Raw genomic sequence first — 144,179 nt, forward strand, 5'->3', positions numbered from 1 at the left:
GTATGTGGAGAGAGGACGAATATAGCCCAGATACCTTAAATGGCATACAGGCTTGTCAGGACAGCAGTGGAGAGAGTGACACCTCTCTGACAATGATGTACTGGAACTTTGACTCAAACTATAGGATGCCAGAAACAGAGCTAGAATTTAAAAATTAACTACCTGTTAGAGTTGAAAAATAAGGTAAGAAATAACTGTAAGCCAAATAGTTGTGGCCTGCTAGATCCAAGAAATTTATCCACTTGTGGCTGAATAGGGACATAGACACAAACTTTCATTTAAAAGCTTGTGCTTTAAATGTTAGCAGCTAGGGGGCTGGAGTGATAGCACAGCAGTAGGGCGTTTCCTTTTCCTCAGGCAACCCAGGCCAGACCCCGTTTAGATTCCTGGCATCCCATATGGTCCCCCAAGCCTGCCAGGAGCAATTTCTGTGAACAGAGCCAGGAGTAATTCTTGAGCACCACCAAGTATGACCTAATCCCCCCCATAAACGTTTGCAGCTGATTTTATTTCCCCCCTCCCCTGATATATTGCAAGCCAAATTGGACCAGCATGTTTTGTGGAATATCAGTTTGTGGTTATCTTTGTTTTTGCTTTATTTGATGACCACATCCAAAGATGCTCAGGTACTACTCTGGCTCATTTCTTGGGAGTTCCACTTGGCAGTGCTTGGGAGACTTGGTGCCAGATCTCTTGCATGCATAACATGCGTTCTAACCCTTGTGACTAGGGGTCTTTCTGTTTATTTTTTTTTCTTTTAACTCCCTTTGTGCATACACATGTGCTTTATGTATGCACTGGAAATGCACTGATGTGTGATTATGAATTTAAAATAGAGACAAAACAAAAACCTGTCTTTTATTATTATCCACTAAACAGAAATGATGTTTACATTGGATCCGTGTCAGAGCAGATATGATTTTGATTGCTGCAATCCTTAGCAAAATCATCCCCCAGTACCCTGATAAAGTTATTTGCTTTCACAATGAGGCTTATAGAGACAAGGAAACTAAACTAATGATATAATATGGGACTCCTTTATAAATCTACTAGATCTAAACTACAGTGTTTGGAGCCAGAGCAAGGGATAGTCCCCCAGTGTCCCTAATGGTCCCCCAAGCCGGAGCAATTTCTGAGCATATAGCCAGGGGTAACCCCTGAGTGTCACTGGGTGTGGCCCCAAAAGCAAAAATAAACATAAATACATAAACTACAATATTTTTATTAGAAGTAGATGTGAATGAGTTCTACTCCTGGTTTGGATTCCCAAGTTTATTACAGCATGTGTACTTATGCAAATCCTCAAAGAAAAGGCAAGCTTTGGATTTTAGTAGGAGATCTATCTGGTCATTTATTAGTATATATACTTTATATTAACATTATAATTTAATTTTAATTTGTTTTCTTTATTATGCATGCATACACTTTTGGCAGTAGTATATATTTATTGTAAAAAAGAAAACAGTTGAGGAGTCTAACCTTAAAAATGTAAGAATTTGTGGCCGGAGTGATAGTATAGAGGGTAGGGTGTCTGCCTTGCACGTGGCTAACCTAGGTTTCATCCCCGGCATCCCATGTGGTTCCCTGAGCCCACCAGGAGTGATTTCTGGGTGCAGAGTCAGGAGTAACCTCTGAGTGTCTCTGGATATGGCCCCAAAACCAAAAATAAATTTAAAAAATAATTTTAAGAATTTTTTTGTACAGTGTGTAGGCCCTTGCACATAGCCAAAGTAGGCTCGATTCCCAGTATCCATGATGGTACCCCTACCCCACCAGAAGTAATTCCTGAGTATAGAGCCAGGAGTAACCCTTGAGCACAGCCAGGTGTGTCCCCCACAATTATTTTTAGAATTTTAATGTAATGTCTCATGTTTAACAAGCTTTTACATTTGAATGTTAACAAAACTACTGTGTTGATTGTGTTTCAAGTGGTAGTGGAGCTTTACATGTGCCTGCCCTGGGTTTACTCATATGCAAGCCCTCAGCACCATGACTGTGGCCCCACAATAATTTATTAACATATATGTATACCTATACTTTTATAGTACTGTATTTTGCCTCTTTACTCTTCTAGAATGGTGTACTATGAAGGTAGATTTTATGGCAGTGATAACTAGAATTATTGATGTTGTTTTCCTCTAGCGTCACTACAAAAGATACATACATTTAATTGTTTTATTTTCATTTTTGGAGTGGGCAGTGGTTGGGCTTATCCAGTGGTGTATGGAGGGGGGGGGTACTTCTGGCTCTTTGCTCAGGGTTTACTCCAGGTATTGCTCTGGGGTATCATGTATGGTGCTGGGGATTGAAGCAGGGTCAATACATATTTTTCTTCCAACTCACTTTTTGCTCTTTGCAAGATTTCCATTATTACCCACCTTTTTTCCTTTTAAAAAACATTATTTTTCTCTGTTGCAGATTTTTGACTGATCTCTTGACTGACGTTTAATGAGAAGAGTTGCAACCAGCTAGAATTTTCTACAAGGAATGGAATTAGCTCATAACTTACTGCTCAATGAAGATGCATACAATCAGCTAGGTGAAGTTCAGAAGGCAGAATTTATTTTTGACTGGCTGAGGTATTTGGAGAAGCTCTTACTAGCAACCAGCAAAGTACGTCAATTTTTAAGATCTGGTTTGATGTCCTATTGCTTTTTATTTGTATTTTGAGGGGTTTGTTTTTTGGTCCAAACCTAGCAGTGCTCAGGGATTATTCCTGGCTTTGTGCTTAGGAATGACTCCGGTGGGTTGGAGGGAACTTATGGGGTACTAGGCATCAAATGTAGGTAGACCGTGAGCAAGGCAAAGGCCCTGCCTGATGTACTATTACTTTAGCCCCTGTTTGTTTTCTTGAGTGCTGGATATATATATATATATATATATATATATATAGTTGCTTACTCCAAACTACCTGGTATGAGACTAATACCATTATTTCCTCTTTTGTTTATTGATTTTGGAGCCATACCAGTGGTGTGCAGAGCTTATTAAAGGCTCTCTTCTTAGGAATCACTCCTGACAGGACTTAGAGGACCCTATTGGGGTACTGAGGATTGAGCCTTGGTTGACTGCATGCAAGGCAAACACCTGTCCACTGTACCATCTCTTCAGTTTCATGTATGATGTATGAATTCTTTAAGGGAAATTCAAAATGAAGAGTGCTTGAGTAAATATATTTCCTTTATAAAAAGTACATGATATGGGCCTGGAGAGATAGCACAGCGGCGTTTGCCTTGCAAGCAGCCGATCCAGGACCAAAGGTGGTTGGTTTGAATCCCGGTGTCCCATAGGGTCCCCTGTGCCTGCCAGGAGCTATTTCTGAGCAGACAGCCAGGAGTATCTCCTGAGCACTGCCGGTGTGACCCAAAAACCAAAAAAAAAAAAAAAAAAAAAAAAAGTACATGATATGGGTATTGGAGGACAAGCAGAAATTAATGAAATGGATACAAAAGAGAAGGGGCAGAGCAGTACAGCAGATGGACACTTCTTGCTTTGAACATAGGCTACCTGTATTAAATCCCTGGCATCCCATATGGTTCCCCCCAAGCAATGCCAGTAGCAATTTCTTTTGGGGGTGTTGGAGCCACACCTGGCAACCCTTAGGGTTTACTCCAGGTTCTTTGCTCAGAAGTTACTCCTGGAAGGCTCAGTTGACCATATGGGATGCAAGGGATTGAATTTGGGTCAGTTGCATGCAAGACAAGTGCCCTATCCACTATATCATCTCTCCGTCTCCCAGGAGCAATTCTGAGGGCAGTCAGACATAATCCCTGACCTTCATCAGTATGCTCCAAAAACAAATTAAAAAAAAGAAAAAAACCTCGATAAAAGAAAAGGTGATCATTTATATCCTTCATCTACATTTTTTCAGTAGTTAAAATTCTGCCATGATTATTTTGCTGAAATGAATGTTACTTCTAAGTAATTTCATATTTATTTTTAAATAAGGCTATTCTATTATCATATGTAGTACTGGTTCTGTACATAATGGAAAATTTGCACAAAGACCTTTTGGAGAATTTAGAATTTAACAAGACACAAATCTATATAGTAATTTCACAGATAGGTGATTGTGAAAACGTGGGTCTTAGTACCTGAATACCATTACCTTTCATCATATTCTATATACTCTTTTCAGAGATCAGCAATTTCACTCTAAGGGTAAAATGAGGGTAGCTATTACAAAATCAGCTCTAGTTACATGTTATTTAGGTTGCTATTTATTAACGTAGATATGAGGCTTAATGAAGATCAACTTAAAAGACCAATTTGTGGTGGGTGATCTGCTTGCCTTGCATGGCACTTACACAGTTTTGATTCCTGGAATCTCCTGAGTCCTTCAGGGTTGATCCCTGAGCACAGATCAAGGAGAGAGGAGTAAGTCCCGAGCACTGCTGGTGTGAACCAAAACAAAAATAAATAAAAATACAAATTTGCTCAACTTTTCAAACTTTTCAACTCTATGAAAAAATACTCCTGTCTATAACAGAGTTCATTGAATATAAAATTTTTGGGAATTTATATTTTAAAGATAATTGCAGGACAGTAAGTTAACCTGTTTGTGTGGTGTGGTCGCCATCTAATCAACTTTATTATTTTGTAAAATAATTTTGCATTGTTCTAGAAATTTTTTAAGTTCTTAAATGTATGAAAGAACAGTCATATTAGAGGATTATTTGTAAGTGTTCACTTTGAATTATCTCTTTTCTTACCTTTCTTTCTAGAGTGATGTAAAAGAAAAACAGAAGATTCTTGTTGAGCAGCTTCTATCTTTGTTGAACAGCTCCCCAGGGCCTCCTACCCGAAAACTCCTTGCTAAAAATTTGAGCATTCTCTATAGTATTGGAGACACATTCTCTGTTTATGAGACAATTGATAAATGTAATGAGCTAATTCGGAGCAAAGATGATTCTCCAAGTTATCTTCCAACTAAACTGTAAGTTAAATGGAACAAAATAAAATAGTACTTCCATTTTGTATCTTTTGTTTGTTTTGGGCCACACCCCCTGATGCTTTGGGTTACTCCTGGCTCTGCTCTCAGGATTTATCTTTGGCAGACCATGTGGGATGCTAGAGCTTGAACTTGAGTTGACTGTATGCATGATTAGCACATCACCTTGTTGTATCTTTTGTATTAAGAACAACCCAAAGTGGGACCAAGGTGACAGCTCAAATGGCAGAGAAAATAGCTGGCATGTACCTGACCCTGAGTTTGATCCCTGGTACCAGTTCCCCACCCTCTTCTTCCCAGCACCAGAAGCCCAGTGTTTCTTCAGTGGCCCTAGGCACCAAAAGTGTCACCCAGTTTGACATCAGTGAAGAAGAAGGAAAGAAAATGAACAACTATAATTATTTTAAAACTGATTACAAACTTAGCTTTACTCATTTTTGAGTAATTTTTTTTTATAAAAGTAGCTAACATTTTTCTTTTGAGTAAATTTCATTTTTCAATGTTGGGTATTAATCCCAGGGTTTCACGTGTACAAAGCAAGTACTTTACCATTGAGTTACATCCCTGGCCCTAAAAGACAGTCTTTAAAAAGTATTTCATGGGGGCCGGGCGGTGGCGCTGGAGGTAAGGTGCCTGCCTTACCTGCGCTAGCCTAGGAGACGGACCGCGGTTCGATCCCCCGGCGTCCCATATGGTCCCCCAAGCCAGGAGCGACTTCTGAGCGCATAGCCAGGAGTAACCCCTGAGCGTTACCGGGTGTGGCCCAAAAACCAAAAAAAAAAAAAAAGTATTTCATGCTTTTAATACAAGAGACCTAGATTTCATCCCTTATATATAGGAATGAAATGTCCTAGGGCCAGGATGATAACTTACTCAAGTGGTAGAGCACATACCTAACTTGTTTGAGGTTGTGAAATTGATCCTTCCCATCCCACCTTGCTTCCCTGGAATGAACCCACTAGGCTTTAGCATCCATATTTCTAGGAGTGGTTGTGAACCACTGTTAGCACCACTGGGTAATGATCTCTAAAAATCTGAAAGAACGTATTTGAAATCTAGATTTGAAAATCAAAACACAATCATTTCTTCAATGATGCAATTCTTTTTGTTATTTTTTATTTTAGAGAAGGTTGTGAATGATATATAGTGGTAATTTTATACTTGGATACTTTGTTGGTTTTAATTTGAGTTAGTAGCAATATATTTTTTCATAAAGGTTTCAGGCTTAACACTTAATAAAAACATTTTTTTTATTTTTGGGCTACACCCTGAATGTGATAACCCAGAAGTTTCTGCTTGTATTGCTGGAGTACCTTGTATTGTCTCTGGACCTCCCTGCTCTTTTACAGAAAGGGCTGTTTTTGATTGTATCAAAACTTGGCTTCATAATAGATTTTACAGAATTCTGTTTTTGTGAAATAAAACTAAGCAGGGAGGCATGTGGATTAAGATAGAAATTAATTAATGTCAGTTCATCCTTTTAAAGTTCTTTTTCTTGTATGTATAGATCTTATTATTCATTTGAGTGTTATATATTAGGATTTTATAAAATTCGATTCTGGGAAACTTTGCAAATTCTAGGTTTTTTAATTAGTTGCTAATTTTCAAATTAAATGTTGTTTCAGTGCTGCTGTGGTATGCTTGGGTTCCTTGTACAAGAAGTTGGGTAGAATACTGGGTAACACCTTTACTGATACCGTGGGGAATATTCTTAAAGCTATGAAGAGTGCTGAGGTAAGTAATTACAAGTGTAAAAGATTAAAATGGTAAATCCACCTGAGCAAAAACTAAGCTTTTTCTCTGGCAGACCAAGATCTTTCCCCTTGCCTCACTTTTTTCATCTGATATTGCTTTTTTACTAAGAATCCAGACACCTGATTGTAACTATAGAGGATTCATAATGGATGAATTAGTATTGTACTAATGTCAGAGAATAAAGATTATAGACAAGCAAGAATGAGTTTGGAGGATGTAAGGATTACTTGGATCTGTATCTCCATTAGTTGTCAGGGATAATATATTTTTTTTTTGTCTGTTTATGTTTTGGGGAACACCCAGTGGTACTCATGTAGAATCACTTCTGGCAGACTTGGAACCATATGGGATGCCAGGGATCAAACCTAGGTTGGCTGCATGCTAGACAAGCACCCTACCCACTGTGCTATCAATCTGGCGCCAAGTATATTCTTAGCCTCATTAATCTTGGTATTATTTACTACTGGGAATGCCCTTTGGTTTTTTGTTTTTTTTTTTATGTCTTCATATTTCCTTTAGATATCACAATTTCCTTCAGCTATAGTATTTACTAATCAGTTTGAAATTAGAACTATTTCATTTGTATGTACATCAAGATTTTTCAAACTTTGTTTCCCAGTATTTAAGGACAACGTAGCATCTTTAAATATAAAACTTTTTTTTTTTTTTTTGGGTTTTTGGGCCACACCCGGTGGTGCTCAGAGGTTACTCCTGGCTGTCTGCTCAGAAATAGCTCCTGGCAGGCACGGGGGACCATATGGGACACCGGGATTCGAACCTACCACCTTTGGTCCTGGATCGGCTGCTTGCAAGGCAAACGCCGCTGTGCTATCTCTCCGGGCCCAAATATAAAACTTCTTATAGTTTCTTTTCTTACCTGATTTAGAAAAACTCTAGAACAACTAAAAATAATTTATTAGAACACTTGTTGGTTAAACATAAAAAAAACTCAATTGTGAAATATGTTTTAAGTTTTAAAAAAGAATGAGCTTCATCTTACTGAAGAATTTCCAGAATTGCGGGGCTGGAGAGATAGCACAGTGGTAGGGCATTTTCCTTGCACACAGCCAACCCAGGCCAGACCCAGGTTTGGTTCCTGGCATCCCATATGGTTCCTGGAGCTTACCAGGAGCACTTTCTGGGTGCAGAGCCTGGAGTAACCCCTGAGTTCCTGAGTGCTGCCATGTGTGACCCCCAAAACCAAAAAAAAAAATAACAAAAGCAGGGAAAAAAAAAAACTCTTCCAGAATTGGGCCCACAATTTGGAGGAGGCAGGATCACCACACCACAAGAGGAGCTTACAGAAAGGTAAATGGGAGCCAGGACCACTCACTGTGAAAGAGGTGGCACGAGAGAAGATCCCAAGAGATAACCAGCATGTAGGACCAGCTTGCTGCACATTTCTTATAGTCAATAATCCCCAAAGCCACACATAAAAAAAAACAACAACCACAATTTAAAGGTCACAATGAGGGAACAAAGCAGAACCCCACCAGGCCTAGTTAATGAAAATGGTAGTTCTGAAGACCCAACTAGTACCAGGTACTGCTATAACCTCTCTAATAAGATCTTTAGAGAAGAAATGTCAGATGTCCAAAGAATTCAAACCATGAAATGGTTTCATCCAATAAGTTGCAAAAGGATACGAGAGTAGAAATAAGAAAACTTCAGACAGAAATGATTGGTCTGAAAAATTTGGTAAGCAAAACAAAATACTCAATGGAAGGATTCACCAGCAGAGTATCAGGTGTGGAATACAAAATCAGTGAACTGGAAGATCAGTTGTATAACATCTTCATCTAACAAAAGATGTTGGAAAAGAACCTTAAAACAAACAAGATGAAAAACATCCTCAAAGAAAGTAAACAGGACCTCCATAGCCACTGCCTGCACCCTGAGACCACCACCACCAGTGCCCTGAGGATACCATCCTGTCAGACCTGCTCCCAGTGCCATAGTCAGTGAACCCCAGCACAACACATAGCACCACCACACTACAAAGGTCACAATGGGGAAACAATGCAGAACACCACCATACTTAGTGAAAGAAAATGATAGTTCGGAAGACTCAACTAGTACCAACCATCTATATAGCCTCTCTGACAACTACTTTAGAGAAGAAATGTGGAGGATGCTCAAAGAACTCAAACCAAGGAATGAACAGAACAGCCTATAAGACTCAAGAGGATATTGGATGGACTGCGGTTCAATCCCCTGCTTCCCATATGGTCCCCCAAGCCAGGAGCAATTTCTGAGCACATAGCCAGGTAACCCCTGAGCGTCACCAGGTGTGGCCCAAAGCCTCCCTCCCAAAAAAGAAAACAAAATAAATAACAGGACTGAGAAACTTGGTAGGCAAATGAAAAACTCATTGACTGGCCTCACCAGCACAGTCTCAGTTGCTGAGAAGGCAGGCTGCAGTACAATTCCATACAACAGATGATGGAAAAGAAACAATATAAAATAACAGAATATGAGGCAAAAATCTTCAAACTAAGAGCACAGACAACAGCTCTTTGCAATAAATTCATTTACTGCCAGTGGGATTGTAGTCTGGGCCAGCATTTTGGAAAACAACATGAATATTCCTCAAGTCTAGAAACTGAGCTTTCATATGATCCTGTAATACCACTCCTAGGGACCCAAAAACACCATGCAGAAAAAAGCCTTTTGCAGGGCTGAAAGGTCCAGCCCACAATAAGCTTACCACAAAGATTGGTGAGTGCAGTTAGAGAATAACACTAATAACTATTATGACAATGGTTGTAAGTGAGAGAAATAGAATGCCTGTTTTGAAAACAGGCAGGGGAAATGAGGACGAGGGAGATGCGGGGCATTGGTGATGGGATGGGAGGTTTTATTTTTTATGACTGAAACCCAACTACAAACATGTTTGTAATCATGGTGTTTAAATATATTATTTGGAAGGAAGGGGAGAAGGAATGGGGGGAAGGAAGAGGGAGGTAGGAGGGAGGGGGAAGGGGGGAGAAAAAGGAGGGAGGAAGGGAGGGAAGAAAGTTAGGAAGTTATGTGCCTGAGAACAGATGATTGGCTTAAGAAGTTCTGTACATCTACTAAATGGAATACTATTGCAACTGTTAGGAAAAGGAAGTATTGAAATTTGTTTATATATGGATGAATATGGAGAATATTATGCTGAGTGAAATTAGTCAGAAGGAGAGGGATAGACAGAATAATCTCACTCATTTTTGTGATATTAAAAGTATAAAAAATTGTATAGTAATAATATCTGGAGACATTAGAGATGAGGGCCAGGAAATTCAGTCCATGGTATGAAACTTGCCACGAAGAGCATATAGTGCAGTTAGAGTAGAGAAGTGTCCACCATGACAATGATAGTTGGAAATAACTCTGGACAAGAATAGGGTGCTGAAAGGGGATAAAGGAATGTATATGGTACCCTTCATTAACGATAGTGCAAGACATGGTGTCAAAAAAGGGGGAAAAGGAAGAGAGACAGAAGTAAAATGTCTGTACCAGAGGTGTGGGGTAGGGGGGAACTGAGGACATAGGTAGTGAGAAATGTACGCTGGTGAAGGCTGGTGTACATTGAATGACTAAAAATCATGATCAATTTTGTGACCATTGTGTGTAAAGTATTAAAGTAAGTAAAAAATTTCAAAAGTATTTTCACAGGGGCCGGGTAGGTGGCGCTGGAGGTAAGGTGTCTGCCTTGCAAGCGCTAGCCAAGGAAGGACCGCAGTTCGATCCCCCGGCGTCCCATATGGTCCCCCCAAGCCAGGGGCGATTTCTGAGCACATAGCCAGGAGTAACCCCTGAGCGTCAAACGGGTGTGGCCCAAAAACCAAAAAAAAAAAAAAAAAAAAAAAAAGTACTTTTACAATTGAAGTCTGTAACATAAAAATGATTAATTTATGCAGCATGTTACTCCTTATGAGCAGTTTCCTAAAAGATTTTTGACTCAGAAGAGAATATTAATAAATTTGGATTTATTTAAATTCATATGCTTCTAAGAACTTTTATTACTGAAATATTGAAACTGTAAACATTTTTCTTCTTTTGCGGTTAAGCTAAAGTATTTTATGTTCCATGGTAAGTAGAATTACTGTATAGATCTCAGAAATGGTAGTGATTTTGAAGTATTTTATTGATTCCCTATTTTTTTCTTTCACTTCTATGATTTATTTGGTTAGAAAACACAACATTTTTTGCAATATTATAAGGAATTCACACCTTTGATTATTCATGAATGGTAAACAATTTTTAATTGCAATAAAATAAACTTCATAAATTTACCATCAGCATTCATTTTGGTTTTTTGTTATTTGGGGGAGGGGTGAAATTCAGCGGTATACAGGACTTACTCCTAGTTCTGTGCTCAGGGATCACTCCTAGCAGGTCTCTAGGGACCATATGTGGTACCACAGATTAAACCTGGATTGACTTCATGGTAAGCACCTTACTCACTGTACTATCTCTGACCAGCACTTATTTTATTGTCTTCACTATTGAGCTATCACTCTTTGGAACAAAGATAAACTAATAACATTATGAGGAAAATGATAGTTGATGTTGATCTTTTTCTTTTTCCAGTTTTATTTATCTGTGGGGTCCTGGGCTATGGATTATTTGGGGCATTTAGTAAAATATGAGTAATAAAAAGTCATTATCTCATGTAAGTATCAGGCACTGTGTTTATAGTATATGCATTTTTTAAAAATATTTTATATGCAGAAGTTTATTTACTTCTATTAGCTCTGTGAGGTTTACCTTAATTTTCTTTTATTTTTTTTTTCTTTTACTTTATATTGTGGGAGAGGTTTGGTTCACACCTCTGGTGCTCGGGTATTACTCCTGGTGACTGGGAGGACCATATGGTGCTAGAGGTTGAGCTGTATACAAGGCAAGACCTTTAACCTTGCTGTTCTTTTTCTGCCTCCTCAATGTCATTGTAGATGAAAAAAATAAGAAAAATTAAAGTCACATACTAATAAGTGTCAGAGCTAAGATTCAAGCCCAGGTATTAAATCCAAAGCCCACACTTTTCTTTTTGGGGGGATTGGGAACACCCAGTGGTGCTCAGGAGTTATTTTGGCTCTGTACTCAGGAATCGCTTGTGATGGGTTCAGAGGACAATATTGGATGCCAGGTGTTGAACCTGAGTTAGTCTTACTTATTGTACTATATCTCTTGGTCCAAAATATCCAGGCTTTTAACCTCTAAGTTATATATATATATTTGGATTTTGGGCCACACCAGTGATGCTCAGGGGTTACTCCTGGCTTGGGGGACCATATGGGATGCGGAGGATCAAACTGCTGTCTGTCTGTCCTAGGCTAGCCCGTTCAAGGCAAATGCCCTACCGCTTGTGCCACCACCCTGGCCCCTGAGTTAAAATTCTTGAGTCAATAGATGATGAAATATTAAAAACTATGTGTGTTGAGCAGTTACTGTGTATCAGTATCAGACACTGATACATGCATACACTGATACAGAACATAAGAAGTAGACACTATTACTTACACTTAGAAACAGAGTTGGCAGGTTTGTGTACTTCCCTTGTTACCTCATACTGCAATAATTTAATAGATTTTTACCAACATACAGACTTGTTCTGGGCTAATTCATGAAATTTCTTCATATTAGCTCTGGATTTTGTATTATATTGAAGTATATACACAATTAGTACTTTGCAAATTAGTAAATATTTCATAAAATAGCATTAATGTTTATTTCACTTTGGGGTGGAGGGTCCCCCAAATAGTCCTCAGGAGGCATAGGGACCATTCCTAGTGATATTTGGCCAGTTGGGCTGATAGTTCAATGCCAGGGACTGCAGCTACAAAGATGATCAAGCCTAGCAGTTTTGAGAGCAGACTTGATGCTTGAGGATCTTTAAGACTATATCCAGGGGCCGGGCGGTGGCGCTGGAGGTAAGGTGCCTGCCTTGCCTGCGCTAGCCTAGGACGGACCGCGGTTCGATCCCCCGGCGTCCCATATGGTCCCCCAAGAAGCCAGGAGCAACTTCTGAGCGCATAGCCAGGAGTAACCCCTGAGCGTCACAGGGTGTGGCCCAAATACAAACAAACAAAAAAAAAAGACTATATCCAATAGGGCTTGGTGGGGCCATTCTGTTTTCTGAATTGAACTAGGTCCATGTATATTGTAAATATACGATGAGCCTAGAGTGATCTCCCTCCCTCTTTCCTATTGCTGAGGGAGTGTACCTGGGATCAGGGACCACTCTAGTGGCCTTGTGATATTTAGGAGGATTATAAGGATTATACCCAGGGTGCTGTTTGGGGGGGCATGAGGTACAGAGATTAAAGCCAGCGTCTGCACTTGCAAAGCATATTCTACCACTTACTTGAACCTTTTACCAGGTTCTTTAAAGTTTCTTTTTTTTTTCTTTTTCTTTTTTTTTTTTTTTTGGTTTTTGGGCCACACCTGGTGACGCTCAGGGGTTACTCCTGGCTATGCGCTCAGAAGTTGCTCCTGGCTTGGGGGACCATATGGGACGCCGGGGGATCGAACTGTGGTCTGTCCAAGGCTAGCGCAGGCAAGGCAGGCACCTTACCTCTTGCGCGACCACCCGGCCCCTCTTTAAAGTTTCTTAATGTCAAAATAGTTTGGTTAATGTGTATAGTAATTGTATGTCTTTAAAGGAAATTGCAGTGCTTAGTGCATTGCTTTTTAAGTGAATTAGTGAACTGTTTACCTATTCTTTATTTATTTATTTATTTATTTTCTCTTTGATAGTCTCAAGGTCGCTATGAGATTATGCTGAGTCTGCAAAATATATTGAATGGACTGGGAGCTGCTGCTATACCTTGCCACAGAGATATTTATAAAGCTGCTAGAACCTGTTTAACAGATAGATCGATGGCTGTTCGTTGTGCTGCTGCAAAGGTGAAATGGTCTGATAAGTGAACTTAAATGAAGCAGAGAATTAGCTCAGTGGGCCAAGCATATTCTTACATGCAGGAGGCCCAGAATCAATTCCTGGCACTGCATGGTCACCCAAACACAACTACACAGGAGTATCCCCTGATTACTAACAAATGTGATCCAAAAACAAAAAAAGAATGACAAAAAGCAGCTTATTTCTATAACAACTAATAATCAGTAACAGTTATATGATCTTGGGGCTGGAGAGAGAGAACAGTAGTAGGGCATTTGTCTTGAATGTGGCCAACCCAGGAGGAACCTGGTTCAATACCCGACATCCCATATAGGAAGCGATTTCTGTGTGCAGAGTCAGGAGTACCCCTGAGTGCTGCCAGGTGTGGCCCAAAAACCTACCAATCAATAAAGTTTTATTAGAAAAACAATTATATGATCTTAGAGTTACAGTCTTGGTACCCAGCTAGTGCTACTTTATTTAGTATACAAAGAAAAAAAAATGAGGTCTAAAGAATCAATGGGAATTGCCAAAGGTAGTTAACAATATATAGTTAGAGGGTCCAAATTCAAGTTTTCAGACTTAAGTATTCATCCCACTCTATTGTGTTTTCTGTTTGTATTGTATAAACCTAAGATTACATGTTAACTATTATGTTATTGTAAGTTTGTTTATATTTTTTTGTATTTTTAAATTTACAGATTTATATTTGGTTGGGGCCACATTGGGTTGTGTCAAGACTTACTTCTGGCTCTACACTTAAGCATCACTCCTATTGGAGCTTGGGGAGACCATTTAGGGTGTCAGAAATTGAACCCAAATTGGATGTGTCAAGGCAAACATCGTCTCTAGCCCCCTATATATTTTGTTGTAAATTGTGACCTCTTTTTTCTTTAATCTGGGAGACCTTCCAAATAGTGTGCAGAAAGTCAGGAGATTCCAACGCCTATTCAACAAGGTGGAGGTTAAATGCAAGGGCCCAACCATACAGTGTAGCTTGGATCTTGTGATTCTGGAGATTACCTGAGCTACTCTATCAATCCTAGAGGCCTCTTCTGTTGTACTAGATAATGTTCTGGGGAATATGTAGTGGTAGAGATGAAATTGGGAGATTCGGAGTTGGGTACATACTAGGCAAATGCACTAACCACTGTACTTCCTTTTTGGCTCCTGAGCATGTCATAACATAGCTAACTAGAGTCTGAAGAGATAGTACAGGAGTTAATGACATTTGCCTTGCATGCGGTTGACCCCAGTGCAATTCCTGGCACCACATGGTGCTCCGAGCATTGTAGGTTATAGAAGGAAATCCCAAATTTCCAGCATTACTGAGCCCAGACAGCATTTATATCCTTGGGTCCTAGCATTAAACCCCTGGCCTGGTGGACCAAGAATTGAGTATGAATTCAGGATCCCTGTACACTGCTTGGAATCTTCCCACCCTTCCTCATCAAAACAAAAAATTATAATACAGTAAACTTTGCTTTTTGTTGTAATTATTCTTACCAAGAGATTTTTTTATAAATACATTTTTCCTGGTGTACTGAGTTAGAAGTGTATTCTATTTCCTATCTTTGTGGGTAAATTACTTTATGTAGATTAAAGTTATTCAGACTTGGATTTATATTGTTTTGTTAGATCTTGATAGTTTCTGTAGCTTGTATAAATCTGATTTGACAGATAATTTACTTATTCATTAGTGATTTTTTTGTTTGTTTTTCAATTGAATAGTGTCTCCTTGAACTTCAGAATGAGGCCATCTTTATGTGGAGTACAGACTTGGACAGCGTGGCTACATTATGTTTTAAGTCCTTTGAAGGTTCTAATTATGATGTGCGGATTTCAGTTTCAAAGCTACTAGGCACAGTGTTGGCTAAAGCTTTAATTTCTAAACATCCAGGAACAGGTAAACCCATATATTTATTTTTAGAATATCTTTTATTACAATTTTTTCCAGTTGATTTAAGCAAACAGTAGCAATATTGCTTCCCATTATCATATTTGTTTGTTTGTTTGTTTTGTTTGGGGGCCACACCCAGCAGTGCTCAATGGTAACTCCTGACTGTGCTCTTAGGAACCATTCCAGGAGGTATTTGGGGAGCATACGGGATGCCAGGGATTGAATCTGAGACAGCCATATGCAAAAGAAAGCACCCTAACTGCTGTGCTATAGCGCTGATCTCTCCATCACTACTTTGAATAAGCAGTTATATACCAATTTTAATTTGTAAACATTGCTAAAAGGTACCAAGTGTTTTATTTTTTTGTTTTGTTCTTTTTGGTTTTTGGGTCATACCCAGTGACGCTCAGAGGTTACTCCTGGCTATGCGCTCAGAAATGGTTCCTGGCTTGGGGGACCATATGAGACGCCGGGATTGAACCAAAGTCCATCCTGGGTCAGCTGTGTGCAAGGCAAACACCCCACATCTGTACTAGCGCTCCAGCTCCACCAAGTTTTTATTATCAAAAATTTGAGGGGAAAAAAAAAGAACTGTTAGCAACATTAAACTCAGTTGCTCCTCCTTGCTCTCACTTGTTTTTTAAGACCATGGTTTTCCTTCCTTTCTCTAGAAATTCCTGTTTAGTCTTTGTGATACTGTATTACACAGAAAAGGCCAAGAGATATCCAGTCTCAAGTTTTTTTTTTTGGTTTTTGGGTCACACCCGGTAGCGCTCAGGGGCTACTCCTGCTCCACGCTCAGAAATCGCTCCTGGCGGGCTCGGGGGACCATATGGGATGCCAGGATTCGAACCAATGATCTTTTTGCATGAAAGGCAAACACCTTACCTCCATGCTATCTCTCCGGCCCCAAGTCTCAAGTTTTTAATATCACTGTTTATCAGTGGTTCCTGGTTTGTTCTCTGTATATATGGTTTGGAACACAAGGCACTGCAGCAGCATGCAAGGCAAGGATTTATATCTCTAGCCTGTAGTTCTTTCCTGTATGCCAGACTCTCGTATTTAACTGCCATGTGATATCTCTATGTGCTTGTATAGTCAGTGTTTCATTTAACTTGTCCTAAAATGACTCTCGACACCCTTCCCCATATATACATATTTATATATCATATATATATATGTATATATATATATATATATATATACACACACACACATTGGTAGAATAGGTGATAATATAATAAATGAAAGGGGAATCTGTATTATTTTATTGAAATAATTAAAAAATAATATAAATTGAGAATGTATTGCTAGAGTGTCAATGAATTAAATTCACATGGAATGGTCACTAAAATTAATTGACTTTTGCATCTATTGTTATATATGCAGATAGGACTGTTGTATATGCAGACGGGAATCTTATGTGCATTCTTGAATAGTTGATGAGTTACAGCATATTGGTATTGTCTTAAAATATTCCCATTTAGATTACATGTTAACTACAAAGAGGTAAATGACATTTTGTAGAGGACCATCTGGAAGACTTAGCCTTATTCTCATACTCAAATTACTAATGGGGCCGGATCGGTGGTGAAAGCGGTAAGCATCTGCCTTGCCCACGCTAGCCTAGGACAGACTGCAGTTTGTTCCTCCCGGCATCCCATATGGTCCCCAAAGCCAGAGCGATTTCTGAGTGTATAGCCAGTAGTAACCCTTGAGCGTCACCGGGTATGGAACAAAAAAAATAAATAAAAAACAAAAAACAAAATTACTTAACACATAAAGGTATATCGATTTCATGCTTTAAGAATGCTTTTTTTTAATGTTTAATTTTAGTCAATGTGATTTACAATACTATTTCTTTTTTTGTTTTGTTTTGTTTTGTTTTGTTTGGGGGGTGGGAATTCACACCCAGTGATGCTCAGGGGTTACTCCTGGCTGTCTGCTCAGAAATAGCTCCTGGCAGGCACGGGGGACCATATGGGACACCGGGATTCAAACCAACCACCTTTGGTCCTGGATCGGCTGCTTGCAAGGCAAACGCCGCTGTGCTATCTCTCCGGGCCCTCTTTTTTTTTTCTTTACAATACTGTTTCTGACATATGAAGTTCCAACCCCATACCCTTCACCAATGTCTTTACTGCATTGTTCTCAGCCCTCATCCCAAGAAATACACTCCTCTTTCTCCCAACCCCTGATTCTGTCTCCCTACCATGATAAACTCATTTCCTTAGACCAGTCTCAGATTCAGTTACTTTTAGTCATTTGTTATACTTTATATCCCACATATGAAAGAGAACATTCTGTATCTGTCCCTTTCTATCTAGTTGACTTCACTCAATATGATTCCCTCCAGTTTTATTCACATAACAAATTGCATTATTTCCATTTTCCTAGTAGTATTATATTGTATGTATATAGCATAGTTTCTTTTTTTGTGGGGGGGGGTCACATCCAGCAGCGCTCTACGCTCGGAAATCGCTCCTGCCAGACTCGGGGTACCATATGGGATGCTGGGATTCGAACCACCATCCTTCTGCATGCAAGGCAAATGCCTTACTGCTGTGCTCTCTCTGGTCCAGCATAGTTTCTTTTTTTTGTTTGTTTTTTTTTTTTGGTTTTTTGGGCCACACCCGTTTGAAGCTCAGGGGTTACTCCTGGCTATGAGCTCAGAAATCACCCCTGGCTTGGAGGGACCATATGGGACACCGGGGGATCGAACCGCGGACCGGTCCGTCCTACGCTAGCGCTTCCAAGGCAGACACCTTACCTCTAGCGCCACCTTCCCAGCCCCTAGCATAGTTTCTTTATCTAGTTTTGGTTCTTAGATATTTGGTTTGTTTCCAGATTTTGTTTATTGTTAATAGTTCTTTAGTGACATGCTTTGTAATATATGCATTGATAAATACTCTATAGCAATATTTATAGTTGACATGGTTTTCTCTTGCCAAATATTCTGAGGAAACTATGAGGTAAACTCATATCAAGAGCTATTTTACAATGACTATATGTTTTCTTAAAAAGAAAAGAAAGAAAAAGGAAAATATGCTACCTGAGGGATGCTTGGGAGTTTATTATACAGTTCTGGCAGCATTTTTGGTAACACTGAAAAAATCTTATAAAACAAAAAATGTGGGGCCGGGCGGTGGCGCTAGAGGTAAGGTGCCTGCCTTGCCTGCGCTAGCCTAGGAGGGACCGCGGTTTGATCCCCCGGTGTCCCATATTGTCCCCCAAGCCAGGAGCGACTTCTGAGAGCATAGCCAGGAGTAACCCCTGAGCGTCACCGGGTGTGGCCCAAAAACAAACAAAAAAAAATGTATAGAAATATCCCACCTTACTTCACTGTACTATCTTGATCCAAGCAAGTGGAGAAATACCTCTTTGCTCCTTTGTTTAAATGACTCAGTTGCTTCCATCTCTGATCACTTTATTCTATTGTTTTCTCACAGCATTAGAAAAATGATATCAAGATCACCACTGTCACCTTACTTTACTCATCTGTATTATGCAAACTACAGATCATTTGTCTTTTGCTCTTTCCCATCCTTTAATTTGCACCTTCACTGATCTGTACATGTTGATCTAAAGTTACTAAGCATTAATATCCTTCCTCAAGGCCTTCTTCCTCTTTATCTTTCCTCTACTTTGAGCTCTTCACCAGATATTCCTTTTCTTTATTCCCTCACTACTCTCAAACGATCTTTAAGTGCCCCTCTCTTGGAGTCTGGAGAGTAGTTTAAGGGGGTGAGTCATATGTGGAATATCAACCTTCACTTATAAGCACTGGTAGGAGCAATCATAAACACAAGCACAAAGCCAGTGTAATTTTGAAGCGCTCTCTCAGGTGTGACCCCTAAACAAAACAAGACAAAACAAAGAGTTCTTCTGTCAAAGAATCCTTCTCTCTCTACCCCCACCCCATATACATACATATATTACTAAATATATTTTAAATTTTTTTTGCTTCCTTTTTGGTGCTAGAGCTCAAATCTAGGGCCTCACACTTGCAAGGCATGTGCTCTGTATCATCGTATCATCGAAACATTCTGGCACCAGAATCTAATCTTGAATTTAAAATCACAATGCCATTTTTATCAGCTCCAAAATTCCTGACTTCATTTGCCCTCTTTTATTTTTTTCATACTTTTGTCTAACATACTATAATACTTTGCCACACACTAAATTTATTCTTTTCTCTACTTCCTTGAACTGATGAATCATAAGGATATGTATTATATATTATTCACTGTTTTTCTCCCAAATGTCAATGTAAACTTTATTTCTAGTGGTTATTTCCATCTTAACTTTAATCAAATTTGTTCTTCCAATATAATTAAATTGTTTTGGGTTTCAGAGAATTGAAAGAGAAAACAGGTTTATTGTTTTTTTTTTTTAGGGGGGGGTTTGAGGTTTGTTGTTTAGTTTGGGGCCACCTAGCATGCTCAGGGCTTACTACTGCCTCTGTTCAAGTTCTCTCATGGTGGGAGCTCAGGAACTATATATGATGCTGGAGATCAAACCAGGTTGGCTCTATGAAAGGCAAGAACTTTACCCACTATATTTTTTATCTTGTCTTATTTTTAAGAGAGATATTTTTCTTTGATATTCATAGGTAGAAACTTGCCTATATCAAACTGAACACAGAAAAATGTTCTGCATTTATTAATCTATAGGACATAGCTATATGATTCATTAAGAGTTGTACAGAATTTGTAAAAATGAAATGATTTGCCATGTTTTAAAAGAATTTTTGAAGAATTTATAGCATTTTTATTCACGGAGAACTAGAACTGTTTTATCTTAGTAGACCATCAGCCTTTTAACTTGGAGGAAAAATAATGTAATACTTAATGTAGTATAGACATTTGTCAGTGACAGGATAGTTTAGGGTCTGCTATGATTTAACTTCTAAATTATTGTGTAGTTTATGTGTATTGATATAGATATATGTGATATTGTATAATTATATTACATGTTATAATTTTATTACATTATATACAATTTTTGTATTTTGTTTGAATTCTAGGTTTTTTTAAATATTAGTCAAGGACATCTAAATCAAGATTATGCATTAAAATTTAGTTTATAAAATGTGAATCACATGTTTTGTTTTTTGTTATAGCAGCTTCACGACAAAGCATTCGCAAAGTATCAGTGGAGGAAATTCTGGAATTATTAGGAACAGGGTTTCTACGTGGGAGTTCAGGATTTCTTCGAGCCAGTGGAGACATGCTCAAAGGAACCAGTTCAGTCAGTAGGGATGTCCGAGTTGGAGTTACTCAGGTTAGAGTCACAATTCAATATCTATGTGTAACTCTCAATGGCTTATATGAGTAAAGTTATAATATTTGACATTTTTCAGAAGTGACAGTGTTGCAAGGGAGATAGTTCAGAGTATATGCTTTGCATGCTACTGAATCAGGTTTCAGTCTACAGTACTGCATGGTCTTCTTGCGTACCACTGAAGCAATTTCTAAGCACTGAGCTGGGAGTAACCTCTGGGCACCACCTCTTATCATTCCTGTTCTCGTCAAAAAAGTAACATTAGGGTGACCTAATTATGCTCTCAAATTTATAAATAGAAACGATGAAGCCAAAACTAGAATAAGAGAAAATTGTATTTACTTTTACCTAACTAAAGAGACTATTACCCAAAATGTGTTTTCAGTTCCTAATGATATAGATATAGATTTTTCTTGAAACACAAACAGCATTTTTTTTTTAAAAAATTATCTTTCTAATCTTTGTACTTTCATATATTTCTCTGGTTTAACATGTTTTTCATTTGGATTTATGTGTTACTGTGTAGTTTAGATTTAAGGTTTATGTATTTTTTGTGTGTGTGTGTGGGGTGAAGGTGGGGACTTTGAGCCGCACCTGGAAATGCTCAGGGGTTACTCCTGGTTCTGCACTTAGGAATTAGTTCTGGCAGTGCTCAGGGTATTATATGGTGTGCCAGGGATTTAACCCATGTCCACTGGTATGCAAGGCAAATTCTCTACCCAGCGTATTATCATGCCAGCCCCTCTAGGTATATATTATTCAACATGGACGATACTATATTTCCCTTGGATTTTAACCTCTAAGAAATGTGTATAGCAAATAAATTGATTGTGTGAATCTTAATTCTTGGTTTTAAATGAAATTTCAAAGTGCAAATCCTTGATAAAGCATTTTAGATATAATAGTGGGAAAGTCTGTAGATCCTTCAATTTTATTTTTGTTTTTTTTGGGGGGGAGGCACACTTGGCAGCATCCAGCAGTTACTCTTGGCTCTGTGCTCAGAAATTGCTCCTAGCAGGGGAACCATATGGGACACTGGAGATCAAACCTGGGTCGGTCATGTGCAAGGCAAATACCCTATCCACTGTGTGATTGTTTAGGCCTCAGAAAAAAAATTTTTAATTATATCTAGGATTAAGCCCAGATCTCATGTATGCAAGACATACAGTTTATTCTTGAGCCTGTGGACTTTTTTTTTTTCTTTTTTTTTTTTTTTTTTTTTTTTTGATTTTTGGGCCACACCCGGTAATGCTCAGGGGTTACTCCTGGCTATGTGCTCAGAAGTTGCTCCTGGCTTGGGGGACCATATGGGACACCGGGGGATCGAACCGCGGTTCGTCCAAGGCTAGCGCAGGCAAGGCAGGCACCTTACCTTTAGCGCCACCGCCTGGCCCGAGCCTGTGGACTTTTTTAAAAAAAAACAAAACAAAAAAAAAAACACAACATTTTTGGGCTACATCCAGTGGTGCTTAATGGTTATTCCTAGCTCAGGAATTACTCCTAGCAGGCTCGGGGGAATGGCACCAACACACGTTTATAAGCTTCTTACAATTCACATTATATTATTGCTGTGTTATTTTATTTATTGGACTTCTTAAAAATTAAGCTCTGATATAATTGTAAAGTATGTTTCTGAAAGATTACAGAAGAAAATCATTAATATTTATGAAAATAAAGCATGCTTCATCAGTATAAATTTTCTATTTCTAGAACTAAATTCCCTTAGAGAGTTATGCCATTAAAACATAGTAAATACTTTTAATGTTTGGTTAGGATTATTTTGATCAGAATGTTAAGAGGGTCCAGAGCAAGTAGGGCATTTTGATCCCTGTCATCCCATATGGTCCTGTATGCCTGCCAGGAATGATTTCTGAGCAGAGCCAGAAGAAAGCCCTGATGGATATGGCCCCCAAAACCCTAGAATGTTAAGGAGCTTGAATCATTGTTATGTGCATAGACACATAACTAAAATATTAGCAGGCTATTCTAAAATCATAAATAAATTTTTCTCTTTTAAAAAACTATTTAAGGGGGCCGGCAAGGTGGTGCTAGAGGTAAGTTGTCTGCCTTGCAAGCGCTAGCCAAGGATCAGGACGTGGTTTGATCCCCGACGTCCCATATGGTCCCCCCAAGCCAGGGGCAATTTCTGAGCGCTTAGCCAGGAGTAACCCCTGAGCATCAAACGGGTGTGGCCGAAAAATAAAAAAATAAAAAAAAAAAAACTATTTAGGGGCCAGAGAGATGGCATGGAGGTAGGGTATTTGCCTTGCATGCAGAAGGATTGTGGTTTGAATCCCGGCATCCCATATGGTCCCCAAACCTGCCAGGAATGATTTCTGAGCATAGAGCCAGGAGTAGCCCCGAAGTGCTGCAGGTGTGACCAAAAACCAAAACAAAACAAAACAGTATTTATTTATTTATTTAGGTTTTTGAGCCATACCCAGCAGTGCTCAGGGGTTACTCCTGGCTCTTTGCTCAGAAATCGCTCCTGGCAAGATCGGGGGACTAAATGGGATGACAGGGACCAAACCTGGGTCCTTCCTGGGTTGGCCACTTGCAAAGCAAATTCTCACTAATGTGCTATTGCTCTGGCCCCTATAAATAAATTCTTAATAATTCAGTTTGGTTCACACTTACACAAAAAACAGTGATATAGCTAAATTGACTCTAAATGAGGGGCCGGAGCGGGGACATAAGGGGTAAGGCGTCTGCCTTGCCCACACTAGCCTAGAATGGACTGCGGTTCGATCTCCTGGCATTCCATATGGTCCCCCAAGCCAGGAGTGATTTCTGAGTGCATAGCCAGAAGTAACCCCTGAGCTTCACTGGTGTGGCCCAAAATCCAAAAAAAAAAAAAAAAAATTGACTCTAAATGAGAAAAATTTAATGTATGTGAATTTTTTCTGTAACTTTTTGTGAAGATAATATAATAAAATTTAAAGTTATTTTATTCTGAATATAAAACATCTTTTTTTTTTTTTTTAGGCTTATGTGGTATTTTTTTCAACACTAGGAGGAGTATGGCTAGAGAGGAATTTTACAACATTTCTTTCTCATATCTTAAGTCTTGTGTCACCATCACACCCTAAGGCCAGCCAAACCCAGATTGATGCTGCCTGCAGTCGCCGTTGTGTTTCTTTTATTCTTCGAGCAACTATAGGAGGCCTTCTTGGAGAAAAGGCTCAAATTGCTGCTGCCAAAGATATTTGCCAGGCTATCTGGAAGTTAAAGAAAGTTGTGGGTATGGCTCAACTTAAGTTTGTTTTAATGGTGGTTAAGGAATTGTCCCAGACCTGAGATAGCTCAAAGATCTAGAGCTCATGCTTTTAATACAGGAGGCCCAGGTTTTCTCTAACATATTATCCCCTGGAACAACCCCCAAACATACAACAAGAGTGGCCCCAGAGCACCACCAGATGTGGTCCCAAAACAAACAAACAAATAAAAGAATTTTCCCTTTAGAAATGTTAGATTGGCATGTTGCTAGTACAGAAACCTTCAAGATAGCAATTGTTTTAGAATAAAGTAGCCAAAATGAAGATGAAACAAAGTGGAGACCGACCGGAGTGGTGGTACAGGCAGTAGGGCATTACCCTTGTATGAGCTAACCTAGGACGGATCTCGGTTCAATACCCCCAGCGTCCCATATGGTCCCCCAAGCCAGGGGCAATTTCTGACTGCATAGCCAGGAGTAACCCCTGAACATCACTGAGTGTAACCCATAAACAAACAAACAAACAAACAAACAAAACAAAGAAGATGAAACAAAGTATCTAACTTGGCATTAATACTTATGTATGTGTATATACATGTACATATATGTGTGAATATGCATGCTGTAACATGTATTATAGGCTGGTAATAATAGTGCCTCAAAACTCTTGATCTTCTATGAAACTTGATGCATTATTTTTTTAATATTACTTCATCTCTGTTTATATAATGATTTGTCTATTCTGTTTATTTTAAAAATATTATTTTTCCCTTTGTCCCACTTGCTAAATTTTATCTTATCATGTTGTACAGAACAGTTCAGTTATTTTAGTTTACTTATTTCTGCAAATTTCCATTTTAATATTTCATCTCTTGCACGAAGAATAGATCAAGTGTATTACTTTTTACCATTACACTTTCTGTTCTAATTCTTAACCACTTTGACAATTTTAATAAAACAATGATGCATAGTTATTTCTTCCATTTTTATCAGAATCAATTATGAGTGATGGTAATTTGGAAAAACGTGTTGGCTCCGCTGAAGTAGCTGCCAGCCAGAATATGCTGGTGTGTGCTTTACAAGAACTTGGAAATCTCATACACAGTCTTGGCACTACAGCTGCACCTTTGATGCAGGAATCTAGTCCAGGTATCTGTTATTTACAAATTTGTATGAATAACTTGCCTTTACTTTTATGGTACATCACTTTGGACAATAGGAAATTTCAAATAGTTCATTTATTATAGATTCCACTGTTAGAAATAATCATGAATTAGGAGCCGGAGAGATGGCATGGAGGTAAGGCGTTTGCCTTGCATGCAGAAGGACGATGGTTCGAATCTCGGCATCCCATATGGTCCCCCAAGCCTGCCAGGAGCGATTTCTGAGCATAGAGCCAGGAGTAACCCCTGAGCACTGGCGGGTGTGACCCAAAAACCAAAATAAATAATCATGAATTAAAGATAATTTGTTTTTAAAATAAAATATGAATGGGGCTGGAGTGGTGGCGCAGGGCGTAAGGCATCTATCTTGCATGTGCTAACCTAGGACAGACCATGATTTGATCCCTCAGCATCCCATATGGTCCCCCAAGCCAGGAGCAATTTCTGAGTGCATAACCAGGAGTAATCCCTGATCGTCACTGGGTGTGGCCCCAAAACAAACAAACAAAAGCTAAAATAAAATATGAATGTTTTTACATGGTGGGTGCTTTTTTTTTCTTTTACAATTAAAGTGCTTTACCAAAATCTCTTTTTTGAAGATAATTTAAAAAACAGAAACTATGACCCTAACTCTTTTCTGTATTAACTTCCTTAGAATTCTTTTCAAAGTTATTTGTTTTCTTTCTCTCATTGGAAAATACTTGATCACTTTAAAAGATGATTCCTGTCCATCAATCTCACCCTTTTTTAGGTATACAATTAGAAATTGTGGCCTATTCACAATGTCATACCTGGGCTACCACCAGTTTCAGAATGTTTTCTTTACCCTAAGAAGTTCTATGCCTTTCAGTAGTCATTCTTCTCCATCATCCACTGTTTGCCAATAATCACTGATACTTTCTATAGATTTCTCTGTTTGGACATTTCACATAAAAGGCATCAAATAATATGTGACCTTTCAGCTCTAACTTCTTTTACTCACATAAAAAGAATTTTAATAGCTTTTGTCCTTTGTGATAAAGATTTCTTATAGACTGAAGTAAAGATTTCTCACAGACTATGATAAAGGTTTCTTAGATTGTTTAGGAACTACTTAGCCTAGAACATGTATTATTTAAGTTATAGTCAACAAGAACAAGAACTGATATATATTTTAATGAAAGTATAGGTTGAATGCAGCGAATATGAATTTTACTTTTTATATATTCTCTTTTGTGAGGGAGCAGATACCACAAATTGAGCCTAGTGCCTCTTATATGCAAAGCACGCAGTGTAGCTAAGATACTCTTTTCCTAAGTTGGTACCTTAATTGTCTTCATAATAGCCTACTGTGTTTTATTGGCCTTGATTTTGTTTCAAATGAGAGGTATATGGCAATAGGAAGTATACTAATTACAAGAATGAATAAATAAGAGATTTATTATGTTTTAATTAAATCACTGTGAGATACAGATTTAAAAAGTCACTGGTAGTTGAGTTTCATTTATGCAATGTTCCAGTTGTCCCATCCCTTCTCGACCAGTTTCCCATTTCCCTCTCATTTGCCACCACTCCCTCTTCTGCCTCTCAATCTGCCTCGGGAGACCACATGGGATGCCAGAGATCAAGGGTCTGTCCAGGTCGGCTTTGTGCAGGCAATGCCCTACCGCTGTGCTATCACTCCGGCCCCAATAGGGTTTTCTGTTTGGTTGGTTGGTTGGTTGGTTTTTGGGTTACACCGGCAGCACTCAGGGATTACTCCTGGCTCTGCACTCAGAAATCGCTCTTGGCTGGCTCAGGGGACCATAACAGGTGCTGGGATTTGAAACACCTTCCATCCTGGATTGACTGCGAGCAGGCAAATGCCCTACTGCTGTGCTATCTCTCTGGCACCAGGGATTTTTATTTTTTACTTTTTTTTTTTTTAGTTTTAAAAAGTATGGTGAACTTCTTGTCAACATGTTCGTATTACTTAATGATGATACTTCCTAGTACCTATTAATGATCTCAAAATAAGCAGAATATTGGCTTAAAAAGGAAATAAAATTTTTATGTATTAACTTTAAGTCATTTTTATGATATACATTAGAGTTCTTGGTTGTAGAAATTATGATTGTCATTTTCTAAAAATTCTAATTTAACTTATATAAAAGACTAGTATTTTATATCCACTTGGGTATTTGTTCTTTTGACTCTTCCATAACTCTTCAATAATTTTATAGCTAAGTCTTTCATTTTTATTTTCTTTTTAGGGATTCTTGACAGTGTCATTTCAGTTATTGTTCATCCTAGCATTTCTGTTCGACTAGCAGCAGCTTGGTGTTTACACTGCATTGCTGTGGCATTGCCTTCTTACCTAACACCTCTCTTAGATCGGTGCCTTGAACGACTTAATATACTTAAGTCTTCACCTGAAGCAGTGACTGGCTTTAGTTTTGCTGTGGCAGCTTTGTTGGGGGCAGTAAAGCATTGTCCACTAGGAATTCCACATGGAAAAGGCCAGGTAATGATTTCATTTGTAATATACAATAATGATATTTCAAGTTTTTTCCTAACAACATTTATCCCCTTGTATATAACAAAGTCAAAGTTTTGCATAACAAATTTTTAAGTAATGATATCTTTAGTTCTGCATTTAAAAATTGCATTGTTAGGGGCCGGAGTGATAGTGCAGTGATAGGGCATTTGCCTGTACATGGCTGACCCAGGATGAACCTGGTTTTAATCTCCGGCGTCTCAAATGGTCCCCCAAGCCTGACAGGAACAATTTCTGAGTGCAGAGCCAGGTGTAACCACTGAGCGCTGCTGGGTGTGGCCCAATAACAAAATTTAAAAAATTGCATTCTACCCTACCAGAAGTGGTCCCTGAATACAGAGCCAGGAGTAAGCACTGAGCATAACTATATGTGATCCAAAAAAGCAAAATAATAAATGTTGTACTGTAGGACTAGAGAGATAGCTCAACTACCTAAATGCATGTTTTACATGTAAGAACCCTGTTTATCACCTGGGAATGACCCAAAATTGTATCATAAAGGACAAAGAGAAATTCAAAATTAAGAAATCATAAAGTATAGATAATAATTTTATAGTTAGTGATACTGGTGATTTTTTAAAAACAGTTTGCATATAGTAAGATGTACAGTGTTTTTAGGAACCAATGTCTTTTGTTTAAAAGAATTCAACAGGTTTGACAAGCTTAACATTGCAACTACAAAAAAATATTTTTTTTATTGTTTTTGGATTTGGGGCCACACCTTGTGATACTTAGGGGTTACTCCTGACTATGCACTCAGGAATCGTTCCTGGCTTGGGGAACCATATGGGATGCCGGGGGATCAAACCGCAGTCCATCCTGGGTCAGCGTGAGCAAGGCAAACGCCCTACCACTTGCACCACCACTCCGGCCTCTACCAAAAAATTTTTTAAATACATAAGTTCTAAACTTAAGCAGTTATGCAGTCCTAAAAACTGGCCATATAAGCTATTTATGGTATTAGAGGGCTGCTGTGTCCAACCCTAATATACCAACATTTAACCTTGAAAGTTTCCATATTTAAATATGGTCATCTGTGAGCAAGGCAGCTGCCTTACCCACTGTATTATTGCTCTCACCCCTACTTATGCTTTCCTGAATGATGAACCTAGGAATAATGTACTATGGGAGAAACTCAGTGGTGAGGTTGGAGCAGTAGCACAGTGGTAAGGCATTTGCTTTGCATGCAGCCAACACAAGACAGATGATGGTTCGGCATCCCATATGTTCTCCCAAGCCTGCCAAAAGCAACTTCTAGTACAGAGCCGGAATAACTTCTGAATGTCACCAGTTGTGACCCAAAATACTAAAAAGAAAAGAAAGAAACTCAGTGGTACCCAAACTTACTTGGTTTACTACTCCTTTTTCAGGAAGAAAGAAAGAAATCATTCAGCACTCTCCAGAATTTACTTTAAGTGAACTATCCAGTTATGCTATAGTTGTAAACACCCAGCAACCCAGGGGATAATATAGCACACTTTGAGAAGCTCTAGTCTATATGAATGATGCCCTTTATCATTTGGCTTTTTGTTTGACTGTTTTGGTTTGGGGGTCCACACCCAGTGGTGTTCAGGTCTTATTCCTAGCTCTTTGCTCAAGGATCCCTCCTGGCAGAGTTTGGTGGACCACATATAGTGCTGGGGATCTAAACTAAGGTGACTGGGTTTAAGGCAAATGCCTTACTTTCTTTCTGACCTGTTATCACTTATGTTTTCAGCTTTGTTTAGTTTTTGGTTTTGGGCCACACCTGGAGTGCTCAGATCACATCTGGCCCTGCACCCTGATATCACACCTGACACTTTAGGAGACCTATTTAAATGCCAGGGATTGAATCCAGGTCAGCTGTGTACAAGACAACTGCCTTACCCACTGTATTATTGCTCTCACCCTTACTTATGCTTTTATATGTACAAGTCTTGAGTTAATTTTTTAATTTGTTGACAAGTTTATAAAGATTAGCTTTATACTGTCTTGTTTTTTATTCATAGGTTATTATGACATTAGCACAAGATTTGATTTGTTCTGCTGCTCAAAATAGTCGCCTTTCAGTTCCACGCACTCAAGCTGGATGGTTGTTGATTGCTGCTTTGATGACATTAGGTAAAAGTTTTGTGAAATATGGGGCCAGAAAGATAGCATGGAGGTAGGGCGTTTGCCTTGCATACAGAAGGATGATGGTTCAAATCCCGGCATCCCATATGGTCCCCAGAGACTGCCAGGAGCGATTTCTGAGTATAGAGCCAGGAGGAACCCCTGAGCGCTGCCGGTGTGACCCAAAACCAAAAATAAATAAATAAAAATATAAAAGAGTTTTGTGAAATATTTGTATAATTGAACTACTGTTGTTATTTTTGAATGGGTTGATGAGACTTTTTTTTAATATGTACCCTGATTTAAATATTCAGTATAGGGATATAGCTAGCTCAATAGTTAAGCATTTGACTGTAGAATTTAAATATCCACACAGGACTGGGAAGTAACTCAGTAGTAGACCTTTTATATTGCATATGTGAGTTTCTGTGTTCGCTCCCCAGAAAGAAGGAATGAAGGAATAAATACAAATACTTCTAGCAACGTCCTTGATAAGTCCTTTATATGCCATGCCCACATATTTAGGATCCAGAGCAATAGTATAGTTGATAAGGTACTTATTTCTTTTCAAGAAATCATACTCACGTGCAGAGACATAGTACAGTGGGTTGGGCATTTGCCTTGAATGTGGCCAACCTACGCTCAGTCCCTGGAAGCCTGTTTGGTCCTCCTAGCACCACCAGGAGTGATTCTGAGTCACAACAGAAGTAATCCTTGAGCATTTCTGGACTGGCCAAAAAATAAACCAAAAAATCACACTCATTTATAATCAGAATAAAAGATAGACCACAGTATATAGACAATAGTAGACAATAGGACATATTGTAGCTGGTTAATAACATGAATATAATTATTCTGAAACTCTTTAATATTAATAAGTACTTAATTTTATTGAAGGGAAAAGGGTTACTTTAAAACAAGTGTTTTTAATAGGTCTTTTCAGGGGTTGGAGAGATTGCACAGCAGTAGGGTGTTTGCCTTGCATGCAGCCGACCCAGGACAGACCTTGGTTTGATTTCGGCATCCCATATGGTCCCCATGCCTGAGTGCAGAGCAAGGAGTAACTCCTGAGTACTGCAGGTGTGCCCCTTCAACAATGATGTAGGCCGGAAGGACCAGTACATGATATGAAGCTTATCACAAAGAGTGTAAAGTGCAGTTAGAGAGACAACTACACTGACAACTACCATGACAGTGATAGAGAGATACAATGCCTGTCTTGAAGATAGGCAAGAGATGAGGGACAATGGTGGCAGGAAAGTTGCACTGGTGAAGAGGAATGTGCATTTTATAGCTGAAACACAATTACGAACATGTTTGTAACCATGGTGCTTAATAAAGAAGTTATTTTGGGCCCGGAGAGATAGCACAGCAGCGTTTGCCTTGCAAGCAGCCGATCCAGGACCAAAGGTAGTTGGTTCGAATCCCGGTGTCCCATATGGTCCCCCATGCCTGCCAGGAGCTATTTCTGAGCAGACAGCCAGGAGTAATCCCTGAGCACCGCCAGGTGTGACCCAAAAAACAAAAAAAAAAAAGTTATTTTTTTTTTCACCTTGTCAACACTTTATTTCAGGAACATGAAGTTCAGCTGGTTCCACCTTCAGTATGTTCACTCAGGGCAACTGGGGATAGGGAGCAGAGGGTGGCATCTGGACCCTGTCCCAGGGCCAACAACAAAGGATTATGTGGGCCAGTGTCCTGTGGAGCCACAGTGGCCCCTGATCCCAGATGATCCACAAGAGGGCACAATAAAGAAGTTATTTTAATTAAAAAAAAAAAGCCATGCTTGCTTCGGCAGCACATGTAATAAAATTGGAACGATACAGAGAGAATTAGCATGGCCCCTGTGCAAGGATGACATGCAAATTCAAATTCGTGAAGCGTTCCCTGTTATTTAAAAAAAAAAGTCTTGGGGCCAGAGTGATAACACAATGGGGAGGGCGTTAGCCTTGCAAGTAGCCTACCAGGTTTGATCCCCAGCATCCGTTATGGTCCCCTACATGTAGAGCCAGGAGTAACCTCTGAGCACCACCGGGTATGATCCAAAATAAAAAAGAGAGAGAGACAAATAAGTCTTTTATTATTTTATGTCCACGACTTATTTATATCCTATAACCTTGAAAATAATTATGTTACTTTATGGAAGCTATATTTCAGGTCTATTTTTTTGAAACTTAAGATTTTATAAGCACATCAATGATTTATTGCTATTATATAAAACTGAATTTGAACATTAATTTATTTGGCACCTGTATAATAATTTAACCTAATAGATTTAAAATGAGAAAGTAATATATAAAAGAACTACCTTCAGTAGTTTCTTGAGTTGATTAAAGGCATTTATAGGACTGAATCTGAGTTCAGTTCTGGGAGGAAATCTGATTTGCTTCTTGATTTGTATGTCTGAATACTTGTGTTGTTTTATTTTTAAGCCACACTCTTTTGTTTGTTTGTTTGTTTGTTTTTGGGGGGGAGGCCATACCCAGTGACACTCATGGGTTACTCCTGGTTATGTACTCAGAAATTGCCCCTTGCAAGCAGCCAATCCAGGACCAAAGGTAGTTCGTTGGAATCCCGGTGTCCCATATAGTTCCCCGTGCCTGCCAGGAGCTATTTCTGAGCAGACAGCCAGGAGTAACCCCAGAGCAACACTGGGTGTGGCCCAAAAACAAAAAGCAAAAAAAAAAAAAGAAAGAAAGAAAGAAATTGCCCTGGCTTGGGGAACCATATAGGATGCCAGCTGATCAACCAGCGGTCCATCTTAGTAGGTTAGCCACATGCAAGGCAAACGCCCTACCACTTGTGCCACCGCTCCCGTCTCACTTTGAAACACAATCTTAAGATGCTCAGGGCTTACTCCTGGCTTCGTGTTCACTTATCTCTCCTGGCGGGTCTTTGGAGACCAGGGATTGAACTGCAGTCAGTCATGTGCAAGGCAAGCACCCTTCCTCTACTGTCTTTCTAGCACTGGTATTTACAGTTTTAATTTTAAAACAAAATATTTTGTGACATATGAGAATCTTATTAGTCAGCTGTTAGTATTCATTGAAGTTTTATTCAACTGCAAGCCTATTTTTTATTGTTACACAATTGAGTCATTTCCAAAGTCAGAAATGGTTTCTAGCTAGTAAAAAAAAAATATTTGTAGGTCTCTGGTATAAATTATTGTTTCGGGCCTGGAGAGATAGCACAGCGGCGTTTGCCTTGCAAGCCGCCGATCCAGGACCAAAGGTGATTGGTTCGAATCCCGATGTCCCATATGGTCCCCCATGCCTGCCAGGAGCTATTTCTGAGCAGACAGCCAGGAGTAACCCCTGAGTGTGATCCAAAAAAAAAAAAAATTTATTGTTTCACATTTCTTGAGTGTTATGATTAAGCTTTATTTGCTTTTGACTGAGTGTTTTCATACTGGACATTTTATATTCTGCTAACTTAAACTTTTTCTTTTCAGTCCATACCTGGCAGTGCTCAGAGCTTATTCCTGGCACTGCACTTAGGTATCACTTTTGGTGGGCTCAGAGAGCACATGGGATGGCAAAGATTGAACCCGGGTCGGCCATGTGCAATGCAGTGCTTTACTTGCTGTAATATTATTCTGGCCCAACTAAATGTGTTTGTTTTGTTTTGGGGCTACACCTGGCAGCACTCAGGGTTATTCCTGGCTCTTCACTCAGAAATCCCTTCTGGCAGGCTTGGGGGACTATATGCAATGCCAGAATTGAACCTGGGTCTGTCCTAGGTTGGCTGTATGTAAGGCAAATGCCCTACTGCTGTGCTGTTGCTCTGACCCAACAAAATATTTTTTGGTTTTGTTTTTGGGCCACACCCAGTAGTGCTCAGAGTTACTCCCAGCTCTGTGCTCAAGAGTCACTTCTGGCAGGGCACAGGGTACCATATATGATGCTGGGAATGGAACCCAAGTCAGTTGCATGAAAGGCAAATGCATTACCACCTCTATCATTTCTGCCCTGGAACAACTAATTAAAACTTTCGTATTTTCGTAGTCTTCCCTGGCACTAAAGAAGTTTGGCATTGCAATAAAAAATGTGCTTCTCAGATTCAGTTTGTATGTATGTATATATTTTTTTCATAAAATACATACATTAATATATTGTTTAAAATATATATAATTTATGGAATATATATTAATGTATATATTTTATGAAAATTATGTATAGAACATAAGGAAAATAAACATATATCACACCACAAAAAGTAGTCACTTCAGTGACAGAGAGAGTTGGCTCTCAAAGGACTGGCGAACGTACCCCACAAAGAAAGCTCTAGATTTGATTACAGTCAGTGAATGCTCCCCCTGAGCACGACCAGTCTGAGTATCTCTGGTGATAGCTCAGAAGCCTCCTTGACACTGCCTGGGAGACTCCCACCCCCCAAATAAAGTATAAATAAAATAAAAGAGTAACTACTTTTACTATTATACAAATAACACAAGTTCAATAAATTTCAGGTCCTTCCGTTGTCAGTCATTACCTTGCGCAAGTTCTGCTATTGTGGAAATGTGTCTTTCCTGTGTCACCCAAAGACCTAGAAACTGAAAGGAACAGAGGAGATTCATTTACTTGGCAGGTTACGTTGGAAGGACGAGCTGGTGCACTCTGTGGTAGGTTGAGTTCAGTCTTCTTTTCCCCTTCTCTCTGACTTTTCTATACATTTTTTTATCTTAACTCTTTCTAGCATATTTTACTTAATTCAAAGGAAAAATTTGCCTCTAATGGGGCCAGAGAGAGAGCATGGAGGTAAAGCGTTTGCCTTCCATGCAGAAGGATGGTGGTTCGAATCCCGGCGTCCCATATGGTCCCCTGTGCCTGCCAGGAGTGATTTCTGAGTCTGGAGCCAGGAGTAACCCCTAAGCGCTGCCGGGTGTGACCCAAAGCCAAAAAAATAAAATAATTAACAAGTCTAACATGCTAATTTGTCAGTCAGCATGTTTTTTGTAGAATTGTCAAACTAAAGTGTCAAACTAAGGCTAATTTATTTGTCTTTGAGTTTAAGGACTAATAATAACCCCATAAACATGTGTAAGCTTGGTTATTTTTCTCAATCATTTTCTGAAAATAATTTTTTCAGTTATAATAGAGGTAGAAGATATTAGCTTCTCATTTATTCTAGAGTTTCAAAGTGGTTTTGGTGGTATTGTAGTTTAATATAATTCCTTATTCATCTAATAAAAATCCAAGTATTCTGTTGAATGCTTTCATTCATGATAGTTCATTACACTCTGTTCTGTTTTTCAGCTATCAAGAGCTTTATTTCGCACTGTGGCAGTCTTCTTACCGAGGAAGTAATTCAGCGTCTTCTTCCACCTCTCCCTTGTGCTGTGGATTTGCTAACCCAGTAAGGGTCTATTTCAGTTTGATAAAAAAATTCTTAATAGCCAGTTAATATATATATTTTATATAATATATAAATTTCTAATAGTCAGTTGCTATATATAAATGAATATATAATATTCCATATATAATTGAATATATTAATATAATATCAATATATAATATATAAATATTTGCGACTGGAGAGATAGCATGGAGGTTAAGGCATTTGCCTGGCATGCGGAAGAACGGTGGTTCAAATTCCGGCATTCCACATGGTCCCCTGAGCTTGCCAGGAGTGATTTCTGAGCGTAGAGCCAGGGGTAACCACTGAGCGCTGCCAGATGTGACCCAAAAACCAAAATATATATATATAAATATTTGATATATAAATGATCATAAAGTATGTTTAAGGATATTAATAGGATATAATTCCTATGGTTGATGAATGATTTTTTTTTCACAAGGAAAACAATTCTATGAGTTTTATTTAAGACTATGAATTTAAAAGAAAAATACATATTAAAATGGAAGGAAAATTGCATGATGGATAATATGATGGATAATTATAAAATAATTTTACATAGGGCCCGGAGAGATAGCACAACGGTGTTTGCCTTGCAAGCAGCCGATCCAGGACCTAAGGTGGTTGGTTCGAATCCCGGTGTCCCATATGGTCCCCCGGGCCTGCCAGGAGCTATTTCTGAGCAGACAGCCAGGAGTAACCCCTGAGCAACACCGAGTGTGGCCCAAAAACCAAGAAATAAATTAATTAATTAATTAATTTTACATAGAGTAGTATTAACCAAAAAATTTGATATTAAAGCCTATTGACATTTTCAGGTATGATATTAATTGATTTGTTAGTGCTATTATGTATTTATAAGAACTACATGCTTATTACCAATTTCAGATGTTTATGTTTTCATATATCAGATATATAAAAAAATGAAAAAGACAACATATTTCTTCAACATTTGTAATTTCTAAATTAAGAGAATGTTTAATATTTGGAAATCTCCCCAAGTATGTAATGATAAATTTTCTCTATATAGGAAAACATTTATTTTTGGGTTTGGGGCCATACCCAGCAGTACTTAAGAGATTACTCCTGGCTATGCGCTCAGAAATTACTTTGCCAGGCTCTGGGGACCATATGGGATGCTGGGGATTAAACCCAGGTCAGCATGTGCAAGGCAAATTTCCAACCCACTTTGCTACTTCTCCAGTCCTCGGAAATAAACATTTTGTAACTTTTTTTTTCTGTCTTTTGGGGTTTTTTTTTATTTGTTTCAGACACACCCAGCAGTCCTCAAAGGTTGGCTCTCAGGATCATTCCTGGTGGTGCTTAGTTACTAAAGTAACAGTTCTTTAGCTCAGAGACACTGTACTATCTCTCCAGACCCTTAATTTTGTAATTGTTAAAAAGTGCATTTCATCTATATGTGTATCTATATAGTAGATTGATTGCTTGTAAGTGAAAGATATATATGCTATATAATTAGCATGTCATACTTTTTTCTTGATTGGCAATATGGGAAGGAGGGTCTACCCAGCAGACCCTGAAACCTAGCCTGTGATTCTCAGCCACTCAGACCAGAATTCAGACAAGAACCTGAGGATGTGCTGCTCAGGCCCTTCTGATGTCAAGGATTATCCTGACCACATTGGTGGTAATAGGGACCTTCAGGTGATTGGGGAACCATCTCATGCTGGGAATTTTTTTTAACTTTATTGATTGATTGGTTTTGGGGCCATACCAGCGGCACTCAGGGGTTTCTCCTGGGTTCTGCACTCAGAAATCACTCCTGGCAGGCTGGGGGACCATATGGGATGCCAGGAATCGACTCTCCTGGGTTGATTCATGCAAGGCAAATGCCCTATAGCTGTGCTATCTCTCCAGCCTCTCATACTGGGAATTAAACTTAGGTCTGATACATGCTAAGACTTAAAAGTATGGCATTTGTCTTGCGGGCACTAGCCTAGAGTGGACCTCAGTTCATTTCCCCGGCATCCCATATGGTCCCCCAAGCCAGGGCCAATTTCAGGGCACATAGCCAGGAGTAACCCCTATCAAATACTTAGCAATATATATTGCTGAAAGAGATGAAAATTTTATTGCAGTTTATCACATGGTAACTTGTATAATTCTTTAGTAAGCATTTGATAGATGAATTTATATCAATGACAGCACTTTTAGTAGTGCCGCAGCAGTGGTAAAAAGTAGGAGAAGACAGAATTTATCAAAATGAGAAATAATAAAATAGAGGTGGTAGGAAATTATGAATGGATCTTTTAGAAGAGCATTGGTTCACCTGTTCGTTTGTTTGTTTGTGGATTTGGGGGGCCACACCCGGTAATGCCCAGGGGTTGCTCCTGGCTATGCACTCAGAAATCTTGGCTTTGGGACCATATGGGATTCTGGCGGATCGAACCAAGGTCTGTCCTAGGCTAGCACATGCAAGGCGAATGCCTGACCACTTGCACCACCACTTCGGCCCTTCACCTGAAGAAAGATAATATTTTATGATTTTGCCTATTTGTTGACTTATCTGTGGACTCAGAGTCTCTTTTCTCTCTCTCTCTCTCTCTCTCTCTCTCTCTCTCTCTCTCTCATACACACACACACACACACACACACACACAAATTCACCAATTTGGTGATTCATCTGTGGGGCATCTGACACACACAAATTTACCTATTTGGTCATTTATCCATTGGGGAAGTCTCTCTCTCTCTCTCTCTCTCTCTCTCTCTCTCTCTCTCTCTCTCTCTCTCTCTCTCACACACACACACACACACACACACACACACACTCAAACACACAAATTTACCTATTTGGTCATTTGTCCATTGGAGAAGTCACACACACATACACATCCATTTGGTCATTTGTCCATTGGAGAAATCTCACACACACACACACACACACACACACACACACACACACACACATCCATTCTCAGGATGTGCTTTGACTCTGCTTAGGGATCATTTCTGGCTCTGCTGGGATTGAATTGAGGTCATGCAAAGCAAGTGTCCTACCTGCTAAACTATTTCTTTGGCCCTGATGATTCATTCTTATTTGGTGATGGCATTCCAAACCAGATTTCTACCAAGTACTTGCAGGTTTTTTTTTAGGTATTCGTGTGTTGTGCTTGTATGACTTTTGTTTGTGGGTTGTTGTTTGGTTTTTTTTTGGTGATTGTAGTTTGATTTGGTTTGGTGTAATGCCACTCCCACTGTGCTCAGAGTTTATTCTGGCTCTGTGCTCAGGGATCACTTCTTTTTTTTTTTGGGGGGGGGGGCCACACCCGGTAACGCTCAGGGGTTACTCCTGGCTATGTGCTCAGAAGTTGCTCCTGGCTTGGGGGACCATATGGGACACCGGGGGATCGAACCGCGGTCCGTCCAAGGCTAGCACAGGCAAGGCAACAGGGATCACTTCTAAAAGGGCTTAGGGAACCATTTGGAGTGCTAAGGATTGAATCTGACTTGGTTGTAAGTAAGGCATATGCCCACCCTGCTGTTGAGTCCCTTGTTTGTATGGCTTTTTTGGCTGTTTATTTTTGCAAATGGTAGCTTGTAAGCCTTGAAGTGTATTAAAATTTCTTTTTTTTAATAAATTTATTTAAGGAAAATATATAATTGACATAACTGATCATAATATATTTGTTTCAGGATGACAGAAAATGAAGTTACTGAAAGATAAAAAGAAATTAGAAAGTCTTAAAAAGGAATTGGAAAAAAGAGGAGAGTTCATTAGCAACAGTTATATTCGTGAAAATTGTCATATCACCAATAAAGTTGTTAATACAATAGCAGAAGGTTTAGAATGCTTTTTTTTAAAGTTAGGAGATACACTAAAAAGAAAAAGATAATCTACATATATAGTTTTGTTGTAATAGTTAAGATGACAAAAGGTGGGGCCGGAGAGAGAGCTTGGAGGTAAGGTATTTGCCTTGCATGCAGAAGGACGGTGGTTTGAATCCCGGCATCCCATATGGTCCCCTGAGCCGGCCAGGAGTGATTTCTGAGTGTGGCCAAAAAAAAAAAAAAAAAAAAGATGACAAAAGGTTTGATATTAAGATAGCAAAAGGATTTTCATGTGATACCATATTTTTATAACATAGCCATATCTTTTTTCATTTTTAAGAAGAATTTATTTATTTATTTATTTGGTTTTGGGGTCACACCTGAAGGCGTTAAAGGTTACTCCTGGCTCTGCACTCAGAAATCGCTCCTGGCAGCCTCGGGACATATGGGATGCTGAGGATCGAACCCATGTCTGTTCTGGGTCAGCCATGTGCAAGGCAAACACCCTACTGCTGTGTTATCGCTCTAGTCCCCATAACCATACCTTATTAATAGGTAGCTCTATTATTAACAAAATATGTAGCTACTTTATTTTATGTCAACCTGTTTGATATTTGTACATTCAAATGAGACTGAAGATATACTTTTTTTCTTATTTTAAGACTTTCTTCAATATTGAAAGCATATGGAAGTCCTTTGAAAACACCATCAATAATTTATAAACAAAGGTTGTATGAACTATTGATTTTATTGCCTCCTGAAACCTATGAAGGTAAGAGCCTAAACAGTAAATGCTTTACTGTTTGTAGCTAATATAATTTCTGGGAAGTAATAAATGCTTGTCTCTTGGGAGTCATTTGTGTCTTGTTTATAGGTTATAATACAGTCTTAACACACATATTCACCACTTTTAAGTTTAAAAAATCTTTTATTTTTTTCAGTGTTTTGTACTAGATCAGGGAAAAGTTCAAAGAGCTGGAGCTTATGCCTGGCAAGTATGAGATCCTGAGTCTATCACCCTCCTAGGTGTGAGCCTACTGGCCCTTAAGTACCACTAGGGAGGCCCAAGCCTTGCACGCGCTAACCTAGGACGGACCTAGATTTGATCCCCCAGCATCCCATATGCTCCCCCAAACCAGGAGTGATTTCTGAGCACATAGCCAGGAATATTCCCTGAGCATCACCGGCTGTGCCCCCCCAAAAAAGTAATTTTTTTTTATCAGAAAGAGCTCAGTGAGATGTTCATGTGCTCTGCATGCATGAACCTTGGATTCAACCCCTAGCACTGTACAGTCCCCAAAGCACTGTATTTTCTTAAATTTATCATGTAAATCTATAAGTTTGGTCTTTGTCAGCTGTGTTAGAATATGTGTTTACACATTTTATTCCATTATTCCAGAGAGTTTAATGTTGTTCCACCAAAGTATAATCGATTTTACAAAGTTTATGTGTTTTTGGACTTATTGAGCTCAAAGACTTTCGGTTTTATAAAGTCCCAGCACTTGGTAAACTTGCCCCTTAAAATTAATCCAAAAAGCTGTCATAAATTTAAAATATCATTTAAATAAAATGTATTGCTAGGAGCCAGAGAGATAGTAGAGCTGGTAAGGCACTTGCCTTGCACATGGCCTACCTAGCATCAATCTTTAGCGTTTTATATTGTTCCCTGAGTACCACCAGGAGTGATTGTTGAGAGCAGAGCCGGAAGTAACCTCTGAGTATTGACAGGTATGGCTCCCCCATAAAATTATAGCTATAACTGCTATTGAATAACTTTTAAAAAATTTTTTTCTTTCCTTTTGGGCCACACCCTGTGATGTTCAGGGGTTACTCCTGGCTATGCACTTAGGAATCACTCCTGGCTCGGGGGACCATTTGGGACGCCAGGGGGATCGAACCAAGGTCCGTCCTAGATTGTCCACATGCAAGGCAACTGCCCTACCGCTATGCTACTGCTCCAGTCCCAACTATTGAATAACTTAAGATGCTTGTTTAAGGGCTAACGGCTAAACCTTGCATACAGCTGACCCCAGTTTGATCTCATGGCTGGGATACATACTTTGCACACAGGATCCCTGAGTTCGATCCTCAGTGCTGCATGGTCCACTGAGTACAGTCAAGAGCAGCCACAGAGCAACACTGAATATGGCTCAAAATACTAAATGCCCCAGAATATGAAAAGGGTATCAAATATATAAATTTTTTATTTTGCTCTTAAAATTAATGCAATATGTTACTTGATCCATATTTTGGTTTTATATTTTCATTTTATTTTAAATAATGTTAAACACTGTGCACTCATACTTGGAGTTGTGTTTTCAGGATTTGGGCAAGGGAAAACAAGCATCAGTAGCAGTGTTCAGGGCTGTTGTCTCTGCACTCCGGATAGCTCCTGGCAGGTCAGGGAACCACTTGAGTTGCCTGAGATGGAATCCACATTGGCTACATCTAAAGCAAACACCTTACCACTGTACTATGTTTTGGTCCTAGGAATTTTTTTCTCTTGGTTTTTGGGCCATACCTGGCTGTGACCATACATGGTTAGGGGACAATAAGAGGTACCAGAGTTCAAACATGAGTCAGCTGGGTGCAAGGCAAGCTGTCTACCCACTGTACTTTATCTCCAGCTCCCTGGGATTCTTTTTTGTTTGGTTGATTGTTTGGTTTTTAGGCCACACCCAGCAATGCACAGGATTACTCCTAGTTCTGTGCTCCGGCTTCATTTCTGGCAGTACTCAGGACTATATGGGATCAAACCCAGATCGGCTGTGTGCAAGGCAAATGTCCTGCCTACTGTGCTATCGCTCCAACTCCCTGGGATTTATTCTTAACTTTCTCATGAGCAACATAGAGCTGAATCACTTATTCAAAAGGAATTTTTCAGGAATGAGATTTATACTCTCTAGCCTTAATAGACTATAGCCCAGTGTGTAGAATAAAGCTAGATTTATCTCTGCATTCTAGCTAGTTTGCTGCCAGTAACAAATTGTTTGCTTTTTACCTTTGCTTCTGATTCAACAGGAAACCTCTGTGCTATCCTCAAAGAGCTGGCTTCTGATTTGACTGCTCCTGATACACAGGTGGCAGCATCCTCATTTTTACTTCCATCCCTTTGTCATCAGGATGATCTTATGATATTAAATCCTTTGCTACAAGAGACTGATCATAGATTTATTGAAGAACAGGTATGATTGTTAATTCAAGTAAGTCCTGAAGTTGATTTAATCTGTGAATTTTGATTTCAAAACCTGTATATCATTGTTTTCTCTTTAGCTTCTCCTTGGTAATGGTGTTGCTTTTGGGAGTCTGGAACATGACCCTTACTGTATTTATGAGGAAGATATAGAAGGAGATTCAGTGCCTAAGCCCCTACCTCCAGTATTGTCAGTTATTAACTCTGCAGTCAAACTCTTTGGAATTGTCTCTTCTCATGTTGGAGAAGCTCAAAGGTAAACTGTTGGGCCAGAGCAATAGCAAAGTGGGTATGGTGCTTACCTTGCACATGGACTACCCGGATTTGATCTCTGACATCCCATATGGTCCTTTTAGCTCACCAGGAGTTATTCTTGAGCACAGGAGTAATCACTGAGTACTGGTTAAAAAAAAAGAGTCAGAGTGATAGCACATCAGTAGGGCGTTTGCCTGCAGCCAACCAGGACAGGCTTGGGTTTGATTCCTGGCATCCCACCCACATGGTTGAGCGCCACTAGGTGTGGCCCAAAAAGAAAAAAAAAAAAGAATTTCGGTGTTGGAGCTGGAGAAATAAGATAAAACAGTTGGCAAGACTCTTGCCTTGCATTCTGCTGTCCCAGGTTTGACCTGTGGCATCCCATGTGGTTCCCCATGCCTGCCAGGGATGTTTCCTGAGTGCAGAGCCAGGAGTAACCCCTAAACTGTTGGGTGTGCCCCCATCAAAAGGAATAAAAGGAATTTCAGTGTTTTTGGACCAGAGCAATAGAAGGTAGGGCATTTGCATTGCATACAGCATCCTATATAGTTCTTCAAGCACGACAGTAAGTCCTGAGTAAGAGCCAGGAATAACTTTTGTACGTTGCCAGATATGGGTACACCACTCTCTGCCTCTCCCCCAAAAAATAAGAGAATTTCAATCTATAGCCAGAGAGATAGTTTAGTGGATAGAAGAAGAAATAGTCACACTGTCTTTTGTGGCCCAAAATAAAACAAAAATTATGAGTTTTTTTATATATAACATAAATATTATCTATAAACATAAATTATACATCAAACAATTTAGCAATAGCTATTTGTTTCTGCCCTTTGTCTTACTAAGTATTTATTAACATATCCACTATATTATTATTTGTTTTTAAATTTTATTTCTTCTGATTTTAGACAACTTATATTGGAACAACTGTTGAACAGTATAAAACACACAAAAGGAGCTCGGCAACAAGTTGTTCAGTTACATGTTGTTTCTTCAATTTCTAGCTTATTGAAGGTAATTCTTTTTTTTTTTTTTTAAAGTCTGACATTTGCCTGATTTTTAATAATATGACACCTTTATGTAGATTGTAAAAGAGGTATTTTAAAAGAATTTTTTCCTTAATCTAAAAAAATGTTTCAAGATTTTAGTATTCCCCTTTTGCCTTGCTTCATAAAATTGTTCACAGATTAAATATGTAATTTAGTTTAGAGCCATACTCTAAGCTACTGAGAACTTTATAGCCTAGATCAGAGATTGTAAAACATTGTCAAGAAGTAGACCAATCATTGTTACATATATGACTTACTGTACCAAGTAAAATATACTAGTCTTCAGTGGTACATTATGGACAGTTCTACTAATAATCTTAGAAATGCTAGTCAGGGGCCAGAGAGGTGGTGCAAGCAGTAAGGCGTCTGCCTTGCGTGTGCTAACCTAGGACGGACTGCAGTTTCATTCCCTGGCGTCTCATATGGTCCCCCAAGTGAGGAGCGATTTCTGAGTGCATAGCAGGAGTAACCCCTGCGCATCACCAGGTGTGGCCAAAAAAACAAAAACAAAAGAAATGCTAATCAATTGACATAGTTTCTTAGAGGATTAAAATTCTAAAGTACTTTGTGGGAAAAAATTCAAATTATAATGTTTGAATTTTGATATTTTGATTTTTTTTTGGGTTTTTTTTGTATTTTTACTGCTGTTTTTCTAAATAGTAATCTAGATGTGAATGTATTCAGTAAATCAGAATACACATTTTATACCTGATAGAATAATTTTATACAGTTTTAAGCTTTGTTTTGTTTTTGCATGTTTCAGTATATGGCTTGCTCCAAGGTAAATTTGGGTCCAGAAGAAATTAGAAGAACTACCCTAGCTTTAGTGATGGGAGCCCTAGAAAGTCCCAACCCTCTTTTGAGATGCGCAGCAGCAGAGGCATGGGCTAGATTAGCTCAAGTGGTTGATGATGGAGTTTTTACATCTGCATTAGCTCAAGTTAGCTTTGACAAGTAAGTAAAATTTTTATTAAATACTCAAGACTATATGTCAAAACTGGATAGAACTTATTGATTTACTGAAATTAAGTTAAGACCATTCTTAAAATCAGTTAAGAATAAAGCTGGTAAATATTTTCAAAAAATTGTTAATAAAATTTAAAATAAATGACTTCCTCTGGCCTGAGTGATAGCACAGCGGTAGGGCATTTGCCTTGCACGCTGCTAACCCGGACAGACCTGGGTTCGATCCCTGCCATCCCATATGGTCCCCAGTGCCTGCCAGGATCAATTTCTGAGCACTACCGGGTGTGGCTCCCCCCAAAAAAAGGTAGGGGGGAGCCTCCTACTCAACCTGCTCGAACATAAAACAGCTCTGTTGCCTCCTCACTAAGTAGTGTATTCTGTTAATTTCAGTTCACAAGTTGGCTTATCCTAAACTTTATTACATATTCATTAGATGGTATAATCTTTATCAAACTTCTTAAAGGATAAATAGCAGAAGGGGGACTGGAAAGATAGTACAGCAGGCTGGGCATTTACCTTGCACATGGCTTGTTTGGGTTAGATCACCATAAACTGAACACTGCCAGAAGTGATCCCTGAACACAGAGCCAGGAGTAATCCCTGATCCACGTATACATATGGGCCAAAAAATTTTCTTTCAAAAGGAAATATTAGGGGCTGGAGCGGTGGCACAAGCAGTGCAGGCACTAGCCTAGGACAGACTGTGATTTAATCCCCCAGTGTCCCCAAGCCAGAGCTATTTCTGAGTGCATAGCCAGGAGTAACCCCTGAACTCCACCATATGTGGCCCAAAAGTTTTTAAAAAATGTAAACATGGTGGGGCCAAAGGAGCACATAGGGTGCTTGCCTTGTACATGGTCAAATTGGGTTCAATTTTGGCACCCCGTTTAGTTCCCTGAACCCTACTAGGAGTGATTCCTTAGAACAGAGCCAGTACTAAGCTCTGAGTATCCCCAAGTGTGGCCTAACTACTTTTCCTAACTTCACAAATAAAAAAGGTAAACAGGGCCAGAGTGATAGCACAGTGGTAGAGCACTTACCTTGCATGTGACTGACCCAGGACGGACCTAGGTGATCCCTGGCGTCCCATATGTTCCCCCAAGCCGGGAGCAGTTTCTGAGCTGATAGCCAGGAGTAAACCCTGAGCATTACCAGGTTGGCACAAAACAACAACAAAACAACAAAAGGTAAACAGCAGTAATGTACTCACCAGTATCATATGGATGTGCATTTGTCTTGCAAGTTGTAAACCTTGACTTTCAGAGCACACACATTGTTAGTAAGTGTAAACAAATTTTATAAAGAGAAAGTGCTCCATTTCTACAATGAGTGGATGGTGAGTCATAATTACAAATGGGAATAATGAATTCCCATTCTGGATCTGTTTCTGAAACTGTAGTGTATATGGGTTGGAATCTCTTATTACATGAAGCAGCTCTCAAAAGCTTAAGATGGGAATTTGAGCCCAAAGATAGTACAGAACTTCCGGTGCTTGCCTTACATACAGCTCATCCTGGTGTGAGGTCTAGTACCACATATGGCCCTTCCTCCCCACCAAACACTACCGGGATGATCCTTGAGCACAGAATCTGGAATCAGCCCTGAGCATAGCTGGGTAGATCCTAGAAAAAAGAATTAATGAAAATTTTTAAATGGAAATATTTAATAAATTAGATGAGTCTGAAAATTCACTGGCAGAATTATGAAGCAGTGCCACATACTGAGGACGGTGCATGAGATAGCAAACCAAATCAATGATAGCAGCAAAGAATTTTTAGATATAGATGGTTAAACTTTTAAAGTCAGTACTTCAAAACACTAGTAAATTTTTTCAACTGTAATATTTTGGCTTATAACAGGTTATGGGTTAATATTTTTCAGATTAGAAAAATGTTGCTAAACTATCATGATGTATCTCAGTGTGAATGATTTAACTTTTAATATATATCCATGAGTATTCTATGAACCCGTCTTGTATCAAAGACTTGAAAATAACACCACAGTTTAAAAAAATTTTTACCTAATGGTTGCACCTCTTTTCTTTGCAAAAAAATTTTGGGGTGTAAAATATGTGACAATTTTGTGGTGAATATGGTGGCACTGCTCTTTGTGTCTAGGGGATGTTTCAAAGGAAGTAAACACATGCAGTTTCCAGTATCAAACAGGGTAAACAAAATGAAAGGAAGTGCCTTAGCTGTGCTTTCTCTCTAACCCCAGTTCTCAGTTTTGTTGGCAGCATCTCAGGGTTTATTTCCATCAAGCACTCTTTATTCCTTTATTTTGTTTTCTTCTCTATGTATGAGCCAGATTGTCTGCTATTTATCTTTTTTCTTTAGAATGTTTTCTTTTCAAGATACTTTTTGTTTAAAGAAAAACAATATGTATATTGCTAAATTTTTTTTACTTCACATAAAAATTTTCCAGATTGTCAAAAAAAAACAAAAAAACAAAAAAAAAATTTTCCAGATTGAGAAACGTATATTAGTTTTTCAGTTGTTTGTTTGTATTTCCATAATTACAGACTCAGATCAGCAAGGGATGTGGTTACCAGAACAGGACACTCTTTGGCTTTGGGTTCCCTGCATAGGTATTTAGGAGGATTTAGTTCTTCTCAACATTTGAATTCTTGTATTGGAATCCTTCATACTTTGTCTCAGGACAGTACTTCTCCTGATGTGCAGGTAAGTACCTTATGAAACTGTCTTAGAAATTTATGATGTAATCATATATCTTAGGTTTTTATTGACCACTAGTAATTTGAAATAATTTCCTTCAAAATGAATCTCAAACCTTTGATAATCTTAATAGTTCTTTTCCCAGAAGAGATGGTACAGGGATCATACTCGGCCTCATAGAGTTAAGGTATATATACTCTACCATTGAGTTCCATCCATGGCAGGGCATGAGACCATATACAGTGCGAAGGATCAAGCCAGGTCTAGTCACATGCAAGCCAAGCACCTTAACTCCTTTACTATCTTTCCAATCTACCTGGAAGGTTTCATATATATTATTGGTAAGAGATAAAACATTTAGTTTAGGGGGCTGGAGAGATAGCATGGAGGTAGGGTGTTCCCCTTGCATGCAGAAGGACGATGGTTTGAGTCCTGGCATCCTATATGGTCCTCTGAGCCTGCCAGGAGCAATTTCTGAGCGTAGAACCAGGAGTAACCCCTGAGGTGTGACCCAAAAAATAAAAACAAAAACACGTTTTTAGTTTAGAAGCCAGCCAGAGAAATAATATTGGAATTAAGACACATGCTTTGCATATACCTAACCCCAGCTAGATAATGTCACTTCTTGGTCCTAGATCACTCACTACCAGATGTGGCCCTGGTGATCCCTAAGCACTGGGTGTTGCCTAAGTAGTATGGTATCCTCAGGGCCTAGTATTGAAATAGTGGTCCCAGATTTGCTAATCGCATGAGAAATCGTCAACAGTATAAGTCACAGAACCTCAATCAGTTTTTTTAACAAGACCCTGCCATGTAACTATTTCTGTTTCCATTTTCTCTAATAGTGAAGTTGACTCACATAAAAGCTGCCACGACATAAATAAAAATATTAATTTCTTCCCCCAAAAAATCACCAGTTATGTCCCTGGGTCCCCACCCCGATAGCCACTTGGAAACTCCATGCAAACCCTCTAAAAATTTTTCTTTTTCCTGAAGAAGGGAGAACTTTTTACATCTTTTATAGAAAGTTGAAACATACATTTAAAAGTAGAGAGTACTATAAGGAACTTACTAGACTCATCTTCCTGTTTCAATGGCTTTCAGCCTGTTACTCGTCCTTATTTTATTTAAAGCAGAACTGACAATAAATAAAGGTTCAGATTGTAAAGGTCCAAACAGTTTTGTCATGTAGTCTCTTTCAACTGTTTTGATTCCTCTACAAGCAAGAAAGTGAATTATAAACAATATATAAATTATGACAGTCTTGATAAAAAAAAAAAAACTATAGGGCACCAGAGTCATTGTACAGAAGGTAGGGTACTTGTCTTGCACTCAGCCAACTCAGGTTTGATTCCCAACATTTCATATGATCCTTCAAAACCCTCCAGGAGTGATTCCTGAGCACAACTAGGTGTGGTGACCCAAAAAACAAAAAATAAAATAATAAAATTTTATTTATAGTGAACAGGTAGCAGGCCAATTATACCTTAAAGTATTTCATTCCTGTTTATGATGTAAATACATTTATATGAAATTTGGAAATAGGGGCCGAAGCAATAGCACAGCGGTAGGACATTTGCCTTGTACGCAGCAACCCAGGGCCAACCTAGATTCTATATCCCAAGCCTGCCAGGAGTGATTTCTGAATAACTTGTGGGCACTGTCGGGTGTGGCCCAACACCCTCCCCCCCCAAAAAAAACTGGAAATAATATTGTTTCTACATATTAAAGTACATCTCTATGAATAGATTGTACAAAGTAAATACTGTAACCAACACCTGGATTAGGAAGCATCGTTATCAATCATACATACTCATGTTCTCTTCTCCCTTCCCAGTATCCTTTTTTGTTGTTGTTGTTGTTGTTTTTTGGGCTACACCCCGTGATGCTTAGGGTTTACACCTGGCTATGCGCTCAGAAATCGCTTCTGACTTGAGCGTCCATATGGGACGCTGGGGGATTGAATCACGGTCCGTCCTAGCTTAGCACGTGCAAGACAAACACCCTACTGCTGCGCCACTGCTCCGGCCCACCCCCAGTATCCTCTTTTACAAAAACATACGTTAGTTTTTCCTACTTTCAGATTATAAGTGAGTTTATGAGGTCTGTACCCTTTATTTCTGATTTTTTTAATATTATGTTTGAGATTGATCTAGTTTACTGCATGTTTAAATATTTATAAATTACACATTTTAATTTCCTGTATAAGTTTAATTTTCTGAATTTTTAGGTTTTGCTAATTATAATTAGTTCAAGCCTATAGCTAAATTTTATTATTATTATTTTTAAATTCTTAGTGCTGAGATTTATCTAAGAACATCATCCCCAAATTAAATGTTTGTTTCTGAGTTGTTTTTAGTGAGTATTTTTAAAGTTTTCTTAAACTCCTAAACTCCATTTTTCCAAATTAGTAATAGCAAATATCCACTTTACTGCTTCTTTGAGCAAAAAAGAAATTTTACATGTTTTTATGTTTCCTTTTTTTTTTTTTTTTTTTTTTTTTGGTTTTTGGTTTGGGGATCACTCCTAGTGGTTCTCCCGTTACTCCTGGCTTTTGCATTCAGAAATCGCACCTGGCTGGCACAGGGACCATATGGGATGCTGGATTCAAACCACCACCTGTCCTGGCTAAGCTGTGTGCAAGGCGAACGTCCTAGCGCTGTGCTATCTCTCCGTCCCATGTTTTTATGTCTCTCTTTTTTTATTTTTTTATTTTTTTTTGTTTTTTGGGTCACACCCTGCAGCACTCAGGGATTACTCCTGGCTCTATGCTCAAAAATCGCTCCTGGCAGGCTCGGGGGACCATATGGGATGCCAGGATTCGAACCACCGTCCTTCTGCATGCAAGGCAAATGCCTTACCTCCATGCTATCTCCGGCCCCGTTTTTATGTTTCTTAATGCTGCTGATATATTTTCTTTATGTAAGCATCATAATTTACAAGACAGTTAATGTTTATGAGTACAGTGTTGTTACACCTCACCCATGAGAGTATGTTATAACATTTTAAACTATTTTTCCTCTGCTTTCACAGACATGGGCACTGCATTCTCTGTCACTAATAATTGATGCTACTGGCCAACATGTGCATGTGGAACCTACCCTGTCTCTCATTATAATGTTGTTGTTAAATGTGCCTCCTACTCATGGTGAAGTTCACCAAAGTCTTGGTCGATGTTTGAATGCCCTTATTACTACCTTAGGTCCAGAGCTGCAAGGTACGCACAGCTGCTTTTGTGGTATTTTATATTAAAAGATATACTTTAAAAAGGTTTATTCTCTTACGTTAAAAGATACAAAATACAGTTCCTCTTACTGATTGAAATACAATTGAAATGAGATTTAACAAAAAATTTCTCTTAGTATATAAGCACATTGTAGAGAATAATATAGAAAGATTTTGACTCCTTGATGAGGGAAAATAATATAGAAATTTTTCTGTATTTAGAAAATTAGTGAAAGCTCTGTCTCTCCTTAGTTGATGACCTGGGGAAATCTTAATGCACCTGAGCTTTGATTTTCTCTTTTTGACCAAGAGAGAAAAGTTGAAAAACAAATCTCCTTACTTGGCACATAGCAGTAGGTACACATACTTTATTTGGGGGGAGGGTTGTGTTTGTGTATATGTGTGTGTGTATTTGTTGGTGACTTTTTTGTGGGGAGCCCACACCCATTGGTGCTCAGGGGTTAATGCTGGCAGGCTCAGGGGACCACATGGGATACTGGGGATCAAACCTGGGTTTGTCCCAGGTCTGTCCTGGGTCAGTAGCTTGTAGGGCAAACACCCTCCGCTATGGTATCGCTCCTACCCCACATATTTCATTTTGTTCATTTTTTCTTTTTCTTTTTCTTTTTTTTTTGGTTTTTGGGCCATACCCAAAACCCTTTTGACGCTCAGGGGTTACTCCTGGCTATGCGCTCAGAAATTGCTCCTGGCTTGGGGGGACCATATGGGACGCCGGGGGATTGGACACCTTAACTCTAGCGCCACCTTCCGGCCCCCATTTTTTATTTTTCTTACCTTGAAAAGACAAGTCAGGGGCCGAATCGATAGCGCAGGGATAGGGAATTTGCCTTGTTTGTGGTTGATGCAGGATGGACCGCAGTTCGATCCCCTGGCATCACATAAGGTCCCCCAAGCCAGGATCGATTTCTGAGCACATAGCCAGGAGTACCCTCTGAGCATCACTGGGTGTGGGCCAAAAAAAAAAAAAAAAAAAAGTAAAGAAAAGTCAGATAAGGCCAGACAGTGTTTGTGTGCAGAAGTGTTGGGTTTGATCCCCAGCAACCCAGATGGTCTCCCGCAGCAGAGAGAGTATGGCTGAGTATGGCCCCAAAACAAAACAAAACAAAAAAAAGGAAAGATAAGATAGGTGCTTTATTGAGCAATTTTGCCTATGTCCTAAAAATGTCTCTTTTATAATGATAGGCATGAAGTGGGATAATTGAAAGAAGTCTTATCTCTTAAGAAATAAATAACTGTGAGGGGCAAGGGGAGAAGAAATAAATAACTGGGGCAGGAGAGATAGCACAGCAGTTAAAGCATTTATTTGCCTTGCATGCAGCCGACCTGAATTGGACCTGGGTGATTTCTGGCATCCCATATGGTCCCCCGAGCTTGCCAAGTGTGAATTCTGAGCACAGAGCCAGGAGTAACCCCTGAGCATCACTGGGTGTGGCCCCAAAACCAATCAATTAATAAAATAAACTGCTTTAAAAAAAAAAAAAGAAAGAACTAAAAATAGATATTCTAGGACAAGGGAGATAACTCAAAGAGCAGGAGTTCATACTTTGCTAGAGTCCTGGGTTCAATTTCCAGCACTGCATTAGTCTCTTAACTACCGTATTTTCCGACATATAAGACGACTTTTGAAACAAAAAAAAGTCAACCGAAAATTGGGGTCATCTTATACGCCGAGTATATCCCAAAAAATGTTCCAATATGCTGCCAAACGAAAATTGTCTGAATATTGCCACAAAATGAATTTTCCAACTCGATCCTGCACCAGTCACTGCAAGCATGCTTGGACCGCCTCTCTAACTCAGCCAATCCAAGCAGGCTTTTATATATATATATAATTTTTTATTTTTAATTATGAGAACAATGATGCAGAGGACAAGGTAAAGTTACAGTGAAAGAACTATCACCCATAAACAGAGTTCTCAGAAGAAATCCCCTTGCTGACGCCTAAATATTGAACTTACAGTCAAAAAAACATTAAGAAAAATAAGGCAGAACCCATGTACAATTACTTTGTCCACAAGTCCCCAGATTGTAGTACATTATAACATTTCTTAGCAGTACACAAAGCAACCTAAAGCCATGAGATTTATGTGACTCCTTAACTTTGAAGGCGTAGTATTTTTATATATTCATGCACATACATATTAGTTTAAGTTAACATCAAAAGTTTAAGAGTTTTTTAAGGGTTAGTCAAAAGGGCACAGTAAAAACGGTGTTAGATTGGCAAATATTGTTTGCATAGGCCCACCAAAATATGGGGGTCATAGAAAGGAATAGCTTTGGTCTAAATACAAGGAGACCACTACCCCTGAAGTTTCCTGGCATAAGACAACTCTAGGCTCCAGGCAAACTAGTTTATTCAATCCAAGTCATTGTCTGTAGTGCCAATACAATTTTATTTTTCACACAGTCCTATTGTTGGCATCAGGTTTCTGTATTAAAGATCCTGGAATCTGCACATCCTACATTGAAGTCAGGCTGGTGTGAAGTATCCTCTAGTTTCACCTCACAATTAAAGGGCAATACAGCAAGCCCTGTCCAGTAAGCAGGTCATTGTTCTTGTTAAGTCTTCTCAGTGTTAAGGGAAGTCTCTTTTGGGTAGATCAATGTCAGAACAGCTGTAGGGTCTTCCCTGGTAGAGGATTGCCTCCAGGTGATGTTTTCGACAACCTTGGATGTTTTGTAGTTGTCTTCTCTAGATCAGGGGTGAATGGAGAATGCCCATTCTTCTGAGGCCTGTGCCAGGTCTTTATGTCAATGTTCAGGGTGTAAGGTCCCATTGCACTACAAGATTTGTGTGTTCCCATCTCTATTAGATAAGAACTTATTGGTATGTATAGTATTTTCCCATTTTAGTGTGCCTAAGCAAACAAGAAATAAAGCCACATGGCGTTATCAGAGTATATGGGGGTGTAAGAACACATCCAACAATACCCATGACTTGGTTCAAACATAAGCATTAAACTGAGGGATTCTTTCACACCAAACTCCATATTGAGCAGTTCACAAAGAGAAGATAAAAAAGGGGGGGGGGGATCGTCACTGTATAAGAAAATATTCAGCAAAAGTTATAGCCATCAAAGAAAACACCCATAAAATGTTGAAAAGACATACGTGTCCTTTTTATGCCTTTTGGAGTAGTTGGGTGGGTGTTAACTCCAGGGCACCACTTTGGTCTGTGACTTAGGACTCTACAGTACTTAAGTTAGAAAGGGTAAATGAGGAGTAATGATGATAGGAAGTTTAAGAGAAAAATGATCTTTTGTAAGGGTGTGCAAAAGGGCAGAGTACAAAATGGACATTCTGCATACATAAAAACATAATTCAATGATAGTGAGTAATGGACATTCTGCATACATAAAAACATAATTCAATGATAGTGAGTACTATTAATGTATCTTGTGCACGCGGGGGGGGGGGGGCTAGCCCCCCACGCGATTTTGAAAATATAGACTGGAAAGAGATTACCAGTGAGTTCAATAAGCTGGGAGGCCAGAAGTTCAGAGCCCCACCCAGACCCTCCCTAAGGAGCCGAATGGATAATGGGGGAAAGCCTAGGGTACCTTCAAGCTCCGCCAAGGGGCCCAACTCACCGGCTTGCCCAGGCATGTGGCCCGGGGAAGCCCTGGAGATCTGGAGCAAGGCGGCAGAGGGGTGCTGGAGTCACCCAAGTCCCGAACGCCCCCTAGGCCTCGTTAAGAAGGCCTCCGGCATGGCGGAGGCCTGACGAACCCCATGCCCAAGCAGGCTTTTTATCCATGCAAATTATACAGTGTTCTGTACCCGAATCTACACTGTAAAAAGCCTGCTCAGATTAGCCAGAGTTGTGATTGGCTCACTGTGGAAGATAGTTGCAGCACAGGAACATTCTGTCTTATACAGCAAATATAGGCCTAAACCTATGTTGTAACTGCAAAATTAGGGGGTCATCTTATATGCCAGAAAATACGGTACCATCAATTGTGACCCCCCCTCAACCCCAGAAAAAAATATGATTTAGTCAAATGCAAAGTTTATAACTTTGATATATAAAATAAATATTTAACAAATTTTAATAGGGATAACTATTTTTTATTTCATTTTTTGTGAAAATAGGGAACACTAGCAAAGAAACTTGTGTTCTTTTTTGATTAATGATCTATATTGCCACAGCCTTTCAAATTAATAGTACTAACATTATAAACATCTGTCACTTAGACTATTTCTGCTCCATAGTTCCTTAAGTTTAACATAGGTAGTAGTTAAAATCTGTTATAAAATGCTAGAAGAATATTTTATGGGGACCACATCTGAAAGGGAATAGGTCCCTTCTGGCAGTGATTAGAAGGCCACATGACACCAGGAATTGAACCCAGGGCCTCACATATGTACATTAGCTGTACCTCTTGACCCTTATCCATGTACAAACATGTTAATTTTTATAGACCAATTATGAAAAAGCTTTGTTGTTTTTTTTTCACGTTAGGCAATAGTACTTCGATTTCTTCTTTAAGAACTTCCTGTTTATTGGGTTGTGCAGTAATGCAAGATAACCCAGACTGTCTTGTTCAAGCTCAAGCCATCTACTGCCTTCAGCAGCTTCATATGTTTGCTCCAAGATATGTCAACTTATCTAGCCTGGTCAGATGCCTCTGTGTAAGTAAAATATTATAAATAATTCCTCTATTACTTTATTGGAAACAAATTTAGGTATTACTTAGATTGTATATAGTGGATATTTCCCACAGTCTTAGTCTTAGGGACATGGGTAACAACTTTTATGTAATCACATCTGTTTTTTAATAGCCATTAATTGAGAATATTGTCTAAAACACTTTAGATGTTTGTTTGTATATGTGTGTGTGTTTACTGTGCTGGGGATCACACCCAGGTCCCCATACATGCAAAGCATGCACTCTCTGGGCTACATTCCTGACCTTCATTTCATTGGTTGTATCTTAAGCCTATCAGTTACTCATTTCTATCCCATTAATATTAAACTTTTAACATTAAGATTAATCACTAATCTATAAACATGTATTTGGTGATTAAATATCCTATATTCTATAAACTGTAGGATATGAAAAAATTATCTGGTAACAACTTTTGTTTTTTATTTTCCAAATTATGAAATGTAAAGTTCTTTCTAACCCAGATGGGAAAACATTTTTTCATAATGAGATAGCAATTCATGCTTCAATATGGGTTCTGATGATAGATCTAATGAATATAGAAAGATAAATACAAATAAAATTTCTGATGAGGTAGTTCATAATTATCCATGATCCTTAGATTTACTTTGATATTTATCACCATTTTTTAAATCTAAACTTACCTCAGAAATTTAGTTAACATTTGGAATTAAAGTTTTATACGGCTGCTTTTAACTTCTGCTATCCTTGCAGTGTCATAGCACACTCTCTTTAGCAACATGACAATTGGAATCACTGCATTTGTTATTGTAAGCCACACTCTAGTGGTACTGAGAGCTACTCGAATACTTTCCTTCACTCTGGAAGTGAACCCAAGACTGCAGAATACAAAACATGCTCCAGCCCTGATTCATCTCTCCAGGAAAAATCATTTCTTTAAACAAACTTGGTTTGTGTTAAATGGTTCATGGTTAAAACAAAATATGCAGCATTTTCAGTAGAAAGCTAATCATTATTAAAATGTCTTCAGAAATTTTGAGAACCAGTAAGGTCAAATAATTTGCCCAAGTTAACAATCTAGGTAATAGTGTTTCTCAGTGTAGAGTCAGGTTTTGAACTCAGTTCTCAGTTCTCATTTTACTATTTCTTACTATCCTTTTTTTAGTTTTGAATAAAAAATAACTTGGGTTGGATTGATAGTACAGCAGATAGGGGTATTTGTTTTGAATACAGCTGAGCTGAGTTCAATCCCCAGCACCCTAAATGATCCCTAAATTCACCAGGAGTGACTCCTGAGTGCAGGGCACAGCCAAAAGTAACCCCTGAGCATCACTGGGTGTGACCCAAAAATCAAAAAGATAAATATAACCAGGAGTAAGCCCTACTGAGTATGGCTAACTTGCCCTCCTTCAAAGAAATGGAAATTTGAATATAAATTACATTAATTATTATATTGATTTTGATAGTTCAATTATTTAAACCTCTTTGGAAAATGATCTCTAACTAAAATTTCCATTATGAAGCTTAGTTCTTTTTGTTTCTATTTGGGTTAAATACTACACAAAAAATATCACTTACTGGGAAAAGATTTACTTTCACCACAAACTTTTTCAGGATAATCAATCGTTTTTTGGTTTTTTTTTTTTTTTTTTTGTGGTTTTTTTTTTTTTTGTGGTTTTTGGGTCACACCTGGCAGTGCTCAGGGGTTATTCCTGGCTCCATGCTCAGAAATTGCTCCTGGCAGGCACGGGGGACCATATGGGACGCTGGGATTCGAACGGATGACCTCCTGCATGAAAGGCAAATGCCTTACCTCCATGCTATCTCTCCAGCCCCCTTTTTTTGGTTTTTGATTTTTGGGCCACACCCGGCGATGCTCAGGAGTTACTCCTGGCTGTCTGCTCAGAAATAGCTCCTGGCAGGCACGGGAGACCATATGGAACACCAGGATTTGAACCAACCACCTTTGGTCCTGGTTCAGCTGCTTGCAAGGCAAACACTGCTGTGCTATCTCTCTGGGCCCACAATCATTCTTTATATTTAAGGAATTATTGCCAAAATCAGTTACTGGAAAATACTTATATTCATGCAAGTTGATTTCACTTTATTACCCAATAAATAAGTGATAATGCCATTCTTCTTTTAGAAGTAGAAATGTTTCATTAGGGGCTGGAGAGGTGGCGCTAGAGGTAAGGTGTCTGCCTTGCAAGCACTAGCCAAGGAAAGACCACGGTTTGATCCCCTGGCATCCCATATGGTCCCCCCAAGCCAGGGGCAACTTCTGAGAGCTTAGCCAGGAGTAACCCCTGAGCATCAAACAGGTGTGGCCCCCCCCAAAAAAAATGTTTCATTAATCATTTTTGATTACTTTAACTAAAACATGAACTCACTAAGTAAGGCTAATTGAGAAGTGAAGTAGAACTAACTCATGATGAATTTGATCTAATCAAATTTTTTTACCTTTTCCCCAAGATTGAAAAGGTTATTCTTTTTTTTTTTTTTTTTTTTTTTTTTTGGTTTTTGGTTTTGGGCCACACCTGGCGGTGCTCAGGGGTTACTCCTGGCTGTCTGCTCAGAAATAGCTCCTGGCAGGCACGGGGGACCATATGGGACACCGGGATTCGAACCAACCACCTTTGGTCCTGGATTGGCTGCTTGCAGGGCAAACACCGCTGTGCTATCTCTCCGGGCCCGAAAAGGTTATTCTTAAAGAATTGAGGCAGATATCTAGTTTTTTTATTTTAGTACATTCAGAGCAATAAAAATCTATAGTGACAGTTAAGATCTTGTTATTCATAATATTTAAACTTTAAAATAATGTTTATACTGACATTTGTATCACTATGAGTTTTATATATTTTATATATATTATATATATGAGTTAGTTTTATATATTACTGGGTTAGTAAGAGTTTTCATCTAAATTTATTAGATTCAATAAACCATACTGCATTTGGGAGATAGGTTGGGGTCATACCTAGTAATGCTCAGGTGCCTGGCTCTGGATCCACTCCAGTGCTTGCGGGGCCAGGTGTGGTGCTGGGCTCATGGCTGATGTGACTGAATGGAAAACCCTATGTCTCTAGCTTCAGTTTATTCTATTTTAGAGTACTTCCTCTAAGGAAATTGCTTTTGCTTTATTATTTAGCAACTTTATAAATAGGCTTTTTTCTTTCAGAGAATTTAATTAATTAACATGAAGTTTTTTTCTTCATAGAAATTTCTTAAATACTTTGAATATATTTTATAATCAGAAAAAAAATCTTACTGGAAATGAGTAGGTTTTCTTTCTGATGATATATAAACTTTTGATGTTGATATCTGTCTACATTAGCAACTCAGAACCCATTTTTAATCTTGACTTCCTAAAGTAAGGAAATTAATCACTTGTGATGAGTAGACCATTAACTTTGTACCTTGCTGTGGATACCTGTTTATATGAATACATTAATGGGTCACCCCTTCCAGTCTCTAGTCTACTTGATCTGGTTTTTTTGCCAAAGCTTATTTAGGTGTTTCAAGGAAAAATGTTATATAAATTATCACTTTACTATTATATATTTTGTATTTTTACATCTTAAATTGATAGTTTTCGAGATCTTAAATCAATACATTTTAAGTTGGAAAATGAAGTACTTATGGTATATTTTTAAAGTTGAAGCTAAGCCACTTTAAATGTCAGCTCTATCACATTCATATTTAGTGCTTAGCTGACTGTTGTTGAAGTCATTCTAGTATTTATCTTTTGGTTTGTCATGACCAGACTGTCATTTGTTTTTGTGCAGGAGATCTTGTTGGATAATTCTGTGTTGGTAGGTCCCTAGCCCTTGATTTCTAAATTTTTGAGATTTGCAGTGCTGTTTGTGTGTTTTTTGTCTTGTTATTTTTGGTTATAGATATCCTTATTTCCCTCTGCATCTCTTTCTTTAAGCTAACCACTAATGGAAAATCCAGTATGTGTTAGCATGATAATAGTGTTTTTTTATTTTTATGCTAATGTGAACAAACTGTCCCTAACATCCAGCTAGTGCACTCTCTCTTTACAATTAGTTTTGTGTCATTTTGATTTAATATATTCATTTCACAAAGAAATTATAATTACAGCTTTATTTAATTTTTATATTTTGTTTGCTTGATTTATTTATTTTAGCCTACTCTTTCTCTCTCCATACATATGCGATAGAATGACATGGAAATATTAAGCATCTATTTTGCTATGTATGATACCCTTTAGTATTATTTTTTCCCACCAGAAAATAAGCAGTACTTTTAAGCATGCTTTTTCTAAAAGCTTGTTTGGCCAACCTAAATAAATGCTTCCAACTGTCTTGTTATATAACTCCAATGAAAACTGGCAGATTCATTGATTTTCCTTTAAAATTCTCCTATGAGCACAGGTTTTATTTCGTTTGGGTGTTGGTTTTGGAGCTATAATTTTGGGCATGAATACAATTAATCATTTTATATTTTAACTTCTCTATTATTATTGTATGCTAGTTTCTGACCACAACTTTTAAACATACTGGAATGACATTACTTTTAGACTTTTTTGTGAATGGCATTTCTGCTTTTGAGTTCACACTACAGCTTGAAAAAAAAATGAACATATTTATAAAACAGTTCTCATTTATGTTCTTCATTGATGTTTTTCATTGATGCTTACACACTTTGTCTCTTGTCTTTTGGTAAAATTTAGAATTTAGCTCTCTTTGCATGTTCTTTCCTTACATGTAAAAAACTGCCACCACCTACTTTTTTCCTCAAAATTTAGCCTTTGCCTTTTTAACGAACTCCCCTAATTCAATTCTATTTTCCACATAAACTGAAAGATCAGTATCATAAGACATGTAATTCATTGTCATTGAATCAAATGCTTTGCTTTCATAGTTGAGCAAAATGAATTTCAAAACTATTTCTGCTTATGAAATCACTGAGTAATCATTTGTATTCAGATGGTGACTTATTTTAATCACTCAAGTTATATCACTAATATCATTTTATCATAGGCTTATACAATTTGTTACTTAAATTTACTTATTAAATTTATTAAATCAGTACTAGGTAGAAATATTCTTTATTTCTAACACTTGTGCTTACAGTTAATATCTATATGTAATTTGTTAGCTGTGTATCTCTAGATATATTCCTATCTAGAGATATATCTCTAGAGTGTTTTTTGGTGAAAATATTCTGAGTAAAACTTGTCTTATCTTAACATATTACTCTGTTCAGCACTTGAATATGATTGATAGAGATACATATTAGTAACTAACATTTAGAGACTTACTATTGTCAGCTACTATGCTAGGAACCTTATATTCTTCACATTAACTTTACAGTAGTCTTATGAAAAGGAAATACTATTATCTCCATTCTACAACCAAAGAACTAAGGCACTGAGAGGTTAAGTAACTTTCCCAACTCACACAGGTAGTAACTATGAGTTTAGGACTCAAACTAAGATAGTTTTACTCCAGTGCCTTCATTTTAACTAGTTGACTATATTACTCATGTCGATTTGAATAAATTTTTACTTAGAAAACTATAAATATTATTAATACATTTACATGGGAACGTCTATATAAATTGCAAATAAATTCTTTTTCAGTTGTATTTCTTTTATTTCAAAGCCTTTTTTAATCTGGATTTTCTGTCTTTTTTGTTGTTGTTGTTTGTTTTTTAATTTTCTGTCTTCTATTACATTATAAAGCTTTTTGTTTAGATATGTTTATGAATATTGTATATCTAGTACTATGTATTCAGGTATACAATAAAAAATAATATTTACTAAAATATTATGTATTTTATGTATTATGTATTTAATTTTAACTAGCCCATTTGGTGGGCTGGTCAAAATGAAGAGGGGTTTAGAAACTATTAGAGTGAATATTCATTATAGTGAATATTACTGGGAATTTCTATTCTTTCATTCCCTGAATGGTATTTTTTCAGGTTAATTTCTGTAGCCCCTATTTATTATTGAGAAGAGCAGTGCTGGCTTGTTTACGTCAGCTTGTGCAAAGAGAAGCTACTGAAGTTTCAGAACATGCCATTATGCTTGCTAAGGACAGTAGAGAAGAATTGGCTCCAGGTAATTCTTTTTAATCATCATTATCTCCAGCTCAGATGATTGAGTCTTAAATCTTAAGTATTTATGTAAGTATAAGTTTTCAAAATGAAATTTAAAAATCATTGTGCAGTTGCTCCATGGGACCTGGTTTATGGTGGTTGCAAAAAACCAAGTAGCCTCCTTTTCAGTATACCCATGAGCTGTGGGACTTGCATAGTCTTCATTAAGGGACCTTGAAGAAAGTCCTTTTTTGTAGTGAACATTCATATCTAACTCTCATGCTGGCCCAGTATTAGTCTCCAAACAGATATGTGGGATGCCTTTGTAAAGCACAAGGCACCGTGGCCTTAGTTCATGTTGACCAGGTCTTCATGTCCATGTGTACCAAGCTGCAAAACAAAAGAGCTTGTGATTGAGGCTTTGTCATGGGCAAAAGTTCATGTTCTCTAGCTCTGAGAATAAATGGGCCTTTTCCAAGTTTAATTACCAGTGAGTTTGAAGACCTGGTGGTTGGAAAGTATCCTGTCACAGATGACTGTGGGTATCATGAACATCCCTAAATGAGAACCTTAGAGCTGCACCTCTTCTCAATCATTACACACTACTCCAGTCCTCACCACTCCATCTCATTCCAGATGCTTCAAAATAACAACAAAAATTGGGGCCAGAGAGATAGCATGGAGGTAAGGTGTTTGCCTTTCATGCAGAAGGTCATTGGTTCGAATCCCTGCATCCCATTTGGTCCCCCGAGCCTGCCAAGAGCTATTTCTGAGCCTGGAGCCAGGAGTAGCTGAGCACTGCCAGGTGTGACCCAAAAACCAAAAAAAAAGGCAACAACAAAAATTAATATTGGCCCAAGGGTGTAGCTCAAGTGATAGTCATGCTTTGTACATGTGAGGCTCTGTATTAGATTCTCGATGCTACATACTCTAACACAAGCACTGCTAAGTATTTAAAAATGTGAACAAAGCAACAATTTTTCTTAAATTAGAATGTCCTTAAACTATTACAAGAGAGTTCTGAGCAAATCATTCCAAGCCAGCAACATCCACATAACTGGGACTTGTTTGAGATACGTATTATTGAGCATGATATAAGTCTGCTTAAGAAGAAATTCAGGAGGCTTTTAATTAAGTGTTACCTGTTTTTATAATTCCTATGTTACTGTGTTCTAAGATTTGAGAGTCATTGATTTAGAACAAAAATAATTTTTTCTGGGTTTTTGGACCATACTCAGAGGAACTCAGGGGTTATTCCTGGCTCTGCATTCAGAAATCACTCCTGGCAGGCTTGGGGACCATATGGGAAGCCGGGATAGAACTCGGGTCTGTTGTAGGTCAGCCATGTACAAGGCAAACGCCTTGCTGCTGTGCTATGGCTCTCGCCCAAAAAATGTTTATAATAGTTACATTTGTACTTAGCCCTTGAGTATCTCTTTAGGTACCTACCTCTCTCACCTCAAAATCTTATTTAATAAACTTCTTTATAGATGACAGTCTCTATAAACTAAAAGAACTTCATGTCCGCTTTATATTTCAGAGCTTATTTACAGGATTTTCTTAGTCAGAAAGGTATGTCTTACATATATTTCTCTTTATCTAAAAATTTTATGAGTAACCTAAACATGCATAAAATTTCAAGCAACATTCAAATTTTAAGTCATGAGAGGACCAGAATTTAGGTCAGTGATAGAGTACATGTCTCACCATGTGAGGTCTTGGGTTTATCCCTTGCAGCACAAAACAGAACACAAAACTCCCTGTTCCTCTCACCTCCCATCCCCTGGTAGCCAAAAAAGTATAAAAGTAATATCTTTCTCTTACACATTTGTACGTAATTAACAAAATATAGGTCTAAGACTTCAGAATACTTTCTGGTGTCTAAAGTTAAATCAGGGGCTGGAGAGAGGTAAGGCATTGACCTTGTATGCCAGGGGTGGCGAACAAGTTCGACACAAAGAGCCAAAATTTTAAACTGTGAGAGTCAGAGAGCCACACCACACAGTGACCTGCCAAAACAGACAAACACTCACACAAAAGCATATAATTCTAACAATAATCTATTAAATACATATTGCATTTTGCCATTTTGAGTGAAGGTAAAAATCCTGAGGGATGGGAGACAGGATGATGCAGCCTGGGGGCGGGACTACACACTTGGAGATCTCAGAGGTCCCTCCTCAGAAGCAGCATAACAAAATCCAAACTTGGCAAAGAGCCGCATTCATTTTGGCCAGGAGCCACATGCGGCTGTGTTCGCCACCCCTGTTGTATGCAGTCGACCCAGATGGACCTGGTTCAATTCCTGGCATACCATATAGTCCCCGGAGCTTGTCAGGAGCAATTTCTGAGCACAGAGTCAGGAGTAACCCCTGGGTGTGGCCCAAAAACCAATTAATAAATAAACTGCTTTTAAAAAATAAAGTTAAATCAGTGCTATAGTTTTGTGTTATACACCACACCCTTTAAAATATTTCTTTTACAAATTTATTCAGTTTATTTTCAGGCGTATATTAATTTAATCCCATCACCCAAGTCATCTTTCCTTTACCTCCCACCACTCATCCTGTCTCCTTAACAAGCACTTTTTTTTTTTTTTTTTTTGGCTTTTTGGGTCACACCCGGCGGTGCTCAGGGGTTACTCCTGGCTGTCTGCTCAGAAATAGCTCCTGGCAGGCACGGGGGACCATATGGGACACCGGGATTCAAACCAACCACCTTTGGTTCTGGATCGGCTGCTTGCAAGGCAAACGCCACTGTGCTATCTCTTCGTTCCCAACAAGCACTTTTTTTATGCACTTAACGTACATAGTATATTTGGTTAGTATACTTTAGGTCTCATTCTTAAGTATTATTGACTCTCTATACTTCGTTGTTAGCCTGTCCACAGGCATTTTGACTATTTTATATATTAGTTATTGTAAATGTGTAGAAAACATTGCAGTGAATATTTTTGTGGTAATGTTTACATATTCTTCAGAGAGATCCCCAGAAAAGGGTTTACACATCATATATAGTAGTCTGTTTTTAGCTTGTTTTTGATCCAGACCCAAGGATTATTCCTGGCTCTGTGTTTATGAGTGACTTTTTATTGATTGGTGTTAAAGAAATAAACAGTTTACATTCTCAGTTGCTGTACAGGAGGTTCTTCCAGACTCTCAACACTTGGTATTGGTATTGTTCCTTGTGAGGTGATGACTCATTGTGGTTTTGATATGCACTCGCTGATCATCAGTAATAAGTAAACATTTCATATATGCCTCTTAGCCATTAGTATACCCCCCCTTTGGCAAAATTATCTTCAAATCTGACCATTTTTTGTTTGAGTTGTTTTTTTGATTTTTGGGCCACACCCAGTGATGCTCAGGGGTTACTCCTGGCTATGCACTCAAAAATTGCTCCTGGCTTAGGGGACCACATGGGATGCCGGGGATTGAATCGAGGTCTATCCTGGATCAGCAGTGTGCAAGGCAGATGCCCTGCTGCTGCGTTATCATATCACTCCAGTCATTTTTTTGTGTGTGGGAGAGGAAGGGATCCTTCCCCAGTAGTACTCAGGGTAACGTCTATTAATTCTTGGCCTAATAGTTGAATTATTAAGGGGTTTTGTTGTTGTTGTTGTTGTTGTTGTTACTGTGAATTATATGAGTTGTTTATATACCTTATCAATGGATGATGAATAATACCCTATTCAGGTTTTTTTTATTATTTGTTTATTTTTGTTATACAAAGTGTTTTAATGTAGTTTCAATTGTTTATCTTTGTTTTCATTCTCCTGAGGTTGGGTCCAAGTGTTCCCAAAGAGATCTCTGATGCTTGATGTTACAATGCTTTACTAATGTTATCCTCTTTGTACTTTATGGTTCTGAGTTTATATTGAGGTCCTTGATCCATTTTTTTTTTTTTTTTTTTTTTTTTTTGGTATTTGGGCCACACCCGGCGGTGCTCAGGGGTTACTCCTGGCTGTCTGCTCAGAAATAGCTCCTGGCAGGCACGGGGGACCATATGGGACACCGGGATTCGAACCAACCACCTTTGGTCCTGGATCGGCTGCTTGCAAGGCAAACACCGCTGTGCTATCTCTCCGGGCCCCCTTGATCCATTTTTAATTTGCTTTTGTATATTGAGTTAAAGTAGTATTTCCCAAAATTCTGACTCTTCAGAGTCTCTAGAATCAGCAGTACCCTGGAATGCAGTTAAAGGGCAATTCAGTTTGTTTAAGAAGAAGATGGTAGCGAAATGAATTTGGGAATCTTAAGTTAGATAGCATTCCGTTTTTTTTATTTTTTTGTTCTTTCCTCCCCTTACCCTTTTTTGGAGTAATGTCTCACACCCAGACTTGCTTAGGACTTTGCACTGGCTCTGCACTTAAGGATCACTCTCGGTGAAGCTCAGGAGACCATATAGGAGGCCAGAGATCTTATGTGGGTTGGCTGTGTGTAAGACAAGACCTTACAGCTGTATTAATGCTCTGGCCTCACCATTTTCATTCTTTTGCATGTGACTGTCTAGTTTCCCAGCTCCATTTATTGAAGACCCAGCACCATTTGTTGAACAAGAGTTTTTTCCCTTTTACACTTTATGAATTCTTTTTAATAGATTAAACATCAATAAATTTGAGGATTTATTTATGGTCTTTTTTTTTCTGGTTTTTGGGTCACACCCGGCAGCGCTCAGGGGTTACTCCTGGCTCTATGCTCAGAAATTGCTCCTGGCAGGCTTGGGGGATTATATGGAATGCCGGGATTCAAACCACTGTTTCTCTGCATGCAAGGCAAATGCCTTACCTCCATGCTATCTCTCCAACCCCTATTTATGGTCTTCTAATTCATTGTTTTCTTGTGTTTATTTTTATTCTAATACCATATAGTTTAACTACTATTGCTTTGTAGTATAGCTTGAAATCAGGTTATTTATGGTTGCCTTAAATGTTCAAGATCCTTTATAGGGCCCGGAGAGATAGCACAGCAGCGTTTGCCTTGCAAGCAGCCGATCCAGGACCAAAGGTGGTTGGTTCAAATCCCGGTGTCCCATATGGTCCCCCATGCCTGCCAGGAGCTATTTCTGAGCAGACAGCCAAGAGTAATCCCTGAGCACCGCCAGGTGTGGCCCAAGAGAGAGAGAGAGAGAGAGAGAGGGAGGGAGGGAGGGAGGGAGGGAGGGAGGGAGGGAGGGAGGGACGAAGGAAGGAAGGAAGGAAGGAAGGAAGGAAGGAAGGAAGGAAGGAAGGAAGGAAGGAAGGAAGGAAGGAAGGAAGATAACTTAACAGGCTAAGTATATGCTTTGCATGCAGGAGGCTTGGATTCGAATTTAATTTCCAACACTACCTGGACCCCCAACCACCAATAGTTATGACCAAAATATTTGTATGTATATATGGAAAATATATAAGCTCTGAGCGCCAGGAGTAAGCTTTTATCACATCCAGGTATAGACCCAAAACTAGTTAAACATGTGCATAAATAAAATAACTTTATAATATAGTAGTTGTTTTTGGTATGTGTTTTCATCTCATGTTAAGAAATGGTAAAGAATTGGCCGGAGAGATAGCAGAGCTATAGGGCATTTGCCTTACAAGCAGCTGATCCAGGATGGACAGTTCGAATACCAGCATCCCATATGGTCCCCCATGCCTGCCAGAAGTGATTTCTGAGCACAGAGCCAGGAGTAATCCCTGGGTGTCACCGGGTGTGACTCCCACCCCCCCCAAATGGAATGGAAACTTTCCAGAATAAGAAAGTTAAATTATGATTGTTTATTTTAAATTAACCTTAGGAATAAATAAATAAACAATCACAGGGCTATACACAGCAGTGCTCAGAGCCATGTTATATCTTGGTTCCAGCATACACGCCAGCCACCAGCCATTTGAGCTGTCTCCCAAGCTCCCATATTAATATTTATTTGTATTTTTCAGTCTTGTTTTTTGGCCATATTACTATACTTAGGACTTATTTCGTACTCTGCTCAGGGACCTCTTCTAGCAAGGCTCAGGGAATCAAATAGTAGGATGCAGGAGATTGTGTCTGGATCAGCTACCAGGCAAGCTCCCTACCTGCTCTACTATCTCTGACCACCATATTGACAACTCTTTTTTGTTTGTTTGTTTGGTTTTTGTTATGTTTTGAGTGCCTGGTGGCACGCAGGTGTTACTTCTGGCTCTGCGCTCAGAAATTGCCCCTGGCAGGTTTGTGGGAACATGTGGGTTGCTGGGGATCAAACCTAGGTTCATCCTGGGTCAGCAGCATGCAAGGAAAATGCCCTAATGCTGTGCTATCACTCCTTGACAGTTCTTTTATTTGGTTTTGGATCACACCTGGTGATGCCCAGAAATCCAGGAAGTGCCAGGGACTAATCCAGACCTGAATGCAAATCATACACTCCTACCCATTGAACCATCTTTTCTGACCCTCCAATTTGTTGTTATTTGTTTTATAGGAAGTTGGGGATCTTCAGGCCATACTCAACTCGATTGCATACACTAATTCCTAGCTAATCTATGAATGTTCAGTAGAATGCTGGATTTTTAATACAAGGGACTGAGGAAGCAATGTTGTTCATGTTCTGTGGTGCCCAATATTTTTGTTTGTTTGTTTTTCAGCCACACCCAGTGATACTCAGGCATTACTCCTGGCTATGTGCTCAGAAGTCGCTCCTGGCTTGGGGGACCAGATGGGTGCCAGGGGGATCGAACTGCGGTCCGTACTAGGCTAGCGCAGGCAAGACAGACGCCTTATGGCTTGCGCTACTGCTCTGGCCCCCTATGTGGTGCCCAATATTACCCCAGCCATACTAATAGTGCTGGGGACCTCCAGGCTCAAACATACTCATTGCCCAGGATCCTTCAGGGTTATGACATGGTGTGCTGAGAATTTTAGCAAAATTTACTTATAATTTTTAACAAAACTTACTTTTAGCAATATTATATTTTTAATGTACAATATCACAAATAATTCCAGACAGTTAATATAAAATAGATTTTTATATTATTTGAGCCCAATTTCACAACTGATCAGAAGAGACACCAAGCCAAACCAGTGAAACTCACAGATACCAGACTTCAGCTTAAAATTCTGAGGCTGCCTCTGGATGAGGAAAAGCCAAGAATTATCCCAGCTCTATAGATTCTAGAGCTCCTTGTGATACCTCCAAATTCTATACCATTAACAGCCTCCTAAGTGCACAGCACATTAGATGGGGAAGTAATGTAGAAGCCTATTAAGCTCAAGATTTAATAGAGGTGCTCGCTTCAGCAACACATACACTAAAATTGGAACGATACAGAGAAGATCAGCATGGCCCCTGCGCAAGGATGACACGCAAATTCGTGAAGCATTCCATTAAAAAAAAAAAAAGATTTAATACAGAAGGCTCAACTAGCAAAATCTTAGACAATGATTTTAATAACCACATTGTGAGATATTGAGATATAACAATTTTCACAAAATTTTACTTAATCTTTTTTATGATTTCCTTTAACTTTTTTTTAAATAATTCCTGCTTTTTTGTAACAAACAATATAAAATAAATTATTTTGTGCTTGCCAGTGTGGCAGGCTTGCAGGGGGAAATGTGGGGACAATGGTGGAGGGAAAGCACATGGGTGGTAGGATTGGTGTTTAAACATTGAATGTCTAACAAAATTGTATTGTAAACAACTTTGTAAACCACGGTGTTTAAATGAGGTTTAATTTTTAAAGACATATGTACTAGCTTCTTAAATACTCTGGTGCATATCATGATAACTAGTAAATGTATGTATCTCATGTGGCAGTTTTGTTTTCTGTGTTACTTAGATCATCGATTTTCTTCTTATCAGATGCTAACATCAGAGAAGTGGGCCTAGAAGGGGCATTATTGAACTTACTAGATAAGGAGATAGATCAAAGATTATGCCATGATATCAAAGAGACTTTAAATCATATGCTTACATCTATGGCAGTGGATAAACTCTCCTTTTGGTTAAAGCTTTGTAAAGATGTACTTGCGGCATCTGCTGGTGAGTATTGGTGATTACCAGTTGAAATATTAAAATCACAATGAAAATGTTTTATAAACAATTTGCCAATCTTGTATGAATATTTGATTTATAATTGCTCTTCACATGAAGATTTTTAGTTCTAGTATCTTAGAACTCATTTAATTTTAACAATATAAACCCAGAACTTAAGTCTATTTTTTTTGTATAATATGTAAAGAAACCTGAAAAATAGAGTTTAACTTGTCTTTTTATTTTGCACATATAACAAATAGTTGAGGGATTGATCAAATCAACATGATACAAATATTCATCAAGGTTAAAACATTTGAACAGGGGCCGGAGAGATAGCATGGAGGTAAGGCGTTTGCCTTTCATGCAGAAGGTCATCGGTTCAAATCCCGGCGTCCCATATGGTCCCCCGTGCCTGCCAGGAGCAATTTCTGAGCATGGAGCCAGGAGTAACCCCTGAGCACTGCCGGGTGTGACCCAAAAACCACAAAAAACAAAAACAAAAACATTTGAACAAACTTTTTTCCACACTTAATGTTTATTTAAATAGTGTTAGAAGAGTTGCCAGAGTAATACCATAGCAGCAAGGGCTTTTGCCTTGCATGCTGCTACCCCAGCAGCAGATTCCTGGCATCCCATATGTTCTCCAGAACCTGCCAGGAGTAATTTCTGAGCAGAGCCAGGAGTAACACCTAAGCGCTGCCAGGTGTGCCCAAAAACAAACAAAAATAGTGTTGGTGGGCCGGGCGGTGGCGCTAAAGGTAAGGTGCCTTGCCTTGCCTGCGCTAGCCTTGGACGGACCGCGGTTCGATCCCCCGGTTTCCCATATGGTCCCCCAAGCCAGGAGCAACTTCTGAGCATATAGCCAGGAGTAACCCCTGAGCGTTACTGGGTGTGGCCCAAAAACCAAAAAAAAAAAAAAAAAATAGTGTTGGAAGACAAACTGAATTCCCAGTATCTTTGCTAATGCAAGAAATTGTTAGTAAGGAAAGGGTATTGGCATCTTAAAAATATATACTCTTAAACGAAGGAGAAGTGTAAGCATATCCCAGGTATATTACCTATTTCATCTGATGAAAAGTTCTTTTTTTTGTTTTGTTTTGGGTTTTGTTTTTTTTTTTTTTTGGGAGGGGGTCATAACCGGCAGTGCTCAGGGGTTACTCCTGCCTTTGCACTCAGAGTAGCTCCTGGCAGGCTCAAGGGACCATATGTGATGCCAGGATTTGAACCACTGTTTGATCAAATCAACTGCGTGTAAAGCAAATGCTCTACCACTGTGCTGTCTCTCTGCCCCCTCCCTTTTTTTAATTTCTTGTTTTGGACCACACCTGACAGTTCTCAGGTATTATTTCTGGCTCTGCACTCAGGATTTATTCTTGGCATGGTTAGGGAACCATATCAAGTGCTGAGATCAAACCTGGGTTGGCCTCATGCAAGGCATAAATATAGCCCTACCTGCTACACTATTGCTCAATTCCCTGATGAAAATTTTTAGCTATCCTATCATTGAGCATTATTATGGCTTTACTTTTTTTTGTTGTTTATTTTTCTGTTTGGGGCCACATCCAGCAATACCTGACTCTGCATTCAGGAAGCATCCTGGTACTACCTGGGTATCAAACCCAGGTTGGCTGTGTACAAGGCATGTACACTACCCACTATCCTATCTCTCTTGCCCATTTGATTTTTTGAACCACACCCAGTGGTGCTCAGAATTTATTTCTGGCTTTGGATTCAGAGATCACTCGTGGAAGTCCTCAGGAAACAATATATGGAACCAGGAATTAAACCTGGGTTTGCTGCATGCAAAGCAAGTGCCCTATCCACTGTACTATCCCTCTAGTATTATTACCATTTTAGAGTGTTTTTTGTTTGTTTTGCTTTGTTTGTTTTTTGGGGGTCACACCTGGCAGCCCTCAGGGGTTACTCCTGGCTCTGTGCTCAGAAATCGCTCCTGGCAAGCTCAGGGGACCATATGGGATGCCGGAATTTGAACCACCGACCTTCCGCATGCAAGGCAAACGCTTTACATGCTATCTCTCTGGCTCCTTGTTTTGCTTTGTTTTGCGGCCACACTTAGCTATGCTCAGGACTCGTGGCTTCGTACTCGGGAATTAATTCCTGGTGATGCTTGGGGAATCATATGGCATGCAAAGTGAATGCCCAATCCAATGTACTATATTGCTCTACCCAATACTTTATTTTAGTCTGAAACTCTTTGAGCACTTCTTTAGATACTTCTGTTATTTGTAGTTAGTGAATATGAAATAATATGATTATTTGATTTTGTTAAAAGATATTTAATTATAACAGTACTTTACTGTATTTTAGGTTGTATTTCTCTTTCAGTTAACTGTAACTATATTTATTTTTTTTGATAAAAGATCTTACCTCTATGACTTGTGTGGATACTGTACAAGAAGAGGAAGGATACAAGGGGGATGATGCCTCAGTTTTGACCACCAGAACTGATGACAGATTCCATCATTTCACCAATCCCCGGTGGGCTACAAGAGTGTTTGCAGCAGAGTGTGTCTGTAGAATAATTATCCAGTGTGAGAATTCAAACAGCGCACATTTTGATGTTGCTTTAGCACAAGAAATGAGAAAACGAGATTCAAGAAGTAAGTAACATAATAATGAAAATACCAGTTTGTATAGTAGAAATGCTATTTGTTTTTAATATTAATCTTAAAACTTTAAAATTTCATTTTAAATGTTGCCATAGTATTTATATGATTTAACCATAAAATATCAATTAATATGTTTTTAATGTTTAAATACAGTTTTTTCATGATTTTTGCTTTGGGATCCAGCAGTTCTCAGAACCTACTCCTGGCTTGCTTGATCTTCTGCATCCCATGTGTTCCCTAGCACCAACAGGAGTGCTTAAAGCAGAACAAGGAGTAATCCCTGAACATAGCTAAGTGTGGCCCAAAAACTTTAAAAGAAAAACAACTTACAGCTATTTTGCTGGTTTGTTTTTTTGGGTTTTTTTTTTTTTTTTGGTTTTTGGGCTACACCCGGTGACACGCAGGGGTGACTCCTGGCTATGCGCTCAGAAGTCGCTCCTGGTTTGGGGGACCATATGGGACGCTGGGGGATCGAACCGCTAATGCTGGCAAGGCAGACACCTTACCTCTAGCACCACTGCGTTGGCCCCTATTTTGCTGACTTTTTAAATGAATGTTACCTAAATATTTGAGCCTTATATTAATATAAGATAATCCTGATTATGAACCCATTTGACCTTTTAGTCTTTTTTTGTTTGTTTGTTTTTTGTTTTTGGACCACACTTGGTGATGCTCAGGAGTTACTCCTGGCTATGCACTCAGAAATCGCTCCTGGTTCGGAGGACAATATGGGATGCCAGGGAATGGAACTGAGGTCTGTCCGAGGTCAGCCATGTGCAAGGCAAACACCCTACCACTGCGCCATCGCTCCAGCCCCATAATCTTATTTTTATTTAATTTTTTATGCTTATTGTTTGATGTCTAATTTTTCTAATCACTTATGTACATATATTTAGATATACGATACATATATACCAAAATGGCTTGTAAATATTTAAACACAGATTATAAGGCCAGATATTGCCAGAAGCCTATATTGGAATATGCATTAGATATGCTTTCATAATTTTTCATGCATTTCTCAGTCTCTTTTTTTTGATGAGCACTATATTAGATATGGGTAGATAGAAGATGAGCTTATTATACGTGCTTTTTAATATATTTGGTGTTCCAACATAATTAGCATGTAATGAGATGAATTGGCTTCTTCAGTGTAAAATAAATATTTTCTGAATTGAGGCTGGAAAGATACCACAGCAGTAGGACATTTGCCTTGCACATAGCTGACCCACGATGGATGGTGGTTTGAATCCCAGCATCCCATATGGTTCCCCAAGCCAGCCAGGAGCAATTTCTGAGCACAGAGCCAGAAGTAACCCGAGTGCTGCAGAGTATGACCCCCCAAAATATATATTTTCTGACTTAGCCTGAGATATATTTTACATAAAGATTAGTTGTACATAAGCATCTTTAAGAAAGGCTCTGGTTTTGCTTGGTGGTGGGGGGTTGATGTTTCATTGGTTGTTTGATTTGGGGACCACACAGAGCAGTGGTCAGGAATTACTTCTAGTCGTGCTAGAACATGGGATGCTGGGAATTGAACCCAATTGGGCCATATGCAAGGCAAGTGCACTACCTGCTGTATTATAGTCTTGCTGCTGAAAGAAACACTTTTTTTTTTTTTTTTGGTTTTTGGGCCACACCCGTTTGACGCTCAGGGGTTACTCCTGGCTATGTGCTCAGAAATCGCCCCTGGCTTGGGGGGACCATATGGGACGCCGGGGGATCGAACCGCGGTCCATTCCTTGGTAGCGCTTACAAGGCAGACACCTTATCTCCAGCGCCACCTTCCCGGCCCTGAAAGAAACACTTTTAAGTCATTATCTTATATCATCAGAAGAATTATTTAAGAACATGATATAGTAATTAAGAGACTTAACATCCATCATTGCATGTGTGTTAAGACATATGAAAGTTGGGGCTGGAAAGATAGCATGGAGGTAGGGCATTTGCCTTGCATGCAGAAGGATGGTGGTTCGAATCCAGGCATCTATATGGTCCCCCAAGTCTGCCAGGAGTGATTTCTGAGTGTAGAGCCAGGAGTAACCCCTGAGCGCAATAACAACAACAAAAGACATATGAAAGTAAGATAATCAGGAACCAGAATGATAACTCTGCAGTAGGGCATTCGTCTTGCACACTATTGACTCAGGTCAGAGCCAGGTTTCAATTCCCAGCATCCCATATGGTTCCCCCAAGCATGCCAGGAGCTATTTTTAAACGCAGAGCCAGGAGTAACCCCTAAGCACCACCAGGTGTGGCCATAAGCAAAATAAAATAATCTAATTCATGTAAAGAACTACTTAAAACTAATGTCTTTAAACTTTGCACTTGGCCTACCTATGTTCAACCCCTGACATTCCATATAGTTATTTCCTCATCCCTATCAAGAGTGATCCCTGAGCACAGAGCTAGAAAGTAAAGCCTGAGCAGCACTGGATAGATATGACACCCACACCAAAAAAAGTCAGAACAAACTTTTCATTAAATTTGCCATTATCAGTTTTTTTTAAGGGTGCTATTCGTAGTTTTTAAGTAGTTATATTAATTATTTGCTTTGGTATAATTTTCTTTTTTTTTTTTGTTTTTTTTTTGTTTGTTTGTTTGTTTGTTTTTGAGTCACACCCGGTGGTGCTCAGGGGTTACTCCTGGCTGTCTGCTCAGAAATAGCTCCTGGCAGGCACGGGGGACCATATGGGACACCGGGATTTGAACCAACCACCTTTGGTCCTGGATCGGCTGCTTGCAAGGCAAATGCCGCTGTGCTATCTCTCCGGGCCCATGGTATAGTTTTTTTTTGTGTGTACTTGTAGGAATGCAATGATTTCCACTTTTAAAGGTTTTAAGAAGTGATAAATCAGCAGTACTTTTTTAAATGTCTAGGTTAAGTGAAAAGTAGAAATTGCCACTAGCATATATCTTAGTTCTAGCATATTCTTTTTCTTGATTGCTATTTTAATCTTGTAGATGACTTTTTGGTGCTGCATCTTGCTGACTTAATTCGCATGGCCTTTATGGCTGCTACGGATCACAGTGACCAGCTTCGTCTTTCTGGCCTTGAAACATTATTAGTTGTTATTCAGCGATTTGCAACTATTCCTGAACCAGAGTTTCCAGGTCATCTAATTCTGGAACAGTATCAAGCCAATGTAAGCATTTTGTTAGAAAATTCTAGTGAACATTGTATAAAATGTCTGCGAAGCTAGGTGGAGTTGTAACTCAAAGGTGGAGTATATGGTTCAATACTCGGGGCCTCAAAAATAAAGTCTAAAAGCCACAAATGTGATATAAGTCATAGAGCTCATGCCTTGCATATATGATGTCCTGGATGTGACTCCTTTGAAAGCCCTTGTCTGGCCCTGGTACATGATGAGTAAGACAAAAATGCTCCTCACAACCCATCCAACTTTAATGGATAGTCCACAAATGGTGTTATAAATATCCAGATGTCCTTTGCACCCCCCTCCAAAAAAAAAAAAAAACTTCCATCTTTTTGAGGGGTAGTGCCTCAAATCTGAGTTGGCTGCTGTTAAACCCCTATACTGTGTCTCCAAGGCTTTTTTTTTTATTTTTATCATTTTAAAGGCTATTTTTTTTTATGTAAGTATTTCTTGGCAGTGCGGGAATGTGGGGGAACAAAGCAGTTTGGTAGTGAAATTTTTTACAAAATACCTAAATTAACACTAAGCCATTATTATACATTCTTTGTAGGCCACCTATATGTTTTATCTCTAAACTATTACTTCTATGATGAAGTACTATATGTGCCATATTTCAGTTCATAATTGTTATCTCCACATAATCATTGCACCATTGGTCCCTCAGTAATAACAGCATGATTTTTTGGGGGGTGGGGGGATTACACCCGGCAGCACTCAGGAGTTACTCCTGGCTCTACGCTCAGAAATTTCCCTGGCAGGCTGAGGGGACCATATGGGATGCCGGGATTCGAACCAACGTCCTTCTGCATGGAAGGCAGACACCTTACCTCCAGGCTATCTCTCCGGCCCCTGCATGATTTTTTTTTAACCTTACATAATCATTTGTGTACTTTGTGAAAAGTAGTGGCATAATGTCTCCAAATACTATGTGGTGAAAGTTGATAACTTCCTTAAAGGTTGGTATTTTTGTTTCTGGATTTAGAAGTCAGGGTTTTCTTCATGGTTATGTAAGGTTTTAAAAAAATCCATAGTGTTTGTGTGTTGATTAGTCTAGGAAAAATAAGGAAAGTATAATTGCGTGTGTCATGTTGCATATTCTATGGTATGTAACAAATCTCTCATTATAATTCAGGTGACTGGTGTTTAGGGAACCAGACCCACTCAGCAGTTTGCAGTTTACACCATGTTTTGTCAACATACAATGCCAGAGTAGGCTTAGGGAAAATGAAAAAGAAAGGAATTAAAGTTATATAAAAATATCCTAGTAAGGGGCCGGAATGATAGCCAGCAGTAGGGCGTTTGCCTTGCACTTGGCCAACACATGATGGACCTGGGTTCCATCTCCAGCATCCCATATGGTCACCCCAACCTGGAGTGATTTCTGAGCACATAGCCCTGAGTAACCCCTGAGAATTACTGGGTGTGGCCCAAATCAACAACAAAAACAAACTATTCTGTTAAGAGTAAAATGTTATAATCCAGTTAATTAAGGATAATGTTGTTATCTGCTTATCCTTACAATGCAAATGTGAGAAACCTTAATTACAGTCACACCTTATTTAAGAATCTTCATTAGTGCTGCTTACTTTGGCACGGTTCTATTCTCAAAGTTACGCATTCTAACTTGTATCAAGATGGCTCTGCCCTTTTTAAGATTGTCTTAGTGCTCCCATCAATAATCTAAAGAACTTTGATTTTCCCAGAGTGGTCCCTGGAGGTTAGCACCTCTCAACACCAGGATAATAATATGGACTTAGAGGAAGGGAGAGAAAAGTTTCCCAAAAGAAAATTGGAATGGTGGGACCAGAGCAATAGTACAGTAGGTAGGCATTTGCGTTTCACGTGGCTTACTTGGGTTCAAAGGTTTGATCCCAGGCATCCCTAAGCACTGCAGGAATAATTCCTGAATGCAGGGTCAGGAGTAACCTGTGAGCTGGGTATAACTCAAAAACAAAACAAAAAAAAACTTTTTTGAATGTTGTTAACTAAAACAGGGAGAGATATGTGGACAGACAAATACAACAGGTGGTTGTGATAACCTGTTTTGAATACATTTAAAAAATTAAAAAAAAAAACACCTGGGCCAGCGATAACAGAGTGGACAGCGATAACTTGCACATGGCCAATCTGGATTCTCTCCCTAGCAACCCATATGGTCCCCTGAGCCTGCCAGGAGTAACTCTTGAGTGTCTCCAATTATGGCCCAAAAGAACAACACAAATAAAAAAACAAAAAACCATTTAATAAATATGTGGTGTGTACTATATATTACTTACTGATCTTGATATGTCCTATTATTTCTTACCAGGTAGGAGCAGCACTTAGACCTGCCTTCACTTCAGAGACACCCCCTGATGTCACTGCCAAAGCATGTCAGGTAAATAGTTAGAAAGAGAAAGCCTGGGGTGGAGCTTTTGCCTTGCATATGGCTGACCCGGTTTCAAATCCTGTATCCCAGATGGTTTACCAAGCCCTGCCAGGAGTGATTTCTGAGTGCAGGGCCAGGAGTAACCAGTAACTCCTGAGTATGGCCAGATGACCCTAAAAACAAAAGAGAGAGGAGAGAGAGAAAGAGAGAGACAGACAGACTGACAGACAGAGAGGAAGAGAGACAGAGAGAGAGAGAACACATGCTTAAGGAGTAAGAGCATCTGTAAAGAAGCAGTTCTCTAGTTTGTACTTGATACCTAATTTCTGTGTTTATAATTATTTAACCATTTTTCAAGTTGCTCTGTTTCCTTTACTCTTTCTTTTATTTGGGAACATGGGGGGAAGGTCGGGCCACACCTGGCTCTGTGCTAAGGAATCACTAGACCTTCTGCATGATCAGCACATACTCCAACTTAATGCTATCTCTCTAGCCCCGAAATGCTAGCTTTTGACTAACATTAATAGCAAAACTTCAAAACTTCTTTCTATCTGAAGGCAAGATGATTTTGTTTATTAGATTTCTATGTTGTGCTTGAACTCTGCAGAACTCACAAGAGAGGTTTGTCATTTTTAAAATATCTTACATTTTTATTTTATTTCTAAAATCTAGGTTTGCAGTGCTTGGATAGCAAGTGGAGTTGTAAGTGATCTTAATGATCTCCGAAGAGTTCATCAGTTGCTTGTTTCATCATTAATAAAAATACAAGCTGGAAAAGAAGCTTTAAGTCACTTGTATAATGAAAGTGTTTCTACTATGGAAATCTTAGCTGTGCTAAAAGCCTGGGCAGAGGTTAGTACTTCTCCATATAACTGTTTTGTTGTTGTTTTTTTTTAATTTTAATAAACCTTCAGCCTTGAACTATAAGCAAACTGAAGAACATTTCTACTTTTTGTTTTGTTTTGTTTTGTTTTTTGTTTTTGGGCCACACCTGGCGGTGCTCAGGGGTTACTCCTGGCTGTCTGCTCAGAAATAGCTCCTGGCAGGCACGGGGGACCATATGGGACACCGGGATTTGAACCAACTACCTTTGGTCCTTGATCGGCTGCTTGCAAGGCAAACGCCGCTGTGCTATCTCTCCGGGCCCAACATTTCTACGTTTTTTGGGGGGGGGGGGGGGCCACACCCGTTTCATGCTCAGGGGTTACTCCTGGCTAAGCGCTCAGAAATTGTCCCTGGCTTGGGGGAACCATATGGGACACCGGAGGATCGAACCGCAGTCTGGCGCCACCTCACCGGCCCCTAACATTTCTATTTTTAAGGGTCACCCAAAGCTTTCAGCATAAAGGACTCCTTAAGGACCTTTTTATTCATGTACTCATTAGTATTTATCCAAGCACTCTGAAATGTCCTCTCCAGCTTAATTTGAATGTTCTCTCTGCTGACTTAAATAGGAGCCATCATAAATTAAAAAGACTGTAAATAGCCAACAGAAACTGCTTTTTATTGAAATCTGAATTATTAGAAATATGAACTTTTATGTCTGGTCACATTTGTAACTACATACTTTAGTGCTATTTTTTTAATGTTCTTTTATTTGGGGTGTTATTTTTTGGTGACTGGGATCAAACCCAGTTCTTTGTACCTACAAAGCAAGCATGCAGTCTGCTGTTGAGCTATTTTCTGAGCCATTTTTAACATAGATTGACTTTGTATATTCAACAACAGCCATTTTCTTTTCCAGAATAAGAAAAATACTATAGAGATGTTTACTTCTTCTTCATTTACTTTTATAATCAGGGAAAGAGACATAATTATAAATTTTGTATTGGAGATGTTTAAGTGGTAGTACAGTTAACCTACAAATAAATCAAGAGTTACCAAATTTGACCAATTTTGCTTCATCTATCTTTTTGGGAGGAGTAATTAAGAAAAAAAATTAAGAAATTCTGGGACCATTCTTGGAGAATCTCAGTAGCTGAAACATGTATTTAGTTGTTGACCCATGAATATGCTACTCTTAGATGCTACAACAGTGCCTGACCACCTATCTCATTCCCAGTAGACTTGTGGGGGAGGAGAACCTGTAGGGCTATATCTTATGATTCCAGGATGAGGATGGTGGGGTAGGAATGACCACATTGTGCCACAGATCTAACACAGTGGTGCAGAAGCATGCCTTACACTATCTCCAAAGCCCTCATTTGTCCTTTTTTGTTGCTGTTGGTTGGTTGGTTTGGAGGCCACACTCAATGCTCTGGGCTTACACCTGACTGTGCTCTAGTAACCCCTGATAGTTCTAAGGAGACCTTATGTGCTGCTGGAATCAACTGGCTTCAGCTTTGTCAAAGCAAGCATCCTAAATCCTGTACTATCTCATCTGTCTTTTTTTTGTTTGTTTGTTTGTTTGTTTTGTTTTTTGTTTTTGGGCAACACCCGGCGTTGCTCAGGTTTGCTCCTGGCTATCTGCTCAGAAATAGCTCCTGGCAGGCACGGGGGACCATATGGGACACTGAGATTCGAACCAACCACCTTTGGTCCTGGATTGGCTGCTTGCAAGGCAAACACCGCTGTGCTACCTCTCCGGGCCCTCATCTGTCTTTTTTTTATTTCTTTTGTTTTGGGGTTATACCTGGCTCTGCTTTCAGGAATTATTCTTGGTGCTGCTCAGTGGATCATATAGGATGCTAGGATCAAACCTGGGTTGGCTGTTTACAAGGCAAGCACCCTACCTACCTGCTGGACTATCGCACCTTATCTATCCTTTTAATGAAAGTATATAATCTTGAATAGGAACTGAGAGAATTAATTTGTATATAAGGCTTTATTTTCTTCTGGAGAAGCCCATGTTCTCTCTCTTAAGAGGAGTCCCATATTCAGGCGATGCTCAGGAGTTACTTTGGCTCTATACCCAGCAATTACTCCTGGAGGACCATATGGGATGCTGGGAATTGAACCTAAGCCTTACCCTCTATACTATCACTTCAACTCTGTTCCCTCTTGAATGCATTTTTCTTTCCTCTCACATTTCTCTAATTAAATTTTTTTAAATACTATTTTTACTTCACTAATAAAAAGGAAGGAGTCAATAAGAATTCCTTCAGAAGAATTAATTAAATCCTAAAGATCTATAGAATCCCTTTTTTTGCCTTAGAGTGGCAAGCAATGGTTAGAAATTAGTTCTGTCTAGATTTAATAAACTGAATCTAATGATCTTTAACAATCAACTTTGAGTGCTTTTAAATATATGCTTTTAGTTGAGTGTTCTTTATAAGTTCTTAACCTATTTTACAAAAAAAAACAAAAACCTCTACTTCAGGGGTCTCAAACTCGCAGCCCACGCACCACAAACAGCCCTCCGTACAACATTTTGTGGCCCTTCCATAGAGGAATCTTTTTTTGTTTTGTTTTGTTTTAGTTGTTTGGGTCACACACCCCAATGTTCAAGGCTTACTACTGACTTTGCACTCAAGGATCACCCCAACTTTGCCTCCTGCAGCCCCCAGGTAAATTGAGTTTGAGACCCCTGCTTATATAGTGTTGTTTTTTTTTTTAATTATTTGAAGTCTGTGCTCTTGTTTAAACCCATTACTGCTTTTTCTTTTCTCTCTTAAGAAAACTCTTTTTTGTGCTATACCTGGCTGTGCTCAGGTTACTCCTGGCTTTGCACTCAGAAATCACTACTGTGGGGCCGGGCGGTGGCGCAAGAGGTAAGGTGCCTGCCTTGCCTGCGCTAGCCTTGGACGGACCACAGTTCGATCCCCCGGCATCCCATATGGTCCCCCAAGCCAGGAGCAACTTCTGAGCGCATAGCCAGGAGTAACCCCTGAGCGTTACCGGGTGTGGCCCAAAAACCAAAAAAAAAAAAAAAAATCACTACTGGCAGTCTCAGGATCCTATGGGATGCTGGGGTCAACCTGGGTCAGTCATATGCAAGGCAAACCCCCTACTTGCTGTGCTATCACTCCAGGCCTGCTTCAGTAAACTTTTTGACTGACTCTGAAGGTCTCTATAAATTGAGGTTCATTATCTGATACAATATATCTGTAGTCACAGTTGGATAGAGAGACTAAACTTTGTGAATTCAGTCAGTTTTCTCACCAGCTTAGTTTCCCACAAACTTAATATTTTCCTAAACCTTTTACATTTTAGAATTGTGGATACAGGGATAGCATATATTATATAATGTGTTAGCTACTAATAACATTTTATAGTCCTAGCAACAAACTATGTTAAAATTCATTTATGTTGCTTTTTCTAGTGATTTATTGATAAAATGAAAGTAAATCATTTCAGTTTATTATAGCTCAAGATTGCCTTTTGAGACTGTTTGCTGAGATAGGTGGTAAAGCTTTACCATCTATCTAGGCTTTGAGATAGGGAGTTGTAACCATTAGTAATGGATATCATGTTGGAAGACATCACAGTGGCAGCTTATTTGTAAATAATAATATCCCTAATGTGTCTCATTGGATAGAAGACTTTTGATCTTTCTGACCCACTTTTGTGTTTGTAGTTTACATGTGTGAACCTTTTGGGGATCACAATTCATTTTATATTTGGTATGCTAAAAATGTAAGTTTGCCTCTTAAGTAAGATAAAGCACAACTTTTAATAGTTACAAAATTTTCCTATTTACAAATCAACTTTTTACAGGTCTATGTAATTGCTGTAGAAAGGCATAAAGACAACAAAAAGCCTTTGAAGAGTACTGCCTGCTCAGAAGACAGTGTCAGAAATGGGTCACATTCATCAGATGACCTACTTGACTTAGTTCACGCAGACCTGAGCACCCTGAGCAGGCTCTGGCTTGCTGCACTTCAAGATTTTGCTCTCTTAACTTTGCCCCCAGAATTTGCCTCCCAGCTTCCAGTTGAAGGTAAAAGGGAAAATATTTGCATAATTCCTAGAGCAACAGTTGGTAATATTTTCAAAACTTCTCCTTCAGCTGGTAATGTTTATCTGAAACTGTTTCTCCAGAGTAATTCTCATTCTTAAAGTAAGCATGTGAAGCCTGCTGCACTATAGATACCCTGACATTAATTTAGTAGGTCCTAATTTATAATCATTTTACCTCACAAGATACATTAGCCAGATTACATTTTTTCCACCAAACAGCAACACTTTTCTCAACATCTTGTAACCCACTCTAATTCATGTTAGCATGTGTATTATACTGTTTATCTGATAGATGGAAAAATATTTCTTTGTTTTATTTTTGTCATATACTTTATTGTGAATCTTTGAATATCTATATGTATATCTATTCTGTCTGTCTATATATAGGTTCTGAACTTTTTAAGTTCCTTCTTCCATAAATCACTTTGTGATAATCCTTGCCCTTTTTTCAACTTGTCATTATCTTACTGATTTCTTAATTATATTTAAATATACATGTATGCATAGCATTTCTTTCTCTGGCTTTTTTAAAAATGAATGGTATTTTTTTATGGCTTGTTTTTTTTTTTATGAAGACAAAGATGCAAAAGAAAGAGGACAAGAGGAAGTTAGTGGGAAGACGATCACCCATAAACAGAATTCTCAGAAGAAATCCCCTTGCTGACATCTTAATTTGACCTTTCAGCCAAAAAACATAAATAAAACAAAGCACATGCACAATTCCTTTGTCCCTCAAGTTCCCAGATTGTAATACATTATAACATTTCTTAGCAGTACACAAAGCAATCTAAAGCCACAAAATGTATGCAACTTCTTTAACATTGAAGACATAATTTTTTTTTTAAGAATAAGAGTCAGAGGAGCACAGCAAAACAGTGTTAGAGTGGCAATTGTTTGCGTAGGCCTAACGAAATATGGGGGACATGGGAAGGAAGAGCGTTGACCCAAATACAAGGAGACCTTACCCCTGAAGTTTTCTGGCATAAAACCAACTCTAGGCTCCAGGTATACTAGGTTGTCCAACCCAAGTCATTGTCTGTAGTGCCAATACACTTTTATTTTTCACACAGTCACTGTTGTTGGTGTCAGGTTTCTGTAGTTAAAGATTCTAGAATCTGTGCATATTCTAGTCAGTCTGGATGATGTGGAGTGTCCTCTAGTTTCACCTCACAATTAGAGGGCAATGTCCTGAAAGCAGGGCATTGTTGTTAAGTCTTCTGGGTGTTAAGGGAAGTCTGGTTTGTGTTTTTATATAATATTTACTATATTGAGGGGCCAGAAAGATAACCCAGCAGTAGGATGTTTGCCTTGCAAGCAGCTGATCCAGGATGGTCAGTGGTTCAAATACCAGCATCCCATGTGGTTCCCCGAGCCTGCCTGGAGCAATTTCTGAGCGCAGAGCCAGGACGCCATCAGGTGTGACCCAAAAACCAAAAAAAAATTTTTTTTGTTATATTGATTCAGCTGGAACTTATGTAGGTTGAATTGAGAGATTGGATTGGAATCTAATTTTACAGTTTATTATTAATACTACGTGTTATAAATTGGAAATTTGTTTTTGTTTGGGGGCCATAGCTGGCAGCACTTAGGAGTTACTCCTGGCTCTGTACTCAAAAATTACTCTTAGCAGGCTTAGGAGACATAAGGAATGCTGGGAATCAAACCTGGATTGGCCATGTGCAAAGCAAGCACCTTACATGTTGTGCTATTGCTCCAGCCCCTAGATTGGATATTTGGTAGTTACTCTTAGTTTTTATGCCATTTCAAAATAGCTTTTTTGTCTCAGAAAAAATTTTTTTTTTGGTTTTTGGGTCACACCCGGCAACACTTAAGGGTACTCCTGGCTCTACGCTCAGAAATCGCTCCTGGCAGGCTTGGGGGACCATATGAGATGCCGGGATTCGAACCACCGTTCTTTTGCATGGAAGGCAAACGCTCTACCTCCATGCTTTCTCTCTAGCCCCTGTCTCAGAAATTTAAAATTTAATTGTCCTAGTAAAATACCAAGTACGATTATACACAGAGAAATATGTCTAGTGTGCATTTACTTTCAGTAACATATAATGGAAATAAACTGATTTAATGACATATTTATCATCAAATGAATGGAAGATGAAGATATTTATAAGTAGATATAAGAATACTATGGGGGGGGGTGGAGAGATAGCTCAGTGGTAGGGTGTTTGCCTTGTACACACCTGATCCAGGACCAACAGTGGTATGAATGCCAGCATCCCATAGGACCCTCTGAGCCTGCTAGGAGGGACTTCAGAGCCAGGAGTTGTCCCTGAGCAACTCTGGGTGTGACCCAAAGAACAAAACAAAACAAAAAATAAAAATAATAATAATAGGCAAAAAAAAAGCAAATTGTATATATTTAGTTATTTATTTGGGGTCTATACCCTATGTTGCTCAGGTCTTACTCCTGGCTCTGCTAACAGTCACTCATGGCAAGCAAGGCTCAGGAGACCATATTCAGTGCCATATTCAGGACTGAACCTAGTTCAACTACGTTCAATGCAAATGCCTTACAATTTGTAATATCTCTCTGGCCTGAAAAGCAAATTAATATAAATTCTGTTTAATGCCTAATTTTAATCACAAATATAGCCTACTGCCATTTTGGATTTTTTTTTTTTCTTTTATTTTTGAACCATACCCAGCAGTGCAAAAGGCTACTTGTGACTCTGGAATTTCTAGTAATGCTGGGGAACCATAAGTTCATATGTGGTGCCAGAGGTTTGAACTGGGATTGGTGGAATGCAAAGCAAGTGCCATAACTCCTGTACTATCTCTTAGACCCCCACTGATAGTTTTTTTAAGTTAAATAGTTTTATTTAGGAATTGCCAGATTATGAAAGAGACACAGAGATAGAGAATCACATTCAAGAGAGAACACTCCCACTATCATATCTTAAACCCCCCTTCTTCTCTTCTCCAATTTTTCCTCTTAAATACATGTAAACATAAAATAATAGCATATATCAATATGAATATAAATATCTATTGTGAAAGTAAGTATAAAAGCACATGAAAATGATTTACAGTGATTTGGGGAGAAGTACTAAGCAAGAATTTTCATTTTAGGATGTTTTGGTTTTGTTTTGAGGGTAGACACAGCCAATAGTCCTTGGGGGCTACTACTGTCTAAAATGCTTACTCTTGCAGTGGTGCAGGAGATCACTGGGGGTCACTCCTAAAGCTCTAGCATATGAGGTATATGTTCCATTCTTTGAGTTATTTCTTCGTTCCCTAAAGTTTTAGATTCATAATGGTGGAGAGAATTGGCTTACTTAGGTACTCAGAACAAACTCAGTGCTCCTCAGGGCTTACTCCTAGCTTTGTGCTCAGAGATCAGCCCTATTGTTGGTGTTCAGAGGAGACTGTGTGGTGCTGGGGAACAGCAAATACCTTAACTCCCTAACCCTAGAAATTTTTTTGTTATGTTTGTTTGTTTGTTTATGGGTCACACCCAGCAACACTCTGGGGTAACTCCTGGCTCTGTGCTCAGAAATCGCTCCTGGCAGGCCCGGGGTACCAGATGGGATGCCAGGATTCGAACCACCATTTGCCCTGAATTGGCTGCATGCAAGGCAATGCCCTACCGCTGTGCTATCTCTCCAGTCCCACTCGAAATTTTTTTTTTTTTTGGTTTTTGGGTCACACCCTACAGTGCTCAGGGCTTACTCCTGGCTGTCTGCTCAGAAATAGCTCCTGGCAGGCACAAGGGACCATATGGGACACCGGGATTCGAATCAACCACCTATGGTCCTGGACCGGCTGCTTACAAGGCAAAAGCCGCTGTGCTATCTCTCCGGGCCCCCCTCAAATTTTTTTTAAGAATAAATTTAGGGGCTGGAGAGATAGCATGGAGGTAAGGTGTTTGCCTTTCATGAAGAAGGTCGGTGGTTGGAATCCCAGCATTCCATATGGTCCCCTGAGCCTGCCAGGAGCAATTTCTGAGCATAGAGCCAGGAGTTACCCCCGAGCACTGCCAGGTGTGACCCAAAAACCAAAAAAAAAAAAAATAAAAAAGAATAAATTAAATAATCGCTTCTCGGCCTTTTGGCTAAGATCAAGTGCAGTATCTGTTCTTATCAGTTTAATATCTGATACATCGTCTATCCGACGACAATATATTAAATGGATTTTTGGCACTTGGAACTGGAATAGGAGCTTGCTCCGTCCATTCCATGCATTGATTGACCTGGTAATGCAGTACCTCCAGGAATGGTGCAAAAAAAAAAAAAAAAAAAGAAAGAAAGAAAAGAATAAATTTAAGTGGGCAGAGCAATAACACAGTGGTAATATAAAGGGTGATTCCTTTGTACCTGGCTGACCTGGCTTCAATCTCTGCCATCCCATGTGGTTCCCCCAAGCAGTGAGCACAGACAGAGTCAGTAGTAATTCCTGACACAGCCAGGTGTGACCCAAAAATTTATGAAAAGCAAAACATTAATATTAGTATTGAATATAACTAAGTGGTATTAATATTTATTTTAAACACATGCACACATTATTTTTTGTTTGGTTTTTTTGTTTGTTTGTTTGGGGCCACACCCATTTGATGCTCAGGGGTTACTCCTGGCTAAGCGCTCAGAAATTGCCCTTGGCTTGGGAACCATATTGGACGCCGGGGGATCAAACCTCAGTCCTTCCTTGGCTAGCGCTTGCAAGGCAGACACCTTACCTCTAGCGCCACCTCACTGGCCCCTATTTGTTTAAAAGATTTGATTGAGTTAGTCTGCATATTTCTTTTAAGTTTGAAGCCATATCAACTTCATGACATAGCTGTTATATTCCTAGAAAAATGAAAACATTTGAAAACAACTTGAGGTTCCGGAGCAATAGTACAGCAGGTAAGACATTTGCCTTGCCCACAGCTGACCCAGGTTCTATCCCTAGTATCTCATATGATTCCACAAGAATACCAGGAAAGATTCCTAACAGCAGAGCTAGGAGTAACCACTGAGCACTGCCAGGTATGGCCCAAAAACAGAAACAAATCCAGATTTGATCCCAAGTATCCCATATAGTTCCCTACCCCTACACCAGGACTGCCAGGAACAATTCCTGGGTGCAGAGCCAGGAGTAACCCATGAATATTGTGGGATATGGTTCAAAAAACAGGGAAAAAGAAAGTAGCTACTTTGTGCTATAAGGAAATTGACTGGGTTGGGCTACAAAGGAACTTTGGAACAGATGGAAAAGAGAATAAAGAAAATACATTGTGAGTTCATTTCTTTTCTTATTTTATGCCTTTTTGCTGGGGGGTGGGGCACATCCAGCGACACTCAGGAATTACTCCATGCAGGCTTGGAGAAAACCATATGGGATGCCAGGAATCGAACCCAGGTCAGTTACATGCAAGGCAAATGTCCTACCTACTATACTATCACTCCAGCCCAATTTCATATCCCTAAATGTGTTTGCCTTATCATTTTTTAGGTGGTGCTTTCTACACAGCAGATACCAGTGAAAATGCAAAATTGCATTATTGCAACTCCTGGGCACTCATTCTCCATGCAACTGCACTGTGGCTTTCTAGCACAGGTTTTATTGTGTCTGACCCAGATGAAGGAACATCTAATTTCTCCAGACCTGTAACACCAACTTCCATGTGTCAGGGTTCTTTATCTGGAACTACAGTTAAGTCTCCTGAGGATGTCTATACCGATAGGTTGCATCTTATTTTAGGTTAGTATCCAAGCTTCCCTCGCTGCCTTTCAGCTATCGATATTTGTGCTAAAAACACCAAACTCGGCTTATACACGGGTCATAACAGGTTATTTGATTAAGTGTGTGCTCACCAAATCAAATGCAGGTAGTTTCCAGTCGTCTTCTGCCATCTGCTGGAGGGGGGATGGTGCTTCAGATCAGTTCACAAGTCACGGCTGAGCTGAAGAGGTAGACCGACTGAACTGAACTGTATGCTACTGAACTATTTAACCTACACTATTCAGTGGCACATTTTATTAAGTGAAAAACCCATTTAAGACAGTAAAGTTGTGTAAATAAATATAAGTCCTGAGTCCTTATAATCAGGGGGTTTGGAGTATAAGGATTCAGTTTTTGTTTTTTTTTTTACTTTTGGGTCACATCCAGCGGTGCTCAGGGGATACTCCTGGCTGTCTGCTCAGAAATAGCTCCTGGCAGGCACGGGGGACCATATAGGACACCGGGATTTGAACCAACCACCTTTGGTCCTGGATCAGCTGCTTGCAAGGCAAACGCCACTGTGCCATCTCTCCGGACCCAGGATTCAGTATTTTTAACCATTTATTTACAGTGCTTTACTATGTTAAATGGTTTATTCACTTTTTTTGTTTTGTTTTGTTTTGTTTTGGGATCATACCCAGCAGTGCTCAGGGGTTACTCCTGGCACCAGGCTCAGAAATTGCTCCTGGCAGTCTCGGGGGACCATATGGGATACCGGGATTCGAACCAATGACCTTCTGCATGAAAGGCAAATGCCTTACCTCCATGATATCTCTCCAGCTCCAGTTTATTCACTTTAATAAAGTTGCCATTGATGGGGCCAGAGAGATAGCACGGAAGGAGGGCGTTTGCCTTACATGCAGAAGGACAGTGGTTCAAATCCTGGCATTTTATATGGTCCTCCGAGCTTGCCAGGAGCAATTTCTGAGCACAAAGCCAGGAGTAACCTCTGAGCGCTGCTGGGTGTGATCCAAAAACCAAAAACAAAAAAGTTGCTATTGAATACTATGGGTTAATGTGGTATACAGTATATCAAACAATCATGTATTGTAAATATAATCATATATTTACTTATGTACTGATTCCTCAATTGTAATTGTTTTGGGTATATATTTTTATTTTTGAAATTTACCTGTGGCTGCTACATTTTCCACCTCAGCTTATACTCGAATCACTAATTTTTCAGTTTTTAGGGCAAAATTAGGGGGGTCGGCTTATACTCAGGTCAGCTTATACTCGAGTATGTATGGTGTATTGTCTGATTTAATTTTCTTATTTTTTAAATTGGGGGCATTTACTGGGGGGGTTGTTGTGGTTTTCTAGTTTTTAGCACTGTGATTTGCGATATTTTAATTTTTTTATTTTATTTGTTTTTATTTTGGGCTATACTCAGCTGTGTTCAAGGCTTATTCCTGACAGTTCTTAGGAAACCATTTGTGGTTCCATGGATATCTCTACGGTTGGGCTCATGTAAGGCTTAAACCCTTAAACTCTTTTTTTTTTTTTTTTTTTTTTTGGTTTTTGGAACACACCTGGCGGTGCTCAGGGGTTACTCCTGGCTATCTGCTCAGAAATAGCTCCTGGCAGGCACAGGGGACCATATGGGTCACCGGGATTTGAACCAACCACCTTTGGTCCTGGATCGGCTGCTTGCAAGGCAAACACCGCTGTGCTATCTCTCTGGGCCCAACCCTTAAACTCTTTTTTTTGTTTGTTTGTTTGTTTGTTTTTGGGTCACACCCGGCGGTGCTCAGGGGTTACTCCAGGCTGTCTGCTCAGAAATAGCTCCTGGCAGGCATGGGGGACCATATGGGACACCGGGATTCGAACCAACCACCTTTGGTCCTGGATCAGCTGCTTGCAAGGCAAAGCCACTGTGCTATCTCTCCGGGCCCAACCCTTAAACTCTTAAACCCCTGTACCATCTAGTCCTTTGCACTACTTCTGTTTATTTGGAGATTCTCCAGAAGGAGAGGACAAGAGGGTTGAATCACACCTGGCAATGTTCAGGACTTATTCCAGTCTCTGTACTCAGGAATCATTCCTGTCAATTCTCAGAGGTTCATATGGAGTACCTGGGATTGAATTTCCATCAGCCATGTGCAAGTCAAGTGCCCTACCTACACCTGTGCTTTATCTCTGGCCCCTTCAGTATTTCTTATTTTGTTTGTTTTTGGTTTGGGGTCACACCTGGCAGTGCTCAGGGGTTACTCCTGTCTCTGCACTCAGAAGTCGCTCCTGGCAGGCACAGGGGATCATATGGGATGCCAGGATTCAAACCACTGTTTGTCCTGAATCGGCTGTGTGCAAGGCTAATGCCCTACCGCTGTGCTATATCTCCAGCCCTCTTTTAAGTTTTTATTGAAACTTACTTAGATGTGATGGGATAGGGTAGAAATGGAGAAGTACTTGTTCAAAAGAGAAAGCACAGGCTCCCAGAGTGATAATACAGTGGGTAGAGCATTTGCTTTGCAAGTGGCTGACCTGGGTTTGATCATCAGCATCCTGTATGGTCTCTTCAGTACTGCCAGGAGTAATTTCTGCATGCGTAGCCGAGAGTAACTCCTGAGCACCAGGTATGGCCAAAAGAAAAAAGAGAAAAAAGAAAGAAGGAAGAAAATGAAGGATAGAAGGAGGGAGGGAGGGAGGGAGGGAGGGAAGGAGGAAAGAAGGGAAAAGAAAAAGAGAACACAGGCTTCTCTGGTATGGAAATAAACAAGCAAAGAAACTTCGACAAGCAAATGAGATACATTTCAAGGAATAACACAGTCTAAAAGAGCAAGCCCCCCCCACCCCTGCAGTACTTTTAATAATAGAACTTTTTTTTAACTTAACAGTATTTCATCTCCACACTCAACACAGTTTCAACAATTGAGTGTCCACTCACCAATATCTCATGAGCATATCCTAGTTGCAAACTGGCTCTACAGGCCAGTTATCAGTTAGACATTGCCCATGTGTAATTTCCTTATCAGGTGCTCAGGGATTCATATGTGATGGTGAAGATCAAGTTCAGGTCAGCCAAGTACAAGGCAAGAACTTGATTCACTGTGCTATCTCTCTGGCCTGCCAGTTTCTTTAGCCATTCATTCAAGGACACTTGGATTGTTTCCATATCTTTTTTTTTTTTTTTTTGGTTTTGGTTTTGGTTTTTGGTTTTTGGGTCACACCCGGCAGTGCTCAGGGGTTACTCCTGGTTGTCTGCTCAGAAATAGCTCCTGGCAGGCACGTGGGACCATATGGGACACCGGGATTTGAACCAACCACCTTTGGTCCTGGATCGGCTGTTTGCAGGCAAACACTGCTGTGCTATCTCTCCGGGCCCTGTTTCCATATCTTAACTACTTTTGTTGTTGTTGTTGGTGGTGGTGGTATTTCAGGTGTTACTCCTGGCAGGCTCGGAGGACCATGTGGGATGCTGGGATTCGAACCACCATCCTTCTGCATGCAAGGCAAATGCCCTACCTCCATGCTATCTCTCCAGCCCCCATATCTTTTTTTCCCCTTTATTGAGCCCACATATCTTAACTACTTTTAATAATGCTGCAATTAATATATAAGTATAGTTTTTGGTTTATTGGGGTTTTGGGAATACTGTTTTTAGGACCTTGGGGTAGATGTCAAAAAGTTTGATGTAGTTTTGTTATAGTTTTTATATCTTTAATTTGTCATAGCAACTACACAATAGTACATCAACCTAATTGAGATATTTTTTTTGTGAACATGTAGCTAAAATCAGGCTACCAAGGAACTGGATTTAGGGGTATCTCAGTGGGCACAATGGTTCCTGAGCTCAAAAAAAAGCTATGAAGGAGCTGGAGCAATAGCACAACAGGTAGGGTTTTTGCCTCGCACACAGCTGACCCAGGTTCAATCCCCAGCATCCCATATGGTCCTCCCAAGCCTGCCAGGAATGATTTCTGAGTGCAGAGCCATGAACAAGTAGTAACCCTGAGTGCTGCGGAGTGCAGCCCAAAAAACAAAAACAAAACAAAACAAAAAACAAAAACAAAATATATATATAGGTTATTAAGTGACCTGCCTTATCACTTATTTTACTTTCATTATGAGACTTTGGGGGGGGTTGTGGGGGTTTGGGGAAGTGGTCATTTGGTTTGGGGGCCACATCCAATGATTTTTAGAGGTTACTTCAGATTCTGCACTCAGAAACCATTCCTGGCAGTGCTGATACCTGGATTGAACCCAGATCAGCCTATTGTGAGGCAAACACCCTACCCTCTGAGCTATTGTCCGATCCCATCATTATGGCTTTTATTTACAACCCTTTTTGCTACCCTTTTTTTTTTTTTATTGTATTATTAAACTAAAAATCTCAAGCCTCCTTCTCTTTTTCTGCTTTCTACAGGTATCAGTGTGGAATTTCTATGTTCTTTGCGTGCAGATGCAACTATGGAAAGCATTACTGCATGTTTACATGCTTTACAGGCCCTTCTCGATGTTCCTTGGCCCAGATCCAAAATTGGCAGTGATCAGGTGATTTCTTGTTTTGTTTTGGCTTTTTTTTGGGGGGTGTGAGACTTCTATAAATTTCAAGAATTAGAAAGAGAAACATATTTATGTTACTGCAGTGTACAGAAAGTAAACACTGAGAAATAAAAAGAAAACTAAAGGGCCGTGTTTGCCTTGCAAGCTGCCGATCCAGGACCAAAGGTGGTTGGTTCAAATCCCGGTGTCCCATATGGTCCCTCGTGCCTGCCAGGAGCTATTTCTGAGCAGACAGCCAGGAGTAACCCCTGAGCAGCGCCGGGTGTGGCTCAAAAACCAAAAAAAAAAAAAAAGAAAGAAAACTAAAAGCCTTTACAAGGCCTGAGAACTGGAACACTACCCACAATAGTGCTGATCTAGAAGCAATCATGCTTCTTACCCCACATTCTCCCTCTTTCTACTGTGCCTGCAACCCAAGACTATTCAGAAGCTCCTCAGTAGAATGGTGAGAGAATGTTCAGCAGTACTCTGTCCAGAACAGTAGCCAATGTGGCATTCTTTGTCACTGTTGCGTCTATGCGTCCTGTCCTTCATACACATCAGCTTCATATGTTTCATTTTCTAAAAAGATAATCTGATAGGTTCCTCTAGTATTTTTCTATTAGAAATAGAAAATTGGGGCCGGGCGGTGGCGCTAAAGGTAAGGTGCCTGCCTTGCCTGCGCCAGCCTTGGACGGACCGCGGTTCGATCCCCCGGTGTCCCATATGGTCCCCCGAGCCAGGAGCAACTTCTGAGCACATAGCCAGGAGTAACCCCTGAGCGTTACCGGGTGTGGCCCAAAAACCAAAAAAAAAAAAAAAGAAATAGAAAATTTCGGGGCCGGGGAGGTGGCGCTAGAGGTAAGGTGTATGCCTTACAAGCGCTAGCCAAGGAAAGGACCACGGTTCGATCCCCTGGTGTCCCATATGGTCCCCCCAAGCCAGGGGCAATTTCTGAGCGTGTAGCCAGGAGTAACCCCTGAGCATCTAATGGGTGTGGCCTGAAAAACCAAAAAAAAAAAAAAAAAGAAATAGAAAATTTCTATTAGAGTTCTCCTTCCAAATTGGCTAGACTGTAGGTGGAGTCAGACACCAATATCTGATTTAGTTGTGGCAACAAGAAAAAGATCACTTTACAAGCATGACACTTCCTTGAACTGTTTTCTCAAGCATACTGTCATCCTATGTCACTAATATATTCTTTCCAGGATTAATGCCAGAGTTACATGTATGTGTATATATGTATGTATATGCATATATACATATATATGTATATATTATATTTTGCTTTTTGGGCCTCATCCAGCAGCACTCAGGCATTACTACTGGCTCTGTGCTCAGAAATCATTCTTGGCAGGCTCAGGTACCATGTGGGATGCTGAGGATTGAACCCGGGTCCACCCCGGAGCAGCCATGTGCAAGACAAATGCCCTTCCCGCTGTACTATTGCTCCAGCCTCAGAGTTATATTTTTTAATTAGGAAGTACAAATACTGGATCCAGTATGGTGGCCCAAGCCATAGGTGGCTGCCTTGTGCTCACTAGCCTACGACGGACCATGGTTAGATCCCCCCAGCATCCCATATGGTCCTCCAAGCCAGGAGCAGTTTTTGAGCACATAGCCAGGAGTATCCCCCCTGAGCATCACCAGTTGTGGCTGAAAAAACAAAAACAAAAAAAACAAAAAAAAGTACTAATACTCTTTTTTTTGAGGGGGGGCTCCATACCCAGCAGCACTCAGGGGTTACTCCTGGCTCTACATTCAGAAACCATTCCTGGCAGGCTCGGGGAACCATATGGGATGGCAGGATTCGAACCACTGTCCTTCTGCATGCAAGGCAAATGCCTTACCTCCATGCTATCTCTTCAGCCCCACAAATATTCTTTTTATCTTAGAAAATTCTGGGGAGAGATAGAATGAAGATAGGGCATTTGCCTTGCATGCAGAAGGACGGTGGTTCGAATCCCAGCATCCCATATGGTCCCCTGAGCGCTGCCGGGTGTGACCCAAAAACCAAAAAAAAAAAAAAAAGAAAAAGATTCACTGTTCATCATAGTACAGCATATTTTCTATAAGGTCTTTCCTAACACAAACCAATAAATTCTTTAACTCTGGCCAAAAAAAAAAAAATAGGTCTTTCCTGGGGACCAGTTTAGGTATATTGGGGTCTGTGTATAAAATAATAGGAATCTGTATATGGTATAATAGGTGCTGGAGCAATAGCATATCAGTAGGGCATTTGCCTTGCATGCAACAATTGGGGATGGACCTGGGTTTGATACCCAGCATCCCATGTGGTCCTCCAAGCCTGCCAGGAGTGATTTCTGAGCACAGAGCCAGAAGTAAACCCTGAGTACTGCTGGCTGTGCCCCTTCCCCCCCAAAAAAAGACAACTGTAATAGGGGCTAGATATATAGTATAGAGGTTAAAGCTTTTGCTTTCTTTCTATTTTGTTGTTGTTTTGATTTGGGGTCACACCAGGCAGTATGCAGAAATTATTCCTGGCTCTGCCCTAAGCTCTGCACAAGGATCTCTCCTGGCAGTGCTCAGGGGACTATATGGAATACCTGGGAATCCCTGGTGAGCCACGGGCAAGACGAACACCCTACCTGCTTCATTATACTTCATTATACAAGGTTCTTGCTTTCATGCAACCAACATCAGTTCAGCTTGGAACTGCATATGGTCCCCCGTGCTCTGCCAGGAGTAAGCCCTGAGCACTGCTGGGTGTATCCTAAAAACAAACTAAAGCATTTTAAAGATAAATTTACTATTTCGAAGATAAATAGTACTAATAGGGTTACCAATATAAAAGTAGAAAATAAAATAGTTATTTGGTGTGTTTTTTTTCTAGATAGATATATTCTATTTTTAATTACTGTCAACTTTCTTTTTTTTTTGGGGGGTGGTGGTTTGGGTCACACCTGGCAGCGCTCAGGGATTGCTCCTGGCTCTATGCTCAGAAATTGCTCCTGGCAGGCTCAGGGGACCATATGGGATGCCTGGATTCAAACCACCAACCTTCTGCACGAAAGGCAAATGCCTTACCTCCATCTATCTCTCCGACCTTACAGTCAACTTTCTTTTTTTTTTTTTTTTTTTTTGGTTTTTGGGCCACACCCGGCAGTGCTCAGGGGTTACTCCTGGCTGTCTGCTCAGAAATAGCTCCTGGCAGGCACGGGGGACCATATGGGACACCGGGATTTGAACCAACCACCTTTGGTCCTGGATCGGCTGCTTGCAAGGCAAATGCCGCTGTGCTATCTCTCCCGGCCCTTCTTCAGCATTCTTATTACTAGAAAACCTTAATGTAAATCTGAGATTCTGTATGGTGGGGTTTTTTTTTTAATTCATTTTATACTCATTTAGATTTTTTTTCCTTTTAGTGGGGGGAAGGCTTACCCTGTGGTCCTCAGGAATTAGTACTAGTAGGCTCGGGACCATATGGAATGCCAGAGATCGAACCCTAGTTGGCCACATGTAAGGAAATTGCCCTACCTGCTATGCTATCACTCCAGCCCCTTACCCAAAGTTTTCATCTTACTTTGCCAATATTCTATTTTCCCAGTTTAGGATCTGCATGAAAATGACTTGTTTGTTTGTTTTGGTTTTTCGACCATACCCAATGATGCTCAGGGGTTACTCCTAGATTTGCGCTCAGAAATCACTCCTGACTTGGGGGATCATATGGTATGCTGGGGGTCCATCCTATGCTAGCGCGTGCAAAACTTGCGCCACCACTCAGGCCCAAAAATTACTTTTTTATTTTAGTGCCACTTTTTTTTTGGTTTTGGTTTTTGGGCCACACCCGTTTGACACTCAGGGGTTACTCCTGGCTATGCACTCAGAAATCGCCCCTGGCTTGGGGGGACCATATGGGACGCCAGGGGATGGAACCGCGGTCCGTCCTATGCTAGCGCTTGCAAGGCAGACACCTTACCTGTAGCGCCACCTTCCCGGCCCCTTAGTGCCACTTTCTACAGGATTTGAACAAAAAACAATTCGGAATTGGTTAAAATGGAACAAGTATTACATAACTTTCTCCTTTTTGTGTGTGTGAATAATTTGTTACATGTTTTTTATGAATTTTCTCATGGCTTATAACATAGATATATTTTTTAAAGAAGCTATAATTTCCAATTCACCTGTTTTCTATTCTAGGACTTGGGTATTGAGTTGTTGAATGTACTACATCGAGTTATTTTGACCAGAGAATCTCCTTCCATTCAGTTGGCTTCATTGGAAGTGGTGAGGCAGATTATCTGTGCAGCACAGGAACACATAAAGGAGAAAAGACGAAGTGCAGAAGGTAACAATTAACTTTTTAAGGCACCATCATTTTTAAAAGTATTGCTATGTGGGCCCAGAGAGATAGCACAGCTGTGTTTGCCTTGCAAGCAGCCGATCTAGGACCTAAGGTGGTTGGTTCGAACCCCAGTGTCCCATATGGTCCCCAGTGCCTGCCAGGAGCTATTTCTGAGCAGACAGCCAGGAGTAACCCCTGAGCAATGCCGGGTGTGGCCCAAAAACCAAAAACCAAAAAAAAAAAAAAAAGTATTGCTATGTGTCTTTATTATTAAGTTATCTGGTGTCCTAAGTTAATTCTTACTAGGGACATAGGAATAATATAGCAGGTAGGGTGCTTGCTCTCCAATGCAGTCAGCTTACCTTTAATCTGTGTTATCTTATATGGTACTGATCACAAGTGAGTGTGTGGCCCTAGTTGCATCCTTGCTCTAGGGTCTACTAGGAGTGTCATACCAAAATAATAATAATAATAATAAAAGAGATAGATATTTAATAATAATAAAAGAGATACCTAGCATAGCAGCTTCCTAAAAGATCTTGTTTCCTCTTCAGCCCAACCAATATCAATATTTAGGGTTCACAGGGTCAGTGCTACAGACCTAGTTAACAGTTCACATTTTAACTTCAAAACTTCTCAACCTTCTTTCAATTGCAGCTTTCTTTCAACCTTTCTAGGGATGCCACCTCCTACCAACTGCTCCCTAGTCTCATGCTGTGACTTCTTGTTTACATGGTTTTACCTGTAGTCCCCATGGAATATTCTGGGACCCACAAGGAGTTATACAGTCCCAGTTGAAAAACACTGAATTAGACTATATTTTAAGGCTTGAGGAATTACCCATAATTTTTTTGGATCCTATGCAGTAAAAGTCATAAGAAGTGAAAAGATGGGCCGGAGAGATGGCATGGAGGTAGAGCGTTTGCCTTGCATGCAGAAGGACAGTGGTTCTAATTCTGGCATCCCATATGGTCCCCGAGCCTGCCAGGAGCGATTTCTGAGCATAGAGCCAGGAGTAACCCCTGAGCGCTGCCGGGTGTGACCCCCAAAAAAAAACAAAAAGAAGTGAAAAGATAGTACTTGCCTTGCACTTGATCAACCTTTATTAGATCCCCAGCACCATAGATAATTCCCCAAGAACCTCCAGGGACTGATCCCTGAGCACTGCTGGGCCCAAAATTGCTAGGTTTACTCCTGACACTCCACTCAGGAATCACTCCTGGCAGGCTTTGGGGACTCTGGGATGCTGGGAATCAAGCCATATAAACAGAGCAAGTTTCTTAACCTCTGTACTATTTCTCCAGCCTATAGGCAATATATTTAAATAGCAAGTGTCTTGAGTATTAAAGAATGAAAGAAAAAGCAGTGTGGAAACATAAGAAGGAATGAACTAAATTAACACCTATTGGAAACAAACCCTTCAGGAAGCATTTACTTGACTCTATTCTTTCTCTTTCAGTTGATGATGGTGCTGCTGAAAAAGAAACTTTGCCTGAGTTTGGAGAGGGAAAAGACACAGGAGGACTTGTGCCTGGAAAATCTTTGGTTTTTGCAACACTGGAATTGTGTGTATGCATTCTGGTTAGACAGTTGCCCGGGCTAAATCCTAAATTGACTGGCAGCCCAGGAATAAAAGCTCCCAAGCCACAGGTGCTGTCAGAAGATGGGAGTAAATTGGTCTCAGCTGCATTGTTTATTCTCGCAGAGCTGCCAGCAGTGTGCTCCCCTGAAGGTATGCTGTGGAATGTGCTTGCTCTACTTGGTGCTGGAAGGGGAGATCAGTTTTACAGATAGTAGAAGTAATGGTTCCTAATCCTTCATTAAATTAATGATGCCCTGAAAGTTTAGATTTGTTTTTATCCTTTAATATTAACATAACATGTTAGTAGTCTGCTTTTAAAAAAAGGATCAAAGTAAATGTTGAGACAGCTTGTACTGTAGACAGATACATACTTCTGTGGCTAATTATTTTGGGGGCAGTTTGGGGGCCACAAAGGTGGTGCTCTGGGGTTACTTTTGTCTCCATGCTCATGGATCACACCTGATGGACTCCAGGGATTGTGTGGATGTCAAGGATCAAATCTGACTCAGCTACATGAAAGGCAAATACCCTACCCACTGTACTGTCACTTTGGCTTATGTGTATAATTTTTTGGGGTTCCCCCACCAGGCAAAACTAAGGGGTTATTTCTGGCTATGTGCTCAGAAATCGTTCCCAGCTTGAGGGATCATATGGGACGCCAGGGGATCAAACCGCATTTCGTCTTAGGTCAGCCGCGTGCAAGACAAACGCCCTACTGCTGCACCATCGCTCCGTCACCTATGTGGATAATATTTTTATTTCTTTGGTTTGGGGAAGAAGGGCACTGTGTTCAGGACTTAATCCTGCCTTTGCATTCAGGGGTCATTCCTGGCAAGGTTTAGGGGACCATATGGAATGCAGGAATCTAACCCAGGAAGGCCTCTTGCTTGGTTAGTTCTTACCCATTGTACTATCTCTCCAACCACCTTCTCTGTCACTATCATTTTTCTTTTTAATGAAGTAAAATAGTTTTTGTTGAAGGAAATTTACTTAGAAAGTTGTGAGGGAAGGAGCCAGAATGATAGCACAGCAGTATGGCATTTGCCTTGCATGTGGCCAACCCAGGGCAGACCTGGGTTCGATTCCCAGCATCCCATATGTTCCCCTGAGCCTTCGATCTCTGAGTAATTTCTGAGCACAGAGCCAGGAGTAAACCCTGATGGCACGAAGTGTGACCCAAAAACAAAAAGAAAGAAAGAGGGGCCTGGGCCTGAGAGATAACACAGCAGTAGAGCATTCACCTTGCACACAACCAACCCAGGACCAACGGTGGTTCAATTCCTGGCATTCCATATGGTTCCCTGAGCCTGCCAATAGCGATTTCTGAGTGCAGTGCCAGGAGTAACCTGTGAACGTCACCATGTGTGACCCAAAACAAACAAAAAAAAAAGTTGTGAGGGAAAAGAGGAATTTGTGTTCAAGAATATGTGGGCTTCCCAAAGTGGAAAAAAAATCTGTGACTTAGTTTTTTATTATTGTTGAATATCTTTATTAAGTCACCATGGTTACAAACATGTTTATAGTTGGGTTTTAGTTATAAAAAGTACACCCTAATCACCATGCAATCTTCCCACCACCAATGTCCCCCATCTCCTTCCTCCCATACTCCCTGTCTGTCTTCAATACAGGCATTCTATTTCTCTCACTACCATTGCCATGACAGTTGTTGGTATAGTTATTTCTCTAACTGCACTTACCTTTATGGTAAGCTTTATATCATGACTGGTCAAACCTCATCTCTATTGTCTCTGGCTGGCCAGAGAGATAGTACAAATGGTAGAACGTTTGCCTTGCACATAGCCGATCCAAGATGGATGGTGGTTCAAATCCCAGCATCCCATATGGTCCCCTGTGCCTGCCAGAGCGATTTCTGAGCCAGAAGTAACACTGCTGGGTGTGGCCCAAAAACAAAGCAAAAAATAAGTCTCTATTGTTTCTGGGTATTATTATCATACTATCTTTTATTTTTCTTAAATCACACAGATGAGTGAGCCTATTCTGTGTCTATCTCTCCCTCTGACTCATTTCACTCAGCATAATAGTTTCCAGTGCATAGTATTCCATTGTGTTTATGTACCACAGTTTCTTTAGCCACTCATTTGTCCTTGGGCATCTGGATTGTTTCCAAATTCTGGCTATTGTAAATAGCACAGCAATGAATATAGGTGTGCAGAGGCATTGTTGTGTATTGTGTTTTTGTGGTCCTAGGGCAGGTGTCTGCAACCTTCTAGACATGAAAAACCACTTGGACTCCTTTCTGACAGGGAAAAAAAAAACCCAGGGAGCCACAAAACCATTGCGACATTTAAAACAAATATAGCACTACATACATTGTTTCTTTTCTTTTTTTCTTTTTCTTTTTCTTTTTTTTTTTTTTTGGCTTTTTTGGCTTTTTTGGGCCACACCTGGTGACTCTCATGGATTACTCCTGGCTATGTGCTCAGAAATTGCTCCTAAAAAAATAAAAAGGAAAAAAAGAAAATGCCCTTGGCTTGGGGGACCACATGGGACACCAGGGGATCTAACCGTGTTCCGTCCTAAGTTAGGCATGCAAGGCAAATGCCCTGCCACTTGCGCAACTGCTCCGGCCTTGTGTGACTATTCAGCCCAGATGGATTCATATGCATACCATTGTAAATGATATTTTTGAAGTAAATCAGCCTCATTCCTTCTCTTTTTGTAATCTGCCTTCCTTTAAAAGTTCAATTTCAGGCCTACCTCATCTTTGAAAGCTTCCCTAAAAACTCAGACTTACAGTATGCTCTGTTTTTATATGTGTGTGTATACAAATTACATGTTTTTATGTGTGACAATGTCATTTTATGTGTCATAAAGATATGTAATTATTACACATGGAAAATAAATGTGTCTGTTTACCATAGAGTTTAATGACCTCTAGGAAATCCCTGTAGCATGTTATAGGTACTTAGTACATACCAATACTTCTTAGTTGGTAAACATATTTTTTATTGATCCAGCCCATAAATTGTATACCTTAAAAAATTTTTTTTCGGGGCCGGGCGGTGGCGCAAGAGGTAAGGTGCCTGCCTTGCCTGCGCTGGCCTTGGACGGACCGCGGTTCGATCCCCCGGCGTCCCATATGGTCCCCCAAGCCAGGAGCAACTTCTGAGCGCATAGCCAGGAGTAACCCCTGAGCGTTACCGGGTGTGGCCCAAAAACCGAAAAAAAAAAAAAAAAAAAACTTTTTTCGGTTTTTTTGGGTCACACCCGGCGTTGCTCAGGGGTTACTCCTGGCTGTCTGCTCAGAAATAGCTCCTGACAGGCACAGGGGTCCATATGGGACACCGGGATTCGAACCAACCACCTTTGCTCCTGGATCGGCTGCTTGCAAGGCAAATGCCGCTGTGCTATCTCTCCGGGCCCACTTTAAAATTGTTTAAGAGCCAGAGTGATAAACACAACAGTAGGGCGGCCAACACCAGACAGATTCCAACTTGATTCCCAGCATCCCATATGGTCCCCCAAGCCTGCCAAGAGTAACCCATGAGTGCCACTGGTTGTGACCCAAAAACAAAAAAATGGGCGGCCGGAGCAGTGGCGCAAGCTGTAAAGGTGTCTGCCTTGCGCGTCCTACCCTAGGACAGACGGCAGTTCGATCCCCCAATGTCCCATATGGTCCCCCAAGCCAGGAGCAATTTCTGAGCGTATACCCAGGAGTAACCCCTGAGCATCGACACTGGGTGTGGCCTAAAAACAAACCAAAAAAAAAAAAGCACATTTGTTTAAATGGGGGCTGGAGCAATAGCATAGTGGGTAGGGCATTTATTTGTTTTGCACACGGCCATCCAAAGTTTGATTCTTTTTTTTTTTTTTTTTTTTTTTTTTTGGTTTTTGGGTCACACCCGGCGGTGCTCAGGGGTTACTCCTGGCTGTCTGCTCAGAAATAGCTCCTGGCAGGCACAGGGACCATATGGGACACCGGGATTCGAACCAACCACCTTTGGTCCTTGATCAGCTGCTTGCAAGGCAAACGCAGCTGTGTTATCTCTCCGGGCCCCAAAGTTTGATTCTTGACATCCCATATATTCTCCTGAGCACCACTAGTAGTAACCACTGAATACCACCATGTATGGCCCCCCAAAAATAAGTTTAAATGAGAAATTTTTTTAAACATTGTTTTTGGTTTTATAGGTTTTTGGTTTTATGGGTTTTGGGTCACAGCCGGTAGCTCTCAGGTGTAACTCCTGGCCCAATACTCAGAAATTGCCTCTTGCAGACTGGAGAACCATATGGAATGCCAGGAATCAAACCAGGTCCCTCCTAGGTCAGCCGCATGCAAGGCAAACACATTATTGCTGTGCTATCATCTCTCCTGCTTCATAAATGGTAAATTCTATTGTGAATAATTTACCTTACTAGAAAAATTAATTCAGGGGACCGGAGAGGTGGCGCTAGAGGTAGGGTGTCTGCCTTGCAAACGCTAGCCAAGGAAGGACCACGGTTCAATCCCCCGGCATATGGTCCCCCCAAGCCAGGGGCAGTTTCTGAGCGCTTAGCCAGGAGTAACACCTGAGTATCAAATGGGTGTGGCCCCCCCCAAAAAAGAAGAAAAATTAATTCAGTACTTGTCAACCCAATTAGATAGCAAAAGACACTTTTATCAATTAGTAACAGATACTGTGATATAATATAAATAGTATCTTCAGATTTATTTGCCAAAAGTAAATTAAACATTAAAAAACATCTCAGCTTCAATAATGTAGAGATACTACAGTGGGTAGGATGTTTGCCTTGCATGTGGCCTACCTGGGTTTGAACTTCAATATTCTATATGGTCCTCCACACCCAGCAAGAGTCTTTTTTTTAGTGGTTCTTTGTTTTTTATTAATATCTTTATTTAAACACCTTGATTACAAATATGATTGTAGTTGGGTTTCAGTCATGTAAAGAACACCCCCCTTCTCCAGTGCAACATTCCCATCACCAATGTCCTGAATCTCCCTTCTCCCCACCCTATCTCCACCTGTACTCTAGACAGGCTTTCTATTTCCCTCATTCATTCATTTGTTATGATAGTTCTCAATGTAGTTATTTCTCTAACTGCACTCATCACTCTGTGGTGAGCTTCATGTCATGAGCTGGACCTTCCAGCCCTCCTCTCAGCAAGAGCACACACACACACACACACAAATTTTTATTTAGATTATTTCAACAGTTTGAATCCTTTATGAAAAAGTATTAAAGCCTAGTATCCTTTTATGTGTCTTCTCATTAGTTTTCTTTTTAGAAACTGTATTAACTGGAGCTGGAGCAGGTAAAATGCTTGCTTTGATTTAGACAACCCATATAGTTCCTAATCACATCAAGAAGTGATCCCTAGGAGGCTGGAGAGATAGTATGGAGGTAGGGCGTTTGCCTTACATACAGAACAGTGGTTTAAATCTCGGCATCCCATATGGTTCCCCGAACCTGCCAGAAGTGATTTCTGAGGGTAGAGCCAGGAATAACCCCTAAGCACTGCCAGGTATGACTCAAACCCCCCCCCCCCCAAAAAGAAGTGATCCCAGAGGCCAAAGTGGTGGCGCAAGTTGTAGGGCATTTGCCTTGCACCTGCTACCTTACCCTAGGATGGACTGCAGTTTGATCCCCCGGAGTCCCACATGGTCCCCCAAGCCAGGAGCGATTTCTGCATGCATAGCCAGGAGTAACCCCTGGGCGTCACCTGATGTGGCCCAAAAAGCAAAAAAAATAAGTGATCTCTGAGTGAAAAACCAGGAGTAACCTCTGAGCATCTCCAGGTATAGCCCAAAAATAAAAAAGAAGCTAAATTCTGAATTGCAGAGTGTTTTTTTAAATGTGTCTTACAGGAAGCATCTCAGTTCTTCCCACTATCTTGTACCTCACTATCGGAGTCCTCAGAGAAACAGCTGTACAGTTACCTGGGGGCCAGATCTCTTCAACAGTGGCAGCTTCCCTCCAGGCTCTGAAAGGAATAGTATCTTCTCCAATGGCCCGAGCAGAAAAGAGCCAGAGTGCTTGGACAGACCTCCTTCGTAGTGCTTTATTAACCATTCTTGACTGTTGGGATACAGGTAACTAAGAGTTCTTGGAGGTATTTGTTCAGTTTCTTTTTGTTTGTTTGTTTGTTTTGTTTTTGAATCACACCCGGCAGTGCTCAGTGCTACTTCTGACTCTGCACTCAGGAATCACTCCTGGCAGTTCTTCAGAGACCATGTGGTATACCGGAGATAAAATCCAGGTTGTCTGAAAAAAAAAAAAAAAAAAAAATCCAGGTTGTCTGTGTCTAGGAAAGTGCCCTGCCCACTGAAGTATCCCTCCAGCCTCTAATTTCTTGCTTAAAAATAAATAAATAAATGAATTTAATAAGTAAAGAGGAGGGTCCACAGAGAGAAGTTAGTCATGCCTTATGTACAGCTGACCCTCATTCAGGAGAGTAATGTGGACTACAGGTGATTATAGACTGTATATATATTTGATTATTGTCAAAACAACTTATTGGTAGAAACCACCCAACTTTTATGGAGCAAGATGGGAGAGTATTCAATAACAGTATAGTTAGAAAAGAATTTTATGACAAGAAAATAACAGTATAAACAGATTGAGGTTTAGGTGAACAGTAAGGAAAAGATTAAGTTACAGACTTCTCTTGACAAAAAACTGAAGAAAGGTCTGGATTATTTTTTAAGTGAGACACTAGTCTAAATTCATGTTTCTTCATCATGCTTATAAAATGTGGGGAATAATACTAGAATAATAGTACATTAGGATGCTTGCTCTGCATCACCAAGGCCCTACATAGTATCCAAGGCCCTGTAGATGGAGAAATACTGCCAAGAGTGATCTCTGAGCTCAACCAGGAATAAACCTGAATACGACCAGAGCAATATAATATACCTGCAGGCTGTATGCCTCGCATGCAGCCAACCCAGATTAGATCCCCAGCATCCCATATAGTCCCACGAACCCACCAACAGTGATTTCTGAGCACAAAGCCAGGAGTAACCCCTGAGTGCTGCCAGATGTGGCCTAAAAAAATTTTTTTTTTACTTGGACCTGGCAGAGCTAAAGGCTTATTCCTGGCTTTGTGCATAGGAGTAACCATATATTTTCCTAGAATCAGCTGATGAATGCAAAGCCTTAATCTCTATGCTCTCTTATTCCCACCACAGGAGATTTTAAAATGTTAACAGTAACCCCTGATGAGCATCACCTAGTATAGCCAAAAATTCAAAAATATAAATAAAATAAAATGTTAACAATATTGGGCCAGAGAGTACAATAGATGAGGTGTTATATGCCTTGCATGATGCTAACCTAGGTTTGATCTGAAACTTCGAAGCACCACCTTGTGTGGCTTAAAAAGGAAAAAGTCCAAATTAGGGAATAATGGAGGACTAAAATGATAGTAAAATGGGTAAGCGGTTTGCCATGCACACAGCAACCTTGCTTTGATCCCTGGTACCCCATATGGTCCCCGAGTACAGTCAAGAGTGAGCCCTGAACACCACAAAAGAAAAAAAAAAGGCTCAGATGCTGGAGAGTACAGTGGGTTTGATACTTGCCTTATATGCATGTGACCCAGGTTTGATCCCTGACGTCCCATATTGTCCTCTAAGCCTGCCAAGAATGGTTCTGAGTTTAGAGCCAGAGCACAGCCAAGTATGATTCAAAATAAAGAGTTTATTAATATTTTTTGTGTTTATCTGTTCTGTAAAAGTCAAAAACATTACCACTAAACATGACAGTAAATGAAACAGCAATGGAGTTATTTCTTATCCATGGTAGGAGCATACTGGAAGCTGGATGAAGTCAGTCTGCTCACTGCCATCACAATATTCACCCTGTCTGCCAGTTCAGAGGTAACTTCCATCCCCTGCCTGCAAAGCCGCTGCATTGAGAAATTTAAGACAACTCTTGAAATAAGAGATCCTGTGGTAAGTGTCTTGAACCAAGAGATGCTAATAGAAGAAATATATTTATACTCTTGCCAAATTTTTCTTTTCTTTTTTTTTTTTTTTTTGGATCTTATCAAAAGTACCAGACTCAGTTTTATTTTCAGATTTGGGGTCATTTTGTTTTCTTGGGGTGACAGAGCCAAATAATAGTACTCTTGCTCCTTGACCCTGAGAATAGAGGATAGGTAGAGAAAAAATTTGGATTTTTTTCTATTTATCCTATGCATTGGGCTTCAGAGACTGAGAGGTACCAAGCATGTAAAGTATGCAGTTAAGCTTTTTGAGCTTTCTCCCTGGCCTTAAGGAATTAATAGTTTATATCTATATTTCTAATTTACTCTAAAGTTTTACATTTAAAAAATACCTTTTAATATAATTTTTATTTATAGTTTATATTGTTTTTGTCTCTTGTGTGATAGGTTCAAATGAAGACCTATCAGCTCCTACTGTCCATATTTCAGTATCCAAATCCAACTATTTCCTACCCTTACATACATTCATTAGTATCTCCTATTGTGGAAAAACTTAAGGAAATAGACAAGAGAAAACCTGAAAATGCGACTGAGCTTCAAATCTTTCAAGAAAGCATAAAAATCTTAGAAGCACTTGTAGCTGTTGCAAAAGAACATCATCGTAAGTATTGCTTAAAAAAATAGAGTTAAGGGCCCGGAGAGATAGCACAGCGGCGTTTGCCTTGCAAGCAGCCGATCCAGGACCAAAGGTGGTTGGTTCGAATCCCGGTGTCCCATAGGGTCCCCCGTGCCTGCCAGGAGCTATTTCTGAGCAGACAGCCAGGAGTAACCCCTGAGCACTGCCGGGTGTGACCCAAAAAAACAAAAACAAACAAACAAAAAAAATAGAGTTAAAAAAAAGGTAGAATAGGGCCCGGAGAGATAGCACAGCGGCGTTTGCCTTGCAAGCAGCCGATCCAGGACCAAAGGTGGTTGGTTCGAATCCCGGTGTCCCATATGGTCCCCTGTGCCTGCCAGGAGCTATTTCTGAGCAGACAGCCAGGAGTAACCCCTGAGCATCGCTGGGTGTGGCCCAAAAACAAAAAACAAACAAAAAAAAAAAGGTAGAATAAAGGCTAGAGTGATAGCACAGTGGGTAGGGTGTTTGTCTAGCATGAGGCCAACCCAGGTTCAATCCCCCAGCATCCCATATGATCCCCCAAGCCTGCCTGTACTTTCTGAATGCAAAGCCTCCTGGAATAACCTCTGAGTGCTGCCATGTGTGGCACAAAAACAAACAAAAATAAAAGGTAAAGATTAAAACTTACTGGAAGGGGAGATACTATGATCACAAAGTGGTTTTCCCAGGGCAAGGGTCATCCATTGCACCCCAGATGTGCTGACCCCTGCGATTTGATTTCCCCAAATGTCGGAAACTGTACTGCATAATTTGTGGGAGATTGTATTCACGCTCTCCCCTGGCTTAAAAATAGAAGTGAAGAGTATTGGAGCCAGAATGATAGTACAGCAGGTAGGTAGCGCAGGTTCAATCTCTAGCATTCCATATGGTCCCCCAGATATCACCAGAAGTAATCCCTGAGTCAGAGCCAGGAGTAACCCTTGAGCATTGCTAAGATTGACCCAAATACAAACAACAAAAAAAGTAAAGAGTATTATTTTAGAAGTAAAGTATTTATGTATGCTTTAAAAATAATTTCATTAACACTTGTAAACAGGAATATAAAATATATTATTTTGTGCTTGCCAAGGGGTGGCTAGGCTTGGGAATGGGTGATAATCTGGGCACTATAAGGCTCGGTAGTCCAGATGCTGCTCCTCGCGGAGAAATGAAGAGACGGTCACTCAGGCAAAAGCTTAAGTGAGTTCTTTATTCTGGCCGGCCAGGGTCCAGTGCCCATCCAGAACCGAACAGAGGCAAAGGACCACGTGGCTTACTTTGTTCAACCTTATATACCATAAGAAGGGGAGGGGGGAAGTGGGGGATAGCGAGAACTTCTGCTAAGGTAATACGAGTTCCTCTTTAGGACAAAAAGGGTTAGATACAAAAAGGCAGGTATAAGTGTAACTAGTTATTGACTTCCCTTTTCAGACACTATGGTGAAAGGAATTTACATTGGTGCTTATTTTAATATTGTAACATGAGAGGCAGAAACCAACGTATTATGAGTAACTATGTAATATGTGGTCTTTAAATAAAGTAATTTATAAAAGAAAGCAAAGCATTCAAATAGCAGCCTTTTACAACATTGTATTTTTCATATTCAGTGAAAGGTAGGTATTACATTAATCCCAAATTTTGACACTATTCAATTAATTTGGGAGACAAGATTGGAATTATTTTCCCTCAAGGGGGAAATGTGTAGCGATAAGTAGATTTACATTTATGTGCAAAGCACTTCTCTGTACACATTGTTCTCCCTTTAAGAAAGAAAAAAGGAAGTTTTGGGGCCGGGTGGTGGCGCTAGAGGTAAGGTGCCTGCCTTGCCTGCGCTAGCCTTGGACGGACCGGACCGCGGTTCGATTCCCCGGTGTCCCATATGGTCCCCCAAGCCAGGAGGGACTTCTGAGCGCATAGCCAGGAGTAACCCCTGAGCATCACCGGGTGTGGCCCAAAAACCAAAAAAAAAAAAAAAAAGAGAAAAGAAAAAAGGAAGTTTTACATAATGAACATTTATATCTCTGAATCTACTAGGATTTACATCCTGTGTTTACTTTCCAGGCTCTCAGCTGGTGGCCTGTCTTTTGCCCATCCTCATTTCCTTCCTGTTGGATGAGAATGCTCTGGAATCAGCAACTTCCATAATGAGAAATTTGCATGACTTTGCTTTGCAAAATCTCATGCAGTTTGGGCCTCAGTACTCATCCGTTTTTAAAAGTGTGATGACTGCTTCTCCAGTGCTAAAAGCTCGCCTTGAGGCTGCTATAAAAAGCAGTCAGAGTGTCAGAGTAAAGATACCAACATCCAGACATACTGAGAACCCTGGAAAGAATTCAACGATCCAATTAAAAACCAACTTCCTGTGATATTTTTTTCCTTTAATTTACAGAAAGCATCTTAATAATCAGTCATTTCCTTCCCCTGGGATAAAAGTAATATTTTAGACATAAGCGCACTTGGAGGTCTGGTTTATTGGTTTTTGGTTCTTTTTTTTGGTTTTTGGGCCACACCCAGCGGTGCTCAGGGGTTACTCCTGGCTGTCTGCTCAGAAATAGCTCCTGGCAGGCACGGGGGACCATATGGGACACCAGGATTCGAACCAACCACCTTTGGTCCTGGATCGGCTGCTTGCAAGGCAAACGCTGCTGTGCTATCTCTCCGGGCCCTGGTTGATTGTTTTTAACTTATATAGATAGACTTTTCAAAGTAACAGCAAACTTTTTTTTGGTAAGGTTTTTTTTTTTCCCACAAAGCCTTGTCAAAATTCTTGTCAGGAATTCCTGACAGTTAAATAAGTTAAATAACTTTCTATTTAATCTACTGCTATAAAAATGAAATTTTTCAGGCCTGAGAGATAGCATGGATGTAGGGCGTTTGCCTTGCATGTAGAAGGAAAGTGATTTGAATCCCAGTATCCTATATGGTCCCCCGAGCCTGCCAGGAGCAATTTCTGAGCATAGAGCCAGGAGTAACCCCTGAGTGCTGCCGGGTGTGACCCAAAAACCAATATATATATATATATATATATATATATATATATATATATATATATATATATATAAAATGAAATATTTCTGGGGGCCGGAGCAGTAGCACAGCAGTAGGGCATTTGCCTTGCATGCAGCTGACCTGAAAGTGAACCGGGCCGATCCTGCCATTCCATATAGTTCTCCAAGCCTGCCAGGAGTGATTTCTGCACACAGAGCCAGAAGTAACCCCTGAGTGCCTCCAGGTATGGCCGAAAAACCAAGGCTTTGCAGATGGCCTACCCAGGTTCTATCCCCAGCTGTTACTGTTAGTAACATCCCATATATGTGGTCCCCCAAGCACCACAAGGAGTAATTCCTGATTGCAGAACCAAGAAGTTACCCCTGAGCATCTCTGGTTATGACCCAAAAGCAAAACAAAACAAATTCTGGCTTAGTTAATAAGTATATTAAATTTTCTCAGATTTCTCTAATAGCTTAAGTATTTAGAAAGCTATTTAAGAAACTTGGGTTAGAATACATAATATATAATAGAGCAAATCAATTACAATCTACAGTGTAACAGTATTTGGTATCCATAAATATAGCTTTATATCATCTTTTGCCTATATTGATTTTAAAAAATGTAAATTATTCTCATTTCATTTATAATAGTCTTTATTTTTCTCAGAAATTTGTTACTTTGTTCTTAACAGTCTGTTTATTTTCATTTGTGACAGCCATGCCAATGAGGTTAATAACAGACTAATTTCTATATTTATATATACTATGGTTTATATAAATGCAAGATTTATTACAAATAAATCATCAGTGACTGCTTTTTTAACTTGAACATATTTTACAATATTAAAATGTAATAATAAACTCATTGGTCAAGAATATTTTCTAACTCTTGGTGATCAAGTCTCCTGCTTTAGTGTTGAGCTCTGATTCAAGTGCTATATCAAAACAGCATTCTCCTGCTAATAATTGAAAACAGAAGGAGGGGGCATGTTTAGAACTGAGAAAACATTTTGAGTCAAGCAAGAACAATGTGATGTACTCTATTTTATTATTATATTTGTATATAAATATTCTTGTAAATTCTTCAGAATGAAAACATTTGAAAAATTCTAACACTACAATCAATTTCTCTGATTTACATAAATAAAGCTAATTTTCTTTATCATTCTTGCATTTGGAAATATTTTTCCCCTTATACTGGTTTTGATTTATGGAACAAAAATTCTTTTTTGTTTTTTTAATTTGATGTTTTTCCATTTTTCTTTTTCCACAGAAAGGAGCCCTTTCTTTGAACCTTTCTTTGCATTGTTTGGGTTTATCTCTGAATTTGAAAATATATATATACACTACTTTTGTTTGTTTCGTTTTTAGGTGTTTAGGGCTTACTGTTGCCTGTGTTCAGGGATCACTCCTATCATTGCTCAAGGACCCTTATGCAATGTTGAAGGATCATATACCCAGATTTGGACCAAGATTAGAACCACATGCTATATAAACATCTTAATTTTTATACTGGATCTTCAGCCTCTCTATACTTTTGTTTGTTTGTGGACCATACCAGCAATCTCCGAACTTAGTACTGAGTTGCTATGTGCTCAGAGATCACTCCTCACAGTGCTCTGGGGTGTCATGGATCAAACCTGCTTTGGCTGAATTCAAGGCACACACCCTGCCTACTGTACTATATGACTCTGGTCCTTGTTTACATTTCTTTTTCAATTCGTATTTTTGGGGGACCAAACCCTGCGGAGTTCAGGGATTACTCCTGACTCTGCATTTAAAAATTATTCCCGGTAGAATCAGGGGAACATATCGGATGCCAGGGATCAAACCTAGGTTGGCTACATGCAGAGCAAACACCCTACCCACTGTGCTTTCGTTCCAGCCCCTTCCCTCTTATATTTCTTAACCTCTTCTCTAATTTAATTTAACCTCTTCCCAAATTTAATAACTTATCTTGGGCCCTCTTTAGGCCCTATGCTCTCTCGGCCCCTCAACAATTCCACTGGAATTTTATATATCTTCTTATACCTGGAATATAATATTGTATTTAATACCTCTTCAGACTGCTCTCCTCAAAAGGAAAAGTTTTGTCTTCTGTAATTGTGTTACATCAATTATGTACCAGGTGATTTGAATTTCACTGACACTATGGATTTTTGGTTTGGGGGCCATACCCAGTGGTGCTCAGGGGACCATATGGGATGCTAGGGATTGAACCCAGGCCTATCACAGGTCATCTACATGCAAGGCAAATGCCCTACCACTGTGCTATCACTCCAACTCCACTCTGTGTATTTAAACTCAGAAATTTACTTTTTTGCACCAAGAAAAAAGATGTTTCATAAAATATTAGGCTTTGAGATTATTAATTCAGTTTTTCAGAAAATATTAATTATACTTTTATATTTTGTTTTTTTTGTCTGCATATATAGTTTACTTTGTTGATTATGTCATTAAATAATGTGGTGCCCCTGCAGTGTTTGCATTAAGGATGCTATAGGGATATCAAGGTGAGAAAAACACTGTTTAATGGCATGCAGTTATGGACTTTGTATTGGAACATATCCAAAGATGATGTTTCTTGTATGGGTGCTTGATATTCTTTCCTTTCCTTTTCTTTTCTTTTTTTTTTTTTTTTTTTTTTGGTTTTTGGTTTTTGGTTTTTTGGGTCACACCCGGTGGCTCTCGGGTTACTCCTGGCTCTGCATTAAGAAATTGCTCCTGGGGCCAGGCGGTGGTGCTAGAGGTAAGGTGCCTGCCTTGCCTGCGCTAGCCTTGGACTGACTGCGGTTTGATCCCCTGGCGACCCATATGGTCCCCCAAGCCAGGAGGAACTTCTGAGCGCATAGCCAGGAGTAACCCCTGAGCGTAATCGGGTGTGGCCCAAAAAACAAACAAAACAAAAAAATTGCTCCTGGGCCAGAGAGATAGCATGGAGGTAAGGCGTTTGCCTTTCATGCAGAAGGTCATCTGTTCGAATCCCGGTGTCCCATATGGTCCCTGTGCCTGCCAACAGCAATTTCTGAGCATGGAGCCAGGAGTAACCCCTGAGCACTGCTGGGTGTGACCCAAAACACACACACACACACACACACACACACAAAGGAATTGCTCCTGCCAGGCACAGGGGACCATATGGGTGCCAGGATTCGAAGCATCCATCGTCCATCCTGGGTCAGGTGCATGCAAGGCAAACACCCTACCGCTGTGCTATCTTTCCAGCCCAGTGCTTGATATTCTAAGTATACTTTGCCAGATGTAGATGATTTGGTGCCTAGGATAGAGCCAGAGCTTCTTGCATATAAGATATGGAACCTGCCAATTGAACCACATCCTCATCTCCTAGCCTTTTTTTATGTACAGATATGAATTAACAAGTAATCTCTTACTGGGGCCAGAGCAAGAGCAGATAGGGTGTTTGCTTTGCATGTGGCCACCCCAAGTTTGATTTCTGCCATCCATACAGTCACTGAGCCTGCCAGGAGTAATTTCTGAGTGCAAAGCCAGGATCCCTGAGCACCACTGGATGTGGCACAAAAATAAAAACAAATATTATCTTATTGATATGTAAATTAAGGCTTAGAACTAGGAAAAGTATGGATTCATTGTTCTGGTCTTATTTGAGCTCATGTACACGCACTGGAGAGCAAGAACACCCCCTGGTGTTCTGATTCAAGATGAGCTTTTCTCTGAGTACTCCAGGATTCCTCAGGGGCCTCCACATTCCTTGTCATTACATTTCTCCAAATTACTCCAAAAAGTTTTTCCTAATGCTGTAGGAAAACATTTCTTTTCAAATATTTCCCCTTTAGCAATTTCAAGGTGAAATAAGTTCTGATTTACTTAAAGGTGAATGGTCTTTAAAAAGTGCTTATTTGGGGCCAGCAAGGTGGCGCTAGAGGTAAGGTGTCTGCCTTGCAAGCGCTAGCCAAGGAAGGACTGCGGTTCGATCCCCCAGCGTCCCATATGCTCACCCCAAGCCAGGGGCAATTTCTGAGCGATTAGTCAGGAGTAACCCCTGAGCAAACGGGTGTGGCCCAAAAAAACAAAAGAAAAAAATGCTTATTTGGTTTTGTTTTTGGTTTTTTTTTTTATGTGCAGGAGGGTGGGGAGGTTGCTGGACCACACCCACAGGTGCTGAGGGTTTACTCCTTGCTCTGTGTTCCAGGTTCACTCCTGTTGGGGTTAGGACGCATTTGTGGTGCAAGGGATTTAACCTGAGTCAGCCATGTGCAAGGCAAGTACTCTATCCTTTCTACTATTGCTCCAGCCCTGAAATGACTTTAAAAATAACATTGAAGAGCAAGAATAATAGACCAACCACATAGGGCACTTGCCTTGACAGCAGCTGACCTGGGTTCCTTCTGCAATCTCATATGATCTCTTAAGCCCCTCGAGAATTGATCATTGAGCATAAAGCCTGGAGAAAGCTCTGAGCACCACTGGGCTTATTTAAACCAAAAATATTTGTAACTAAAAAATAGGGGCCGGCAAGGTGGCGCTAGAGGTAAGGTGTCTGCCTTGCAAGCGCTAGCCAAAGAAGGACCGCAGTTCCATCCCCCAGCGTCCCATATGGTCCCCCCAAGCCAGGGGCATTTTCTGAGCGATTAGCCAGGAGTAACCCCTGAACATCAAATGGGTATGGCTCGAAAAACCAAAATAAATAAATAACATTGAAGGGACTGGAGCTATAGTTCAGCTAGTAGGGCATTTGTCTTGTATGTGGAGGACCCAAATTCAATCCCGGCATCCCATATGGTTCCCCAAGCACTACTAGAAGTAATTCCTGAGCACAAAGTCAGGAGTAAGCCCTGAGCACCACCAGGTGTAGCAAAAACAAAACAAAAAATAAATAAATAAAAAATTAAGGCTAGAGAGGTCATTGGGCTGGATCACTGCTGTATTTGCATATAAGAGGCAAGGCAACAGGTGTGATCTCCAGAACCACCTGAGCACTGATCTAGAAGTAACCCTGAACACCAGTTGTAGTTCTCCCCACATGCCCAGAATAATCACTTTTTTTTTGTTTTTTGTTTTGTTTTTTTTTTTGGTTTTTGGTTTTTGGGCCACACCCAGCGGTGCTCAGGGGTCACTCCTGGCTATCTGCTCAGAAATAGCTCCTGGCAGGCACGGGGGACCATATGGGACACCGGGATTCGAACCAACCACCTTTGGTCCTGGATCGGCTGCTTGCAAAGCAAACGCTGCTGTGCTATCTCTCCGGGCTCTCTCTCTCTCTTTTTTTTTTTTTTTTGGTTAATAATCTCAAAAATAATATGGGAGGACCTTGAGAGAGAAAGTACAGCAGGTAGGACACTTGCCTTCCTCTAGGCCAGCTCAAGCTCAATCTCCTGTACCCAATATGAACTTTGAGTGCCACCAGGTAAGTGCAAAGTGCAAAGCCAAGAGTAACCCCTGAGCTCCTGGTATAGCCCCAAAACCAAAAAAAAAAAGAAGGCAGCTTTGGGGAAGAGGAGAGTTAATACAGGGGTTAAGGCACTTACATGCAGCAGCTCCTGTTCAATTCCATGGTACTATATACGGCTCTCTAAGCCTCATCAGGAATGATCCCTTAGCACAGAGCTAGGAATAAAACCCTGATTAGAGTCACAAGTAGCCCCTCAAAAAAAAAAAAAGGCAACTTAACAGGGCCAGAGTGGTAGCACAGTGGCAGGGCATTTGCCTTGCACACGGCAGACCCAGAACAAATACAGGTTTGACCCCCAGCATCCTATATGGTCTCCCAGCCAGGGTGAATTTCTGAGCACAGAGTCAGGAGTAATCCTTGAACGCCACCAGGGCAACTTTGGGCTTATGCTTTATTGAGCTGTACCTTTTCCTCCCTGAGTGTCAGGTTTTAAAAACATATAAAGGCTTTTTAAAATAGATTTTCTAAATTATGGGAATGCTTTTGTCAGTGGTCAGCAGACCTATTGTAAGTCATCTCAAATGAGAAGTGGTTAAACTATGCACTTCCTTTTCTCCATTTAGCTGTGCTGTTACTCTGCCATTTTTATATTGTTTGCTGCTTTTCTTTCCTGATTTACTAATAACATGACCATTCTGACTTCGAATTGAATAAAAATGTCTCTTAACATTTCCTTAATTATTTAGGTTTGTAGTACAATACCAGAACTTCCAGATATCACCTGAGTCTGTCAGGTAAAGTCTGTCTGGGTAAAGATTTGTCAAAACCCTTCAGAATAATTCTTTGAAATTAAAAGGTTGGGCCGGAGTGATAGCGTAGCAGTAGGGCGTTTGCCTTGCACTTGGCTGATCCAGGACAGACCTCAGTTCAATTCCCGGCATCCCATATGGTCTCCCAAACCAGGAGGGTAAATATAGTATTTATTCAGATAGCCAGGAGTAAACTCCTGAGTGTCACCAGGTGTAGCCAGCCACACAAAGAAATTCAAAGGTTGGAAACTTTAGTGTTCTTTATTAAAAACTTGTCTTGGGAGGCCAGAGCAATAGCACAGCGGGTAGGGCTTTTGCTTTGCACGTGGCCAACCCTGGTCTGATCCCTGGCATCCCATTTGGTCCCTTGAGCCTGCCAGAGTGATTTTTTTTTTTTAATTTGAGCCACACCTAGCAACACTTAGGATTACTCCTGACTGCACTCAGAAACCATTCCTGGGGGCTGGGAAGGTGGCACTAGAGGTAAGGTGTCTGCCTTGCAAGGCTAGCATAGGATGGACAGCGGTTCGATCCCCTGGCGTCCCATATGGTCCCCCCCAAGCCAGGGGCGAATTCTGAGTGCATAGCCAGGAGTAACCCCTGAGCATCAAATGGGTGTGGCAAAAAAAAAAAAAAACCAAAAAAAAAAAAAAGAAGAAGAAACCATTCCTGGAAGTCTGAATCCAGGTCGGCCACTTGCAAAGCAAACACCCTACCCAGTGTACCAGCCCCGAAAGTAATTTCTGAGCACAGAGCCAGAAGTAACCCCTGAGCGTTGTTGGGTGTGCCCCCACCCCCAAAATCCTCCCCCCAGAATAAAACACTTGTCTGTGAAGAGATAGTAGGGGTTAAGCCACTTGCCTTGGACTCAGCCAAGGTTTCATCCTGGTTTGATAGATTCAGCCCTGGTTTGATCCCTGGCACTACATACTGATGGGAGCAGCCCCATTAATCACTGGGTATAGACCAAACTGCTCCCAAAAGAAAAAAATTCTGGTAGTGTATCTAGTGAGTTTCATAATCTTTCTATAATCTTTTCTCTCTCTCTTTTTTTTTTTTTGGGGGGGGGGCCACACCGGTGACGCTCAGGGGTTACTCCTGGCTATGTGCTCAGAAACTGCTCCTGGCTTGGGGGACCATATGGAACGCCTGGGGATCGAACATCTTACCTCTTGTGCCACTGCTCTAGCTGCAAATCTTTTTCTTTAGGATGTGCCTTAAGTTTTATTTGTTGGTTTGAGGGTTTGCTGGGGGGGGGGGGGGGGTGTTTGTTTATTTGCTCGGAAAAGATGATTGGTGCATAGTGTTAAGGGTTTACTATTACTTCTATGCTAAGAGATAATTCCTGGTGGTGTTTGTTGGACCACATGTACTGCTGGGGATCCAAATTTGAGTTCATTACTTGCTAGGCAAGTGCCTTAGCCATGGACTCTCCAGCCCTTTTGTTTTATCTCTTAAAGTTCATCATTTCTTAGGTGTGACACCAACAGCATAAATTCTGAAGGAAATATGAGATAAATTGGACTTCAAAATTCAAATTATTTGTGCATCAAAAAATTTCACCAAGGAGTAAGTGGCACATCTGTCCCTTTCTTGCATTCCAGTGATGGAAGCAGCTGCAGTTAATAACTTCCATCTCCCTGGGTCATCTGGTAGGATCTATGTCAGCTGTGATGATTGATACAGAGATTTGTAGAGAATATATTTTTAGAGAACATATTTCTAAACTTCAAAACTTGTTTGTCATGCTTTGCTATGAAGTCTTAATTGTTTTAGACAGATTTGTATCTCAAGTATTGACAAAAGAACCAGTGACAAAGCACTTCAGAGACCAAACAGTCCTGACATCCAGTGCTGACTATAAGGAAACAATATACTTGAATGGAAGGAAAGTCCTTTGCTGGTACAGATTAGCTTATAATGGTAGATTTTAAATCTTTATAGCATCTATCTTACTTAAGAATGCTGTTTCAAATCCCAGACTTCAAGATTATGTGTGTTTTTTCCGCTTTGCTCATTGACCATTGTATTAACATCCAACAGTATGAACACACCGGAGCTACAATACTCTGTGGGGTTTCACCCCTTCATCTACAAATTGTCCCCTCTCTCACATTAATAATGAGATTCAAATAAGATCATGCATTTGAAAACACTTGAAACCCCACTGTAACATGTTTGTTGTTGTTGCTTTTTGGGTCACACCCGGCAATGCTAGGGTTTACTCTTGGCTCTATGCTCAGAAATCGCTCCTGGCAAGCTCAGGGAACCATATGGGATACCGGTATTCTAACCACTGTCCTTCTGTATGCAAGGCAAATACCCTACCTCCATGCTATCTTTCTGGCCCCCTGTAACATGTTATTTTTTTAAATACTATATAGATCATTGGCCTCTAAATTAAACCTCACTTGATCATTCAAGTGAAGTTTAGCAGGTTGAGTGCATGCTGTGGATGAAGGAATCTTGGGTTCAATCCCCAGATCCACACATGGTCCCCTGAGCAGTGCCAGGAATAATCCCTAAGCACAGAACCAGGAGTAAGGCACAGCACAGTGTGGCCTCAAAACATAATACAAAACAAAAATCTGCAAACCCAGCAGTCTAATAATGAGAAATACATTTCATAAACCCAAATCTAAAGGTTGTGTGTGTGTGTGTGTGTGTGTGTGTGTGTGTGTTATTCTAGAGGTCTCAGGGGGAACTCAGAGATTACTCCTATCTCTGCCTGATGATCACTTTTAATAGGGTGTATGTAGGTGGTGCAAGGATCAAACCCAAGTCTCCTGTGACAAAACATACTTAGCTCACTGAGTTCTCTTTCCTGCACCCAAATAGGTTTTCTATAAAACTGCTGACCACTATTTTCCACAATTGTCAAGATCATCAAAAATAAGGGAAGTGTGTAAATTGTCACAATCAAAGGGAACCTGAAGAGACATGATGACTAAATCATGTATTCTAAATAGGATCCTAAAACAGAAAATGCTATTATGAGAAAAGTAAGGAATTTAAATGAAGTCTGGACTTTAATACATGATGACGTATAAATATTGGTTCAAATGTACATATTAAGTAATATATTACTAGGTTAAACTTATCTCTGATATGTGGCAATTCTACACTACCTTCACTTTCTGTCAATCTGAAACTATTCTACAGTTTAAAGTTTAGGGGCCAGAGCTGTACTGTACCCAGTATAGTGGGTGGAGCACTTGCTTTGCATTCAGCCAACCTGGTTTGAGCCCCATCATCCTCTGTGGTCCCCCAAGCACCACCAGGAATAATTCTTGAGTGCAGAACTAGGAGTAACCCCTGAGCAGTGCTAGGTGTAGCCTTCCCAAAATTAACTAAATTAAGTTTATTAAAAAAAAAAAAAAAAAAAAAAAAAAAGATCTGTCCTAGCCCGCCTTGCCTCAGCCTGAGAAGAAGCTGCCACTGCCACTGCCACTGCTGCTGATTTGCTCTTAGCGGTCCCCTTTCTCCCACCTCCCTTCACTATGCACTATTGCTCGCTACCAAATTCAGTTTCTGAGAAGCTCCCAACTGAGGATATTTCTTGATATTTCTATCATATGTAGCGAGTTTTCCCCATTTCTTTATTTAAGTCTATTTAATAGGAAATTCTAGTAGATACATTTCTTTTTGTTGTTTTTGTTTGTTTGGTTTTTGGTTTTTGAGTCTCACCTGGAGGCAGCGGCGGCAGCTCAGAAATCGCTCATGGCAGGCATGGGGACCATATGGGATGCCAGGATTCGAACCACCATCCATCCTGAATTGGCTGCATGCAAGGCAAACACCCTACTGTCGTCTATCTCTCTAGCCTCTTAAATAAGTTTCTTTTGTGTTTAGAGTTTATGTTAGAACCAGGTTATCAGGATTGTTTAGCTTGGGGTTTTTTTGGGGTTTTTTTTGTTTTTTGTTTGTTTGTTTGTTTTGGTTTTAGGGCCACACCCAGTGATGCTCAAGGGTTATTCCTTGTTATGCACTCAGTAATCACTCCTGGCTTGGGGGACCATATGGGATGCTGGGGGATCGAACCACGGTTCATCCTAGGTTAGCGCATGCAATGCAAACGCCCTACTGCCTGAGCCACTGCTCCAGCCCTAGCTTGTTATTTTTACAACCATATGCACCTGTAGTACCATGTACTTTTTTTGCATAGGTACATTAAAATGGGAAATCTTATGTGTGCAAACAAGTTCTTATCTAATAGGGATAGGAACACATAAAGTTTATATTGCAGTGGGGGCCTTACACTCTAAATCAGGGGTCTTCAAACTACGGCCCGCGGGCCACAAATTGTATTTATTCCCATTTTGTTTCTTCACTTCTAAATAAGATATATGCAGTGTGTACAGAAATTTATTCATAATTTTTGTTTTTACTATAATCTGGCCCTCCAACAGTCTGAAGGACAGTGAACTGGCCCCCTGTTTAAAAAGTTTGAGGACCCCTGCTAAATACTTGTCATAGTAACTTGACTTAGGGGGCCGGGCGGTGGCGCTAAAGGTAAGGTGCCTGCCTTGCCTGCGCTAGCCTCGGACGGACCGCGGTTCGATCCTCCGGCGTCCCATATGGTCCCCCAAGCCAGGAGCGACATCTGAGCGCATAGCCAGGAGTAACCCCTGAGCGTCACCGGGTGTGGCCCAAAAACCAAAAAAAAAAAAAAAAGAAAAAAAGAAAAAAAAAGTAACTTGACTTAGGCTTCAGAAGATTGGACATTGGCCATCCACTCCTAAATATTGGACATCATCTATGGAAAACTGTTTCTACATCAGCACTAGGAATTGGACTTCCACTGGTGAAGACCCTAATGCTGCCATGGCATTGACTTGCTCCAGAGTGAGTTCATATGACACCCTGACGACTTTGTAACAGCAGCAACCTGCTTTCAGGGCAGGATTTTCTTCATTGCCACCTAATAGTGAGATGAAACTAGAAGACACTCTGCATCAACTTGACTTGGACACAGGTTTAAGGATCTGTATCCTTGATCTCTAGCTAAAAACCAGGATCTCTACAGAAATCTAACCATGACAACTGAGACTGTGAAGAGACTTTACTGGGACCACAGAGAAAGATTTTGGGTTAGACAACTTAGTACAGGGGTGGCAAACAAGTTCGACACAAAGAGCCAAAATTTTAAACTATGAGAGTCAGCCACACCACGCAGTGACCTGCCAAAACAAACACTCACACAAAAGCATCTAATTTTAACAATAATCTATTAAACACATATTGCATTTTGCCATTTTGAGTGAGGGTAAAAATCCTGCAGTGATGGTGAGGGTGTGCTGCGTCCTCCACACTAAGAACTAATGGCCAGATGTGACCCAACCTGTCACACATGGGTTACCCTGATCGCTAGCCCCTGAAGTTGTTTCCGAAGGATGGGAGACAGGATGACGCAGCCTGGAGATCTCTCCTCAGAGGTCCCTCCTCAGAAGCAGCAGAAAAAAATCCAAACTTGGCAAAGAGCCACAGTACACAAAATAATGAGAAGAGGCAAAGAGTCGCATTCATTTTGGCTGGGAGCCACATATGGCTCGAGAGCCACGTGTTCGCCACCCCTGACTTAGTATGTCCTGAGCCTATAGTTGGTCTTATGCCACAATGATTTATTATAGGTAAGGTCTCCTGTATTTAGGCCAAAGGTTTTTCCATTATATTTTCCCCATATTTTGATGTGCCTATGCAAAAACAAAACAAAAAAAAAAAAAAAAACCTGCTACACACAAACCTCTTTTTAAAATTGGGGTTCCCGCTTTTTCTTTTTATAGAACATTGGGATAAGGATTACTTTATTTTTTTTTTTTTTTTTTTTTGGTTTTTGGGTCACACCCGGCAGTGCTCAGGGGTTATTCCTGGCTCCAGACTCAGAAATTGCTCCTGGCAGGCACGGGGGACCATATGGGACGCCGGGATTCGAACCGATGACCTCCTGCATGAAAGGCAAACACCTTACCTCCATGCTATCTCTCCGGCCCCAGGATTACTTTATTTTACCACATATTCCCTCATTTTTCTTTTTTCTTTCTTTCTTTCTTTTTTTTTTTTTTTTTTGGTTCTTGGGTCACACCCGTCCACGCTCAGGGGTCACTCCTGGCTCCATGCCCAGAAATCGCTCCTGGCAGACTCGAGGGACCATATGGGATGCCAGGATTCGAACCACCGTCCTTCTGCATGCAAGGCAAATGCCTTACCTCCATGCTATCTCTCCGCCACTGCCCCCATTTTTCTATAAAACTAAGGAAAGGACAGAACTAAATATCTAAGGCAAAGTCAATGATAATAGAATCAAGGGACCTAAACTTTAACAATCTAAACTCAAATGGGCCTGTTACAATGGCAGGCCAGGGGGCAAAGGGTGGTGGGATAGAATGCACTCTGAGTCCATTGGTGGAGGGAGGTTGACACTGGTGGTGGGAAGGGCCCTGACTCATTGTATATCTGAAATTCAACTATGAAAGATTCTAGATCACAATTGTTTCAATAAAACAAAATTAAAAAAGTAAAAGGTCTGATTCCCCTTGACAGGTACATTGCAGTTACTTGTTTTTGCAGGACCCCAAACACTATTATGGAGCTGCATCCCTAGACTCAAGTAATTGTATCTTTAACCAACACTTGTTTCCCAAACCCCTTATTTCTGGTGGCTGATCATGCTTACTTATGTTTGCTTTTCCCTTGGAGTAGGAAGGCAGTTGGGGATGAACCCAGGGCCTCTCATAGTTGAAGCATGGTAGAACCACTGAGCTGCTTACCTGGCCCTCGCCCTTCTCTTGAGGAGCATCTGACTTGACCTTTGGCTTAAACCATAGCAGTTCTGCCAGAGCCTCTAATAAGTTTACTGATCCCTACTGCAGTAGACACTATAGCAAAGTAGGTTCAGCCTCTGTTCAATTGCATTTTTCTTAGGTATTAGTCAGAAGAACAAGTTGCTCTGTCTCTAGTCACCAGCAGGAAAAGGTGTGGTGGAATAAAAAAGTAGCTACCTGACTTCTATTTTGAGAGTAACACCCATCTAATGAGTGTCAAAACACCTTAGTCACCTCTGTGTTGTTTATGTTGTTCCCTCTCTATGTTCTACTTCCTGGGACACCATCCCAAATAAAAAAATAATAATAAGGTGCCAAATCCACTCCACAAAATGAGTCGTTGAAGACAGCATCAATAAGCAATGCTTGTACACCCTTTTCCAATGGTTATTTCTAGTCTGAATCCTCAGCTAGTCACATAAGCTGTCTCTGTAACCCTACTGGTTAATACTAATGCCTCTTGTACTTGAGACTGCAGAATTAAATGGATTCAGCAGATAAAACATCATAAAAATCTAATCATAGCAGACCAATGTTGTGAAGTCATTTACACAACTTCACTAAAAACTCAGTATGTAGGGGAGAAACAAACATATAAACCCTTCAGATCTCAGACCTAGAAAGACAAGGAATACTGCTGAAAGTCGGGTTCTTCTGAAATCCCTGAAACACAAGAAGCCATGAATATCTGGTAGTCCTCACATGGTTGGGTCGCATATGTGTGTTGTGTGGTGTGTGTTAGACCATACTAATCTTTCTTTGTCAGAAAAATAATGATGCTTTACCATACTCTTCCTCTAAAGATGGGAAATTAATCCATCCTTTTCTCCTTTTTTTAAACCCATCCTTTTCTTTGGTGTTCACACCCATATCATATTTCTTTTTTTTGTTTTGTTTCATTTTGTTTTTTGGGCCACACCCGTTTGATGCTCGGGTTACTCCTGGCTAAGCGCTCAGAAATTGCCCCTGGCCTGGGGGGACCATATGGGAAGCAGGGGGATCAAACCACAGTCCTTCCTTGGCTAGTGCTTGCAAGGCAGACACCTTACCTCTAGCGCCAGCTCACCAGCCCCAACACCCATATCATATTTCTGCATGTCTCCTAGAATGTTGCTCAGGTGACCAATATATATAGATCTCTAGGCCTTTGTTCTCGTAATCTCTTCTATTATTGCTCACTGAACTTCCCTCCCTGTTGTTGTCTCTTCAGAATCTAGAAGACCCAGTTTCACCATGGACTCATGATGACTTGAGTGAGATCCTTTGCTGATAAGGAATGATCCTATCCATAAAATGCATAGACCTTAGTCATGCTTTAGTCATAGACCTTAGCTCCTTTATTAAAAATATACTGTTTCCAGTTCAGAACAGTAGGTAGAGCACTTGTCTTGCATGCAGGTGACCCAGGTTCATTCCCCTTGCTCCCCATATGGTCTCCAGATCCTGCTAGGAATCAGCACTGAGCACTCCCAGATATGATTCCTGTACCCAAAAATGCAGTAGGGGGAGAATATGGGCAAGAAATTTAGTTCTTTTGAACAAAAACAACCACAATAGAGACTTAAAAGCACCTACTGTGTACAATGCATTGTGGGAATAGAAAGAAGGACCCACTTAGAAAGAACACTAATATCTAGAACTGAACTCTAATTTAGAATCATCTATGTTCTAATTCCAGCACTGACACTGGCTCATTTACTCGGCTTGGATAAATCAGCCTCTAGGCCTCAGTTTCTTCTTCACAAAATACTTGAAGCAGAGTGTGACCAATAGCCACCCCCACACCCCAAGGGGGTCATTGACTAAGTGACTCATCTTCAGTGCCTAAAGTCCGATGTCTCAGGAAGCTACTTGAAATTAGGTAAACCAAGTGAGTAGGGCCCAGGCTCTCTGAGGTTCTGGTTTTGAAAGGGCCCAAGATTCAGTGTTTCAGGGCTTGCTATCTATTCCCTTCTGAGAGACTGAGTCACAGAGACAGGACAAAGCTTTATGCAAAGAAGGTAGCCAGCTTCCTGCCTCCTGGCAGGACTCAAGGTATGCTGCAGGCACATTCCCACCCTCAAGAGCAGCTGTCAGAGGAGAATGGAGAATAGCTGTGGTTTTGAGTGAATCAGGGACCATTTCATATATGTGTACAATTCAATGAAGACTTTTTGCCAGTTTACACTGTATTCTGAACCACAGAGAGACAGACTTAGTCCAGTGTGAGAGCATTTAAAATTAACTCTAGGGGACTGAAGCAATAGCACAGTGGTAGGGTGTTTGCTTTGCATGGGGCCGATCTGGGACAGACCCAGATTTGATCCCCGGCATCCCATATGGCCCCTCAGTACCTGTCAGGAGCAATGTCTGAGCACAGAGCCAGGAGTAACTCCTGAGTGCCACTGGGTATGACCCAAAAACAAACAAACAAACAAAAAAAAAAAATATATATATATATAAAATAAAATTAGGGGCTGGAGAGATAGCACAGCAGTAAGACATTTGCCTTACATGTGGCCAACCCAGAATGAACCCCATTCAATTCCCGGTATCCCATATGGTCCCCAAGCTTGCCAGGAGCTATTTCTGAGCACAAAGCCAAGAGTGACCCCTGAGCATCACCATATGTGACCCCAAAAACAATAAATAAATAAATAAATAAATAAATAAATAAATAAATAAAATTAGCTCTAATTGGGGCCGGAGAAGATAGCACAGCGGTGTTTGCCTTGCAAGCAGCCGATTCAGGATCTAAGGCGTCCCATATGGTCCCCGGTGCCTGTCAGGAGCTATTTCTGAGCACACAGCCAGGAGTAACTCCTGAGCACCGCAGGGTGTGGACCAGAAACAAAAACAAAACAAAACAAAAATTAGCTCTAGCTTTCAATTGAAGGTTGAAAGTTAAAAATAAATGGAAAAATAACCAAAAGTGATTTACATAGCTATTGTTCTTTTGGGGAGCTAGAAAGATAGCAGAGCAGATAGGATGTTAGACTTGCAAGTGACTGGGGCCGGAGAGATAGCACAGTGGTAGGGCATTTGCCATGCACGCTATCAATCCAGGACAGATGGTGGTTCGAATCCGGCATCCCATACAGTTCCCTGTGCCTGCCAGGAGCGATTTCTGAGCATAGAGCCAGGAATAACCCCTGAGCATCGCTGGGTGTGACCCCAAAACAAACAAAAACAAAAAACACACTTACAAGTGGCCCACTCAAGATTAATCCCTGGCATCCCATTTGGTCCCCAGCACCTCAAGGAATGACCCCTTGAGCACAGAGCCAAGAATAACACTTGAGCACCAAGGGGTGTAGCCCAAAAACTGAAGTTAAAAAATTAAAATAATTAGTTTTAGCAGGGGCTGGAGAGATAGCATAGAGGTAAGGCGTTTATCTTTCATGCAGAAGGACGTTGGTTCAAATCCCAGCATCCCATATATGGTCCCCTGAGCCCGCCAGGAGCGATTTCTAAGCGTAGAGCCAGGAATAATCCCTGAGTGCTGCCGGGTGTGACCCAAAAACCAAAACAAACAAACAAACAAAAAAGTTAGTTTTAGCTTCCAACTAAGGTTGAAAGTTTAAGACCAATGAAAAACAAACAAACAGGGCCCGGAGAGATAGCACAGCAGCGTTTACCTTGCAAGCAGCCGATCCAGGACCAAAGGTGGTTGGTTCGAATCCCGGCATCCCATATGGTCCCTCGTGCCTGCCAGGAGCTATTTCTGAGCAGACAGCCAGGAGTAAACCCTGAGCACCGCCGCGTGTGGCCCAAAAAACAACAACAAAAATAAAACAAACAAAAAAAGAAAAACAAAAAAAAAAACCCACAGTGATTCCCACAGCTATTGTTACTTTTTTGATGCATTTTGTTTTGTGGTCACTGTCAAGGCATAATCCTGCCTCTGTGCTCAGGAGTCATTCCTGGAAATGCTCAGTGGAACCATATTCAGCCATGTGCAAGGCAAGCACCTGGACTGCTATGCTAGTTCTCCAGCCCCACTACTATTGCAAAGCACTGAATCTGTTGTCTAGTTTTTATGATTTTCATATAAATGATTCTAGGGCCAAAACAGCTCAAAGACCAAGAGCACATGCTTTGCATACAGAACACCCAGATTTTATCCCTGGCACCACAACCAGTCATTAATCCTAAGCACATAGAGGAGACCCCTGAATATAGAGCCAAATGTAGTTCCTGAGCACTGCTGATGTAGCCCCAAAACCAAAAATAGATAAGTTTTTTGTTTTGTTTTGTTTTTTTGGGGGGGGGTGTCAAACCCAGCAGCGCTCAGGGGTTACTTCTGGCTCTACACTCAGAAATCACTCCTGGGGCCCGGAGAGATAGCACAGCGGCGTTTGCCTTGCAAGCAGCCGATCCAGGACCAAAGGTGGTTGGTTCGAATCCCGGTATCCCATATGGTCCCCCGTGCCTGCCAGGAGTAACCCCTGAGCAACACTGGGTGTGCCCCCCCCAAAAAAAGAAATCACTCCTGGCAGGCTCAGGAGATCATATGGGATGCCGGGATTCGAACACCATCCTCTGTATGCAAGGCAAACGCCTGCCTCCATGACATCTCTCCCATCCCAGAAAAGATTTTTTAAGAAAAGAATCTTGGGGCTAAAGCAACAACACCACAGCAGGTAGGACGTTGCCTTGCACACTAGGCAACCGTCATCCCATATGGTCCCCAAGCCTGTCTGAAGCAGTTTCTAAGTGCAGAGCCAGGAGAAACCAGGAATGCCCAAAAACTAAAAAAAGAAAAGAAAATGAAGCCAGAGAAATAGTGGTAGGGCATTTGCCTTACACGCAGCTGATCCAGGACAGACAGTGGTTCGAATCCAGGCACCCCATAAATTCCCTCGAGCCAGCCAGGAGCGATTTCTGAGCGCAAAGCCAGGAGTAACCCCTGAGCGCCTCTGGGTGTGACCCAAAAGCGGAAGGAAGGAAGGAAGGAAGGAAGGAAGGAAGGAAGGAAGGAAGGAAGGAAGGAAGGAAGGAAGGAAGGAAGGAAGGAAGGAAGGAAGGAAGGAAGGAAAGAAGGAGGGAGGGAGGGAGGAAGGAAGGAAGGGAGGGAGGAAGGAAGGAAGGAAGGAAGGAAGGAAGGAAGGAAGGAAGGGAGGGAGGGAGGGAGGGAGGGAGGGAGGGAGGGAGGGAGGGAGGGAGGAAGGAAGGAAGAAAGGGAGGGAAGGAGGAAGGAAGGAAGGAAGGTGGGGAGCGGAGAGATATTGTGGAGGTAAGGCATTTGCCTTGCATGCAAAAGAACAGTGGTTCGAATCCCAGCATCCCATATGGTCCCCCGAGCCTGCCTGGAGCGATTTCTGAGCGTAGAGCCAGGACTAACCCCTGAGCGCTGCCGGGTGTGCCCCAACACCCCCCCCCCCAAAAAAAAAAAGAAAGAAAGAAAAGAAAAGGATCCTTGAGGGTCACAGAGATAATATAAAGGTTCACACTGATTCGATTCTGGTAACACATATGGTCCCTTCAACATGACACCACCGATACATTAAAAAGAGTAAATAAATAAAAACAAAGCATGGCACCACCAGGAATGATTCCTGAGCACCCCAGTGGATATAGTACAAAAACAAAAACAAAAAATGATTGTTGTATAACTTGATTTAAGAGGGAAAGCAGCTGAACTCAAGGTGCTGAATGCATCTGCCAGGGATGTCAACAAAATCCAGCTGTCCCTGAGAAACCTGAACAGAGATGCAGACTTTATGTTTAACTTAGGTTTGTTTTTTGTTTTGGGGCCATTCCCAGCAGCACTCAGAGGTTATCCCTGGCTCTGTGCTCAGAAATCACTCCTGGCTGGCCCAGGGAACCATTTGGGATTCAAACCACCATCTGTCCTGGATGGGTTGCATGCAAGACAAATGCCCTATTGCAATGCTATCTCTCCAGCCCCCAAAATTCCAGTTTATTTTCTTTCTTTTTTTCCTTTTTGGTTTTTTATTTATTTATTTATTTATTTTTTTTTGGCCACAATGATAATGATCAGGGGTTACTCCTGGCTATGTGCTCAAAAATCGGTCCTGGCTTGGGGGACCATATGGGACATGTGGGGATTGAACTGCAGACCATCCTAGGCTAGAGCATGCAAGGCAAACACCCTACACCACCACCACTTTGCCCCCCCCTTTTTTTTTTGTTTTGTGGGCCACACCCAGCATCACTCAGGGGTTACTCCTGGCTCTGCACTCAGAAATCACTCCTGGCAGGCTCGGGGGACTTTATGGGATTCTGAGATTCAAACCACGATCAGCTGTGTGCAAGGCAAACACCCTACCACTGTGCTATTTCTCCGGCTTGGCTTTGTGTTTAATTTAGCGGCAAACTTCTTTATGGCCTTGTACACATTTTTTTTTAAATTTCATTTTGGCTTTATGCTTAAGATCAACTCCTATGTCAGGCTCACCCCATTTCTTTCTCAGTCTTAAACAGCTATGTCCAAAACATCAAACTGTGCATTGTCAGAATGCTCACAAAGTCAAAAGAGCTAGATTAACACTAAGGAATTTAGTAACAAATCAAAAATCTTCTCTCACTCAGCAAATTAAGACAGTAGTTATGTCAAGCCTTTCCATTTTTTGGTTATGGGCCACATCAGCTTTACAACTCCTAGCCCTGAGCTCAGGGATCATTCCTGGCAGTGCTCAAGGAATCATAAATGGTGCCAGGGATTGGACTGGATAGGTCATGTGCAAGGCAAGCACCTTATCAGCTATACTATGACTCTAGCCCCAGTTATATAAAGTCTCTTATCCACTCTTGACCAATCAAAACATACTAGAAACAAGTTAAACTGGTTTAAGAAGTATGTGCCCAATATATTTTATTCAAACAAATTTGTTCCTCTCAGTTGTCACCCTTTTTAAGAGCTCTAACATGAACTCTTAGAGCTAAGACTGTTGACAAGAGACTTTTAGTTACAAGTTCATGAATTAATTATCTGGAAGGTAACCATGAATCAAAGGAAAATTCTGGTCACACATACCAAGTGAAGGATCTGCTAGCATGAACATCCATGGAAGGTATTTATAGTACTGCAGTCAACCTGGGAGATACTGACTAAATTAGAAGGCTGTAGACATGTGACCTTACAGTCTTTTAGTTTAAGAATATTATCTATTATCTAATGGGCCACAAGGAAATTAAAGGTCATGTGCTGGTTGCTTTGTTCACACAGGCAGTCAGCCAAGATTTCATAATGGTCCAGATTGGGCTACCTCTCCTGTTCACTGCCTCAAGTTTCTGTTACCTCCTCTCTGGGAAATGGCGATGGGCATAGAAACTTCTGGAAGTCCTTCTTGGGAAGGAATATCTGACAAAAAAAAAAAAAATCAGGAGACACCATAATAAATCCAAACCAGCCTGATTCATCTCTGAATACGCATCACAATGAGCAAACTAATGAGCAAACTAGTGGTCAGATTGGTGGTGTGCCCAGTTAAAGAGCCTTTGGGCATTCCCTCAGTGCTGGGGACACTCTGCTCTGCATAAGCATAGTTTTCCCTCACTAAGTCTGGGTACGGAGTTCAGATATGTGGTGTGTTCAGGAGGAAAAACTGTTTTGTTTTGTTTTGTTTTGGTTTTTGGGCCACACCCGGTAACGCTCAGGGGTTACTCCTGGCTATGTGCTCAGAAGTTGCTCCTGGCTTGGGGGACCATATGGGACGCTGGGGGATCGAACTGTGGTCAGTCCAAGACTAGCGTAGGCAAGGCAGGCACCTTACCTCTTGCGCCACCGCCCGGCCCCGAAAAACTGGTTTTTGTCAAGGAATATCTTGTGTTCTTTATTAGTTTTAGTTTTGTTTTGTTTTGTTTTTGTTTTGCTTTGTTTTATGGTTTTGTTTTTTGGGCCACACCTGGCAGTGCTTAGAGGTTGCTCCTAGCTCTGCACTTAGAAATTGCTCCTGGCAGGCTCAGGGGACCATATGGGATGCTGGGGATCGAACCAGGGTCTGTCCCGGGTCGACTGCATTATACCAGAAAATAGTGATATTAAATTCCCTATCCAGGGAGCCGAGGCAATAATACAGAGAGTAGAAGTTTGCCTTGCATGCTACTGATGCAGGTTCAATCCCCAGGATCCCATATGGTCCCCCTGAGCACCACCAGAAGTAATTGCTGAGTGCAGAGCCAGGAGTAACCTCTGAGCATCACTGGATGTTGCCCAAAAGCCAAAATATAAAATTAAATTTAAAACCTGGAACCGGGGGCTGGAGAGATAGCACAGAGGTAGGACGTTTGCCTTGGAAGCAGTCGATCAAGGAGGGATGATAGTCCGAATCTCGGTTTCCCATATAGTCCCCTGTGCCTGCCAGGAGTGATTTCTGAACACAGAGCCAGGAGTAACCCCTGAGCGCTGCCGTGTGTGACCCAAAAACCAAAAACAATTTTTAAAAATTTAAAAATAAAATAAAACCTGGACCCAGAGTGATAGCACAGCAGTATGGTGTGTGCCTTGCACGCAGATGACCTGAGTTTGATCCCTGGCATCTCATATGATCCCCAAACCTGCCAGGAATGTTTTATAAGCATAGAGCCAGGAGTAACCCTTGAGAGATGTTGGGTATGACCCAACACTCCCAAAAGAGAACTTAAAAATTCCCTATTCAGAATGGAATATTGCTGTTTTTTGGTAAAAACATAACCTAATAAAATGCTACTTGGAGCAGGGAACTGTATCCCGATAAGGAGTTTGATGGAATTCTCTGACCTTAGAGCACTAGAATCTGGCCTACAAAAATATAAGATGCAAGAAAATGTCTATATTTTGCCTCCCAAATGGGGACTTACTCTTTAGTGTGTTTCCAACTTTTCCAGGAAAAAATAGACTTTCTATGCCTTTTATTGGATATCAGTGATTTTGTCTGATTGGCCTGAAAGTCTTGCAAAAATCCTCTTTCCTCAGCAACAACTTGAGCCTAGAGAGGGCTGCCCTATCTCATCACCTAGCGGTATGATGCAACTGGAGACATGTCATCCTTTGCCCTAAGCAAAAACCAAAATTGCTATCTACAGAAGATTGACTTTGACAAACATGATCTGGACAGAACCTATCAAGGGGCCAATGAGAAAGTTCCTAGCCTAGGCCTCAGCCTAGAATTTGTACAAAAACCAAGATCTCTAATTACAGAGGTCTGACTTTGACAACTGCGACTGAGCAGAAATTCTGAAATCCTGCTGAAAGACTATACTCTAGGCTCTGTCCTAGGATCTGAACAAAAACCATGACCACTAATTACAGAAGACTGATTACAACAACAGTAATGAAACAGAACTCCTAGAACCATAAAGAAAAACTCTCTCCTAGCCTTCACCCTATGACCTACACAAATAACAAGAGCTCCAGCTACAGAGGCAGATATCATCACCCACATCTGAGTGGAAAGTTTCCTGGCACCATAAAAAGACATTTCGGTGTGTAAATGAGTGAGTATGGAGCCTATAGTTGTTCCCATGGCGGTATGCCAAGGGTAGAGAAACCCTATATTTCTTAGGCCAAGGGAATTCCCGTTCTAATTTCTCCAATATTTACTGTGCCTATGTAAAAAGAAGAAGAAGGGAGGAGGAGGAGGAGGAGGAGGAGAAAAAAAAAAAAACACAGGGTCGGAGAGATAGCATGGAGGTAAGGCATTTGCTTTGCATGCAGAAGGATGGTGGTTCGAATCCCGGCATCCCATAAGGTCCCCTGAGCCTGCCAGAAGTGATGTCTGAGTGTAGAGCCAGGAGTAACCCCTGAGCACTGCTGGGTGTTACCCAAAAATCACACACACAAAAAAAAATCTAGTTTAGGGGCTGGAGAGATAGCATGGAAGTAAGGCATTTGCCTATCATGCAGAAGGTCATTGGTTTGAATCCCAGCATCCCATATGGTCCCCCATGCCTGCAAGGAGTGATTTCTGAGCATGGAGCCAGGAGTAACCGCTGAGTGCTGCCGGGTATGACCCAAAAAACAACAACAAAAAAGAAGAAGGAGGAGGAGGAGGAGGAAGAAGAAAAAGAAGCAACAACCCCCTTTTTTTAAAATTTTTTATTTTTAATTAATGAGAACAAAGATGCAAAGAAAGAGGACAAGGTAAAGTTACAGTGGAAGGACAATCACCCATAACATAATTCTCAGAAGTCCCCTTGCTGATATCTTAACTTTTAAATTTCAGCCAAAGAATATTAAGATAAATAAGACAGAATCCATGTACAATTACTTTGTCCCTCAAGTCCCCAGATTGTAACACATTATAATATTTCTTAACAGCACACAAGGCAATCTAAAGCCATAAAACTTACGTAACTCCTTAAACATTACAGGCGTAGTATTTTTTTACATTTCCATGTACATGCATATTAGCTTAAGTTAATCTCAAATTTTAAGTGGGTTCTTTTTAAGGATTAGAGTCAAAGGAGCACAGTAAAAATGGTGTTAGAGTGGCAATTGTTGTTTGCATAGGCCCACCAAAATATGAGGGACATGAAAGGAATAACCTTGGCCTAAATACAAAGAGACCCTACCCCTGAAGTTTCCTGGCACAAGACCAACTCTAGGCTCCAGGCAAGCTAGATCGTCCAATCCAAGACATTGTCTGTAGTGCCAACACACTTTTATTTTTCACACAGTCTCTGTTATTGGTATCATGTTTCTGTATTAAAGATCCTGGAATCTGCATATCCTACATTGAAGTCAGGATGTGGAGCGTCCTCTCCTTTCACCTCACAATCAAAGGTCAATGCAGGGAGCCCTGTCCTGTAAGCAGGTCATTGTTGTTGTTAAGTCTTCTCAGCGTTAAGGGAAGTCTCTTTTGAGCAGGTCGATGTCTGAGCAGTGTAGGGTCTTCCGTGGTAGAGGATTGCTTCCCGGTGATGTTATAGACAAGCCTGGATGTTTCGTGGATGGCTTCCCTGGTTCAGGAATAACCCCTTTTTTAAGAAGTTGCTGGCCTGGTTTGTTTTTGTTTTTATTTTTCCATAGATGATAGTTTTGGTTTTGGTTTATTCTTTTTGTACTTTTGTTGTTACTCCCTTGTTGTTGTTGTTGTTGTTGTTGTTGTTGTTGTTTTATGGGTCACATCTAGTGGTGCTCAGGGGTCACTCCTGGCTTTATGCTCAGAAATCGTTCCTGGCAGGCTTGGAGGACCATATGGGATGCCAGTATTCGAACCACGGTCCTTCTGCATGCAAGCAAATGCCCAAATGCCCTATCTCCATGCTATCTCTCCGGCCCTGTTTTTTTTTGTTACCTTTTTCTTCTTTTTTCCCTTTCTTCTTCTAAATGGATATTTATAACACCCAGACGGACTCCTCCTAGTTTTTCTCTTTTTTGTTTGCCTTTCCCCCCACCGATGATACCAAGACCAGACAGTCATATGTTCATTTGGTGGAGATAGAAAATTATCAGACTTGGGCCCAGAGAGATAGCACAGCAGCGTTTGCCTTGCAAGCAGCCGATCCAGGACCTAAGGTGGTTGGTTCGAATCCCGGTGTCCCATACGGTCTCCCTCTCCCAGGAGCTATTTCTGAGCAGACAGCCAGGAGTCACCCCTGAGCACCACCGGGTGTGGCCCAAAAACCGGAAAAAAAAAAAAGAAAAGAAAAGAAAATTATCAGACTTGAATACCAAATCCAAAGTAAACAACAACAGAATAGATACCCAATCTACAATAAGCTGTACAAGTGGGGAATAGTACCAGCAGGAGGGAGATGTGGGATGCATGCTGGGAATAGGGATGGAGGGAGGACAACACTGGTGGTGGGAGGTGGTGGGAATGCCCCTCATTCATTGTTACTATATGCCTTAAATATTACTGTGAAAGATTGGTAATTCACTTTTACCACAATAAAAATTAAAAACAATAAAAAAAATAAAGATGAGAAAAAAATCCTGTTTTCTCAGGCAGACTGAAAAATCTACAACTGCCTTTAGAAGTTGCAACAATAGGGGCCGGGCGGTGGCGCTGGAGGTAAGGTGCCTGCCTTGCCTGCGCTAGCCTAGGACGGACCGCAGTTCGATCCCCTGGCGTCCCATATGGTCCCCCAAGAAGCCAGGAGCAACTTCTGAGCGCATAGCCAGGAGTAACCCCTGAGCGTCACAGGGTGTGGCCCAAAAACCAAAAAAAAAAAAAAAAAAAAAAAAGAAGTTGCAACAATTAGGGCCCGGAGAGACAGCACAGTGGCGTTTGCCTTGCAAGCAGCTGATCCAGGACCAAAGGTGGTTGGTTCGAATCCTGGTGTCCCATATGGTCCCCGTGCCTGCCAGGAGCTATTTCTGAGCAGACAGCCAGGAGTCACCCCTGAGCACCGCCAGGTGTGGCCCAAAAACAAAAACAAACAAACAAACAAACAAAAAGAAGTTGCAACAATTAGTTAATACAAAGATAAATTCTCCAGTTTAGCAGAAATTACTGCTTAGAAAAGTCTACAGGCTAATTATTAAATTATTTCTATTTTATACACAAGCATGAAAAAATAAATTTTAAAAATAATTTTTGTAAAGATAGCTCAAAGTACTAGTCACATGCTTTGTATGCTGAGAACCATTACCATTCTTTCCCAGTTCGATTCTCTGAGCACTACCAAAGAGCAACCACTGAACACCAAACCAGGAGTAGCCTGTACCACTAGGTAAGACCCAAGCTCCATCCTTCCCCCCAAAATAGATTCTTCTTAGTTTAGAAGTATGGTTCAATGGTAGAGACACAGCTTGCACAGTTTGGGGCTTTCTCCTGGCTCTCAACTCGGGTATCACTCCCGACAGGACTTGAGGGCCATATGAGATGCTGGGGATTGAATCCAGGTCAGCTGCATGAAAGGTAAGCATCCTACCCTTTGTGCTATCTCTACAGACCTATTTTTTTAAATCTTACTTTATTTGCATCGAAAAGTTTGGGTCACACTGAGTGCTCAGGAGTTACTTCTAGTGGTATTTGGCAATGCTGTGATACCAGGCCTGAATTGTGTGTAAGGCAAGTGCTGTAACCCCTGTACTATCTTGTCACCTCCCCAGGGTAAAATGCTAATATTACCTATTGGTCAGACCAGCCTACTTCTGGGAGGGGGAGGGGTCTATGGAAGATAACAAAGGGGTTGCCTCAGGATTGGAAAGGAAATTCAGTGGGAAATTCAGCAAGGGAAGCCCCAGCAGGAGGCTGGAGAGATGTAAGAAACAGGTTTAAATTCAGGGCGGCTTATGGAGCTTGCTTAAAAGGTTTAAGCTTAGAAGCCACATGTGATGGCTAGGGCCTTGAATAAAGCTGATGTCTCCTGAACCTGATTGCCTGTGGATCATTTCCTCGCCGCTACACTGAACCCTGAGAACCCCCAGCTGGAAGGAGATGCAGGTGCCTGGCCCGGGCTGGCAGAGAAAGGCCTCACCATCCATCTCACCACCATCTACAACCATTCAGGACTCAATAATTAATATGTATTTCTACACTATCTCTCCAACACCATATTTTCAAAAAATATATTCAAAACTTCAATTTTAAATACATTCAAACTCAATTTGCTGACAAGCAACCTATTTTCCTCTACTGCCTTGATACCACAATTTTTCCCCATGCCCCAGCTTGCCTGTCTTCCTCTCACTAGGAGACAGATCCATCACAGAATTTCAAATTATGGCCAAAGGCACTCCAGCTAACAAACTGTCCTTCACTGGATGAAGCAGATGCCAAGAAGCTACAAACAGGAGAAGAAATGAGAGGAGCGGAGAAAGGTAGATTAAAATGCCCCTAAAGGGCCAGGGGTTATAGCACAGTGTGTAGCACGCTGGCCTTGCACACAGCTGAGCTGGATTTAATTTCCAGCATCCCATATGGTCTCCTAGGAACCAGAAGTAATTCTTGAGTGTAGAGCCAGCAGCAAACTCTGAGCACCAACAGATATGGCCACAAAACAAACAAAAGAACCTCCGATAGGAGAGGCCAGGGGTGTTAGTTCTCTTTCTAAAAGCACCAATGAGGAACCCCAGCTACAGGCTCAGATGGGGATCCGACTTCTGAGACGGGGCCAAGTCCCTGCCTGCTTGCAGCTCATGAGAACTTCTTTTCAGGTGGCAACTGTAATGCCAAAGCCAAGCAGTTTGTGTCTGATGGGAGGGATGACCAGGGCAGCCAACAGTTTCTGCAGATAGGTTGGGGGAAGTCACAAAGTAGTCTTATCTATCTGAAAAGGAAAGAACCTATGAGTGGAAATGGCCTGTCAGATTTCTTCAGAAACACCTTCCTGGTGGACGGGTGATGTTGCACAGGGTTCTCAGAAAGGTCTCTGTACTCAGAGCCAAGAAACACACGAACTTCAGCACTCAGCACTCTCACTAGGCTCAACCAGCATTGAGTATGTCCTCTTCTTGCACAGAAATCGATATTTATGCCACCAAGAAGTAGTACTCAATGAATCCTGAAATAGTAGATTTAGCATAATAGTTATTATTTTGGATTTTTGGGGTCACAACTGGGTGGTGCTCTGCAGTTACTACTAGCCCTTCATTCAGGAATTACTTCTGGTGCTTCTTAGGAGACTATATGGGATGCTGGGAATTGAAACCAAGTTGTCTCACCAGCTGTACTATCATTTCAGCCCTGCATAATAATTTATTCTTTACCATTTGTATCATTAAAATTACTGTTGGGGGCTGGATCAATAGCACAGCGATAGGGCATTTGTCTTGTACAAGGCTGACGTCCCAGGATGGACCCTGGTTCAATTCCTGGCATCCCATATGGTCTTCTGAGCCTGCCAGGGGCGATTTCTGAGCACAAAGTCAGGAGTAATCCCTGAGCATCGCCAGCTGTGGTCCAAAAACCAATCAATTAATAAATTATAACTGCTTAAAAAAAAAGAAGTAACCTCTGAACACTGATGCGTGTGCCCTCCCAAAATAAATATAATAAAATAAAATTACTATTGGGAGCCGGAGCTTGATAGCTCAGTGGTAGGGCACTTGCCTTGCACGAGGACAACCCAGGACAGACCTGGGTTCAATCCCCAGCATCCCATATGCCCCTCCCCAGGCATGCCAGGAGGCATTTCTGAGCACAAAACCAGGAGTAACCCCTGAGTGCCACCGGGTGTGGCCCAAGAAAACAATCAATCAATCAATCAATAAAATTACTATTGACCAGGGGCTGGAGAGATAGCATAAAGGTAAGGTGTTTGCCTTGCATGCAGAAGGACAGTGGTTCGAATCCCAGCATCCCATATGGTCCCCCAAATCTGCCTGAAGCAATTTCTGAGCATAGAGCCAGGAGTAACCCCAGAGTGCAGCTGGGTGTGACCCAAAAAACAAAAAAACTAAACAAAACAAAAAAACTTAGTATTGACCAAGGAAGGAGAGATAGGATAGCATGTAAGGTGCTTGCTTTGGACACAGCCAATCTGGATTCAATCTCCAATATCCTATATGATTCCCTGAGTGCAATGCCAGGAATAACACTTGAGAAGTGTGGCCACGCCCCTCCAAAAAAAAAAGAAAAAAGACTATCAGCCACTGTTGTCTCTCAGTGGTAGAGCACAGGTCCTCATTAATCTGAGGCTACTGAACAAGAAGTATTAGTACATTAAATCCTTGCTTCTGATTGGAGGAAATGGGTATAATCTTTGGTCTACATGCATCCTTAGCACCATAATAACCCATTAGGGCCCCTGACCTCACCATATACATACTGTGTGGTGTTTAGGTGTTTTCAAAGCTCTGTTCCCACAGGATTACCAAGTGAGTTCTGCCTTTCTGTTTCTTTTTTTTTTTTTTTTTTTTTTTTTTTTTTTTTTTTTTTTTTTTTTTGGTTTTTGGGCCACACCCGGCGGTGCTCAGGGCTTACTCCTGGCTGTCTGCTCAGAAATAGCTCCTGGCAGGCACGGGGGACCATATGGGACACCGGGATTCGAACCAACCACCTTTGGTCCTGGATCGGCTGCTTGCAAGGCAAACGCCGCTGAGCTATCTCTCCGGGCCCGCCTTTCTGTTTCTTAAAGAAAGAAAATAGGTCCAAGGGGACTCTCTTAATAATACTCAGTCTCCCTTTGCTGCAATCCCTAAGAGAGAATCAAGTGGGACTATGAGACCGATGCTTCTGTCTGGTAGAGCCCTTTCTTTCTGGGGCTGGTGGTGGAAGCCAGGGCATCGTGGAAACAAAGCACACTGTCCAGCACCAAGCTCTGTTCCTTGCTGCGTCCTCTTAGATAAATTTCATTTCTTTTTTTTTTTTTTTTTTTTGGGCCACACCCAGCGGTTACTCCTGGCTGTCTGCTCAGAAATAGTTCCTGGCAGGCACGGGGGACCATATGGGACACCGGGATTCGAACCAACCACCTTTGGTCCTGGATCGGCTGCTTGCAAGGCAAACGCCGCTGTGCTATCTCTCCGGGCCCGATAAATTTCATTTCTAAGGCATCAAGTTCTTCTATTGCTCTCTTGGGATGTTTTTATCACTGGTTATTTATATAATGGTAATGATATTTTTTTTTTTTGGTTTTTGGGCCACACCCGTTTGACGCTCAGGGGTTACTCCTGGCTATGCACTCAGAAATCACCCCTGGCTTGGGGGACCATATGGGACACCGGGGGATCGAACCGCGGTCCATCCGCTTGCAAGGCAGACACCTAACCTGTAGCGCCACCTTCCCGGCCCCAATGGTAATGATATTTGCATTAGGATGTGCTCGTTGGTCTTGAGGAACCTTGTTGATATAACATAAGAGTTATCATCGCTGAGAAAGAGACAGACTCAAGCTTCGTCTCCCACCACCAAGGGACAAATACTGAGTCCCAGCAGAGATCATGTCCACAGAGAGGAGAACTGGGCACACTTACAGCTCATTGAAGGGGAAAAACCATCGAAATTACCACACCACTTTGAGGTGCCAGCAAGCCACAGGGCTTTGTGCTTGAAGGGAAAGAATACAGAACCACTGGTTAGCCAACTGCTGATCGGCTCAGCTTTGGAGAATCTAAATTCCAGTTGGATTGTTGTCGTTTGTTTTGCAGCACTGAGACTTGACCCAAGTAAGGCAAGTGTTCTTTTTTGTTTTTGTTTTTGGGCCACACCCGGCGGTGCTCAGGGGTTACTCTGGCTATCTGCTCAGGAATAGCTCCTGGCAGGCACGGGGGACCATATGGGACGCAGGGATTTGAACCAACCACCTTTGGTCCTGGGACGGCTGCTTGCAAGGCAAACGCCACTGTGCTATCTCTCTGGCCCCCAAGGCAAGTGTTCTACCAGGTCCTGGGTTCTAGTTTTTTGTTTTCAGTTTTTGATATTTGGGGCCACTCCAGGCTGTGCTCAGAGGTGGAAGTCACTCTGCTCTAGGGACCAGAAAATGCTTCTCATTAAGTGTTCACTCCTGTTTGTACTTCCCCACTACACCCAAATCTGGCTTTTTTGGTTGTTTTATTTCTTTTTTTTGTTTTTGTTTGTTTGTTTAGCTGGTCACACCTGGGTGTGTGCTTACTCCTGGCACGGCACTCAGGGGTCACTCCTGATAAGGCTGGAATTCTGGCATGGAACTGATCTCAGCTGTGTGCAAGCCAAATGCTTTACCCCACTACTATTTCTCCTGCTTCTGGATCTTGCTTTTGAATAAATTGTTAAATTAAGCAACAGGAAAAGCTATTAATCTTCCTTTGGAGCCTCTCTTTGCTCCCTTTTTTTAATTTAAGTCAGGATATCCTGTTCTTCAAAGTCGCACTGGGGCCTGACTCTTATCTATCTACTCAGGGAAGTTCCCCCAAAACATTTATCTCTCAAATCTCTTGACTAGTTGCACAGGTTCACAATATTCCCCAATTTAGGGGCTGGTGCGATAGCACAGTGGTAGGGTGTTTGCCTTGCATGTAGGATGGACCTGTTTTGGATCCCCAGCATCCCATATGGTCCCCCAAACCAGGAGCAATTTCTGAGCACATAGCCAGGAGTAATCAATGGGTGTGGCCTCCCCCCAAAATTTCCCCAATTTATTCAATTTTAAATTGGTAATTTTGAGCTTTATTTTTTCTGTCCCAAACAACAAATATAGCATATATGGTGTTTACTTTGCACATGGCCAACCCAGGTTTTGTCCCTGGCATCCCATACTGACCCCTCCCCAAATCTTCCAGGAATAACCTCTGAGTGCTACTGGGTGTGGACCCCCCCCCAAAAAAAAAAGACTTTTTTCTGGCTTCAATAAGCCTCTTTTGTTTTGTTTTGTTTTGTTTTTGTTTTTGGGCCGAACCAGTGATGCTCAGGGTTACTCCTAACTATGCACTCAGAAATCACTCCTGGCTTGGGGGACCATATAGGACGCTGGAGGATCAAACTGCGGTCTGTCCTAGGTTAGCATATGCAAGGCAAATGCCCTATCGACTATGCTATCGCTCGAGCCCCTCAATAAATGTTTTTAAATTGAAACCACTGTTATTTACAAAGTCCTTTATAGTTGGGTTTCAAACATACAATGAATCAGGGCCAGTCCCACCACCAGTGTCCAACTTCCTCTACCAATGTTCCCTAAGTGCATCCCATACCATAGCCCTTGCCTCCCAGCTTGCCAGTATAACAGGCCCATTTTAAGTTTAGATTGTTAAAGTTTTGGTCTCTTGATTCCATGTTGTTGCCTTTGGCTTGGATATTTATTTCTGTCCTTTTTGTTCTGAGGGGACACACCCAGCAGTACTCAACAATTACTCCTGGCTCTGCCCTCAGAAATCATTCTTGGCAGGCTTGGAGGACCATATGGGATGCCAGCAATTGAACCTAGGTCAGCAGTGTGCAAGGCAAATACCCTACCTGCTGTGCTATTGTTCCAGCCCACCCTTTTTTTTAACACTACCAATGCACCTGAGACCACTTGACCCATAGCCCCCATCCTTTCTATTTGTGTTTCTCCTCTTCCACTCAGTTTCTTCCTTTGCCTCACTATACTTTGGGTAAGAACAAAAAATAACTTTTTCACCATCTTTGATATAAACAGTATTTAGAAAAAATTAAATGTAACAGCAAACAGACAAAAAATGACTTGTCAGGGGTCAGAGCGATAGAAAGCGCAGCAGTAGGGCGTTTCCCTTGCATGCGGCTGACCCAGGATGAAACTCGGTTCTATCTATCCCCTGGTTTCCCATACGGTCCCCCAAGGCAGGAGCGATTTCTGAGTGCATAATCAGGAGTAACCCCTGAATGTCACCTGGCGTGGTGACAAAAAAAAATAAACAACAAACAAAAAAAGAGAAACTAGACAAAATAATCAGTAAGTCTGAAAAAAATAAACCCATCATTTTCTTTCTAAAGTCTATTCATGTTTCTTAGTTCATAAATGGGCTTATTTGAAACATTTGGCCAGCATTTCATGGTTCTCCAGCTTGCTCATTCTTGTTTCTTTTGTCCATCACCTTACCTTTATCTGTCTTCATCCCTCTTCTTCATTCCATCCCTGTATTTTGTGAAAGAATATGCCTTTGTGCTCAGTGAGGCAGCTTCAAAACATTAAAGTTGATGGGGAAAAATAATTTCCTTGTTAAAAAAGAGCAGACCTTGGGTCCAGACTGCCTAGGGTTATTCCCAATGTGCTGTCAGGCAAATTACTTAACCTCTTGTGCCAACTTTCTCTCCCTGCAAACTGTGCTCGGATAATTTCTTGGGAATGTGAAATGGGTTTAATTAAATCTAATTTGAGGGGGACAGAGAGATAGCACAGAAGTAAAATGCTTGCCTTTCTCATTGATAACCCTGGTTCAATCCCAACCAGGCGTATAATAGGATTATTTAGAAATAAATAAGATAGGGCCCGGAGAGATAGCACAGCGGAGTTTGCCTTGCAAGCAGCCGATCCAGGACCAAAGGTGGTTGGTTCGAATCCCGGTGTCCCATATGGTCCCCCGTGCCTGCCAGGAGCTATTTCTGAGCAGACAGCCAGGAGTAACCCCTGAGCACCGCCGGGTGTGGCCCAAAAAAAAAAAAAAAAAAGAAAGAAATAAGATAATGTATTGGGGAGGTTGGGGAGATAGTTCTATGGGTAGGGCACTTACCTTGTACACAGCTGACCAACCTTCTTCAATCCTCAGCACCACATTTGGGCCCCCCAAGCCCACCAAGAGTAACCCCTGAGCCCCACATTGTGTGCCCCCACATCCTCCCTTGCATATTCCCAGAATATAACAACCAAAAAATGAAATATATCCTTTTTGTTTGATGTTATAGAAATATGCATAATTCATCAAGACAGTACTTTATAGATGGCTAGCTCAAAAGGTTACAAAAACAAACACACAGCATAGAATGTCAATAAATCTACACGCCGTATTTTCAACTTCGGTAAACGAGTCCAAAGCAGGGTAGCCACAAAGGATTAATACACAAATTCAGGCATAATTGTGAACATCATGGAGTCAGTGACTTCTTTTTTTTGGTTTTTGGGCCACACCCGGTAACGCTCAGGGGTTACTCCTGGCTATGCGCTCAGAAGTCGCTCCTGGCTTGGGGGACCATATGGGACGCCGGGGGATCGAACCGCGGTCCGTCTCCTAGGCTAGCGCAGGTAAGGCAGGCACCTTACCTCCAGCGCCACCGCCCGGCCCCGAGTCAGTAACTTCTGATGCCTCTTGTCTCCAAGCTTTGAAACTGGCAATTCAATTGACTGGCTCAAATTCAACCAGGATGGGGAGGGTTGAGAGACAAAAGTACCTATCAAGGTGATATAGTCCAGATGGACTTTTATTTATTTATTTTTGTTTTGTTTTGTTTTTGGGCCACACACGGTGATGCTCAGGGGTACTCTTGGCTATGCGCTCAGAAATCGCTCCTGGCTTGGGGGACCATATGGGACGCTGGAGGATCAAACCCCAGTCCTTCCTAGGTTAGCAAATTCAAGGCAAGCAAGTGCTCTACCGCTTGCACCACTGCTCTGGCCCTGGACTTTTTTTTTTTTTTTTTAGGCCACACCCGGCGGTGCTCAGGGGTTACTCCTGGCTGTCTGCTCAGAAATAGCTCCTGACAGGCACGGGTGACCATATGGGACACCGGGATTTGAACCAACCACCTTTGGTCCTGGATCGGCTGCTTGCAAGGCAAACGCCGCTGTACTATCTCTTCGGGCCCTGGACTTTTATTTTTTGGAATTAATATCTTTATTTAGGCACCATAATTACAAACATGTTTGTAGTTGGGTTTCAGTTAAAAAAGAAGTACCCCATTACCAGTGCAATGTTTCCACCACCAATGCCCCCATATCCCTTCTCCCCCACTCCCTACCTGTATTCAAGACAGACATTTTACTTCTCTAATTAACTTTGTTAGTATAGTTATTTCTCTAACTGCACTCACCACTCTTTGTGGTAAGTTTCATATCATAGGTCGGTCCTTCCAGCCCTCATCTCTATGGTCTCTATTACAATAATGTCGTTTATTTTTCTTAAAACCCATAGATGAGTGAGACTATTCTGTGTCTGTCTCTCTTCCTCTCCCTTATTTCACTCAGCATAATAGTTTCTATGTCTATTCATTAATAGGAAAATTTCATGACTTTACTTTTCCTGACAGTTGCATAAT

The 144,179-nt window shown here is 40.7% G+C and overlaps 1 protein-coding gene, 3 non-coding genes and 1 pseudogene across 4 annotated transcripts; all 5 read left to right on the forward strand.

Annotated features, from left to right (window-relative positions):
- Window positions 1-2,434: 2,434 nt before the first annotated feature.
- Window positions 2,435-109,062, forward strand: HEATR5A (HEAT repeat containing 5A). The gene is made up of 35 exons (XM_049766942.1): window positions 2,435-2,613; window positions 4,725-4,936; window positions 6,577-6,685; window positions 13,448-13,597; window positions 15,321-15,495; window positions 20,612-20,772; window positions 23,758-24,013; window positions 24,980-25,135; window positions 27,381-27,631; window positions 29,653-29,764; window positions 34,224-34,376; window positions 35,011-35,110; window positions 39,565-39,674; window positions 41,924-42,087; window positions 42,176-42,351; window positions 43,256-43,361; window positions 44,160-44,350; window positions 46,884-47,043; window positions 50,071-50,254; window positions 54,746-54,915; window positions 60,864-61,002; window positions 68,799-68,978; window positions 71,354-71,593; window positions 74,570-74,751; window positions 77,072-77,140; window positions 77,804-77,983; window positions 81,788-82,010; window positions 87,479-87,727; window positions 92,115-92,242; window positions 96,395-96,542; window positions 97,999-98,271; window positions 103,950-104,174; window positions 105,889-106,037; window positions 106,478-106,691; window positions 108,750-109,062. Exons 1-35 carry the CDS (start codon window positions 2,488-2,490, stop codon window positions 109,052-109,054), a joined length of 6,126 nt encoding a protein of 2,041 aa, XP_049622899.1. The 5' UTR covers window positions 2,435-2,487; the 3' UTR covers window positions 109,055-109,062.
- LOC126002289 (uncharacterized) lies at window positions 31,538-31,650 on the forward strand (annotated as a pseudogene).
- LOC126002145 (U6 spliceosomal RNA) lies at window positions 68,221-68,327 on the forward strand. Its single transcript, XR_007492920.1, has one exon. It is a non-coding gene; the product is annotated as a U6 spliceosomal RNA (small nuclear RNA).
- Window positions 86,080-86,274, forward strand: LOC126002914 (U2 spliceosomal RNA). The gene has a single exon (XR_007493511.1). It is a non-coding gene; the product is annotated as a U2 spliceosomal RNA (small nuclear RNA).
- On the forward strand, window positions 107,330-107,488 carry LOC126002892 (U1 spliceosomal RNA). The gene has a single exon (XR_007493492.1). It is a non-coding gene; the product is annotated as a U1 spliceosomal RNA (small nuclear RNA).
- Window positions 109,063-144,179: the final 35,117 nt, after the last annotated feature.

Source organism: Suncus etruscus, chromosome 2 (assembly GCF_024139225.1).
Source record: "Suncus etruscus isolate mSunEtr1 chromosome 2, mSunEtr1.pri.cur, whole genome shotgun sequence".
In the NCBI taxonomy this organism is placed as follows: domain Eukaryota; kingdom Metazoa; phylum Chordata; class Mammalia; order Eulipotyphla; family Soricidae; genus Suncus; species Suncus etruscus.

What these genes read in the sequence shown, in the direction of transcription:
- HEATR5A (XM_049766942.1), top strand. Translation starts at nt 2,488, where the DNA reads ATGGAATTAGCTCATAACTTACTGCTCAATGAAGATGCATACAATCAG. An exon ending in GATGCAGGAATCTAGTCCAG is followed by an intron (nt 25,136 to 27,380) that starts GTATCTGTTATT and finishes TTTTCTTTTTAG; the next exon opens with GGATTCTTGACAGTGTCATT. An exon ending in CTTAGGTCCAGAGCTGCAAG is followed by an intron (nt 50,255 to 54,745) that starts GTACGCACAGCT and finishes TTTTCACGTTAG; the next exon opens with GCAATAGTACTTCGATTTCT.